Source organism: Heptranchias perlo, chromosome 26, assembly GCF_035084215.1.
Source record: "Heptranchias perlo isolate sHepPer1 chromosome 26, sHepPer1.hap1, whole genome shotgun sequence".
NCBI lineage: Eukaryota > Metazoa > Chordata > Chondrichthyes > Hexanchiformes > Hexanchidae > Heptranchias > Heptranchias perlo.
The window spans coordinates 37,085,088-37,229,266 of record NC_090350.1 but is presented as its reverse complement, the minus strand read 5'-3'; the positions used below and the strand labels follow the sequence as shown (position 1 = coordinate 37,229,266).

Sequence of the window (144,179 nt, the reverse complement as noted above, 5' to 3'; positions counted from 1 at the left end):
AATAATTCTCTTTTAAAGTATTTTCTTCAGAGACACTATAATCTTTTTTCCAGGTAAACAATTATAGTGTGTAATTAATGATGACGGATTCATCCTCCCCTAGTTCCTATTAAACATATTCTCCAGGTGTTCAGCCTAACAAAACAATACAGATGCTGGGAGGTTTTTGGCTGTATTTACAAAATAACATTAGAACCTATCTGATTTTAGTGGATCTCCTGAATTGAATTTACACTGTTGCCTATGGAAGTATAGATGTATATTATGAATTCAGGGAAACTGGAATTAGGATTTCAACTTGGTTAATTAAATATTGGGTGCTATGACCAGCGGAATCTTGTATAGTATCTAGTAGCCAATAGAAATGGCCTCAAAGGTGCTGGAAAAGTTGCTGCTTGCTGTCTCAGCTGGCAAATGGTACATGGTGTAAGGGGTATTTTTTTAACCTTTGAAACTCAGTACTTTGCTCTTTCCATAGCATGAAGTGTGTGAAGGTATGGGGATCTACCATATGACTTGATCTTGTGGCTGTTCATAATATCATAGTATGTTACAGCACAGAAGGATACCATTCGGTCCGTCGTGCCTGTGCCGGCTCTTTGAAAGAGCTATCCAATTAGTCCCATTCCTCCATCTTTTCCCATAGCCCTGTAATTTTTTTCCCTTCAAGTATTTATCCAATTCCCTTTTGAAATGTATTATTGAAGCTGCTTCAGGCAGTGCATTCCAGATCATAACAATTCTCTGTTTAAAAATTGTTTCTTCATGTCGCCTCTGGTTCTTTTGCCAATCGCCTTAAATCTGTGTCCTCTGGTTACTGACCCTTCTGCCACTGGAAACAGTTTCTTCTTATTTACTCTATCAAAACCATTATGATTTTGAAAACCTCTATCAAATCTCCTCTTAACCTTCTCTACTCTAAGGAGAACAAATGTTTCCACTTGTGGGCGAGTCTAAAACTAGAGGATATTAATATAAGATAGTCACTAATAAATCCAATAGGGAATTCAGGAGAAACTTCTTTAACCAAAGAGTGGTAAGAATGTGGAACACGCTACCACAAGGAGTAGTTGAGGCAAATAGCATAGATGCATTTAAGAGGAAGCTAGATAAACACACAAAGGAGAAAGGAATAGAAGGGTATGCTGATAGTGGTAGATGAAGTAGGGAAGGAGGAGGCTGCGTGGAGCAGAAACGCTGGCATAGACCAATTGGGCCGAATGGCCTGTTTCTGTGCTGCAGATTCTATATAACCCCAGCTTCTCCAGTCTCTCCACATAACTGAAGTCCCTGATCCCTGGTTCCATTCTAGTAAATCTCTTCTGCACCCTCTCTAAGGCCTTGACATCCTTCCTAAAGTGTGGTGCCCAGAATTGAACGCAATATTCCAGCTGAGGCCTAACTAGTGTTTTATAAAGATTTAGCATAACTTCCTTGCTTTTGTACTCTTTGCCTCTATTAATAAAGCCCAGGATCCCATATGCTTTTTTCACAGCCTTCTCAACTTGTCCTGCTACCTTCAAAGATTTGTGTACATAAGCCCCCAGGTCTCTCTCTTCCTGTACCCCCTGAAGTTGTACCATTTATTTTAAATTGCCTCTCCTCATTCTTCCTACCAAAATGTATCACTTCACACTTCTCTGTGTTAAATTTCATCTGCCATGTGTCTGCCCATTTCACCAATCTGTCTATGTCCTCCTGAAGTCTGTTACTATCCTCCATGTTATTTACTACATTCCCGAGTTTCCTGTCATCTGCAGACTTTGAAATTATGCCCTGTATACCCAAGTCCAGGTCATTAATATATATGAAGAACAGTGGTCCTAATAATGACCTCTGAGGAACACCGCTGTACACTTTTCTCCAGTCTGAAAAACTTACCGTTCACCACTACTATCTGCTTTCTGCCCCTTAGCCAAATTTGTATCCACGCTGCCACTGTCCCTTTAGTCCCATGGACTTTAATTTTGCTTACAAGTCTATTATGTGTTATTTTATCAAGTGCCTTTTGAAAGTCCATACACACAACATCAACTGCATCAACCCTCTCCATTACTTCATCAAAGAACTCAATCAAGTTAGTCAAACGTGATTTTTCCTTTAACAAATCCGTGCTGACTTTCATTTATTAGCCCATACTTTTCCAAGTGCCAATTGATTTTGTCCTGGATTATTGTCTCTAAAAGTTTCCCCACCACTGACGTTGGGCTGACTGGCCTGTAATTGCCAGGTTTATCCCTCTCCCCTTTTTTGAACAGGGGTGTAACATTTGCAGTCCTCCAGTCCTCTGGCACCGACCCCATATCTAAGGAGAATAGAAAGTTCATGTCCATTTATTTAATTCCAGTCAGTTCACTTCTCCTTGGTCTTCCACAGATCTCCATTGCTATTTGATATCATGCAAACATGTGTTGTAGAAGCCTTCTGTAACACATATCTTAGTCTGCTTCTTAATTACCTTCATGCTCATTAACATTTAACTTGTGCGGTTAATCTCGTCCAACTGACAAATGTTTTGTTTTTCTTCCCAAGGGACATGTCAATTCATTTTTCCGCTGCATGTAATTCTTGCAATATGTTGCTGTTGTATATCTGCAATTTTGTGTGCAAAATATTACAATATAATATTTCCAATACTTTACATCTTCAGCTGATCAGCACTTTCTCCTATCAAAGATAATGAAAAATGCATCTGAATAAATTTGCCAGTGCAAGCATTTGTTTACAGTCACAAAATATAGATGCTTTCTTGATGGGCTGGGGAGCATATTTGAGAAGTAGTTGGACATGAATAGTGACTCCATGGATCTTCAGCTTTCCCTGATGCACAGCCAGGCAAACTGAGTTGTGCAACATTACAGTACTGGTGCAGAAGCACATTGGGGTGGGGGTGAGGGTGAGCTCCTTATTGTTGAGTGGGCAATGCACTGTGCTTAGTGTTGCCTTTTTCAACAGACCAGGAAGGTTCCAGGCTCGATCCACTGTCCATGCTGAGATAGCTGAAGTGAGGACAAAAATCAGCCAGAATTCATTCTTCTACTGTACAAATTGCTTACAATGCCCACTGTCTGGGACCACACATGAAGAGTGGCTACTTTGCTTATATAGTAAAACATTATTAAACTATACCCAAGGGTGAGTTGGCACATTCAGGAGAGAAGAGGGATAATGTGCATACAATGCAAGGGGATGGGGGGTGGGGAAGAGAGAAAGTATAACCTAAGTTACTACCTACTGTAGGGGTTCACTGTTAAATTTTGTTCTTGGGATGTTGGCAACATGGGCAAGGTCAAGTTTATTGGTTTTTCCTTGAACTAGTGCAGTTCTTGTAGCTATGATGGTGCCATGATCATGTTAGGTAGAGAATTCCAGGATTTTGACCCAATGATGATGAAAAAATGATCTGTACATATCCAAATCAGGAATGTGTTTGACTTTCAGGGGAAATGGGAAGTAATGGTCTTCCGATAACTGTGCTGCTCTTGCCCTTCTTTGTGGTAGAGGTCACGGTGCTGGGAGGTGCTGTTAAAGTAAGCTGGGTGAGTTGCTGCAGTACATCTCGTATATTGTACATAGTGCAGCCACAGTGGTGGAGGGAAGTATATTGAATTCAGACTGCTGTGTCCGGGATTGTGTTGAGCTTCAAAAATGTTGTGGCTGCGCCCATCCAGGCAAATGTTGAATATTCCACCACACTCCTGATTTGAACCTTGTAGATGGTGGAAAGGCATTGAGTCACGAGGTGAGCCAGCTGTTTCAGAAAACCCAGCCTCTGCCATATTCATAGCCACGGCATTGATATGGCTGGTCCAGTTAAGCTTCTTGTCAATAGTGACCCCTAAGGTCTTAATAGTGAGGGACTTGTTGATGGTAGCATGTTGAAGGTCAACAGGAGATAGTTGGCTTTCTCTTTTTGGAGATGGTCATTTTCTACCATTTATTTGGTACACATGTTACCTACCATTTATCAGCCTAAGCCTGGATGTCATCCAGATCCTGTTGTAGGCTGGCATGGTCTCCTTCTTTATCAGAGGAGTAAGAAATGGATCTGAACACTGGAATCACCACGTCTTTGATGAAGCAACTGAAGACAGGACACTGCCCTGATGAACTGGGTTGCAATGATTGGCCTCTGACAACCATGAACATCTTCCTATGTGTCTAATGAAGTCTGAAACCGAATGGTTCTAACAGAACCTGAACTGAGCATCGACAAACAGGTTATTGGTGAGTAGGTGTTGCTTGATGGCACTATTTATGACTTTTTATCACTTTATTGATGACTGGAAGGGGGCTGATAGGTTGGTAGTTGACAATCGTTAGATTTGTGCTGCTTCTTGAGGATAGGATATGGCTGGGCCATTTTCCACACTGTCAGGTAGATGCTGGTGTTATAGCTGCACTGGAATAGGTTGTGATGCACTCTTTCTACTTGAAGTGGCTTCTCGATAGAGCAATACATGGCCATTATTTTGTTTAACTCATGAGACAAATATGCAATAGAAATAAAAAGGGTAGGGGGTTTATTTTGCTCTTTTTATGAATAAAGGGTTAATTACCTAAATATTGTAGAAAACCCAAATCAAAATGGTGGGTGTGCACCATTTTGCTTCTGAAATTTCTATTCAATCTGGATCCATCAACATTAACAAAAGGAAAATGACCAGTAAGGATACGCAAGTGATAATTCTGCTGTCATGCTTTTGAACCACTAGGCACCTAGCTGGTATAAATAGTTGTTAATTTGTTCATCCAACTGTGGATTAAAGAAAACTTAGCTGAAATGGTCCAGTGAAGGTTTTCACGAACCCTGTGCTGCTGACTGGGGCATAGAATTTCAGAAGAGCTCTATTTGGTTAGAGAAAGCATTTTGTCAAATTTATCTTGTTAAAATGAATAGTCAGGTATTTCTAAAATACAACTAAATTTTCAGCAAGAATCCTGTACATACTATACATACCATTTTATATATATCCTATAGCCACAAGATGGCAGTACAATGAAAAAAAGCTACTGTGCTGTGTGAAAGTATTGCATATAGTGGAGGAAGAAAGTATTCTTTATTGTGAAGGTGTCTTTTTTTCTTGCCAGTTTTCACTGAGCTCTCCTCCATGTTGAATCTTTGGTATGTGGTTTCACAGGCACAGATATACCTGGTTAAGTGACTGTTGTTCATGTATGAGCCTTGATAGTGAATGTTGGTAGAGGGAAACGCCGTTGAACCTGATTGTATAAACAAACTTGCATTTCCAACAGGGGTTGCTGGATAGGATGAGGAGAACAGATTTGGGCCGATTGATTTATCTCCCTTCCACCCCCCCGACCCCCCAAACTCGGGACCACTGAGACCTATTAAAGAGCACCTATCACAAACCTGAAAATGTAAATTTTAACCAAACCAGAATTTGTTTAAAATCTGCAAATTATCACTGGAAGAATGAAGGGGAAGGTTAGAAGGAAGGATGCAGTCACTAGATTGACTCCAGGAATTGTAGCGGCCTCACCGAGGCAAAGAAGATAAGGGGTTTTCAAAATTATGACTCAGAAATTGGAGCCATCTACTTTAATCTAATTTTCCTGCTCTTCCTTTGTATCCTTTTTATATTCCTTTTCAAATAACTATTCAGTTCCTTTTAAATTACATTATAGTGTCTGCCTTAGTAGCCACTTATGGTGAAGTCATCCAAATTTGTACCTTAAATGCAAGAGGATTTTAATGTAAGGGTTCTGTTGTCAATAAATACATGTTAAATTTGGTGCATTAAATTTAATACAGAGTTACCTATTTTTATAGAGGGTTATCTATTTGTTTCTTCTCGTGGCATATATGAAACCATATCTGCTTTTGATTGTGCCTGTATAGAATTGAACTAAAGAGGCCATTAAATTTTATCTTAATTTCTAAAGTATATATTTTAACAAAAATACTTTCTGATCAGCCCTTCACATTTACAAGCTTAATTATTTGTATTAAATTTATGCTATGCCCAAAATGCTTAATGTAAACCAAACACACTTTACTGAAGCACGTTTGCATTAGCACTCTGATTTTGAAAAACAAATATATTTTAGTTTACAGAAATGCTTGCATATTTCTGTACTTTTTATTTTAAGCATTGGTAACTTTTTTTCTTTCAGTAACTCTTATCGTGAGTGCATTTTGCATCAGAGGTTTATTTGCAGTTTGGAAAAGAAAGCTATAAAGCATTAGCAAACCAAAGCCATAAATCCAAACTAGTAATTCAATTATTGTGATGTTTTAGAATTTTTTTTACCAAAAAATGCTTTGTGGATGTGACTTTAAAAAGAAACAAAATTGAGACTGTTTCTTTGGAGTCCCAAGAAATACTTTTTTTTTGGACCTCGAATTTCAATATTGAAAGCAATTTGTTGCTTTGTGAAAAATCTCACTTTAGGGCTAGCCAGTAATACTTTGGCTTTTCATTTATTTTCATAATACAGGTTGATTGTGTAGGCAGTGTATTTCTAGAGTTTTAAGTGGACTGAAACTCACAAAACTTAAGACTAAGTTAGAGCAGCAGTCAGATTAATTTGCAAACTGCACAGCAATGCAGGGTGCTCAGTGCAATATAATTACTATAATTTTATACTGGTTACTGACTTTATTTTCGGTTTTTAATGACTTTGTAAGGTAGCTCTGTGCTCCAGTCTACCATACCAGACAGTTTTCATCTTGAATGATGGAGTAGATCTTATAATTGTTGCATTAACATAAGTTGATTAAGTTCAATAAATATATGGACACATTGGTTAGCTAGCAGTATTTTGAGTCTTAAATTATGTTCTGCTTTAATGTCATATTTCCATTTAAATATAACATAACATATAGAATGCGTGTGTATATATTAAGAACATAAGAAATAGGAGCAGAAGTAGGCCATATGACCCCTTGAGCCGGCTCTGCCAGTCAGTAAGATCATGGCTGATCTTCTACCTCAACTCTACTTTCCTGCCCTATCCCCATATCCCTTGATTCCCTTAGTGTCCAAATATTCAACGATCTCAGTCTTGAATATACTCAACGACTAAGCAGCCACAGCCCTCTGGGGTAGAGAATTCCAAAGATTCACAACCCTCTGAATGAAGAAATTTTTCCTTATCTCGGTCCCAAATGGCCGACCCCTTATCTAGTTCTAGACTCTCCAGCCAGGGGAAACAGCCTCTCAGCATCTATCCTGTCAAGCCCTCTAAGAATTTCATATGTTTCAATGAGATCACCTCTCATTCTTCTAAACTCTGGAGAATATAGGCCCATTTTACTTAATCTCTCCTCATAGGACAACCCTCTCATCCCAGGAATCAAACTAGTGAACCTTTGTTGCACCCCCTCTAAGGCAAGTTTATCCTTCCTTAGGTAAGGAGACCAAAACTGTACGTAGTACTCCAGGTGTGGTCTCACCAAAACCCTGTACAATTGCAGCAAGACCTCTTTACTCTTATACTCCAACCCCCTTGCAATAAAGGCTAACATAGCATTTGCCTTCCTAATTGCCAGCTGTGCCTACATGCTAACTTTCTGTGATTCATATACCAGGACACCCAAATCCCTCTGACTACCAACATTTCTTACTTTCTCACCTTTTAAAACATATTCTGCTTTTCTATTCTTCTTACCAAAGTGAATAATTTCACATTTCCCCACATTATACTTCATCTACCAACTTCTCGCCCACTCACTTAACCTATCTATATCCTTTTGCAACCTCTGCGTCGTCCTCACAGCTTACTTTCCCACCTAGCTTTGTATCGTCAGCAAACTTGGATACATTACACTCGGTCCTCTCATCTAAGTCATTGATATAATACTGTAAACAGCTGAGGCCCAAGCAATGATCCTTGTGGCACCCCACTAGTTACAACCTGCCAACCTGAAAATGACCCATTTATTCCTACACTCTGTTTTCTGTCCGTTAATCAATCCTTAGTAGGCATATATGTATGTTTTTGTCTGTTCCTGATTAAGGAATGCCTATTGAGATGTCATAACATAAAATTTAATTCATACAAAGTACAAAATTCACAAACGTCAAGCAAGATTGGAGATTTTTTACAGCGAATGTGTGAAATAGACAGCCAGAGAAGGTAGGTGATTTAGCTCAGTTGGCACCTTTTTAAACATGAGCTGGATTGAGGGTTATAGAGATAGTAATACTGATTTTTTTTTCAACAGAGATAGAGGAAAAATATAGTGTCCTTAAAGCAGGGAATCAACAGGTGGTGTGGGAAGCCCATAATAGAATATTCACATATGGTTCTTTGGAAAGAGTGGGCTGATGGACTAAATGGTCGTTCCTCACTCTAGATTTTCTTGCATTCATAAAATGGGGTGTCAATCAAGCACCTACTTGTCTATATCTATTGAAGTGGTGAGTTTTTTGTTTGTTTAAAGCCGGTCTTTTTCCTTGAATTTGTTTCTTGCTTTCCTAGTGCAGCGAGTTGTATTTCTGAATCACCCATTATGTAAATACCTATGTTTAAATTGTGATATGTAAAGTCCTGTAATTATTTAATGTCTGAATACAGTTTGTAGTTTCAGCAGAACTTGGCAAGGAAAGTTAACTGCAACTTGGCATTTGAACCTGATATGTATGGTACTTTTAATTACAACTGCTGGCTTCTGGTGAAGAGTCCCAAACCAAGACGTTAACCTGTCTTTTCTCATTTTCAGATGCTTACGGATCTGTGTATGACCCCATTTGCTACTTTTATTCCAAATTCCCAGCATTTATATTTTTTCATTGTTAGCTGGAATCATTAATTTTTTAAAAAATGTAACTAATTAAGAAATACAATTTGTATACAGATTGATTAAGGCTTTGTAATTGGAGGCACAGTTTATGACTGCAGGCACTTGTTGCCATTTATCCTAGAGGTTTAGAATCATAGACATTTATGGCACAGAAGGAGGCCATTTGGCCCATTGTATCTGCCAGCTGGAAAAGGGCCATCAAGGCTAATCCCACTTTCCAGCTCTTGGTCCGTAGCCTTGTAGGTTACTTTTTAAATGCGATGAGGGTTTCTGCCTCTACCACTTTCAGGCAGTAAGTTCCAGACTCCCACCACCCTCTGGGTGAAAAAAATTCTCCTTAACTCCCCTCTAATCCTTCTAACAATTACTTTAAATCTAGTTATTGACCCCTCTGCTAAGGGAAATAGGTCCTTCCTATCCACTCTATCTAGGCCCCTCATAATTTTATACACCTCAATTAAATCCCCCCCCCCCAGCCTCCTCTGTTCCAAAGAAAACAACCCCAGCCTATCTGATCTTTCCTCATAGCTAAAATTCTCCCCGTACCCTCTCTAGTGCAATCACATCTTTCCTGTTATGTGGTGACCAGAACTGTACGCAGTACTCTAGCTATGGCCTAACTAGTGTTTTATACAGTTCTAGCATAACCTCCCTGCTCTTAAATTCTATGCCTCGGCTAATAAAGTAAAGTATCCCATGTGCCTTCTTAACCATCTTATCTACCTGTCCTGCTACCTTCAGGGATCTGTGGACATGCATGCCAAGGTCCCTCTGTTCTTCTACACTTCTCTGTATCCTCCCATTTATTGTGTATTCCCTTGCCTTGTTTGCCCTCCCCAAATGCATTACCTCACACTTCTCCGGATTGAATTCTGTTTGGCACTTTTCTGCCCACCTGACCAGCCCATTGATATCTTCTTGCAGTCTACAGCTTTCTTCCTCACTATCAACCATACGGCCATTTTTTGTATTATCTGCAAAGTTCATAATCATGCCCCCTACATTTAAGTCTAAATTATTGAAATATACCACAAAAAGCAAGGGTCCTAGTAATGAGCTCTGCGGAACCCCACTGGAAACAGCCTTTCAGTCACAAAAACACCCGCGACCGTTACTTTTTGCTTCCTGCCACTGAACCAAGTTTGGATCCAACTTGCCATGAGCTTTTACTTTTCTGACCAGTCTGCCATGTGAGATTTTGTCAATAGCCTTGCTAAAATTCATGTAGACTATATCAAATGCGCTACCCTCATCGACCCTCCTTGTTCCCTCATCGACCCTTCTTGTTACCTCCTCAAAAAATTCAAATCAAGTTAGTCAGACAAGACCTTCCCTTAACAAATCCACGCTGACTGTCCTTGATTAATCTGTGCCTTTCTAAATGACAATTAATATTGTCTCTCAGAATTTTTTCCAATAATTTGCCCACCACCAAGGTTAGGCTAACTGGCCTGTAATTACTCGGTCTATCCCTTTCTCCCTTTTTAAACAACGGTACGACGTTAGTGGTCCTCTGGCCTGTAGCCAGAGAGGATTGGAAAATGATGGTCAGAATCTCTGCTATTTCCTCCCTTGCTTCTCCTAACAGCCTGGGATATATTTCATCTGGGCCTGGCCATTTATCTACTTTCAAAGATGCTAAACCCCTTAATATTTCCTCTCTCACTGTTTATCCCATCCAATACTTCACACTTCTCCTCCTTAACTACATTGTCTGCATCGTCCCCCTTTTTTGTGAAGACAGACGCAAAGTATTCCTTGAGTACCATACCCACGTCTTCAGCCTCCACACACAGGTTACCTTTTTGGTCTCTAAAGCCCTGTTCTTTCTTTAGTTATCCTCTTGCTGTTTATGTATTTATATACGTCTTTGGGTTTTCCTTGATTTTACTTGCCAATATTTTTTCATGCCCTCTCTTTGCTTTGCTAATTTCCTTTTTAATTTCACCCTGCACTTTCTATACTCCTCTAGGCTTTCTGCAGTATTGTGTTCTCGGCCTTATCCTAACTTGTGGGCTATAGATTTGGGAGTCCCACTCTTTTTCTTTTTACTCAGTTTATTAGAATGATATTATTCCATACTAGCTGAATTGTGGAATCAATACTTTTTTGGGATTCCATGTTATTGATTTAAAAATTAGAATCAAATAAACTGGTTTTATGCATTGCAATTGGATGTCAGCTGAATGTTTGTTTCGAAGCTGTTTGAAACAGGTCAACACTAACGGGCAACTTCGGTCTTGATAAAGGATATCTGAACTTTGATGTGTAGTCACAGCATTTCACAATATTTGCGACTATGCATAAAACTAAATGACAAAAAACTTTGACCTGGCATCTGTTGCGACATCTACTGTTTTTAATGTTGATCTGATCCAATTGAGACCAGATGGGCATTCGTATCAGTTTATCACAAAGCCACACATATAATCAGACAGTTCGTGTATCCTTGTTTTTTGTCAGTTCCGAAGTACGCTACAAAATGTACTGGCTCTAAAAAGTTGCTATGCATTTACATTTTTTTATTTGTTCATGTGATGTGGGCATCCATGGCAAGGCCAGCATTTATTGCCTATCCCTAATTGCCCTTGAGAAGGTGGTGGTGAGCCACTGCCTTGAACCGCTGCAGTTCGTGTAGTGAAGGTTCTCCCACAGTGCTGTTAGGTAGAGAGTTCCAGGATTTTGATCCAGCGACGATGAAGGACCAGCAATATATTTCCAAGTCGGGATGGTGTGTGACTTGGAGGGGAATGTGCAGGTGGTGTTGCTCCCATGTGCCTGCTGCCCTTGTCCTTCTAGGTGGTAGAGGTCGAGGGTTTGGGAGGTGCTGTCAAAGAAGCCTTGGCGAGTTGCTGCAGTGCATCCTGTGGATGGTACACACTGCAGCCACGGATGCCGGTGGTGAAGGGAGTGAATGTTTAGGGTGGTGGATGTGGTGTCAATCAAGCGGGCTGCTTTGTCCTGGATGGTGTCGAGCTTCTTGAGTGTTGTTGGAGCTGCACTCATCCAGGCAAGTGGAGAGTATTCCATCATACTCCTGACTTGTGCCTTGTAGATGGTGGAAAGGCTTTGGGGAGTCAGGAGGTGAGTCACTTGCCTCAGAATTCCCAGCCTCTGACCTGCTCTTGTAGCCACAGTATTTATGTGGCTGGTCCAGTTAAGTTTCTGGTCAATGGTGACCCCCAGGATGTTGATGGTGGGGGAATTCGGCAATGGTAATGCCACTGAATGTCAAGGGGAGGTGGTTGGATTCTTTCTAGTTGGAAATGGTCATTGCCTGGCACTTGTCTGACGCGAATGTTACTTGCCACTTATCAGCCCAAGCCTGGATGTTGTCCAGGTCTTGCTGCATGCGGGCACGGACAGCTTCATTATCTGAGGGGTTGTGAATGGAACTGAACACTGTGCAATCATCAGTGAACATCCCCATTTCTGACCTTATGATGGAGGGAAGGTCATTGATGAAGCAGCTGAAGATGGTTGGGCCTAAGACATGGCCCTGAGGAACTCCTGCAGCAATATCCTGGGGCTGAGATGATTGGCCTCCAACAACCACTACTATCTTCCTTTGTGCGAGGTATGACTCCAGCCACAGGACATTGCATATGTGTGTATTTGTTAACCTGAAGTACTGAAACTGCAGATTTGCAATTGTGTTTAGTAACCAGAGCAATAGAGTCTGAATTGAAAGACATGCTGCAAATGTTAACTAAAATTGTTATGTTTTTGAAGTTTGTGTTCAGAAACTTGTATTTTGGCCATGTATAACTTAGTGCTGTATTTTTATTTAAATGACTTGGTGTAAACATTGTTGTGCAGTTGGTGTTTTGATTTTTGCCAGTGATCTCAACTAACTGGAGGACCAGGGAATATATTTTGTCTATTCAATCTATATTAATACTATGCATACTGGGTAGCAGCAGTTTTGTGCCTTCTGTTTGGTGCCCATTTGGAACAATTGGTAAAAATTTGAACAGAGGCACTCTAGTTGCTTTTATTGTGGTATTGTTTGGGGGGTTGCGTATAAATATATGTAAGCTCTGGAATTTCCTCCCTAAACCTCACTGCCTCTCTCTTCTCCTTTTAAGATGCTCCTTAAAACCTACCTCTTTGACCATGCTTTTGGTCACCTGTCCTAATATCTCCTTATGTGGCTCGGTGTCAATTTTGTTTGATAATGCTCCTGTGAAGCACCTTTGGACGTTTTACTACATTAAAAGCGCTATATAAATGCAAGTTGTTTGTGTATATGTGTGTGTGTGTGTGTGTGTGTGTGTGTGTGTGTATATATATATAATATTATATTTTAAATTTACATATTGATCCTCAAAAGGCATTAAGTTCCTGTTATGCCAGGAATATGATGGGTTTGTATGCCATATTGAAGCAGATTACACAAATAGTACCTCAACATTATTGTCTGAAATAGATGCCTTCATTTCTTTTTAAGATGAGAAATGCTTCTGACAATAGATATAATTGTGACTTGGATGTTGGGGTACTATTGATGTAATCTGCTTCAATATAGTATTCAAGCCCATTGTATTCCTGCCGTGAGATTAATGCCTTTCAGGGCCAAATGTAAATAACTTCCAATAAAGAAGTCCTGAATGGACTGATATATCAGACTTTCTTCATGTCATGCCTTTAGAATTCAATTATGTTTTGAAGATGATGCAAAATTTTGTGGGTGCACTGTAGAATTTGTCTGTTGTTTACAATTCTTGATGTGATCACATTGTTTTCAAGTCCTATATTCATTATCTTGTTGTTGTGTATGCAATTCTAGGTACGCAATAACAAGATTCCAATGTTGGTAGATTTATATTCAAATCTTGCAATGCAGTTAGAATGACCTGTTCACTTGAGACTTGCAATTGGTTGTGATAGGTCATGCAGTTGTGACCCACTGTATACTAGTGGTAGGTGGCAAGTGTGTACCTTTTCAGTTTATCTCTTGGGTGAATATCATTGGCAGTATTGTACAAAGCATAGGCCAGCTGCTTCCCACGGGTATCAGTAGCTGTACACTATGACATTCAGTCTTATTCTGCAGAGGCTACATTCCCGGAAATGCCCAACCTATGGTCCTGGATACCTAACACACAGCCCTAGACTCCAATCACTGGCCCAGTTGCAAACGTAAATGCTTAAGACCCTGTGCCTTCACCTCCAACAAGCTTCAGATGGATCAGCTCCCACTGCAGCAGCTGATTGAACAGCTGTTTTTCACTGCCTTGTAGCCCACCATCCATCTGTCTGGAATCCTGCTTGCTGCATGTTGAGCGTTTTATTGTTCGAGTACTGTCTATGGAATTGACAATGGAATTTACACAGGGGCTTGATTGATCCTTTGCTATTCCCCTCCCCCCACCCCCAACCAACCTTTCTGGGTGGCTATGGACAAGTAATCAAAGACAGCTAAAGAGTTATAGTTTAATGATCTACACAGGAACAGTATATTTCTTGTATCAGAAAAGTAGTGCTATTTAGGATGGGGTCACCTCTATGATTCAGTTAATTGAGAATTAAGATATAATAGTGCATAGACACCTTGCATAGGTAATAAGCAGATAATGGGTCGGCATTGCAGGGGTGTAACTGATGTACAACATTTATTTTCTAGCTACACCCCTGTTGCTTTCCCACAGGGATGGATAGTTGCAGAATGAGACAGTTTATGGTGATCTCACGAACCACCTACTGACCAGTTACCGAAGGGAGCCAGATGCTTGTTTGCTTTCCTGGCTGTGAAGTAGCGAGAAGGAACAAAATATTTTGGTTTTGTGTGAGTCAAGCTTTTGTTTTAGACTTTCATACTGTGAAGCAACCGGCATAGAAATAGAGAAAAAAAATCTGGCACCATCCCTGGCTGAGAGGGTGGGTGAATAATGTTCTCAACCCTGCACAGCCCCACCAATTGGCTCCGGAAATGGTGCAATCTCCAGTTTACCTCTCAGGGGGGAAAAACCCTAGTGTATGCTAGTAAACTGATGAGAGTCTGCACCTGTCTGTGTTTCCTTCTTCTTTGTTCTGCTCAGTTTCCCTCCACAATGGCACAGTAAAAATGCATTATAAGCTTATCCAGGCTGGTGTGGGGGTGGTGGTTGTTGTAGGAATTTTAGGGGCATGGGCTTCACGTTAGACCACAGCTGAGACAGAGATAAATAGAGGCAAATAAGGATAAGCAAAAGAACATGAAGGCTGGCTCAGTTGAATATTGAACATTTTTTAAAATCTGGGTATTATTTCAGAGAAAAATCAATTTTAAAAACCAATGATCCTGACTCTTCACTGTAAAATGATTAGTTTGCAAGTTGAAAGTATTTATCTTTAATTGAAAAAAAAAATCAGACTATTTCTTTATATAGGTAGAAATTGTCCATTATTTGCATTCATATACAATGTAAGCCCTTTATAACAGACAAGTTTGTACATTGGTAATTTGCGAGTTATAAGCAGCTATCTGATATATTGCCAGTAGGATGGTGGGTCAAACAGTGGAAGAAAAGGGCAAATTAAAGTTTGCTTTACCTCACGGTTGGCAGGGCGCGTGCTAAATCTAACCTCAGTTGTTGCAATAACCAGCTGGTGCTACATTCAACACACACTCTGCCCAATGGCACAGGAGCTCATTTAAACAAACAAATGCTGCATCAGGAGTTCTGTAATGTTTTAAAGGTAAAACAAATCTTGGCTGCATCGGGAGCCAGTTTTGTACATTTAAAACTAGTTCAAAATATGTTTAAAATTATAGATGTAATATTGGAGCAATAGGTACTGGTTTTATTTTTGAGGACTCATCTGATGTAGTGGACAATCACATCTAATCACGTGCTATGCATGTAGAACTTTGACCTAACTTGCAATTCCATAGAAACTACTTGAAAGGACAATCTGCACACTGAATATTACAGTACTGGCATAATTTCTTGCTTGGAGCTTCCACCGGTTAAAACTTCTAAAGCAAACAATTTAGTAGCAGTTTTCCCCTATCCAAGTAATGTGATTGCAAACAAGTTTTGTGTTTTTTGGTTTTTTAAAATTTAAGTCCAAAAACTCATCTATTTAATACATGCTCACTCTAGAGATTTGGACTCATCAGCAAATCAGAGTGACATTACTTCAGCTTAGTGTAGCTATGAAATCTTCATGGTGCTTTTGCTGACTTCAGTCATTACAGCAGTGAAATTTGTGCGCATGTAGCAGAGTCATATTGATGTGTTCTTGTTTCTGTTCTTGCCAATGGGTTGGGAATTACACGAAACTGTGGTATGGTAAAATTACAATGAGTTGGCTTATTTTTAATTATCTTATCACAGTTAGTTTATTGGTTAGTTTTAAAAAAAAGTAAGTCTGGATTACAGGAGGCTTATACATATTCACAACTCATGACAACCTAGGGTTTCTTGGTTGTAGCGGACTGTATGTTGCGTTATTTAAAAAAAGGGGCAGAATTTTTGAATGATGACTGCCTATAACTCAGGAGAAACATCTTCCGCGCTGATGCATTTGGAAGTAATCCACAGCTTCCTGCACAGGCACACTGCTTTGCAGATTGTTCTTAAAGTCCGACCTAATAACCAAGTTCTTCAACGTGAGCATCATTTTCGTTGTAATGAAGTGCCCTCCATGTTAAGTACCTTATCCTTCATTTAACATAGGAGAAATGGTAAGCCAAGGTCCAGCAAAGTGAGCCTTGCATGAGGATGAAAGACACCTTCATACTTATGCAATTTAAAAACAGGCTATTTGAATCAGTGATCGTTATTTCATATATACACAAAGCTTTAACGTTGAATGTTTACAGTTGATTAAAGGCAATGCGTAACTGAACCATAGAGACTAGAAGATCATAGTGTCTTTGCTATATTAGTTGATATTAGCAAGGGTGGCAGATGGGGCACTAGAATTAGCCTCAACACCTAGGAAACAACTACTTGCATTTATATAGGGCCTTTAACGTAGTAAAACATTCCAAGGCATTTGTGGAAAGTAAGAAGAAAAATCGTTTAGAGTTCGTGCTTTCTGGTTGCTATTCAGTGACTCCTCCTAATGGAAAGTATGGATGTCGGTTAAGGACAGAATTAGGTTCGGCTTTGATATCCCCCAAGGTTTTATAGCCTGCCAATACTCACTCTTCAGGCTCACAAATAAAGAATAACCACTTGGGTACGATAAAGGATGCTGACTCCTACCATGTGAATAATTAGGGGTAATGCAGCTTTAAAAACTGTCTGCAGATTTTTTTTTAAGAATCTGCTTTCAGTAAAGTAACAGCTTGTTTCTTTCTTTTTCAATCAGAGCTATTGATGTGCCCCCAGGAACCATGTTGTGGATTTCCAGAAGTTTAACTTGCTCTTTGTTAACCTGTGTTGTGGGAGCTCTGAAAAGCCTGCACTTTATTTGTAAAGTTGGATATAAACCCACCTAATTAGCTTCAGAAAAAATGTTTTGGTTCCTCTGTCTTTTTCAAGTAGTGCTATAGAATTTGCATTTAATAGAGCTTTTGGATGCCATTCAGCATTTGATTAACCGTTGCTGTTTGCAGTGAGAATTGAAAGGAAATGAAGGCTAAAGGGAAGAATAGAATGAAACAAATTTCAGCAATGTAGCTAAATGTTACATTGGCAGACTTTCAAGCACGGAAGGGAAATACTTTTGAAGTCCAAACAAAAGTGTAAGTGCAGTTTAAACAACATTAGATGCTGTTTTTCCTCTTTGTCGAATGTGTAAGCTATTTATCTTTTGAAGCCTGCACTGACCATTCAGTCAAATATAATGGTTTTGGATAGAGTGCTTAAAAGTCAAACTTCCTAGACTCCCTCTACAGTTTAGAGGAAGCTAACTCAAAGGCTCAGTGTACTGGCTAGTGTAGAATTGAGCCATATAGATTAGGAGTATCCCAAGTTTGATCCCCTGTCTGTACTGAATTAACTGATCTCAGCCTGGGTGGTGGGGGTGGCCAGTAGATGACGGTTTAAGTTCAGATGCTGATATAGCAGGTAACTGTGCAGACAGGGGATCAAACTTGGGATACTCCTAATCTATATGGCTCAATTCTACACTAGCCAGTACGCTGAGCCTTTGAGTTAGCTTCCTCTAAACTGTAGAGGGAGTCTAGGAAGTTTGACTTTTAAGCACTCTATCCAAAGTCATTATATTTGACTGAATGGGCAGTGCAGGCTTCAAAAGATAAATAGCTTACACATTCGACAAAGAGGAAAAACAGCATCTAATGTTGTTTAAACTGCACTTACTTTTGCAGTCCAAACAAAAGTGTATTTCCCTTCCGTGCTTGAAAGTCTGTCAATGTAATATTTAGCTACATTGCTGAAATTTGTTTCATTCTATTCTTCCCTTTAGCCTTCATTTCCTTTCAATTCTCACTGCAAACAGCAAAGGTTAATCAAATACTGAATGGCATCCAAAAGCTCTATTAAATGCAAATTCTATAGCACTACTTGAAAAAGACAGAGGAACCAAAACATTTTTTCTGAAACTAATTAGATGGGTTTATATCCAACTTTACAAATAAAGTGCAGGCTTTTCAGAGCTCCCACAACACAGGTTAACAAAGAGCAAGTTAAACTTCTGGAAATCCACAACATGGTTCCTGGGGGCACATCAATAGCTCTGATTGATTGAAAAAGAAAGAAACAAGCTGTTACTTTACTGAAAGCAGATTCTTAAAAAAAAATAAGGATATGAGCACAGGGGAAAATAATATCTCAAGCAAGACCTCTCATCCATACCTCTCCAGGTGTTTCATTATCCTTTCTTTCAGGGAATAATGATGTATGACTCCTTGGCTTCCAGTTTCCTAGGCTAGCTCTATGCTCCTTTTTAAATACTGGTGATATATTAACTGCTTTCTAATCCCTGGGCACTACTCCCATTTGTAATGATTCCCTAAAAATAGTGACAAAGATGTGATCAGTTTTGATAGTGACTTCTTTAAGTATCCTTTGTATGCAAATTTGGCTAATTGCCGTGAGTTCTTTTGGCTTTCTCAGCCTATGTCACTGCCTGATCTGAAATTTCTATTTATTTTTGTACTTCCTCCACACCCCAGAAATTCAACTATCCCCAGACTCCTTCATGAACACAGAAAATAATTAATTTAGTATATTTGCTGTCCTGTGGTCACTTGATGTCATGTCACCTTTGGGATCTTTCAGTGGCTTCACCATTTCTTTATTTTAGCCTGTTTGCTGTGAATATATTTATATAAATGCTTCACACTTCTTTTACTATTTCCTGCTTGTTCTAATTTTCTAGGTTTTAAATCTCCTGACCATTTAAAAACATTTTTAAGTGCTCATCAAGGTGAAGCAATGGGACTTTCTAAATGGCGAGAAGCTAGGAACTGTGGAGGAGCAGAGAGATTATGGAGCCCAAGTACAGAAATCACAAAGCTATTGGCCGCTACAAAAAATAAGTTAAAAGGCTAATGGAATGTTGGCCTTTATCTCAAGAGGGTTGGAATACAAAGGGGTGGAAATTATATTTCAGCTGTACAGAGCTCTGGTGAGACCCCATCTGAATACTGCATTCAGTTTTGGGCACCGCATCTCCAGAAGGATATATTAGCCTTGGAGACGGTGCAGTGCAGATTCACCAGAATGATACCAGGCCTAAAAGGGTTAAATTATGAGGACAGGTTGCATAGTCGAGGCGTGTGTTCCCTTGTACATAGAAGATTAAGGGATGATCTGATTGAAGTGTTTAAGATGATTGAAGGGTAGAGAGAAACTATTTCCTCTGGTGGGAGAGTCCAGAACAAGGGGGCATAACCTTAAAATTAGAGCTGGGCCGTGCAGGGATGATGTCAGAAAGCACTTCTTCACACGAAGGATAGTGGAAATCTGGAACTCTTTTTTTTTTTCCCCCCACCCCCACCCCAAAGAAAAAGCTGTTGAGGTTGGGCCAATGGAAAATTTAAAAGCTGAGATTGATAGATTTTTGTTAGCCAAAAGTATTAAGGGTAACAAAACCAAGATGGGTAGATGGAGTTAAGATACAAATCAGCCATGATCTGATTGAATGGCAGAACAGGCTCGAGGGGCTGAATGGCCTACTCCTGTTCCTATGACTCATCCTATTTTAGATACCCAGTTTCAGCATTAAGCTAGGGTTGACAACTCTTGAAAGCACAACCTGCACGTTGGAGGGTTGATCACGTGATGTCTGATCATGTGACACTTACCCACATTTTGAAAATAATATTGTAAAGGTTGGGTCCCCTGTAGTGTCTTTGCTCATGGTTTTGTGTTAGCCGTTGTCGCGTGAGAAATTTTGAGAATTAGAAGGCTGTCCACGAGCAGCCGAAGTTAACTGGTGATTTATGAGTTTTGGACCATTTAGAGTTTCTCTTTGGGCAAGGAGGATGTTAGAGATAATGTCACTCCTTGGTTTTTAGTCAGAGAGAAGTTTTGATCATGTTTTAACTGTGGGTAGTGTTTCTTCCCACATCCAACTGAATTCCCTCCAACAAGAGTTGGCAACCCTATTTACAGGCAAACTAAGAAGAAACAAATAGTAGTGATGGAGCTAGATTTAGGAATTCAAGAAATCAGCAATAATCGCAAGCCTCAGAATCCATCAGCCTGGAAATAGGGCCTTTTGAATCGGCAAGCAAGTACTTTCTGACCTGTGCATGGAATTGAAGGAGGATGTGGTGTTCCCTGCTTCCATGAATTTATACACTGCCACTGTTTATGAAAATAGGCACTTTCTATGTTATCTGTGCTTCTGAGATTGCAGCCAGAGCGAGCCAACAGGTAACAGTCAATGCTTTCTAATACCAAAGGCCGCAATGGTGGTGCCAGATACCCACAGTGCCTCGCACCGCTGAAACTGCTCTGTTGTGTGAGTGAAGTGGCTGCGTGTGCACAAATGCACTCTGAGCTGGCCATGGGAGCAGCTGCACCGTCAGAAAAGGGCTAGGGAAGGAACAAATTGTGGCGGTCACCAGGTGAGCTTGAAATGTTTTCTCCCAGGTTGCTCAGAGCAGTGCCTGGAGATCAATCCTCAATTCCAGGAGACTCACGGACAATTTGGAAGGCTGGTTAACTCTTCATCAAGTACTCTCAAGTCAAGTTTAGGTAATACATAACTACTTGTGGAGGAAAGCTCCCTTTGCTCTGTCCCAACCTTAGGAGAGCACGCATTACTGCACCAGTGTGACACTTGTTCCATTTCTCATATCAACCAATCTTTGGCCTCTGAGTGAGATTGCCAGTTAGTGCTAAATTATGGACAGTTTTGTGCTGTAGGTCCAAGCCACTTATGAACCGTGTTGGACTACCCAAACTTACTTTGCATAGGGCCTTTACAGGCTGTAGACATTAGACTTTCATTCCATCAGCTGGGCTGAGTGAAATGTGAAAAATTAGTGTGTAATGCACTGCACCATCTAGTTACCCCCTCACCAGTTTCTCAACCTCCTTTGCCTTGTCTTTATAATCGTCTTGGTCACCACGCTACTTGTACCTTTTGGATGAGAAGTTAAATCGAGGTCCCGTCTGCCCCCTAAGGTGGACGTAAAAGATCCCATGGCCCTATTTTGAATAATGGCAGGGGAGTTCTCCCTGGTGCCCTTGCCAATATTTGTCCCTCAATCAACGCCACTTTTTAAAAAGAACAGATGATCTGGTCATTATCACATTGCAGTTTGTGGGAGCTTGCTGTGTGCAAATTGGCTGCCACGTTTCCTACATTGCAACAGTGACTATACTTTAAAAGTACTTCATTGGCTGTAAAGTGCTTGGGGACGTCCTGAGATCGTGAAAGGCGCTATATAAATGCAAGTCCTTTCTTTCCTCCCTCCCTTTCTTTTCTTTCATACTTTAGGAATAATTTCTTTGTTGCCCTTATTTCCTGCATTACTTCAATTTGTTGCCTACATATTGGCCTTTTCCTTGGTATTCCTTTCCTAGTGATCTATATCTGTTCTGTACTCTGCGAATATTATTTCTAAACCTGATCCATTTTCTTGCACACTTTTCCCCTCTGACACTGCTGTCTAGTCCAGTTTCCTGAGCTCACCTGTCATCCCCTCACAATCTGCCTTTCTAAAGTTAAATATTCCTATTGTATTCATTCTCTTTTCTATCATAAGCCTGGCCTTAAACTCCACTGTATTTTGGTCACTGTTGCCAATGTGTTCTTTGACTCTGACCTGCTCCAACATTTCCTGCTTTTAACATGATTTCCGGTCTAGTAGGGCCCCTGGTCGTGTGGGTTTCTTGACCAATTGTTCCATGTAATGATCCAATAATGTGCGAGGATTATGTCTTCACTCTTAATTGCGTCCTCTATAGATTTCCCAATCTATCCCATGTAAATTGAAATCAACCATAACAACTCCATCTGTTCCTGTACACTCTTCCCTTATTTAACTACAAAGTTTTTGGTCAAGTCCAAAAGATGTGTACACAGCCAGCGGGGTGGTCCGCACCCCTGGTGACTACCTGCCGCCTTCTGCCACGTTCCTGGTCCACGGGAGCCTTCTCTGCTATGCCATATTTTCCAAGCTTCCCTCCCCTTCTGCTATTCTACTGTAACCACTTATATATCCACTGGACACATCTTTTGTTTCTCTAATTTCTCTCATTATTACCTCCTTTTGCCTTGCACCATCATTGCTTCTGTCATTTAATCATCATCTGCTCTCCACCCAATCACAGACCTTTCCTTTTTTCTTTTCCTGCCCTCTTTTCCCTGTCTCTGTACCTGCTTATAAGCTGTTCATCTGGAACATCTTCCAGTTCTGACAAAAGATCATTGACCTGAAATGTTAAATCTATGATTCTTTCCCCACAGATGCTGCCTGACCTGCTGAATGTTTCTAGCATTTTTTTGTTTTTATTCCACGATACCATAGTCACAGGTTTTGGGCCCTTGCTGCTGCTAACTCTGAAAAGACTATGGCACGTAAAGCTTTACGTGCCACAGGAAACCAGCTTCAGTTGTCAGTGTGCTTACTGAATCACATGCACATGTAACTCCACAATCCTGAGCTCATTCTTCTTTCACAAATGTCTTCAGTATTTTAGCAAATCAGTTAGCCATTAATATAAAGAAAGAAGGAACTTAGCTTTTTATAGCACCTTTCATGACCTCGGGATGTCCCAAGGCACTTTGCAGCCAATGAAATATTTTGCAGTGTAGTCACTGTTGTAATTTAGGGAACTGCAGCAGCCAATTTAGGTGCAGCAAGGTCCCATGAACAGCAGTGAAATAATGACCATTAATCTGCTTTAGTGATGTTGGTTGAGGGATAAATATTGGCCCAGACACTGGGAGAACTTCCCTGCTCCGCTTCGTATAGTGCCATGGGATCTTTTACGTCCATCTGAGAGGGCAGACGGGGCCTTGGTTTAACGTCTCGTATGAAATATGGCACCTCCGACAGTGCAGCACCCCCTCGGTACTGCACTGAAGTACTACACCTAGATTATGTGTTCAAGTCTCTGGAGTGGGACTTGAATGTACAACCTTCTGATTCAGAGGTGAGAATGCTACCAACTGAGCCAAGGCTGACACTTGAGGAACATGGTCACTCATGCTCTATATTTGCGCCCGTCCATTTTATAAAATGTTCTATACTGGAAACAATGGGTTATCCTCTCCAGGACTAATTATAAAGAAATATTGTATTAGCACAGTAGCATATTTCTATCAATAGTTGGTGGTGGGATATTCATTTTAAGTTTTTGAAATGAAAATTTGCACTTTGTTTTTCTTGTAGAAATTGATTTTTTTTAAAGAAGGCATATTGGAAGATCAAATACATGTTTTGTTTTTGGGGAGAGTAAACTAATTCTTCAGCCTGTTGTTTGAACTGTTCTTGTGATTGGATAACCAAGGAAGGAAATTAAGCATTCACTGGAGTATTGCTTGTCCACAGCAGAGACCTGTGCTTAGCCCCTCTTCTTCCAAGTGGATTCTGTTGGATTCTGTGGAAGAGGGCAAATGAGGGGGTAGAAAGAAACTACCGTAGCATTTGAGTTATAAAGTTTATGTCTGACTGTAATGTGTGTATTAGGCAGTTGAATAACTGGTGGTGATTCTGGTTCAGGGGTAAAGTATTGAGCAGTTTAGATTCTTGTGGATCAACATGAACCTCATTTAATTTGACTGCTGTGTAAATCAAATATATTGTACAAATAATTTAGGCCTTTATATAGACAACAATGATTAATGTCCTCAGTCTTGAAAATTAAATGTTTATGTTGGCACAGCTATAATAGTATGGAGTTGTTTTTAGGTTTATTAATAAACTGTCATCTTATTTTTCCTGTTGGTAATGATCAATAGCTGTTCTAAACTATTTTTAACAATCAAATTTTTCACCATTAGCCTAATTCATGAACAGCACATTTTATTTGCAATGCAGAACAAACTATTTAGATTACATCTTGTAAAACCACCCTGCTCTGGGAACCCCCTGAGAAACTGAATATTTGAATACTTACACTTATAGTTTCACTTGAATGCAAGGTTCAAATGTTTAGCGCCAAAATTTTAACTTGAAGTTTTTAGAAACTATTAATTCCAATGTGACAGAATTTAAACTTCAAAGCCAGTGCAAGTAAAAAACAAAATCATTAAACAATAGCATAGCTGAAAAATAATTAATAGTAGAATTATGACAGCAGTGGCATCTTTCATCCTTACAGGAATGTCGGTTTCATATGTTTGAACCCTACCAGCTGGATTTTTAAACGTCAATAGCCTGTATATAATGGGACTAATATTGTAGAAATCTTAGCAAAATTAGGTTAATGTACAAAATGTAAGATTGTTTTTCTCTGCCTCGTTTGTCTTTCTAACTTTCTTCCCTCCTCTCCTGAAGACACTGTCTCATACAAGAGTACTGCTTCAAGTGTGTAGGTAGCCTCTGGTAGCTCGTGCAACCCTTTATAGTGACTGTTAGTAAACTATTTGACTGTGAGGGGCATCACAGCTGAACCAGAACCTATTCTCACTTGACATGTACACATGTTCTTTCCTGGATTGTAATTGGGACTGGCCGCTCTGGCTAATTTTTTTTCCATCCCTGCCCCTGGACTCAAGGGTGCTAAGAACAATTGTCGCATCCTTATGGCTAGCCTGTCTGAGATCAGCTGACTGCACAAACCAGGGAGCAACAGAAGATTTAAACAGTGGTGTTACTGCAGTATCAAATATATAATAATCAAAATGTGATGACACTTTCTCCAGACTTTATAATAATTCTGTTATTGTGAATAGAATCTTCGCATCAGTTGTAAAGAATTGGGGATTCATTTTATCACCATCTTTGTACTGCTCTGATCCTCATTGCTATGGTAACTGCTTGGTCTTCTAAAAGCAGATGCTATGTTTGCTTTTTTCTCTCCGGCCCTTGCTGCAGTACAACACAGCTGTTCAATTTTTGCTTTATTGTCCTGCTGTCTCCTGCCCCTCCCTGCCCACCCCCCTCATCTGTAGGTTTTACTGGTCAACACCATAATACTCAAACTAATATTTTAAAAAAACAATTGGTTTATTTGGCTGAGAACCACTGCAAAGCCCTGGATATACTTGTATTTTAATCAGTCACAAATTTTCATTGTTCTGCATGGCACTGATGTAAAACCAAGGTTGCACACAATATCCAATTCCAACATCTCGTACAGACATATTCTAATGTCAATAATGAAATAACCTCATCTATACAAGTCCTTTGCAATTATATTGAGGGGTTCTGCTCCACTATGTACAAGATTGAGGTGCACTGCCTTGTTTATTGCTGCCTATGTATATTTGATTTTAAAATGTGTGTTTGTGGAGAGTGGTTGAAGATATTGATGTGATTACCCCTCTAGTTGATGTAGCTTACTGACACTCATTGGCCAACCTCAAGCATGAAGAATCGGCATTTTTGTGAGGTACCAGAGGCTTGCAGTTGGTCATATCGTATTCCAGCGGTTGTTGTCTTCAGGACAGGAGGGGTAAGGGAAGGAAATAGGAGAAAAATATTAGAGGAAAAATAGTAAACAGTATTGCAGTAACCATCAAATGTCTTTAATAAAAAAATGTTGAATTTATTAATGTAAGACAGTAGGATGTTATAAAGACCGAACAAAAGATGTAATCGAAACATTAAGATAAATGTTTTTGAGACAATCCTGGTTAGCATAGTGGAACCCGAGCAGTGACACCTGGTGTGGGAGGTGCTGGAATATTTTTGTGCTACGTTTCGGAGCTGTTGACATGCTCTCATCCAAGCTGCTCAGGGTTGTGCTGTTTGCTGTTGCTTTGGCATGCTCCACTGTGTTCTGTCTTTTACTCAGTGATTGGATACAAGGTGAGCTAGGTTAATGTGATTGGTGCGTTTGAGTCGCTAGCTCCTTGTTTTACATACCCTGACCCACCCACAACAGAAACTGATACTTGCCATGAGTTTGGAGCTTACGTATAATATGCACATTGTATGAGTGAAACGTGATTTTTAGGATCCTTGGATGCTTTTCTTCTTATTTTGAAATAGTTGCTTTCTGCAAATCAAGGTGAGCTGCTCTGAGTTTTGCTTTGCATTTGGAGTATTTTTTTCCTATTAATTCTGGTACTTTGTTGTGATGTTTTTTAAACAGACGCCATTTTGCATTGAGGTATTAATTGTGTAGCATTAGCCTTCAATGAAGCATCCTTTGAACAGGTTCTCCTGAGTATAAACCATTTACTAGATAGAATATTTTTTGTTTGGAACAAATGTTATTTGTGTGTTGGAGTGTTTTCTGTTACAGAAATATTCCTATCTTAATCCTTCCATGTTCTGGTGATTTACCTTTATTGCTGTAAACTTCTGCCTGGTTTCTGTAAATTCAGTATTTAAACATTCATGCTCATAAAACTTGTCATTGTTAAATGCAGTAAGCCACCTTACTGTAGTTCTTGCTGTTCCAGTGCTTCTGTTATCTTTTAGTCGGGCTGTGGAGCAGCTTGTTTGTTTTTAACAATTGCTGTATCCTTGCACAAAGAATGAACTTTAGCCGTTGATACTGGGCAGGGCAAGAAACTCTTCCTATTTATGTGAACTTTAAAAAAAAATTCTTTGTCTATTGTTTGGGAACGTGACGTTTCAGGACTAGTTGTAGATAGGCTGGTCGGTGTGATCAGCACGGGGGTCTCCTTTGTCTCGTTTCCTTTTGTGTTTGCAGGCTCTTGCTGCCTGGAGAGGGAAAGGGGGGTGGGGTGGCGTGGCTTAATTCTTAGGTGTTTTGTTGCCTTTGAACTGCCGATTTAACTACATCTTTCTCGTGGGATTTGTACTATTTTGGATTCCTGATGTCAGACTTCTGTACTTGGAGGGTCTGTAGGTGGTGTACTGTTATAATTTAAAGCTCATGATGTAAATTGTCTTAACATTGATTTCAAAGAGCAGTTGCATTGCGGTGATGCCCACCAATAGTTGGAAGTACACATTCCATTTTAATTTTTAGTTTCATGAACATTACTGTATCTAAGAACTGCATGAGGTATTGAATCAATTTCACAGCCATATTATGAAGTTTTTTGACTTTTGGGATTTCCATTGATTGCAACATACACATTGTGCTCCCCACTGCACCATAACCTTTTTCTTAAGCCATCTCCAATATTTTAATGTGTGCTTGTTTTACTGTTTAAAATACTCCCAATTGCTGCTTAAAAATCTCTAATATATTTTAGCATATGGCAACTTTACATATTATCAGCCTGTAATGCACTATATTTTAATGTGTTTGTTGTATAGTGAGCAAAGTATATGCCCCATGGGCAATGTGTGGAAACATAGGAGGCACTCAAGATTTGGTTTTCCTCTCCCTACACCATTTGAACTCCAGTGTTTAATGTAATGTTGTCACTGAGCTTATTTAAGGAGAAGTCACACTTAAGCCAGCATGTTTCAATATTGTGCTGTTACACTTCTTGTGTAATTCTCTTAATTCATCACCACCTTAAATTGCTCTCACTATAAATGCCAATACAGTAGTCAGTCGATAATTGGGACAATCAGTACGTCACCCTAGTGTACACAGCTCAAAGTAGAAAAATTCCTTACTTTTTACTAAAATCCTAGTGGCAGTACTGATTAACATATTCAGTTTACAGAGCAATAAAGATACAAAAAGAACTGATATGTAATGGAGTTGATATACTATGGTTGTCTGTGTGTTTAAAGCAGAATCATTGTTATACTAACTATTCACAATATGACATAGATTGTCCCAATTAACTACTTGTACAGAAAACGCTTGTTACAATGTTGTCAAAAACACTTGATTTGAAAATGTATATGCAGCCATATTAGGTCCATTTTTCTACTAGTGTGCAAGTCTGTGGTAATTTTTGTATTGGTACTGTAGTATAATACGGGCAAAGCTTTTAACTTTGAAATACAATTTTGAAACTAACAGATGTAAGTCAAAGTTCTGAATGCAAATGCCGTTCCATTTTTTAAAACACAATAAGATTGTTATACTTGTAGAAACATAAGTTAATCAGTCAATACAGATCTCTAAAGACAGCTTGTGCTTGGCCAATCTTATAGAATTCTTTTGAAGAATTAACAGGGAAAGAAAGCAGTGGATATGTTTTATATGGATTTTCAGAAAGCATTTGATAAAGTATCATACAAAACATGACAAAGATAATGGCACATTGGATTAGGGGCAATGTGGGCAAATTATTAGAGAGATAATTGGAGATTAAAATGTAAAAGGAAGTTTCTTGGACTGGAAAGATGTGGTGAGTGGTGTTCCGCAAGTGTCTGTATTGAGGCTGCTCTTATGTACTATATAGGAAAATGATCTGGACAGGAATTAAGGGGAAAATATCACATTTGCTGATGACACCAAATTGGGGTATGGCAATTGTGATGAAGATTGTGAAAGACTGGAGGAGGACATAGATAGGCTAGCAGGATGGTCAGATAGGTGGCAGAAGGAGTTCAATGTGTGAAAAATGTGAAGTACTAGAGAAAGGAAATAAATGGAGTAGAGGAGCAGATTGTTTTGCAGAAACACAGATAATTAAAGGTGCCAGCATAAGTAGATAATGCAGTTCTAAAAAAAATAGAATCCTTTGTTTTGTGTCTTGTGGCATAACGTACAAAAGCAAGGAGGTAATTTATCCAAGACCTTAGCCTGCAGTTGGAGTATTGTTTACAGTTTTGGGCACCCCATTATGGGAAAGGTATAAAAGCAATGGAAAAGACACGCTGTAGATTCACAAAGATGTTATCAAAGATAAGAGGTTGCAGTTGTGGAGAGAAGTTGAGCTTTTTTTCATAAGAGCTGAGGGGTAACATGATGGAGGTCTTCATGATTATAAAGGGTTATGATGAAGTAAGTATTGAAAGATTATTTCCCCTGTTTGTTGAGATGGCATTGAGGACACAAATTTAAGATAATCACAAAGATTTAAACCAGGGGAAGAAATCTTTAGACAGGCTATTTAGAATGTGGAATTCTCTGTTGTTGAATCAGGATTTTTTTTTCTTTTACAAGTAATTTAATTCCCTTTTAAAAGAGATATTAAAAGGTGTAAGAAGCAAGCAAGAGAGTGGAATTAAACTACGTGGCTCATCGAGAAAAACACTGCAGACTTGATGGACCAAATGGACTGTTTCTATTGTGTAATGTTCAGTGATTCTGTGTTACAATATATTTACCGTACTAGATTGTTACATATATTTAACTTGGTTTAATTTTCCATGTGTCTATTCAGAAGAACATCGAAAGTGATACAGCTAAACTAAGATCATCAGTACACTGTGACATAATTTCCTGAATGACAGAAAATCAACTTCTGGTCTGAGGAGATATCTTGTACACAAAATAAATTAACTTGTGGGACTTTTCTTTTTACTTAGACTCTTGAAGTTTTACTCAATTGCAAAATTATATGTATAACTGCAATCAAAATTATTTCCACGGTTTGGTTATTAAAATCTGCGGTGTAATTCTAACCATGCATAGTGATTTGTTTACAAATGCTACTGAGGCATTGCAAAGTAGAAATGCCTTTGAATCGGGTTTCTTGTATATATAAAATTTTCCAGTAAATTTCACTTTTTTTAAAATGGAGAGGTCTAGTGCCTTTCAGTATCTCGTAAGACTTCAGATGGGAATTAGGTGCTCAGTTACTGTAGTAGTAATAATGATAAATTAACTCACAAAAGGCTGTTTTTCTAAGTTAAATAGTTTGGCCACTCCCCCCCCCCCCCCCCCCCCCGCCTTCTGTTACCATTCACTGGCTGAGTGTGTAGACAAACTTTTACCAGGCCTCTGGTAATGCCAGTATTTATACTTGCTGTTTAGATGAGTGCAAGACTACCCTGGAGTGATTTTCCACTTGAAATTCTCTCCCTCTATCACCACCCAAGCTCCTAGCCTTTGGCATTTGTGTTCCCCTGATATCCTGGCAAGATTAGCAACAGGATTTATATGAGCAACAGACTTGTATGAATGTCAGTGCAGTATAGTACACAAATTTGGCCAACAAAGGTTGTTTTTTAAAAGAATTAACTAATTTTGTGATGGATTGAATATGAAGAAGTTGCACTTTAAAGTCAGTTTATTCAGTATATTTAAACCTCAAAGTACTAGTATAAAATCTCATTGACTGGCTCTGAATTTTGTATGGATATGAGAAGAGTATGGTGCAGTGTGAACAGCTGCCTCTTATGCTACAGGAAATGTTTTGATTTCTGTGTCTACAGGTAACAAAGGATGCCACTGTGGTGACTTGATATTGCAGTCGTGTCCATTCCTCTGCATGCATTTCTTGAAAGGTGACAGTGACAGTGATTAATGGTTATAAACATTCCAAAGCAGGGCTAGCAACAGTGAACTACAGGTTGCTAGTTTGCAAGTGACCCTTAAGTACCCTTTGCTAGACAGGGAATTAGTTTTACAGAGGTATTAGTAAATTGTCCAAATACCTATGCACTGATGGAGTCTAACTGCATCTCCTGTCAGTTTATGGTTGTAAGTACACTTGGCATAAGGTAAACTATAAATTTAGTCATTCAGCAATCTGCTGAGATTCTCTGTCCTGACATGTGAATGGTATTTTATCCTGCCACTAGTGAATTAGTATGTGCTGTGGGTCTACAACCTTCTGGTAGAATTTAGTTAACAACTGAAGGTTTGGACTGTACTTCTGTTTGTGTAGGGCAATTAGCGAGTGTTCCTGCTTCCTGTTTTGCAGTTTAGTAAGAAAGAAAGGATCTCAAAACTACACCATCAGAACAAAATTGTACTAAGGGTGCATTTACATTACAACTGTAAAGTCTGCACAATGCAATTTCTCGTCACACTAGTGCTGCATTTATAGTTTAACTGCAGCCTGAGTCTGGATTTGAGGCCTGATCTGATACTCAAATGAAGTAGTCCACTTCACTTCACCTTGGAGTCAGTTTGGGCCTTCACACGCAATTTACATTCCAGGCTTAGTGCCAGTGGTTTTGACTTTGCACCAGTGCTACACCTGTGGATTGTGAATGCACTGTAATACATTTAGGTGATATGAAATTAGTCGTGACTATAAGAAGAAAACTAAAATTTGGCTGCCATTAGCTGGCGGTAATTTTGAAAACTTCTTATTGCTCATCCAAATACTATTGGATGCAGTTACTGTGTGTAAATGTTTGTTTGTGTGTATACGCATGCTCTCCAACATGAGGGATAGTAATACTGTACTACAAAATAAAACACCATCCCATTTTGAGAAGAATCCCCAAATACACAAATGTGACATTTCCACTTCCAATGTGAGTCATCCTTGTGGTCTTTCTGAGTAAGATTTGCAATTGGTAAAGAATTAGGACATTTTTGTGCTTTGGGTCCATCCAGTAGGAACTGGGTTGAGAAGGGCCGTTTTTCCCCATCAACCTGGGATGGATTCAACCCCAGATCCGAAAGTTGTTTCCATACCTCAGCATTCCCTCCACTGGTCCCAAACCCTACCAACATCCTTCTATTGCTTCCATGACCTAAGACACCACTTCTAGTGCTCTAAGCGCTGATACCTCTTCCAATGCTTGCCAGTCACCAGGACACCTCCACCAAACCCTGGGCTGCCCCCTCCATTCTCCCCAGAATTTCTACACCACAACATCTCCAATCCAGCCAGACTGTTGCCCCATGCTATAACATCCTGGGGGTCACCATTGATCAGAAACTTAACTGGACCAGCCATATAAATACGGTGGTTACGAGAGCAGGTCAGAGGCTGGGTATTCTGCGGCGAGAACCTCACCTCCTGACTCCCCAAAGCCTTTCCACCATCTACAAGGCACAAGTCAGGAGTGTGATGGAATACTCTCCACTTGCTTGGATGAGTGCAGCTCCAACAACACTCAAGAAGCTCGACACCATCCAAGATAAAGCAGCCCGCTTGATTGGCACCCCATCCACCACCCTAAACATTCACTCCCTTCACCACCGGCGCACTGTGGCTGCAGTGTGTACCATCCACAGGATGCACTGCAGCAACTCGCCAAGGCTTCTTCGACAGCACCTCCCAAACCCGCGACCTCTACCACCTAGAAGGACAAGAGCAGCAGGCACATGGGAACAACACCACCTGCACGTTCCCCTCCAAGTCACACACCATCCCGACTTGGAAATATATTGCCGTTCCTTCATCGTCGCTGGGTCAAAATCCTGGAACTCCCCTCCTAACAGCACTGTGGGAGAACCGTCACCATACGGATTGCAGCGGTTCAAGAAGGCGGCTCACCACCACCTTCTCAAGGGCAATTAGGGATGAGCAATAAATGCCGGCCTCGCCAGCGGTGCCCACATCCCATGAACGAATAAATAAAAAAATAACAGCCCAGGACCCCCTTGGGACACTAGCACATCTACAGTTCTGACCTATCCAAGGATCCTCCTCAGTGCTCTGGACCTCAGTACCCTTCCCAATACTGCCATCTCTTGGGACCCTCTGCCCCAGTGTTGAGTTGTCCCAGTACCTCCCTATATTTCTCTGGAACCAACCCTTGCACTGCTGCCAAACCCTGGAGGTCCCACACTACCAGGAATTGCTCAGCAAACTAAACCTCACATTCCAATCTTGAGCCCCTATTTCCCCCCCCCCCCCCAATGCTATCAAATCCCTGCTCACCCTGCTGCTTTCAGACCCTGACACATTCCCCAGTATTTATACTGTATAATGCATCCCCACCCCCAGGTAATATCTCGCTGGTAGTCCCCCCCGCTGCTAAAGGATTTTGCTGTTACTCCCCAGCCCCCCACCTCCCACCAACACCACCACCACCACGGCTAGACCCCAATAACCCCCCCCCAAGTAAACCAAATCTTACATTTCAAACCCCAGTGCTATTAAATAGCATCTTCTTGCTCCACAGTACTACTATATGTTAGAATCACCCACCCCCCCCCACAAATGTTATTAGCAACCCCCATCACTGCTAATAAACTCACAACCTGTCCCTCACCACCACACTTAAATCCCACATACCTACCTCCAGTCTACATGTTGCCTACCATGTTTGTACTAGTCCTGGATTTTTTTTAAAAGGCAAGAGATAAAAATTAAATATATAAGTAAACAAATATATAATGATCATCAAGACTAAACAGCTTTCCTGTTTTAAACAAATCTGACAGCATGATGGAATACTGATTTAAAAATCCCAGAATACCATGTAATAAAAAAAAATGCCTTCTTAAATCACCATAAATCAAGATCATGATAATCCATTGTGCATTACATGGCATAGCATCTATATGGTTATATAACAGCTTATTCTTTGACTTCCTGTGAGAAACTTTATATGAAATTTATTCAAATTGAGATATGAAAACCAGGCTAACGTGGTATTGATGCCATATATAAGGCAATGCTTGTTGACAGTCATAACTACCATCCAATTAATCTCCAGTGTCATTAAGATCAAACAGATGTGCTGAAATCTACTTGATCTACCAGCAGCAGATTATTTCTGCAGCATTGTTTTGATTGATCCGCAACAGCTCAGTAAGACCTCTTTCTCCCTCCTCCCAAGTAGAAGATATTTATAGCCTTTGTTACTGTTTGAGCAGCTGTTATTGCGCTTGTGTAGGACAATAAATTTGCCAGCCCTTTGCTTTAGTCATTTTTCCAATAAACATGGGCTGGCCTTTCTAGAAACCCAATTTTGTGAGGTTAGCATGTTTTCCACCTAAAAACAAGCACAATAAATATCCTAAATAATTTCAAAACTGAGCACATTTTTGATGCACCAGGTTTTAACCTGCTATTGACGGTTCCGGGGTGTTACTAGTTAGTGGCCAAGCCATTTTCCCCGGGTTTCTGCAGCTCTTCCCCCGAAATTATGACGAATGATCAGGAATGCCCCCACGGAAATTCACCCCAAAGTATCTTGTATTGAATAGTAATATGCAATGCTTTACAATCATAAGAATGCAATATCCAAACCATAATTTGAATGTTGTTTAAGGCCTGTTGAAACGTATCCCTCAAAGTTTGGCATTTTTAAAAATTTGTTCATGGGATGTGGGCATCGCTGGCAAGGCCAGCATTTATTGCCCATCCCTAATTGCCCTCGAGAAGGTGGTGGTGAGCCGCTTTCTTGAACCACTGCAGTCCGTGTGGTGTTAGGTAGGGAGTTCTAGGATTTTGACCCTGCGATGATGAAGGAAAGGTGATATATTTCCAAGTTGGGATGGTGTGTAACTTGGAGGGGAACGTGCAGGCGGTGTTGTTCCCATGTTGTTTCCATTTGTAAGTAAAGCAAAAAGAATAAAGTGCTTGTTCGTACTTAAAACAGTTTCAGTTGCTGAACTGAACATTAATGGTTGTTTTAGTTTAAAAATGCCTGTAGTTCCTACGCAAGTTGTAGGATAATAGTTGTAGATCTTTTTGGATCACCTGGGTAGTATCACCATCACCTCTTATAGATCCTGCTAGGTGTCTCTAGAACTAGAGTTGTACAGCATTTATAACTATTTAAATCATTACAACACCGATAATATTATGACTTAAATTAAATTTATTTTAGTATAATTATAGTAGTGGTGTCTCCTCCAGTTTGAGGGGACAATTGCACAGTTGCCTTTCTGTTAGTGACTTTGGGACAACCCAGCTTCACTCCTATTGGTTTATTTCAAATAAGCAAAGGAAAAAAGTGACAGTCTCTAAAATGGAACCAATCCATACCATCAATATTTCAGGCCTAAGTATCCTGCTTGGCTGGCAAAATTCCCATAATCTCTGTTGATCTAAGTGAAAGTGTTGCAAATAAATTATAGTTGGTGGTCAGCCTTTTCTAATGTTTGTAGGTGTGCTGTGTTTTTATTTAAGAATAACCTGGAGTATACAAATGTCATTAAGGAGACATTCCCTCTTCTCCTGTGGGAAGTACCTTAAGAGTGAGGGCTGTTCATATCTTGAATGGGATGCTGTGTCTTCCATTTTATGATGTGGAGATGCCGGTGATGGACTGGGGTTGACAATTGTAAACAATTTTACAACACCAAGTTATAGTCCAGCAATTTTATTTTAAATTCACAAGCTTTCGGAGATTTTCTCCTTCCTCAGGCAAATGTTTCAAGATCTCCTTGAAGCCTACGCATTTATACATATTGAACAATAATACATGGTGTTTACAGACTGCCCCTGCAACTGCCCGTTGCCAAGGCAATCACCGTGTTCAGACAGAGAGGTGTTACCTGCAGAACCTCCGAATACACATTCAACAAAAAAACAAACAGGGAAAAAAAAACAGAGAAAAAAAAACACAGAGAGAGGCAGAAACATCCGGAAGGCAGAGAGAGCCAGCAAATGACCCATTATATTAAAAACAGATAACATTTGTTCGCTGGTGGGGTAACGTGTAGCGTGACATGAACCCAAGATCCCGGTTGAGGCCGTCCTCATTTTATAGCAGAGTAGTTGAAATGCCACATTGGTACGTATGTGTTTTATCTCCTTTTAGTTTTACTGGAGTGGGAGTTTTCAGACTTTTCTGTCAGGGACTCCCTGAAAATATGAGCACACACTCGGGACCTCTGTCCTAAATTCCAAAATTCAGTGTCAGCTGCTCCAAGGAAAACAGTACTGTCATTGCAGAATTTCAAAAAATTATTTTGTTATTACACAACAACAAACATTATGTGCTAATATGTCAGTAAGTACAAAAAGTACAGAAATCTGTTAAGCGATGAGCAGAAATCTGAATACCTCAGTCCAGTGGTCCAGTGCTCTGGTCAGACCATACTTTGAATACCGCATCCAGTTCTGGTTGCTGATGTAAAAGGGAGACATTCAGATGCTGAAGAGAGTGCAGAGAAGAGCTACAAAGCTGATGCCCATTTTGATGTCTGAGGTATGAGGAATGATTGGAAAAGCTTGAGCTCATCAGCTTGAAAAGGCGATGTCTGAGCAGTGATCTTAAGGAGACATGCATGAAAATTAAGGGCATGCAAAAGGTAAATCCAGAATATTCTTTAAACTAAATAACAAGAGTAGGATTGGAGGCACAGGTTTAAACCAGTAAGTGGCAAATTTAGGACTGCTATCAGGAATTCTTCACATGAAGCGTGATCAGCACATGGAATAGACTCCCAGATAGAGTAGTGGAGGTGAAAACTCTGGAATCACTTAGAAAACAATTGGATGCTACACTGGGGAGACTGTTGGGTCCTGGATTGATGCATTAAGACTGAATGAAAACTATCATCCTAAAATGAATAGCTTTAATTGGTGCACGTTATTTAAGACTTAATTTTGTATGGAAATATTCATACTTCTGTCATTTACTAGATGCAATAGAAATATCGTTCTAGGAATCTGATTGGTGTAGTGGGGTGAGACATTGTTTTTGTGGCCTCTGGAACCTGAACTTAGGTTCAATCCAGATTGGTGGCATGAATATCTCGTCTCTCTGGCACCTGTAAGCTGGGCCAGCTCAAGACATCTCTGAATCCTGTGGTTGCAGAGTCCCCTGACTTGAGGTCCTGCTGCGCAAATCTTAACGCAGGTCTGATTTTATCTTTTCAACCTTGTTAAGTTGTTAGCTGCACTTTGATCAATTGTTCAGGGCCTATGGATCTTTACACAGCATGCTGATCAACTGTTAAGAGCCCCAGGCTGCAGAGGAGCATGTATTTTACACAGTTTGGGAGTGTGGAGTTGGCAAAGATTGTTAGAGGAAAAGGCCGCAGTTGGAGATCGCTGAGGAAAGTGACACAATTGTAAAGTCTATAGATTACTGGAGTATCTAAGAAAACACTCGGAGCAGTTATAGAGTAACAGCGAAAAGGGGTAGTAACAGAGAGAGAGAGGTGCAGCAACGGAGAGTAACAGAAACAAAGGAGAGGTGCTGAAAGTTCCTCTTTGCTAGAGGAAACACAGCTTTATACTCTCTACTTTTCTGTTAAAATTTGCAAAAGCAGAACTTAGCCCCAGGGGAGAGTGACAGACAGAAAAACCTAGAGAATGGGAAATAGTAACGAGCACAATGAAAAAGTAGTTATTTCTATTGATCTCATCAAAAAAAAACAGAATTGAGGCAGTGTCCCAACCAGACCGTTGTCAGGTCAATGATTGAGTTAAGTTGTCCTTGTCTGAATATAATTATGATGTGGAGATGCCGGTGATGGACTGGGGTTGACAATTGTAAACAATTTTACAGCACCAAGTTATAGTCCAACAATTTTATTTGAAATTCACAAGCTTTCGGAGGCTTCCTCCTTCCTCAGCTGAAGCCAATTGAAGTATTTCTACTGTTTGGACCAGGTAACTCAGCAGAGACTGGGGATCAAACCTGGGATCTTCCTCATCTGTTTTGCTCAGCTGCTTACTGCCTTAACCAGCTGAGCCATCTGGAGAACTACCTACATTAGCCTCCCATGGAATAATGGCAATAAGATACAAGACAAAAAGAGCAAACTGAATATTTTCCCAGGAGTGTTTTGTTGCTGGAGAATGGGGAAGAGATCAGTTTCTGCAAAGAAGATAAAATACTTAAAAAGAGCTTCACTGAGGATCAAGAGGTTTCGTAAGAGACAATACATGTTTTACCCCTAGAATTTCTGGCTTATGAGATGTGCTCCTTTGCCAAGAATGTGAATGGATTTTCTGACACTTATTGCTATATCTACAAAATAATAGTTCTAATATAACCACATGGAGCGGGGGTGGGAGGGAGAACTGAGCCAGATGGCATTGAGACATCATATTCAAGAAGAATTGTTGATGCAGTTTAATTGCTGCTTATCAGCTGCTAACCCTATCCAAATGAGGAAGGGATGTTCAGTTACACTGCCTTTTTCAATCCCTTCCCCCATCCCCCACAACTGACACTAAAACCAAACTGTGACAGTTTGACATGTCAGTAATTTTCTGTCACATGAAGCAGTTGATTCAACTGGAAGATAACCTAATATATGCAATGCCTTAACATATGCAATATCAGATTCCAGTTACAAGCTAGAGATAGGCTCTTCAGAATTCTACCTACCTAACTGAGCTGGAGAGGAAGAATGTTGTTCATGACTTGAGTAAGGTAGGTATCTGTTTGTGTTCATAAAGTGGTGACTTCTACAGTTTGCCTTTTAACTAAGTGCAGATTTTATGGTGAGAAATTAGTGGTCATCATTTGAGATGTAGAACTGTATCTGAGTGTCACATTATTGATCTAATTGGTTCATTTGCATGATCTCAAGATTAACATGTATCTTGATGGCTGTTGTCATTAGTCCTGGAGTTGAAGTAGACTTTGTTTTTGTTGCCCCCACTGGATCTGAAATATTTCTCCATGCCAATAAAATTCCTCTGCCTGGGAGAGAAAGCAGATTTGATGTACTACCAAAACTTATAATCTATAAATTAATGTTCTGGGAGAATTTCAATTGGGATTTCTCCAGATTGGGTCTTGCTGAACAGTTCGAGGTGTTGTGTTGAACCTTTACCCTTCAACGTAATCATCTGGGTAAGATGAATGCATCGATGTTTGAGATGCAACAGAGTAGGTATTACATTTTTATTGTTAGAACAAAATGTTATTGCAGGATGTCATGTGTGGTCATATTTGGGATCTTAGACTTTCAATAGCTCTCCCTCAAGCTTATGTAAAAATAGGCATCTTTTAGGTATTATCCATCTCCTGAGTATACTGACAATTTTTTTTTAATATACATTCATGGGATGTGGGTGTTGCTGGCGAGGCCGGCATTTATTGCCCATCCCTAATTGCCCCTGAGAAGGTGGTGGTGAGCCGCCTTCTTGAACCACTGCAGTCCATGTGGTGAAGGTTCTCCCACAGTGCCGTTAGGTAGGGAGTTCCAGGATTTTGACCCAGCGATGATGAAGGAACGGCGATATATTTCCAAGTCGGGATGGTGTGTAACTTGGAGGGGCGCATGGAGGTGGTGGTGTTCCCATGTGCCTGCTGCCCTTGTCCTTGTAGGCGGTAGAGGTCGCAGATTTGGGAGGTGCTGTTGAAGAAGCCTTGGTGAGTTGTTGCAGTGCATCCTGTAGATGGTACACATTGCAGCCATGGTGCACCAGTGGTGAAGGGAGTGAATGTTTAGGGTGGTGGATGGGGTGCCAATCAAGCAATGCTACTATAATTGATGTTTTTCTTTTGAAGAGAGTTTCAAATTTTGAGATCTATACATTAATCTGAGGGCCAGTTTATTTGGGAATCACAAAATAGTGGAAATGAAATACACTGCTCTTCTGACTTCCTGAAACACACATCTGTAGTTTAGGAGTACAGTAACACATAGATTAAGCACAAGGGAGCAAATCACTTAATAGATTGAATGAAATCAGAGTTGAAGGAAAGAGTAAAATGTTTTGATTGTTATGCAAATAGCTGAAACATTAAATGTATTTGAAAATTGTAATTTTTTAGTTGCCCTGTAAATGTGTATTGGACATCTATTTTTGGATTATCTGCAACATAGGTGTTAACAGTGAAGAATAGAGCAGTTAGACTTTATGGTGCTGAAAAAATTTGTCCATTCTGTTACAAATCGGTGTTGACATCAATGAAGATAAACCATTGACACATTGACAAATCTACACCAACGTAAATGTAACCAACTTCCCTGCTGAAATGCATATTAAAAATACTTTTGCCTGAAGGATACAACATTTGTTGAATTAATTTTTGCTATAATTGTGATGAAGCATTCACCTAGTCCCAGAATTATTGCACATCAATGTTTCTTCATTATGCATTGCTCATGATGAGGGCCACTGATTTAGTGACCCAGTGAGCCCAATTCAATTTTTACTGCTGTTCTAAAGATTTTATGATTCCATCTAGTTATGCTGGGTCCATTGGATTATAGTGACTAAATAAGTTGAATTCCATTTTTATTATTTTGTAATTTGTTACTTGTCAATGGGATGTGGGTGACACTGGCAAGGCCCTGAGAAGATAGTGAGGTGCCTTCTCATTAAACTGATATTATCCTTGTGACAGAGCTCCCCTGTTGGTGTTGGGTAGAATATTCCAAGATTCAATGATGAAGGGATTTATGGGGTTTATGGGATTATTACCAGGGTTTTTGAAATTGTGATTCCACCTGTTATAGATGACAAATTGTAACTTTGGCAGCAGTGCTATAAAGTAAATGAGGTAGATGAACATTTCTGGAGTTGCCGAAAGCCATGGAGCCTGCGGACAATGGCAAATATAAACCTCAGTGCTGGTAGCTTGATCCACCCGTACAGGGAAGGAATGCAGTTTTAAAATTGCTAGCCTTTTCATATTTTCCTCAGCAATCGGCAAATATCTGGCAGTCAAACACAAAGTTATGATTCGTGACATCCAAACAACTATCCAAACAACAATGCACACACAATCTTGTGCATACAAAATTGTTGACTGTTGCTGCCACTCCTGTGGAGTCTACCCTGCAATGTAAGTGGGCAGATTCTGCACACCAGGAGCCCCAAACTAATACAGAACCATTTCTACCTCAAGCAACAGTCTCACCAAGAAATTTACAGATCTTAACTATTAGTGTGCCCCTTTTTATATTACAGAAACATTTCCTCAGATATAGTATCTCAGGCGTTGGTCGACAATTAGAATTACAGTAGCTGGTACATATTCTGTACTGGTAAGATCTGTCGGTCCTTTGTGTTTTTGAAAATAAAGTGCAGTTTTGATGAGATGGTTTTCGTGTAACGAGCGGGTTAATTTCTGTTTAAAGATGAGCAGTGTAACTTGCTCTTGAACATTAGGTCATAGGAAGTATGTTGTAAAAGGAGGTGTTATGATTTCCTAACTAATCAACTTGTGACTGTTGTGGTACAGTTGTCAGCTTAGGGAAGGATATCCTCCTCTTCGAAACATTAATATCATGATTTCTAATCTTTGCAGTTAAAGAGTAGGAAGGCCCAACGTAGAAAACCGACTATAGTATGTTGATGGTTCTTCGTAAAAGAAATCTTTGCAATGGGACTCTGCAACAAATTTTAAAAATGAACCGCTGTAAAGAGCAGGAAGGAGAATTATTCAGAACTTTATGGTCTTGAGTTGATTGGTATTTTCAGTGTTTCATTTGGAAGCTATATAAACTGACCTGACTGATCTGGGAAGATATCACTGAAGAATTTTATCATATTATCCTATATTTGGTGTTGGAAATCTTCAAAACTGTCATTTATTCAGAAAGGAGTAAAATTGTCCTCAAGATCACTGTTTATACTGAGCAAGAAAGGGTTTTTTAATGGTTGTACTGAGTATTTCATCACATTCCTTTTAAAAAAAAACGACATTTAACGGTTGTTTTTTTAAGGAAATCAAAAGCTCAATGTCCACATTGAAATGATCGCATGAAAATGTATCATCCTTGACAGGGGCCCTGTCAAATCAGTATGCTCTCCATCAGCACCCAGATGAGTAAATTTGTCTGCAGCTCTGAAAGGGTTAAAGCATTGCAATGACAGCACATACAGTTGACCCCACATGTACAAGATAATCCACTACAAAGACCGTCAACTATTTTGTAATAGTGCCCACGTACAGTGAAATCTTACTGACCCTGTTGTCACTGGTGAACTTTGAAACTTAGCTCCTGGGTTGCTGCATCCCTCACTCTGTGTTGCGATTTAAAATGCTTTTCAACTTTGCATCGCTAAATTTGCTTACAAGTCACTTTGCCTTTTTAAAAAAAATAACGGTTCTGATTTCCATTCTAAATATGAATTGCAAAAGTTTAATTCCCAGTCTCCCACTTCCTGATTGTGTTTGTGCAGCAACAGCAGCACATGGAATGGTCGGCATGTGTAAAAATCACATTTTCCGCTCTTTGTTGTTTTGGGGTGGGATGACAGGGAAGAGGAGTGAAAAAAGCCACTTGGCTTTAAACTTCCTATCTTCATTGAGGGAAGACAAATAGCATGTAGATTGCTACTATGATTACAAAGTTTAGTTATGGCAAATTTTTTTGAAAACAAAATAAAAAATGCACAGTGCACAACAGGTGGAACTGGTAAGGGACCCAACTTTCAAATGCCTAAAGACCTGCTGTGCATTTCCAACTTTGCATTTTTTTTCCTTTTAACCTACTTTTACAATTTTTTTATGTAAAGATATGGGGGAATCTGATTTGGCAATAGGATGCATATCCACTGTACCAGCACTGCTTTATTATCTGCATGCCCATTATCATGTAAACATCTGCTTTATCTTATGGTATTCTTGTGAACAAGCTCTCGATCTTCATCATTATAAGCAGAAAGAACTTGCCTTTCACATCATCAAGACATCCTAAAGCACTTAACTCAGTTTGTTCGGATTCACTGCAGCTGTAGTTGTATGAACTGCGGCTATGTATTGCGCTCTCAAAAGAGCAATTCAGCAGTTTTAATTTGTGAACTGTATATGACAGGTTTCTCACCATTTGTGTGACTTATAATGTTCTAGATCCTACGTTTTGAATTTTTACATTTTACATTTGCATGCACTTCCTGTCAACTTTTTCCATTATAAGTTCCAATATCCACATTTATAATGGAAATTGCCTATGTAAATTTGTCACACTGTAATTACACTCTCCTGCCAGTAGAAGTGGTGCAGCATCAGCCCTGATGAGAGCATGTAATGATGGCATGACAAGTTTACATTGGCAGTTTCCATTTGGACATAGTATAAAAATAAAGACAGAATGTATGACTTTAAAATTGGCACGAATTACTGCTGCTTGCCCTGATCCAATTATCCCCAACCTCTAATCCCATTTCACCTGATTGTAATCAAGTCTAGACTCCCCATGTGTGACACCATGGAGATTGACAAGTGTGTAATATAAAAATACTAAATTTATACCAGTGCAAAGCTTCCATTTATAAATGCGACTAATAGCTGTGTCATTCCTGTACTTTTTCGTTACTTTTAAAGTTATTTCAATAACCTTCACTGTCAGCAGCATTTTAAAATTTCAGTAAACAGCTAGAAAATGGTGATTGTCACAGTTAACAGCTCAAGCTCAGTCGTGGTGTTAGGCTGATTTTAGTGTAAGGATGCTGATTCACTACAGGAGGGCAAATGCACTTAGGTCCATATAATTTCAATATACTTGTGTGCTGCTGTTAATTCGTTGGCTGTAATTGCTGCCACCACTAGCATCACCCGTGACAGATGTGTTGTATAGCTCAAAACTGTTCTCCAGGTGCAATCAATGCTTGAAATGATGTGGAGATGCCGGTGATGGACTGGGGTTGACAATTGTAAACAATTTTACAACACCAAGTTATAGTCCAACGATTTTATTTGAAATCTACAAGCTTTCGGAGGCTTCCTCCTTCCTCAGGTAAATGTCAGGGTTCCTGACATTTACCTGAGGAAGGAGGAAGCCTCCGAAAGCTTGTAGATTTCAAATAAAATCGTTGGACTATAACTTGGTGTTGTAAAATTGTTTACAATGCTTGAAATGACAATCTACAGTTGTGCTGCTGGGTGTTTTTCAAAGTTCAAGTAAACATAGTTATGAAAGTTTCGCATGTTACCATTAAGCTTTACTGAAATTTTAATGACTGTGTAGAGGCTCTTATGGCTTGGTAGTGGTTTCATTGATTAGAGCATTTCTGCAAATTCTATATGTGCAATTTGGTTCTGGCTACTATTTAATTTCTATAATGTCAAATTTTAAATGTGTTGTCATTCTTTCCCTGTGGAATTGGTTGGTGCGCAATGTTAAGCAATTTTTTTAGTTCGTTCTGAATTTTAAATAGTCAATCTTGTTGAAGTGGCATTTAATCTCATGCTTCATAAGATGCAAATAGAGCATATTCAAATGAAATTATCAGTGCTGCAGCATGCAGCAATACAGCTCTGTTGTATTTATTGACAGTTTACTGTGAATCCACAATTGGTGCACAACGTACTAATTGAAAATGGAGATTGGTGATTGTGTTGTTTGCTTTTCAATCTGACCTTTTGAAATGTAAATTGAGGATTATAATGTATTAGTAAGTGTTGAGCTAAGTATCCATAAACTTTCTACATACTGTATGGTGTATGTACAAGCCCCATGATATACAAAACAATGGACACAAAGAAAAACAAAAACAAGAAACAAGCAATTGCATAAGAGTGGTTACGATGTCTAGGTCATGAGTTTTATAACTCATCATAGGACAGGACCCCCATTTGTACAGTCGTGCTGTTGTAGTTTGGGTGTTAGAGCCATTGCTGAATGTCTTGAGGTATATTTAATAGGGCTCTGTTTCCATAGATGTATGAATGTAGCTCTGCATAAAGATCTTGGAGCATGCGACTACATATGTATAAGCATTTTAATGAAGTTTTAGGTAGAAGTGATGCTGCAGTGTTAAATTGTTCTTTTTTAAAAAAAGCAGGTGGTCTTTTGTGTTTTCCTGGAGCTGTGTGCAAGCCATTGGGTGCCAACTGTCCATGAAAAGGCTGCATTCTTTTTTCTCCCTTTTGAGAAGAAGTATTTTGGTCTTAGTGTCGTGGTTTTGAAATTGTTCTTGAGGATTGTTTTCACCTTTGAATACTCCAGCAAAGGAGTGATGTGAAGTGTCTCAAGTGAATTGAGTGCTGGCAATGTTTTGATTTCCAGTTGGTTATAATCTCATGACCCAGAATTGTTCATTGATAACAGTTTCATATGGTGGTGCACATTGGAGGAATTGGTAAACTCTCTAAAATTTGAAAATATGCTGTAAGAATTGCATTGAGTTCCAAAGCGTGGATTGCATCAACACTACTACAAAGAACAGAGCTGCGTGCTTTATCTCAAGATCTGAATGTTTGAGATTGTCAGGATCTGGACCAGTATCCCTGCCATTAAATTAAAAAATATATCCAATTTCTGTTCAGGATTTGTATTAACATTGTGAAACTTTTAAGGCTACCTGTTCATTGTACTTACATTTATTTCTGTACTAGAAATTTCATGTCATCAATGGGTTGTACAGTTGTCTTGAGTTTTGATGCATGAATTCATGCTCATGGCTAGCAAGTACTGTACTGGTTACATAATGGTTTTTGGATTAAGTGGATTGGCCTCAAATGAGTAGACTGGACCGGATTGTAGTGCAATCTAGAGAGATTATGTCTGGTTTGTTTAATCCTCTGAGAACTGCAATAGTAATTTTTTTTGTTTCAAGTTTTCTTTCCTCTTCTGTCCTCAAGCCAAGAGCTTCTGCTAGGGCACAGTTTGATAGACTTTGACCAATCCTTGGTACCTTACCCATGTGGCCATTTTTCTTGTGTAAGCCCAGACAATGTGTGTTGGTAGGCTATTTGGTCATGAGGATCATCACAACTAAACCCAAATCTGTCTTCAACATTCACACGTGCACAGAGAAATCACCTAAATATTAATAAAGAGTAGGAAAATTGACTCCCTAGCCAGGGGTGCTGAGGCCAATTGTAGCATCCTTACCACTGTCCTGGCTAAGATCAACGAACACAACACGGACCAGGAATTGAATGGAGACTTTCTGATCTATATGGCCCAGTTGTGCACTATCTTTACTAATTAAGCCACCTGAGAGCATGCAGTGGTGTTTGTCAATATCCTAACTATCCTGTGCTATGTATTCTTTTTGGCTGGGGAAGGTTAGTTATTTTTCTCCTCAAGTTCATATACTTTTATTAGTCTATATTATGCAATAGTGACCTGCTCTTAGTTTGCTAACATTGTTAGAAATCTTGTAAGATAATTCAGGCTCTTGACATTTTCCTTCCTTCCTCCCTCCCACCAAAAGAAAAATTCCTCACTGGAAAATCACCTGGGAGTGGAATTTCCTGTGCGTTTGTACCCAGAGATATGTGATTAGGGCGTAAAGCAAATACTTGACATAAAAGATCTAGGAAACTCGAGTGCAAGTGTGTTCCAGACATAATTACACTACACCCAAATTTCCTCGCTCTTTTATGCTCGTTTATCGATCCCTGCTCCCGAATGCATCTAGGCTCATTATAATGTTTCGTCCCCCAGGCTAAAGAACCGTACATGTGAATTTCCTGCAATTATGCTGGTTCAAACGGGTGTAAAATTAAGCCCAGAATTTTAGGCGCGATCGGAAAGGTCATTTTCCTTGTGTTTCATTGATTGATTTATTTATTTATTGATCCTTATTGGAGATCTGCATTGAATTTCTGTTTCTTTGAATGTATTTTTATGGCATCAATAAGAGCTACATTAAAAATTGAAATGCTTTCATGATTCCATGTTCTTAAATATGCTGTGCCTAATGTGCATGAAAAGTAGTTAGATGGATTGAGACTTTAATTTTCATACTTTAAAGAAGGAACATATGGTGAGAGTTCAGCACTTTCCTCAGGCTCTGATTATTTATGCCCATGTTTACATTCTGTAAATCTCTTTACTAATGAGATTGACAGGAAATTTAGGTGTAAATAGACATCAGCAAGATGGGTACAGGAATGGGCATAATTTTGAATCTAACTTCCTGATTATGCCCCCACAGGAAATTCTACCACTTGGTTTCCATTCTCTCTCTGTGTCTCTGATAGTGTGCCTACAATTGAAAATCCTACAGTGTCAGGGATAATAGGCACAAGCCCTTATCATTCCACTGTATATTCGTCCTCCAACTTGCTGCTGCACCATGTTTCTAATTCCACTTTATAATCTTAAAAAATGTGCAAAATATATTACTGCATCAGACACAAATAACCAAATCCATTTTCAGGGGATTTTCGTGGTAGAATTGTAGAACCATGTAGAATATAATTGCAAAAGATAGAGCTATGATGCCTTTTTAAATTTGTAGTATTCAAGCAGTAGCATCTGTGAAGAACCTATGTACCAATGGTGGCTAATGTTATTGCTATACTGTTCTTCAGTTGTCTGTGGTAATCCCAACAAATGTAAAGTTAATTGTTATGGCCATGGGTGTGCATTCCATCCCAGCCATTGATTTTTTTTCAGACACACCACTGTAGAATGAAAATTTCTCATTTCTCACGGCAGATTCCAACAGCTTTAAGAAAAAGAAATAAATACTTTGTTACAGACCTATTAGCATTTCCAACTGATTATTCATAGGTTCAGCTGAAGGTCAGCAGCATAGTGATGCTTTAAATTGACTGCCCTCATGGCCAGTGACAGAAGTGAAAGGGAAACTATTATGATTGGATGCTCTTAATAACTGCCGTGTTTTTTTTAAGCCCCTAAGAGGACAGTGCAGTCAGTTGTACTGTTTCGCTAAGCCTCTGGCTGTACTTGGCTAGTTAAAGGAACATTTTCAATCTTTCAGTTTGTCTTGAAGTCAGAAAGACTTTCAAGAGGGGTTTTTAAAACTCTCCTGTGGACCACTTGGAGAAGTTTGTGCTACTGTGGATGCAATATCTGCTACAATGTAAATGTTTGCAATGTGTTTTTTTTATGGGGTGATGCCATTTATTAATGTATTTTTCCCAATCATCATTTGTAGGTTATGCTGTCACAATGCAAATGCCATTTGAGGAGTGTTCATAAATTGAAGCCCGCTTAGCAACATTAGAAACAAACTGGTTTTGTTGCTTCCCAGCCATAATACTATAAAAGCAATATACAGTAGTTAATTTGTCAGCTCTGCTTTTAAAGTTGACTGAGTAGCATGCATTTCTGGTGGGATTTTAATACTGGGCCAATTCTGAATTTTTGTTAATTTTCTAATGTTTGTCTGTTGCAATGTTTCAGGATAGAGAGCAGCTCACAGGTTTAGGATCGAGTGTAGCCCATTGGGACAAACCTCCCTAAATGTCAATACTACTCTGTACACCACTCTGAAGGCTCAGCCAGTTAAGACAGTGAAAAACTGAACCATTACAGCCAAGGCTGGTTGCAGTTTGATTCTTTATCTGTGCTGAGTTAGCTGCAGTAGTGGTGCCATAGTTAGTTTCTATGCTGCTGGTTGGGATGGAAAAATCGACCAGGGTTCCCACTCCTGATCACTGTCCAGCATTTCCTGGTGCAAGTGTGTGGATGCCAGGTAAGGACAGAATTGTCTTAAGCTGTGATGCTCTCCGCAGTCCAATAGTCCTCTGACACTTTTTAATTTCAAAATATACTTTATTTCATTGAACTGTGTGTATCTTTAAATTCTATGTAAATATCACAGTTCCAAACCAGCACAATTCAAACACATACATTACACGAAGCGATCACAATATTACAATTCAAGCACAGTATTTCTTACGACTCGCGGCACTTGTGTAAAACAGGAACAGGAGTAGGCCATTCAGCCCCTCCAGCCTGTTCCGCCATTCAGTTAGATAATAGCTGATCTGTATTTTAACTCCATTTACCCGCCTTGGTTCCATATCCCTTAATACCCATGCCTAACAAAAATCTATCAATCTCAGTTTTGAAATTTTCAATTGACCCTTTTTATTCTTATTTGTATTGGTTTGATACAACTATGTGGCTTGCTAGGCCATTTCAGAGGGCAGTTAAGAGTCAACCACATTGGTGTGGGATTGGAGTCATGTATAGGCCAGACCTGGTTTCCTTCCCTAAAGGACCTTACTGTGCGATAGTAAAACAAACCGGGTAGGTGGTTTGTGTCAATTAAAAGGCATTAGTGAGCCAGTAGGGTTTTTACGACAATCCAACAACTTCATGGTCACTTTTTATTGATACCAGCTCTTTGTTCCAGGATTTTTTTTTAAACTGAACTCAAATTCTCCGGTTCTCTGGATTATTAGTCCAGGCCTCTCGTTTACTAGCCCAGTAACATAAACACTATGTTACCATACCCTGGCCTCTCCTTGGCACTGCTGCACCACAGGATAGATGAGATCAGAAGTTCAGAGTAGGGATTTAAACTTCCATCACCTTGTGTGAATGTTGCCCATTTTTAAAACTTATATCCAGTTAAATTCTTGGGATGGATATTCTGTTTTGGATCCTATATTTGCTGACTGTGGCTCAATGTACAGGTATTGGTTGCTTTTGTTCTTGTTGATCTATCTACACTGAAAAATTGTAGAAATAATCATTAAATACTGAGAAATAGTATGACCAGGATTGAATTGTAGAGATCTACGTAGTCTTGGGTTGCTGTTGAGTTTAATATGTGCTGTTGGAGCAAAGCTATTCATACGTAGAATTTTCATACTCTGATTGATTAATTTGTTGTGTGCAATTTCAAAAAATAATTCTCCCATTCCTAAAATGATTAACAATATGTTGGTGTAATCTTGTAATATGTAAACTTAGAAGTTTGTAAATGTTGGATATCATTTTCATAAATACAGGAAAATTAGCTTTTGCTTATTGTAAATCATTTAACTGTTGTGCTTAGAATTTGAAACAGCAATTTGAATAGCCCATAGGTTATACTTGTGATCTCATTTAGTGGTGATTTTGTTTTGCGAGCTGAGCTTGATGTATTCAGTCATTGGTACTTGTGAAGAATTAACTAGTCCGTCTTGACATTTTATAAAGTTGAGCAATTTTCTGTACTGTTTTGATCAAAGTATTTGAATTCAATTCTGGAACATGTTTAAAACTATCTTGAGAACAAAATTACTTTGCAGATGCTATATTGTTGAAGAAAAATTCTGATTTTCCTGTCAGTTTCTTGAACAGTAGTGTTCTTGGAATTAACAAACTAGGCATCTGATACTAGTGGATGTTAAGTAAGTGAGGGAAGGGCTTTTTAAACTGCTAGCTGTCATCCTCAACAGAGATGGGTGGAGATTGTTGACAGCAGTGTGAATGTCACCGTTCTCTAGGATTTGGGGCTCCTCTTCCATTCTGCTTGTCAGTATAACAAAAGCCTGAGTCGTGACTCGCACACACCAGCTTTGTGAATTTACTTTGAACTCAAAGATCCCAAACATTTATATACTGTACGATAGTAAAACAAATCAGGTGGGTGGTTTGTATCAACTTGTTTGTGTGCGGAAAAGTGATGTGTGACGGCAGTGTTAAATTTATCTTAGATGTGAGTGGGTGAGGTCAATTAAAAACAATGTAGGAAGAGAAAAATCCAGGCTATCCAGCTTGAGTTTTTTTTATTTTTGCATTTTGGACTGTATTTGACTAAGCAGATTAGTGGCTGCAGTTCAGTCAGTTTCAAAGTAAACAATGGTAGCTACAGAGCTTGCAGAAAAGAGGATTTGGAATCTTTTCAGTTCATTGTCTGGGTGTGGATGCTGACAGTGTAAGCCTTTGCTGTGTGTTATCAGTGGGCCGCTACAATTTGTAAAGAATTTGGCATCATGCAGATGTTGATGCATGCAGTAATTTGTTTTAGCAGCTGAAAATAAGCCTGTTTTTTGCCAGATACAAGGGTTTTTGTCCTTTTAATGGAGTGACAGTACTGTAATAGGCTTTGTTGTGTACAGTGCTGATTACCAAATAGGTTACAGTGTGTTTAGCGCATGATATATCTTATATATAGTAAAATAGTTCTACAGTTAATTTTTTGGCAGTGTTGCTATTAGACTTGACATTCTGTGGCATTGTACTGAACATATGGGCACATGGTTTGGTCAGATATTTTGGTTTTGTGGTATGTAAAGTGTGAATATTTTTATAAACATTTAATGAGCATTTTTAAAAATATTGCATTAATATATTTAATGTTAGTAAATGTATTTACTAACTTTAACTTAGAACAATTCTGCAGGAAAGCACTTAGCTAATGTACATTTAAAAACTGGTTGCTTTATGCATTAACTTCCCATATGCTGCAAACCAGTTTGGAATAATATAAATTTGAATTCACCGGTGTCATTGGTAAGCATTGGACTCGATGCTCCATTTACTTTTTGCCACATAAGGTAATGCAGTACTGAATGTAACTTTCTCCAATAAAATACTAATTTTGTTAAAGTGCTAATTACTTTTGTTCTTATTACTGGCTCTTGGAACATGCAGAATCTGTAGTATTTTTGCTGTTAAACATTCTCCTGTTGTGCATTGTCAGAGGTTTGACCTGCAGTTTTCCTGAAGTCCCATCGGATCATTATATAAAGGAATAAAATAATGTTGTTGAAACAGCAAACTAGAAAATGTAAACAGGCAATAGATCACAGGAAATACGGGATGCTGTGCTATGGTATTGAAAGGAAACTTGTATTGTTGCATTACAATACTAAAATCCATGTCGAGACAGACCCCGTAATATAGTAGAGTCTGGTATATTTTCATTTGAGTGTATTGGAAAAGGCATATCAACCTGATAAGATAGATCTTAGATATTCTATGTATAATTTGTTTATAGTGCTATTTTTTTTAAATTTAGTTTGCTTCTGGTCACTGAGCTGTTTCTATTAGATAACTCTCAAAATTGGGATACTTTGAATAGGCACACTTGGGGTACAGCAACTTGCATTTAAATAGTACCTTTAACATAGAAAAACATCTCCAGATCCTTCACAGAGGCATGAGAAAAACAAATACTGAGATGAAGGAGAGATTAGGAGGAGTGACCCAAAGTTGTGGTCAAAGAGCTGGATTTAAAGGACGATCTTAAAGTTGGAGAGGCTAGGGAGCTTAGAGTGTGTGACCCAGGCAACTGAAGGCATGGTGGTGTGAAAGGAGGTAGGATGCACGAGAGTTTGGAGTCTCTTGATGGGTAAGTAGTAATGCAACATGTTGTATACATTTAAGAGTAAGCTAGATGAACACATGAGAGAGAAAGGAATAGAAGGATATGCTGATAAGGTTAGCTAAAGTAGGAATGGAGGAGGCTCGTGTGGAGCATAAACATCAGTATGGACTTGTTGGGCCGAATGGCCTGTTTCTGTACTGTACATTATATGTAACATTGTGTAATTCTTGCATAACACCATTATTTATGCATTTTAAAGAAGTTTGTTACCATATTGAGGAGAAAAAACTGCACCATTTTTAGTTGTATATAAACAACAGTGATTTGTTATGTAGATTATGTTGCCATGTATTTATCAAAGATTATGAAAAACTTGCCTATTTTTTGCAATCAGTTGTCCCTTCAACTTTAACCATTGACGATTCCACTAACAAACTGAGGCTAAACTTTGCATCTTCACAATAGATCTTTTTATATCAGCTGAGTTCCAATGACTTGGCGCATTCACAGGCTACAAATTTACCATTGTTACAAAGCAGTGAAACTGCAGTTGTGGTGTTAACCACACCTTTGCATAAAAGGTGCTTTTTCTTTAGACTTCTATAACACTTCAATGTATTATTTATTCCTAATGTCTTAATGTAACCCCAATGAACTGTCTGTTTATTAGAGGCTGCATTATGAATAAAAGTGCATCTGTTACAGAATCTTAAACTGCATTTTTTTATCTATTAAGAATTCAGAAATTATTCTTTTAAAATGTTGGTACTATACCTAGTTTACAGTATGTGATGGTCCTTAAGCTTTATACTGTAAATCATTCGATGGAGGCAGGATTGTTGTACTCTAACAAGGTTGGGCAGTTTTCAGAACATATGCCAATGAAAAAACAACCTATGCACTTTTCTGATCCTGCTTTGTAACTGCATTTACAAATTGAATTTAGGAAATGTGTAGAACCATGAAACCATTCCAAATTGCAGTACTCTGTGAAGATAAGGATTTTGTTCTGTTCAAACTATTTTTTTGTAGTAAAAATACAGCAGTTCTTCGTGATAAGGTCTGTCAATTAAGACAGAGTATTTTTTCAGCTGTGCGCAACAGTGTGATTATAAATCATCCTGTGGTATCCTCAATGATTCTTGAATCACAGCATCATGTTGCAGTAGGGTTAAAAAATGGAGTTAGTGTTGGGCATGTCTTCTGATTGAAGGTAAATATGGTGATTTACTATGCATTACATGTTAGCAATCCTTCACTTAGAGCAGTGTGACATTACTGTACAAGTGCATCCAATGGACCTAAACTGCTGTCCATTTTTCTTTGGTTGGCTGGTTATCTGATACATTGAAACCCTTTGCTATGTTTGAGTCTCCAAGCCAAGCTACTGGGAAATCCACACACGAATGCACATACTCTTCCGATATGGACATGCCCCATTTACTAGAGTCAAGAGAACTTGGGTGCAGGTTGGCAGATCCGAAGATTCAGAACACCCAAGTGTTCACAGGGGTATTGCTGAAGTTTAATCAACTAAAACCATGCACGTTACCAGTTCACAGCGATAAGCCTCCCAGTGCTTTTCTAGCCAGGATCAACCTACCCATTAGGATATTGGCTTGTAGAGTTATTTGGAACTAATGGGGAAGGATCACAGTCTCCAGCAACATTCTTACCATCGCCCCCGCACCCCCCCCTCCCCCCCCCCACACCCAGGTTCCATTAGTGAGTCAGATTGGCTGGTCAGTCATCAACAGTATCCTGTCAGGCTTTGGCTTTGGACAATTGAGTCTGCCAAAAACTTTTGTCACTAGGCATTTCATCCAGGAACCACTATAACTCTTATAGAGACCCCACTTATTTTCCTGAAGACAGCCATTAATTAGTCATTAGATAACTGATGACATGGGTTTAAACCCTCATTATTCAGACAACAGATATTAAGAGCGCCTCATGAACAGTGTCTGAACACATTGTTGCCATACTCTTACCACACCTACTAGCCCATTGAGCAGTTGGAGGTGCAAAACTTCCACAGCAGATGTCTGCCTCTCTGCAATCCAATCATGTTGGACACTGTGCCCTAGTTGAGCGCGTGTTCTCATACCCAGCATCCAGGTGAAGCCTTCCAGTAGCAGTTGTCTCAATTTTGAATTTCGTAATCAGTGACATGAAGGATGTCTGCCTTCACGTTAAAGGGACCTACACAAGGCAGCTTGCACCATGCCAGCTACTTTGATGTTCTGGATGTCAAATGTCCAATGCAGCATCACAGACTTGCTCATTTCCATTTGCATAATCCAGGTGCTCATAAGGCATTTGAGGCTGACTCTGCCTCCAGTGTGCTGAGTGACAGGTCAGTGTAGATCAGTGCCCTCCCACCCTTGTAACGGTTTATCCCTTTTTACCACAAATCCACCTCAAAGCCTTTTGCATGTTCTTCATTGGTCAGAACTCCTTATCATGCAATCGAGGAGAACTGTTAAGCCGCTGGCATATAAACGGTAACTTAATTCACATTGGGATTGTGCTGTGGTTGAAAGGAGAGGAGAAAGACCAAAGTACCCGTCAACGTGGTCCAAAAGGGCTGTGTCCAGATTGAAGTTGGCAACCACTAGGATTTCTAGGTTCCAATATGAAGCAACAATTGAGGCAGATGCTTTTTTTGTATTTTTCAATCAGATCCACTCTAGAGCTATGCAAAGCCATAATACTGCACTTGAGACACTCACTACCATATCCCACTGTTCAACCCAGTGTTTAAAATGGGGATTAAAGCAGACTAGACCCCCCGCCACCCCCACACACACAAGTTTGCCAAACCATATCATCTGCGAAGGTATGTCCATATGCATATCCCTCCCTTCTTAAGTACAATGTACAGTTTACTATAATATATTGTAGTGGAAGGTGATTACCACCTACCGCCCTCCCTCAGCTGATGATTCAGTCCTCCTCCATGTTGAACACCACTTGGAGGAAGCACTGAGGTTAGCAAGGGAATGTACTCTGGGTGGGGGACTTCAATGTCCATCACCAAGAGTGGCTCGGTAGCACCACTACTGACAGAGCTGGCCGAGTTCTGAAGGACATAGCTGCCAAGACTGGGCCTGCAGCAGGTGGTGAGCGAAGCAACACGAGGGAAAAACTTACTTGACCTTGTCCTCACCAATCTACCTGTCGCAAATGCATCTGTCCATGACAGTATTGGTAGGAGTGACCGCCGCACAGTCCTTGTGGAGACGAAGTCCCGTCTTCGCACTGAGGAACCATCCAACATGTTGTGTGGCACCACCACCATGCTAAATGGGATAGATTCAGAACAGATCTAGCAGCTCAAAACTGGGCATCCATGAGGCGCTGTGGGCCATCAGCAGCAGCAAAATTGTATTCCAGCACAATCTGTAACCTCAAGGCCCAGCATATTCCTCACTCTATCATTACCAACAAGCCAGGGCATCAACCCTGGCTCAATGAAGAGTGTAGAAGAGCATGCCAGGAGCAGCACCGGGCGTACCGAAAAATGAGGTGCCAACCTGGTGAAGCTACAACTCAGGACTACATGCATGCTAAACAGCAGAAGGAACATGCTATAGACAGAGCTAAGGGATTCCACAACCAACGGATCAGATCTGCCACATCCAGTTGTGAATGGTGGTGGACAATTAAACAACTAACGGGAGGAGAAGGCTTTGCAAACATCCCCATCCTCAATGATGGCGGAGTCCAACACGTGAGTGCAAAAGACAAGGCTGAAGTGTTTGCAACTATCTTTAGCCAGAAGTGCCGAGTGGACGATCCATCTCTGCCTCCTCCCGATATCCCCACCATCACAGAAGCCAGTCTTCAGCCAATTCGATTCACTCCACGTGATATCAAGAAACGGCTGAGTGCACTGGATACATCAAAGGCTATGGGCCCTGACAACATCCCGGCTGTAGTGCTGAAGACTTGTGCACCAGAACTAGCTGCGCCTCTAGCCAAACTGTTCCAGTACAGCTTCAACACTGGCATCTACCTAACAATGTGGAAAATTGCCCAGGTATGTCCTGTCCACAAAAAGCAGGACAAATCCAATCTGGCCAATTACCGCCCCATCAGTCTACTCTCAATCATCAGCAAAGTGATGGAAGGTGTCGTCGACAGTGCTATCAAGCGGCACTTACTCACCAATAACCTGCTCACTGATGCTCAGTTTGGGTTCCGCCAGGACCACTGGGCTCCAGATCTCATTACAGCCTTGGTCCAAACATGGAGAAAAGAGTTGAATTCCAGAGGTGAGGTGAGAGTGGCAGCCCTTGACATCAAGGCAGCATTTGACTGAGTGTGGCACCAAGGAGCCCTAGTAAAATTGATGTCAATGGGAATCAGGGGGAAAACTCTCCAGTGGGTGGAGTCATACCTAGCACAAAGGAAGATGGTAGTGGTTGTTGGAGGCCAATCATCTCGACCCCAGGATATTGCTGCAGGAGTTCCTCAGGGCAGTGTCCTAGGCCCAACCATCTTTAGCTGCTTCATCAATGACCTTCCCTCCATTGTAAGGTCAGAAATGGGGATGTTCACTGATGATTGCACAGTGTTCAGTTCCACTCGCAACCCTTCAAATAATGAAGCAGTGCGAGCCCACATGCAGCAAGACCTGGACAACATCCAGGCTTGGGCTGATAAGTGGCAAGTAACATTTGTGCCAGACAAGTGCCAGGCAATGACCATCTCCAACAAGAGAGTCTAACCACCTCCCCTTGACATTCAATGGCATTACCATCGCCGAATCCCCCACCATCAACATCCTGGGGGTCACCATTGACCAGAAACTTAACTGGACCAGCCATATAAATACGGTGGCTACAAGTGCAGGTCAGAGGCAGGATATTCTGTGACGAGTGACTCACCTCCTGACTCCCCAAAGCCTTTCCACCATCTTCAAGTCAGGAGTGTGATGGAATACTCTCCACTTGCCTGGATGAGTGCAGCTCCAACAACACTCAAGAAGCTCGACACCATCCAGGACAAAGCAGCCTGCTTGATTGGCACCCCATTCACCACCTTAAACATTCACTCCCTTCACCACCGGCGCACTGTGGCTGCAGTGTGTACCATCCACAGGATGCAGTGCAGCAACTCGCCAAGGCATCTTTGACATCACCTCCCAAACCCGCGACTTCTACCACCTAGAAGGACAAGAGCAGCAGGTATATCCGAACACCACCACCTGCACGTTCCCCTCCAAGTCACACACCATCCCGACTTGGAAATATATCGCCGTTCCTTTATCGTCCCTGGGTCAAAATCCTGGAACTCCCTTCCTAACCGCACTGTGGAAGAACCTTCACCACGCAGACTGCAGCGGTTCAAGAAGGCGGCTCACCACCACCTTCTCAAGGGCAATTAGGGATAGGCAATAAATGCCGGCCTCGCCAGCGACGCCCACATCCCATGAACGAGTTTTTTAAAAAAAATTGATTGCTATTTTCTGAAGTACTTAAAAAAAAAAAAGTCACTGTCTTTTAGTTGGGATCTGAAGATCAAGATTTGGCCAGCCAAATTTGGGAATTTATTTTTGAAATTTTATGTTGAAGTATTGTTTTTTAACAACATGTTAACACATCTGTGGCATTCGCAGAAGTAAATCTTCCAGTTGAAATATTTTTGAATGTATTATTAACTTAATCCGTATAGGCAGTTCGTATTGTTACATGGGGGATATCCTGCTTTGTCATGTCACTTGAATATGAGCTTGCAGCAGCATTAATAGAGATCCTAGATAACTCCCCTTCTATAAGGACTTAATTGGCTGCAAAGCGCTTTGGGACGTCCTGAGGTCATGAAAGGCGCTATATAAATGCAAGTCTTCTTTCTTTAATGCTGCGCTACTTCTTGGTCTGATAGGCTGTTATTGAAGTGAGATGGCAATGCTTGCTCCTTAGGGCATCTTGCTTTGTTTCATCATGTAGGCAAGATGTAGCGCTCAGAAATGTTTTACAGTGTTTTCAGCTTTCTTCAAGGTGAATTGGGAAATGAAGTTTATTGTTCTGCTTTTTTTTTTGTTGTTTTTGAACACAAAAATGATGTTGGTTAACACCTACATTACTCAGTGTTTCCCTTCTGGGCAGTTCCTAAGAAATCAAACTTGGCAATTTAAGTTTCTCAACATCTGTGCTTTTTTTTACTAACACTTTCTGTAAGTACACAAGATCATAGTAACATCAAAAATTGTATACCAGCTTGCAATGCCAAATTTAATCTGGCATTGTACTAAATTGATTGTACTAATGGGTATCAATCCTGTTCAACTTCTTCTGAATAAATGACTGCAGTATATTCCCCCACCCCGCCATTGACTGTGGAGTTCTGACTGTTGATGTCAGTTATATAACATAATTAAACATGATCACAGGTTTTGGTTACAGAGAGGTGGTGAGGTCATTGAATGAGATTTCATTTATCCATAAACCTGTGTTGTCTTTCAGTGCCACTGCCCAAAGACACAAAACACTTAGAACAGTGGTCTGCATCAGACCTCAGACCACTTACAGCCAGTATTGGTGGCTGATTAACGTTACTGATAGTGACAGGAATATCTTTGTTTTTTCCCTGAAGAATAGCACTCATTTGTCATTTTAAGTCCATGCACTAAAGCTGGTTACCATTTTGTCAAGAGGGCAGCCCTGTTAGCTGTCTCGTGTCTCAAACTACAGAAGAATGTTATTGATTCAGTAGCTCTTATCTGGCTCTTTGGGTTTACGTGGCGCACGTATTGCTTACTTTGGAGTAAGTATTTTTACGCCAAGAAGTGAGAGTTAAGCACAAGTTTTATTTAAAGAAGAGAGCTTTTCCAACTAATTGCTGTTTTTTTCCTAAGCATGTTGTTCATTTGTGAAAGTAAAGTTTGTAGCAAACAAGATAAAATTCCTGTTTCTTTTGCTCCATTCACTTTAAAGGATATTTATTGCATTCCTATGCAGATAGTATGAATTTTTTATAATTTACAAAAGTACATTGGCTCAGTGGTTAGCACTGACCTTTTTGAGTCAGAATGTCATGGGTTCAAACCCCACTCCAGAGAGCAAATAAGCTAGGCTGATACTTCAGTGCAGTACTGAGGAAATGCCGCACTGTCACAGGTGTTGTCTTTCAGATTAGATGTTAAATTGAAGCCCATCTGTCTTCTCGGGTGGACGTAAAAGATCCCATGGCATGATTCAAAGAAGAGCAGGGGAGTTTTCCCAGTATCCTGGCCAACATTTATCCCTCAACCTAATCGCTAAAACTGATTAGCTGGTTATCTCTCTCTGCTGTTTATGGGACCTTGCCGTATGCAAATTGGCTGCCACGTTTATATTGCGACAGTGACTATACGTCAAAAGTATTCTATTGGCTTTGGAATGTCCTAAGGTCGTGAAAGGCACTATATAAATGCAAGTTTGTTCTTTTTTTGGCGGCCTACATAGTAATTAGAAAGGAGCAGGCCAGATTTCACTCTTGTGAGGAATGTGACTGTGGAGTCTTGTAAGGCTCAGAGGAAATCCATTTTCATTACTTTCAGTGATTTTCATAAGGCTTTCAACTTAGTGCCTCATGCAGCCTGATGGAGAAGCTGGAAGCTGTGGGAGGACATTAAACCCACTTAACATTTTTTTTTCCATCAACTTTCACAAGGATTTCAACCTGATGACCCAAGCGGCCTGATGAAAGAAGCTATGGCAGGAAATGGCCAAATCCTGAATTTTATCCCAAACGTGTATTCCAGCACTTAAGATCCATGTAAGAGTACATGCGTGCTCCCCAGAACTGTTCCTTTTAAAAGAGGATTGAAGTAAGGTTGTCCTCCTTCAATGTTGTGTTGTGTGACACTGTTAAGGGTGGCCTTGGAGTCTCTTCTGGACAGTTCATGAAAGTATAGTGGCACACTTTTCTGTATATAATATTGTGGTGTTGGCAGATTCACGTGCGGGTTTAGTGTATGCTACTCAATAAGTTGAGCACTGGGCAAAATAGTGAGATGTGGTGCCCCAGAGTGAGGTATTGTGGCTTTTGCATGGCTCAAAATTATTGCTTTGGCGATGCATGGGGGAACTGTTCCAGTTGTTGATTCATATTGGTATTTGGGTAAGTACACTATAAAATAGTTTCTGTAGTTATTGGCATGCAATCTGCAAGTCAGTGCCACATGTGCAATTATTTTTTGACAGTTTGGGGAGTTCTTTCAAGGGAGTTCCCCATGTTGTATTGGGCAGATGATGACTGACCAGATGATGTGGTCCCCTTGGAGATGATGTGGACTTGTTTGGTGCTGGTTTCCATAGAGTTGGGGTGTAACTGCATTGTTCCAAAAGTGCGTATCTTAAAAATTATTTTCTGTTGATAATGTCACCCTCTTTGCTACTGCAAAAACAAAATTGAAGTGGAATTCTTGAATAGTTCCTCTAGGCGTAGCCTCACATTATATATAACAAACACAAATTGTGCTTGTTACTTCCCAATCAGTTTGTCAGACTTTGCCTTTTTATTAATCCTGTCAGGCAGTCACGTACTATTATTGTGGCTTTTGTGGTATGTGTAGTTCATTAGAAAAATGTACTTACAACTGTATGTTTTGTTTTTAGGAAGTCATGTTGCTTTGAATTGTATATGTTGCTTATGACATCATCAACTTTTGCTGAATACCATTCCTTTTTCAGTTCAGCAGTTCAGAACTGTATTTTAACTTAGTTCTATCAGGAACTGCAGAATTGAGTCTGAGAACTATAATATGCTGTACTTGAGGTCTAACCATCCAAAGCAAGGATTTGTATCTTATAGTATTTTTAACTTTTTTTTAATGTAGCTTCATCATGGCCACAGAAATTAGCTTGAGTGCTGCGATAGGAAACGCCGATCAGCAACAGACAACTTCTGAGCAACAAGAGCGTCCCAATTTGGACAAACCAGAAATCCAGCCAAAAGCGAATCAGCAGCCAACAGAAGTGGTTGATAAGCAAACTGGGCGAGACCAGAGCACACCAACAACACCAGTCAACGGTGGTCCAGCCCACAAAGAGGAGGCAGAGAAGGAGCAGTCTTCAGGCAGCAAAGGATTGTCACGCTTCTTGCCTGGCTGGTTCAAGAGACCCAAGTCTCAGATTTCAGAAGAAGAGGGTGGAAAGGAGATTGGGGTAGCTTCTGTGGAGGAAAACATAATACCGATACAACATCTGAATTCAGTAGAGCAAACAGAAGAAAGAGACCTGGTTGAACAAGGGGCGCCTATAGCTGATCAGGAGTTGGATGATAATATTGAAGAAGAAGCAACTTTAGATTTACATTCCCTGAGCAGTGCTGAAACTCAGGTAATGAATTTTTTTATTGTTGAATCTAGTGGGTAGGTAATGATCAGATGGTGGAAAATTGTATTGGATTGCTTTAAGTCAGCTGTCTTGTGCAATTGGCATCTTTTGTTGCCAAAAGCAGTTCTATGTCCCAAAAAGTTCTAACCACTCTGCAATAACAATATATATAGCTGGGAAAAAATGTGCATTAAGCTGAAGGTTGTTCCCAGGTCCAGGCAAATTCCTCTCTTTAGGTTTTATAAATTTTTAGCTCATGCACTGTGATGCTGAAAGATGCCAGAGTAGCTTTTATTGCGTAATACTTATCCAAACCACTAAGATAAGTACTTGAAATATAATTAAAAGAATTCTGTTGCGCTATTATCCCTTTTTGTCATTCTCTCTCTCTCTCTCTCTCTCTTTTTTTCTCTCTCCCCCTCTCTCTGCTGTGTTTGTTCATCAATTGTTTTACTTTTTCCCCCCTAATTAATCTATCTACTGCACATTAATCTAAAAACAAATCTCCCACCTGGCTTCTACCATCCATTTTGGAAGTGTGAGCAAATTTTTAAAAATTGGCTTCCAGGGTTAATTTTTACTCCCTAGTTAATCAGAAGCCTGGAATGTAACATAAACCCCCCCAGAAAATACTGGAAACTCAGCAGGTCAGGCAGCATCTGTGGAGAGAGGAAGGTAGGGTTAACATTTCAGATCTTGTGACCCTTCGTCAGAACCCTGGAATGTAAGGAGTAAACTATTTACATTATACATGTAGCCAAGTCAACCTTTGATACATTTTTTTAAAAAGCGTCAAACATTGCAAATGAGTACACTCATTGGTGGGCCTTGGATCTCAACAATGGTTGATAAGTAAATTCATCCATGCAGCTGGAAGGATTAATGCAAAGGTCACTGAGTACATTTCTGCCTTGATGAAGTGGTGTCTTGCTCCTTTTATTCTTGAAATGAAAAAATAATATTTTGAATGGAAAAATAATTTTTCCTCTGCCATTTCCCAGAATATGTTTTAAAGTTTGTTTTTGTGCACAGTATCTAAAATTTTATGCTGGGGATGAGAGTTTGAGTTTCACTGGTGAATATGGAAAGTTTCCTTATTATGTTTTGAAAACAGTCACCTTTAACACATGTCAAATGTTTGCCCAATGATGAATATTTGAAGCAAGGGTGTCCAAAATTCAGCCTGTGAACTACATGTAACCCTTGAGTCTTGGCAAATCAGCCCCGGAAAATCAGTTCTGTTTGTGCTTAATCTTTCTTGTTTGAATTTTGTCAGCAGAGGTTTGGAAACGACTGTTTTTAGCTTTGTTGCCTCATTGATGGATACATCTTAAATCAGAACACCATCTATTGGTGACTGCTGTTTGAGATGTATCAACATAAATGGAAACATTGATTTTAAACTTTATACATAGCCTGCGAGGCTTCATGGTGTGCGGTCTTCTGGAATGGAGAGTCCTGTCATTTACACTATAATTTTCAACAGTCTTTCAATAGTTCATTGTAATTTATTACACTGTGTTCAGTCCATTTGTTAAACAGAGATTAGTACCATAAAGTAGAATTAAATCATAATACTACTGACTTTTATGTTAAAAGTTAACAAAGACTAATTTGTGTACAGGTAGTCCCAAATCTCTCTCTCAGATGACTGCACATATTGCAATATTAAGGACCTTTCCATTAATTAGTTGGGAAATTGACAAGTGAATTAGCAGAAATATTCAATCTGAGCACGTTCAGACTCGTAACCTGTTGATGTTACACAAATGTTTGTGATTATTCAAATGAATACAATTCCCTTTTAATTTGCTATCAAAAAATGTTTTATTTGCCAGCTATTCACCAAAGCATTAGTGCAAGGTGTAGTATTAAGGGCTTCCTTAGTAAACTGGATGCAATTAAAGCTTATTATTCACAATTAGTGCAAATCTAAACTTGCTTCTGAGATGAGTGATTTCTATCAAATCTAGAATCACAGATTTGCTAACCGCCTCTAATAACACAAGGAGCAGGTGTTGGAGTTTTACAGTAAGTAAATAGCTGGTATATTGCCTAAATCCTGTTACTTCACAGTCTAAGATGACGTATGAGTGCTGCCAGACTGTTTAAATTGTTCTGGCTACATAAACAACTTTTGCAATCAGGTAGATGCTCCAACTCTCCTCGAAAAATAATGATGTGGAGATGCCGGTGATGGACTGGGGTTGACAATTGTAAAACAATTTTACAACACCAAGTTATAGGCCAACAAATTTATTTTAAATTCCACAAGCTTTCGGAGGCTTCCTCCTTCCTCAGTTTTTTCCACACCGTTCACCTGAGGAAGGAGGAAGCCTCCGAAAGCTTGTGGAATTTAAAATAAATTTGTTGGACTATAACTCGAAAAATAAGGCATTCTCTGAGGTTTGAAAATCTGCCCCAATGAAAGATTTACTACAATGTGTAATGCAGATTATACAAAATTAAGTCTTCTAAATGCCTTCTCACGCCCCCGCTAAATTTGTAGGTGGAAATGTCATCAACATCTCCTATTCAACTTTTGAGGTAGGTGGCTCTGTGGAGTGAGTCTCCCAACTGAGTCACCATCTTGTTTATAAAAAAACACTTGTATATTCATCGACTAACCATGAGCAATGCCACAGGCAATTTGTTCCAAAATTAGTTTGACTGCAAGGTTATTTATGGTGTGTTAAGCATGAATCATGAAAAGAGATCCCTGCTGATTGGGTATATACATTGGATTTTGGTGTTGCAGCCAGCACAAGAAGAAAAAGAAGATATTGTTCCAGAAAAGGATCCAGAGATTAAGGATGAAGTAAAGCTAGAAACCCCTGAGGAGAAAGAAGGTGAAAGTACAGAGCTAAAAACCAGTAAGGATTTGAAACCACCTCCTAAAATTGCCAAAAAACCCAAAACCATGCGCTGCAAGGTGACTCTGTTGGATGAAACTGAATTTCAGTGTGATGTTGAGGTAAGAATGATGCACTCTTTCTGGCCTTGAATGCTTGATGTGTAGCCTTCAACTGATGACTGAGATTTTAGTAGTCAACGTGGCAGAGGAGACTCATTACAAACTCTTAAAACCTTTAACCAAAAGACACCTGCCCAATATTTTGTAAGTCTATATGAAGATCAACTTCTAAGCAATAATACTTTACTTTTTTTATGTAAGTGTGAAACAAATGTTTTATTTGTGTTTTCCCGCCTCCCCTTGGGTCCTCATGCACCATTCCCCTACTGAGAGGATGGGAAGGGAACCTGCCTCCAGGTATTTGTCTATAGCTCCATTTAACCAGCCACTAGGTGTGCAAGAATGCTCTGGGGTGATCCCCTCTGATTTTTCCCTTCATCCCTGTACAAAAGCTTCTGGACTTTATTTGCCACTTGCCAGTGGTAGTCTTAACAGTTAGTAACTGACATGGGCGGGATTGCAGATGTGAGCCCCACCATGTGATGCAGTGCACTGGGACATCAACTTGCTGTGTCAGTAGCCTACCTAAATTCTTTTTATTGAGAAGCACTAGTGAAGTGCCAAGGCGCATACAGTAGAACACCACCAAGGTTGAAAAGAGCATGGGAGCAGACTAGCTAAATCCAGAAGTGACGAAATAATTTCAAACTTGGGTTTTAAAAGCCTGCAGATTGAAAGAGGAAGGGAAAACTAAGATTGGCAAGATTCTGTATAGCTTTGAGGTCCTGGGAAAGAATGAGTTAGGGTAGGATTAAGCAGTGAAGTAATTTGTTTCTAAAAATAATTTTGCAGTGTTATTACACACTTGCATGGTATTTTATGTCAAATGCAGGTAAGCACCATTAAAATAGCAAGAATTAATTTAAGGTATACTGGATAGGGTAGTGTGATTTATTAGAGCATGATAGTTTTTCCTGTATTATATGGTTTCATGACCATACCAGACTGCTGAAATTAAACTTTCTTTAGTTCCGAGTGGGTGCGAGACCCCAGAGCTGAACTGCCCACACAGTGCAAAATAAATGCTTGAAGTGATCCTGGCATGGCCTAACAGTGGGTCCTATCTAACTGTTGATAGTCAGGAGGTGCATTGATTCTGCCAGTTGATGGGAGCCAATGTTTAAATGCAATAGCTTAATGCCAATGCAAAAAATGTCCAGATCAACAAAATTTATTTTCCCAGTTAACGGAGGGAAGATGTCTACAATAGTAGTCTACTTTGTGAGAAAGTAACCTCAGTCAGTGTTGTCACTAGGTTTATTTGGTATATTGGTGCTAATACATTGTATAGAAAAAATTTACTTAAACTGATATTTTTGATTCATTACAATATCTCTAAATGCTTCGACCACCAGGACTTTTAACAACAGTAATACAATACTGGAGTAAACATTTGGTGGAACAAAATTTGTATTTGTAATGTCTGTTGTTATTCACAGTTCAAGTGGGCATAGAACAAAACATTCACTTAAACAAAATACAGTTATGCTTTACTGAATCCTAGTGACAACATTCATTATCACACTGTAGTAACGCATGTGACATACTTAGTGACATATTCTTCTGATTAGCTTGAATGTTCAGCATTAAAATTATTCAGTACGTCAAGACATTGCATACTACAAACTGACACTTTTAGAAATCATGTAGCATTTTTATGATATATCTGTAATGTTGTTGATTACAGAGACATTCCAAGGGACATGAGCTCTTTACTAAAGTGTGTCAACACCTTAATCTTCTGGAGAAGGACTATTTTGGTCTGGCCATTTGGGATTCAACAAACCAGAGGGTAAGCTATTTTATTTTGTTTGCAAATGTGAGGAAAGAGATCACACAGTTTACTTCTAGAATGGTACCAGGGATACGGGACTTCAGTTACGTGGAGAGACTAGAGAAGCTGAGGTTGCTCTCCTTAGAGCAGAGAAAGTTAAGGGGAGATTTAATAGAGGTGTTCAAAATCATGAAGGATTTTGATACAGTAGATAAGGAGAAACTGTTGCCAGTGGCAAAAGAACCAGAGGTGAGACGATAATTTTTTTTAACACAGCGAGCTGTTATGATCTGGAATGCACTGCTTGAAAGGTGGTGGAAGCAGATTCATTAATAACTTTCAAAAGGGAACTGGATAAATACTTGAAGGGGAAAAATTTGCAAGACTATGATGTAGTTCCACAACACTCTTATTTCCCACCAATCCACATTGTCTCATGGACCTGCTATATTACATGATATAGCAGTTGCATTCAAAATCTGATTTTCCTTTTTCACTACTTTCTCATTGAGAAATTCAGAATTTGATTAATGGTTCAGCTTAATTAACATATCAAGTTGTGAGTGGGCAGTATTCAGCTTTGAGTTGTAAAGATGTAGAGAGCACCATGAGACAATGTGGGGTGGGAAATAAGAGTGTTGTGGGACTACATCATAGCCTTGCAAGTTTTTCCCCTTCAAGTATTTATCCAGTTCCCTTTTGAAAGTTATTAATGAATCTGCTTCCACCACCCTTTCAAACAGTGCATTCCAGATCATAACAGCTCGCTGCGTTAAAAAAAATTCTCCTCATCTCACCTCTGGTTCTTTTGCCACTGGCAACAGTTTCTCCTTATCTACTGTATCAAAATCCTTCATGATTTTGAACACCTCTATTAAATCTCCCCTTAACTTTTTCTGCTCTAAGGAAAGCAACCCCAGCTTCTCTAGTCTCTCCACGTAACTAAGTCCCTTATCCCTGGTACCATTCTAGAAATTTTCTCTGCAGTCTCTCTAAGGTCTTGACATACTTCCTAAAGTGTGGTGCCCACAATTGGGCACAGTATTCCAGCTGGGGCCTAACCAGTGACTTATAAAAGTTTAGCATAACTTCCTTGCTTATTCTGTACAATTACCTTAAGCTCTGTTATAAGTTGTTTGAAATCGAAGGAAAGGAATTTCAGTGTGATTATTTACCGACAATGTCTAGTTAGTGTAAAACTATTACTGAAAAGTTAATGAAATATGATGTGCATCTCAAGAGGGCTTGACTATAAGGAAGGAAACAGATTTACAATTTCACAGAAAAATGAACAGCCACAATTTTTTTTTTATAATTTTGTTTTTTTTTCTCACCAATTTTCTTCTGTTCCCTTTTTGAAGGCAGTTGACTCTTATCAGAGGTATAGTTCCACACTCTCCAGATCCCCTCCTCCCCACTGGCCATTATTCATGGCTGATTCTTTACAGCGACTGTTGGCAGGCTATTTTATTGGGGGTGCATCACAGCTGAGCCAACATCCATACGCACACGTACTTTCAGCAGGGGTCACTGGATAGCAATTGTGTATTAATAGCAACGGCAGGTGGTACCTAGTTGTAAACCAGCCCTGAAAGAGTGTTGTATTTTTGCTTTAAACAGCAGTTATCACATTATCTTCGTGGAGAAGTTTTCAAATGTAAAGGTGAATCTTGCATTTGTTTCTCCTGAAACTTAATTGGTAACTACTAAATTTGAAATTTTAAAAAATGGCCCCTTTCCAGCTAGTCTTTCTCCATTACCACAAACCATATTTAGAAACTTGAATTTGGAGGCAAATATATTGTACACAGATGTTCTGACACCCTACCAGTATTTTCACTTTGCAGTTTTTAAAATTGTGATAGTGTTTCTAGGTAAGCACCTTGCATATGTTTGCAAAGCAATGGAAGCTGGAGACTATAGTGGACTGATTGCATAATTTTGCAACGAATGCTTTTGCATTATGCAGAAATCATGAGTACTGAGCACATTACACATACATCGGGCTCGATTTTAGGGTCGGGTTTGCAGCGGGGGGGGCCCCGAAAATCTCGATATGCGGTCACGTGACCGGATCGCGCCGCGATCCCGACCACTTCCGGGCTCCCCGATGACGTGCGGGGCTGCGTGCATGGCCCCCACTGGTGGGAATCCCGCAGGCAATTAAAGCCAGCGGGGTTCCACTTGAGAGTACTTACCTTGCTTGTTGAGGTCAGTTAATGAGTTGAATCAGCTGTCAAAAGAGGAAGTGTGGGATTTTACCTGCATCGCAGAGTGTTTCACACACTGGGGGAAACAGTCTCTCTCCAACCAGGCATGTTGCAGCCAGCAGCCTGTGGCAGGTGCCAAGGTGCACTCCACGGGGGAGAGCCCTCACCCACGCAGGAGGCCACCGCGTCACATAGGGCAACCCCTGCTCCCCACCACCCCCCACCAAGCCAGAGGACAGACCGACACGAAACCGCAGCCCCAGTCCGAGGAACCACCCACCTACCCTGCACAACCCCTCAGACCATCACCTGCCAGATGGGTGGTGCGTGGACACCCTCGGAGGACGAACAGCATGACCAGCCTCGCAGTCCACGCCGTCCGCCGCAGAGACGTGGAGCCCCCCAACACTGTGTTGTTGCACGCCCACCTGCACAGCAGGAGGGAGGGCTACCGCAGAGAGAGACGCATCGCAGAGGGCACTACCCTCGCCACAGGGTCCACAGACCGAGGCGCAGCTCCCCGGATCTCTCCGAGCAGCAGTGCACACGGAGGCGCAGATTCGCTCGACATGTAGTCGTGGAGATCTGCAGGCTCTTTCATGCCGAGCTGCTCGTGGCTGGCCCCAGCACCAACTGCTTACCTGTCGCTGTCAAAGTCACCACTGCCCTCCACAACTTCTCCTCCGCATCCTTCCAGGGTGCAGCCGGCTACACCGCCGATGTCTCTCAGTCGTCTGCGCGGAAGAGCCCTGCAAATACACCTGCACCTACTCTGCAGTAACACGATGGGTGGCATCAGTGGTGGGTCCTCATAGTGATACCCAGGAGCGGGCATTATTGGACACAACGGACAGGATTCGCGGAGACATGGCAGTGGTGGTGCCAATATAATGTGTGCTGTTTGTTGCTCTGAAATTCAATATAGGTAACACCCATGGCAAACCCTCCGACACCCTTGTGCACCCCCTTCATGCTCACGAAACATTTGCCTTACGCTGCCTACTGCACATATGTGATGCATGCCCTGTGGCTGCAGCACAGGTGGTGGCAGGTTGAGTGAGGCTGGCCGTGAGGGAGATGCACGAGAGGGTGAGTATGGGATAGAGCCATGAGATTGTATGAGGATTGGGTCGCGTGTTAGTGGCAGGATGAGTACTGGCGAGGTGAGTAGGTGGAGGTAAGATGAGGATGGGGTTTGAGTGGGTATGAGGGGTGATGTGACAGAGTAGTGTTGGCGGTGCCGAAGGAGATGTGGGGTTGGGGCAGTGTTGTGGCAGATGGAGTGTAGGGGAAAGACTTCGTGTTCTCACTGTGGCTGACCTACTGAGGTCATTGCAGCGCCTCCTGCACTGTATGCAGGTGGGCGATATGTTGGTTGCGCAGGTGACCCCCTCTGCCACCTCGAGCCAGGCCTTCTTGGTGGCAGAGGCTGGCCGCTTCCTCCCGCCCGCCGGGTGGAAGATCTCTGTCTTCGCCCTCCTCCTCACCCCATCTGATGATACCTGGGGTGAGGCATCATTAAACTGGGAGCAGCCTTCCCCCTGGGCTGCTCCATGCTGTAATTTGTTCCATTGGTTGCAGCATCTGTCAGTGGAGGACTGCCCCTTTAAATAGAGCGCCTCCAGCTGACAGATCGTACTGCGCATGCGCAGCCCGCCCGACGCGCAGACCAGCAGCGCGGACCCCGGAGGAGCAGGTAATTGATTCCTATTAGTGTGTTGCCTGCTACGATCGCGCGGGCAACCCACTAATTTCACCGAGCGTGTTGACCACGCTCCCGAAACCCAACCCGCCGGAAACCCGCAGGCCTGGTAACATCGAGCCCATCATGTTTGGGACTTTAAAAATTGCTTACGGCATCTTAAAACGCAAATCTCTGTGAGGAGAAATGTTCATTTAATGGACTGCATAGAATTTATACATCCAACGTGTCAGTCTGTGTAGCATACTGTGTAAATAGAAATCATTTGAAGTTTATGAACGAATTAAACTTTGCACAGATTTGATTTCCCATGATTGAGGTGGGACCATTGTATAGTTCAAAAGATTGTTACTGAACAGATCTCAAATCTGTTCATCCAGTCTAAGAAGCAGGGCCCTTTTTTTTCCTCACATAGATCCAAGGGTTTTCACTGAAAAGATTAAACTATTGTGTGCATTTTTCCCACAGTATTGAAACAGTGAGTAAAACATGAGTGAGCCCTTCAGAAGTGATTTAGTTTAGATTTCTGTTTATAACAGACTGCAAGGCTGAATTGTGTCTTTGGTTGATTAGGCGGGTAAGGATAAAAGAGCTATTAATTACTAAACACTTAACATTGTCTCTAGGATTGGACAGCAGAATGTGATCTGAATGACTGATAAATTTTATCAGTCTTTAGTCAAAGCTGAAACAGCACATTATTCGTCATTAATGGAATGTCACACCATCAGCGTGTCAAATGTTACCTGGTCTAACTTGTTCAATATTCATTAATTCCATCCATTGAACAAATTTAAGAAAAAAGCACTTTTCCATTTTTGGATATCAAAACTGGAGTTTTTGAGGCTTTGGTTAAATTGGCATTTTTATGGGTTGATTCCTGATCTGGCACTCTCAGCAGAAAGCAGCACTTATAGGGAGTTCTTGATGGAAAATTGCAAGCCTACAGCCCCTGATTTTTTATCCATTTAAATTGATGAAAAATCGGGGGGGCTGTGGGCCCACAATTTCCTCATCAGCAAGTGCTGCTTCTCACCAGAACTGCCTAAATGGGGAATTGGTCTAAAGGTTAATCCATACCGTAAAACATTCCTATGACTTCCTGACAGCAGGTATTCTATATTACAAACTGAAAGTAAACCAAAAATAAGCCAAGTACTGTAGAGTCAAATTCATGCATAGGCAATCCTGATTTATCGGCAAATTTCTGGTGACATCGTGAATCTTAAAATTTTGCAGTAGCATTTTGCATAGTCCTGTTATGAATGTACCTGGGTAAATAAAAATCATTTTTCTTTGTCCATACTAACATATTGCATGTGACAAGTAATTAAAGGAGTAAGTATTAACATATCCAAAGGGGGCAAACATTTGTGCGGAAGAAAATTGCTTTATATCTGGCTGAGAAAAATAAATGGGTGTAACTTTTTTAAAGTGTGTTTTCTTTTGTGAATTTCTCAATATTTTGGATTTTAACCTGCTTAACTAAAGAAAGAAAGGAAGAACTTGCATTTATATAGTGTTTTTCACATTCTCCGGACATCACAAAGCACTTCACAGCCAATGAATTACTTTTGAAGTGTAACCACTGTTGTAATGTAGGCAAACAATTTACGCACAGCAAAGTCCCACAAACAGCAATGAAATAAATAACCAGATAATCTGTTTTAGTGATGTTAGCTGCAGACACCAGGAGAAACCCTCTGCTCTTCTACAAATATTGCCATGGGATCTTTTATGTCCAGCTAAGAGGGCAGATGGGATTCTTAGTTTAAGACAATACCTCCAACACATAGCAATCCCTCAGTACTACTTTTAAAGGAGGAAAAATAGATTTTGTATATTTTGATGAGAATATGGAAGAGGTTTTCTTCATGATTATTGATGTGGATTATTCACTAACATGCATCCATTATGTTCGGAGGTTCATCCAGTATTATGTATGTTTATTTTTGTTTGACAAGCATTTAATGTAACTTTTATTTTATGATTTGCAGAGTTGGTTAGATCTCACCAAAGAGATTAAGAAGCAGGTACAAGGTAAGAATCTTTCAGTATGCAAAAAATCTAATTCATCCAAAATCATGGAGGTAGGTTACTCAACGGAAAACAAAACTCCTTGCAGGATTCCGAAACCATATAAAATGGACCTCTAATGTTGCGTTTTGATGTAGTTTGCCTACAGCTGCTTGTTTACATCCGTTTCAGAGAAATAAACTACCAAAATCCTACACTAGAAAGAATCTGACCATGCAAATAATGTAACATAGGCACATGAAGTAACTCCATTTTGTATACGTTTAGCGCACTGAGGGATTTTAATGATGACTTAGATTTCTATCTTGTTCTGTCTTCGGAAGAATTCTTTCAGGATGTTCTGTCTGCTTTTAGTATCTGACTTGTTAAAATGGAATGTTTCCTAACTGGGAACTTGTGTGATCTTTGATTCCAACCCTGTGTTGGCTGTTCGTATGTGGGGTTTTTCCTACTTTCATTCTATCAATCACCACGGGATTACATCAACAGTCATCCATAATCAGTCTGCTTTTAACTATAGGTTAAAATAAATACAATCCTATTAAAATAATGGTTGGTGGTTAAAGTTAGAAGAACCCTAAATAGTCTACAGAGAACAACAACAAACTTGCATTTATACAAAACTTTTAAAATAGATAAACAACCCCAAAGTGCTTCATAAAGGAATAAAAATGGGAATCAAGAGGTAACTAAAGCTCTGGTCAAATATGTAGGTTTTTAATATATTTAAACTTAATTTTAACCTGCTAAAAGGGGAATTCAAGTAATTAGCCATAGCTCCTTGCGATAAGCAAAAAGTTCACGTCATCTATTTAAGAAGTAAGCATTGGTTTGTGCTTGGAGTATTTTATTCATCATTTTGATTATTTTTGCCGCTGAATGCCAGTTAAATATAAAAAGAAACATTGTTACTCCATTTTACAGATTCAGTCTAACATTTTCAACCCATCGGTTAAATATTCTGACACACCAAGTAAATGCTTCTTTTGAAAAGACTTTTTTTTAAACTGTATCTATCTAGATTATGAATAAGCTTTTCATGTATTTGGGAGTTTCTTTTTCTAAAAAAAATAGGTTTGGCTGTCCAGTCTCCTCATCCTTTGACTTTATGGAGGGGGAAAGGAGAAGAGAGGTGAATAGTAATAAAGGGACATATAGATATTTATAGCCTTCTTATTATGAATATGATTCCATAGGAGTGGTTTGAACAGAAGCCAGAGTTACAGGAAAATGATTCCCTTATGCATTATTTTGGGCAGAAACAATGCTCATAAAAACAAATCTATCTTTCTGGTGAGAATCTGTACATTTCACTGTTTTATTTGGTTTATAATGGATTGAGTATTATTAACTGCTTAAAAAGAACTATAGTAAAAAAAAAACACTTGCATTTATATGCCGCCTTTTATGTCTAGAGTCGGCTTGAAATCACAACCTTCTGACTCAGAAATGAGAGTGCTACCAGGTGAACCAAGTTGACAGCACAGGCCCAAATTAAGGAAAGGAGTGATCAACACTTGGCTCCCAGAAAAGATAATAGAGGCAAAACACCTAGAACCACTTAAGTGGTTCGATTCTATGTTGGAGGGTCTTTCTGGCTGAATAATACAAAATGGACAGAATGATCTTTCTCATCCACATACATTTTGTTGTGTTGTAAAGTAGACAGATACCATTGTCAGCTTCTAATCTTGGAAAATGGTACACTGGATTTGATGTTACTGAAGGAAATGCTCATTCTGAAGCTAAGTTCTGTGAAATTGAAATGGGTTGTGCAGTTTCAATGGAGGCTTGTTCATTGGTTACTTTAAAGGAAGGCTGATTTCATCAAAGTTTATGGGTGCTCAACTGTTGTAGTTTTGTGAAGAGAATGTTTGGATGTAAATTTCTGTTTAGACATGACAAGTATTGGTTTGAATTGTCCGAGAATCTTTGGGATCTATTTCAACACTTGGTTAGTGCACATAGACATTTTCAGTCCATGTTTTTAACAATAAAGGAACTGTTGTGTGTCAGGATTTTTTTCCTGACATTTTTTAAATGAATCATGTAGCACTGCAATATTTGTTTCCTTAGGGAAGGCGATTCTAAATGTTCAAGTTCTGTGTGCAGTATGTTCTTGCTCATCTGTTTCATTGAGAGTATTTCCATAATTCAAGGTCAACTTAATTGTAGTTGCCTTTTTGCTGCGCCTGTGTCTTGTTAAGAAATTGCTGGTGGAATCCAATAGTGTTGGGTGCAATTGGAAGAAGTGAAGGTTGCACATGACAATTGTTTTTTTCCATGTGTTTTATCCTGGAATATTATCATGTCCAGTAAATGTTTAATGGCTTAAGACAGTGATATTGTGGGATAAGTTAAAATTGCAGCAATCTTCCTACTGAGGGCAGAGAAACAACGCTTTGATGTTTAATTTTCATGTTTTTTATGGTGTCGTGATACTTGTCAGTAGTTATCAAAGTTGCAGGCTCTTGTGTTGCCATTTCAATAACTTAATGCAGCATTTTATGAGACCTTCAATTGCCCATTCACATTGCAGATCATTTAAACCTGATGTTGGTCTATATTTTGAAGCAAATTTAGTAAAAGTAGCACCCTAATCAACTTATTTCAACATCAAAGTATTCTGTTCTTTTGAAAATAGACAATTACCTGTTTAAAATTCAAATTGATTCAGAGTTTATGTAATAAATTGAACATGGATGAAGTTACCAAAGAAGTATACTGAAAATCCAACTTCCTTTTTATTAAACAACTTGCATTTATATTGTGCCTTTAACATAGGAAAATGCCCCAAGGTGCTTCATAGAAGTGTAATCAGACAACATTTGACAGTCAAAGAAGGAAAAGAACCATAAAATTTTACTTTTTTAGTTGGTCTTGGGTTCAAGCCACTTGAACATCAAGTAATCTTGCTGACACTTCAGTGTTAAGTGAGTGCTGCATTTGTCAAAGATGGCATCTTTTGGATAAAACATTAAATCAACCGTCTGCCTGCTCAGGTAGATGGAAAAGATCCCATGGTACTATTCAAAGAGGAGTAGGAGCGTTGTCCCAGTGTCCTGGCCAATTTTTATCCAACATCACTAAAAAAAAAGAGTAACTGATCATTTACCTCATTGTTGTTTGTGGGCACCTTGCTGTGCACAATTTGGCTACAGCTTTTGCCAACATAACAGCAACTGCATTTCAGAAGTAATTAATTGGCTGTGAGCACTTTGGGACATCCTGAAGATGTGAAAGATGCTGTATAAATGCAAGTTTCTTTGTTCTTTTCTCCTCCTGAAGGTCTTAATTCCTTGTTGGCATGTAGTTCTATTCACACTCCTGTCCTCTGTACCTCATCCCAAGTGGCTATTGATGTGTGAACTCCAACAGTGTCAATTAGCTATTCACCTACAGTGGGCATTACAGCTAAACTTAATTCTGTTCTCGCTTACCAACCACACAAGCACTTCCCACAAAAATCACTGTATAACAATCATGACCAGGTATTCTGATTAATTTTCTCTCTCTCTCCTTCTCCTTATCCCCAACCCAGGAATTCTGAGAAAATTGCAGCATCCCTACTGCTGGCCTACCTGACGTTAGCTAATTCATTATAGGGCCTGAATTGGGATCTTCATGGTCTGTATGGCTCAGCTATTCATTCGACCAAATCACTGAGCTCCAAATTTTAACATTTAATTCAAAAAGCTTAAATTTGTCGTGCTTGACGAAATAACTTATTGCACAGATGTTTCCTCTATCAGCATAGGAATATGAAAACAGTTTGACCTGACCAGGGTGTGCTAGATGTTCTTAGTGGAAGCGAGAAAAGGCCCCTTGACCCATCTAGCATACCTTGGCTAGGATCTTCAAATAAAGGGTAGTTTTTAACTTCAAATGTTGCCATGTTAAAAATTAGGCCATGATTTAATTTCATCCTACAGCACTGAGAAAACCATTTGGTGGAAGGTGTATTAACAATTCTTTGTGTTCCAGGTGGACCATGGGATTTTACATTCAATGTGAAGTTTTATCCACCTGATCCTGCACAGCTGACCGAAGATATAACCAGGTAAAAGGCTGTTTCCCATTAAAACTCTAACAGGATTACATTTGGTGGGAAACAAACCTCCAGATTATGCAATTTTCTGCTGAGGTTGGAGATACTTTAGATGTTTTGAATGAGTACTAAATATAATTGACAAGATTTGCTAATAAACATGTATAGATATACCCTATGCCAAAGTTTTAGAAGTTTTTGAGATCTTGTGCAAAGACCTCAGTGTTATATGACAAATGGAAATCAGAATATTTGCTTAGATCGTTAAATACCACATGGTGGTGATACCACATGGTGGTGAAGTAACTGGTTTGGCTGCAGTTGCATTTTAACTTCTGTTTAAAATGTATCTGGAGACTGGGCGAAAGATTATTTTGAAGATTCCTGTTTGCAGTATTCAAAAGTTTACTGAATAGCTAATGCAAAATTATGGTTTTGCAGTCTAACAAAACATGCTTTTTTGGCAGATGTCTCTGCTCCTTGGGACAAAAGAAACTTGTAGTTTGTTCTTGGTAAGATTTGGAATTCTCAGAACTGCTTCATAAAATAAAATGAATCTCTAACCACATCCTATGTTGTGTAGAGTTCATTTTTAGGCACAGAATTCACGATGGTTTGAAAAATTACAGCTTCATTAAAGTTATTTTGTATTACTTTTTTTGGGGGTATGGAGGGGGAGCGTGACCACCATAGGTGTTCTTCCCTCTTTTTATGTTCTCTCTAGAGCCATTGGAGGTCAATTCAAGAGCAAAGACCTCAGAATGCATATTTATTTTAATATGCTACAAAGAGCCAAATTCAGAAATGTGGTGGATTGCTACTGTACAAGCACGTGGAGATGGCCCTGGGGCATTATCCTGGGGAATTTTTACTGAAATAGTTGATGCCCATATAACACTTATATGGATGATTGCCAGTAACGGTGCCATCCTACCATAGATGGGGCTTTAGCAAATCATTAGTGGGCCATCCAGTTCAAATGTGGGGGGTGAGCACCCTATTTGCAGGAACAGGTGGTCTTAGTCATAGATCCACATTTCAACTTCTGGTCATTTGTTAGAGTGCAGTTGATGGAGGGAGAACTACCTGTTTGCTGCTAGCTTCACTCTTACAATGCAAGTGCATAAAGACGTTTCAAACTGGCATTCCATCATATTTCAGTCCTTTTACATTTGTTTTTTTTTCTTTATTGACTTCTACTTACCACTAATTCCATAAGATTCTATCTTTTAGAAAAGCCTCTTGTGAGGTACCTTTCTGAAAGTCCAAGTAAACAATGTCTGAATGACACAACCTTCATTTCTGGAAACTGTGTCTTAGCAGCTTGCCCATTTCTTTAAGGGCACCCCAGGTGGATATCATCTGAGCCAGCAGCTCAATTTATATCAAGGTTCCTTATTCTGTCTAAGATGATATCCTCATCTATTTTAATATTAACGATTTTACTGTTAACCGCATCACTTAATGCTGGCCGTTGAGCATTGTTTTCAAGAGTAAAGACTGATGCAAAGTACTCATTTAATATCTCTGCCAAACACTGAGAGACCTTTCTGACCAGTCCTTGAGCATCTTTCAATGGCCCAATAGAATCTTTGATGGTCCTCTGACTCTTAAAGTAGCTGTAAAAACTTTTCCCATTCCTACTACAGTTGTCCAGTGTCATCATCTTTTCCATTAACCTTTTAGTTGATCTAACAGCAGCCTTAGTTTTCATGAACTGTCCACGGTACTTGTCTTTGTTTTTCTGGCTATTGTGTAATTTTAATTTATTAAAACCTTTTTGTGTACATTTTATTTGTCTTTGTACATGACCAGTCAGCCACCTTGGTTTTTTCTTACCACGCACCCTTCTTTTGACTTTGGGGAAGTGCATGGCTTTGATGTGTTTTAAATAGCTCTTAAAACATGCCACTGATATATAGCGTCAACTGCATCCCTGCCGGTAGGATTGACCTGTTCCAAATCCTCTGCCATTTTATCAAAGTTAGCCCTTTAGAAATCTAGAATTAATTGTAAATTTCCAATACCTATGGTTCTGCCATCCAATTTAAACCTTATAATAATATTATGGTCATTGTTTCCCAGGTGTTCTCCCACATGGAGGTCTGATACCAAGTTAGGATCGCTATTAAACACTAGATCTAGGCCTAGAAATTGAGCCATATGGTCCCCATTTATCAGGCATTACATGGCCTACCAAGTCCCCAAAATAGCGGGCAGGAAAGGAAGCACGCATACTTCCAGCTGGAAGCAGGCGTGAGGCCCTTTTGATGAGCAAATAAGGGGCCCAACACCTGCTTGAAGTCGCTGCACCAACATTGGTTTGCCCCAAGCCAGGCGGAACACCTGCAACAAAGACTGTAAGTAACTTAGCTGAATGTGGAACCGGGAGGAGCAGTAGTTCTCCTACCGACCCTACGTTAACTGAACCAATCGCCACTGCTCCCGGTCCTCCCCACACCTGAGATTACCGATCCCCAATCTCTCTTTCCCCCCCCCCCCCCCCCTGGAAATATCCGTACTTGCCCTGCGCCCCCCCCCCCCCCCCCCAATAAATGGGCACTCCTGAACTTCTAGTCCCTAGTATATGGTTACCTCTGGTTTTCTCTTTGACACGTTGTTAGGAAATGTTCTTGAATCTGCTTCTAGTTTTTAGTACATGCTTAAAAATACTTTGCTGCAGTTTTATTGTAATTTAACATTGCTTTGTGAAGGACTAGTTTCTACGTTTATTTATCCATGGATTTGAGCCACACGTTGTCATGGAGTGTGTTTTGCATTTAAATATGGTTTTGTTTCTGTTTTCTTGGAGAGAATTGCAACGGTTATGCTACCCACACTAGAGCAGCTGCTTTTCCCTGCTTCTCCTCTTACTGGTTGCCCTTCTGCGTCATACGCATACAGCTGTACTGGCAGCATGGCAATAAACCTCTGAGTTTACAATTTCAGTTGTTTTCTTTAAATACTCCATTACCATGCTTCTACACCTTAAACTATCCATTCCCAAATGATGATTACTTTCCTATTTTTCATTGGTATCTCATTGGCAATGATTTCTATAATACAGCAGTACCAAACCATTATCAGTTGTACTGGACACACTGTACCATAACTGAAAGGATCCTATTACTATCTCACACATTACGTGATTGATTAAATCTTTTGAAGTCAGAACAGTTAAGTATTGGTTATGAGGAATATGCTTGTTAGACTTTTTGTATTTAAAGTTACTGTTTCCAAGCACTTATTGATGTACAATTGATTACAAATTTGGATTCTTTCCAGGTACTACTTGTGTCTTCAGCTACGTCAGGACATAATTACTGGATGTCTGCCATGCTCATTTGTTACCCTTGCCCTATTGGGATCATACACTGTTCAGTCAGAGCTGGGTGAACATGATCCAGAGCTACATGGAACAGATTATCTTAATGAGTTCAAGTTGGCCCCAAATCAAACAAAAGAACTGGAAGAAAAAGTTATGGAGCTTCATAAATCACACAGGTATGCATTCTTAATAAAACCTGTTAACTTGGACATTATATAATTTGCATGTTGGAATACTCAACAGTTCGTTATTATGGAAAAGTATCCTTCTGTCCTATCTTGGAAACTAGTTAAATTGTTTTAAAATGTAGGATGACACCTATTTACCAGTGTAAATGTTCCATCTTAGCAATTAGTAGTCTCTCGAATATCAAATCTTGTAACATTGAAACAGTGTCAGTTTTGGTGTGCTAACTAGCCACCATTATTGAATACCATGTTTTTTGTATAAGAATAAAATGTAGTGTTGCATACTAATAAGAAAGGTGAAGGCAATCGCCTGAACTGGATTGAAAAATAACAACTGACAATGCACTTAACCCTTATCTTACATGGTGCATATAATATGTAAAAGAAAGAACTTGCATTTATATAGCGCCTGTCATGTCCTCAGGATGTCTCAAAGCGCTTTACAGCCAACAAAGTACTGTGAAGTGTAGTCACACTTGTAATGTAGGGAAATGCAGCCAATTTGCACACAGCAAGGTTGCACAAACAGCAATGGGATAATGACCAGATAATCTGGGTTTTTTTTAGTAATGTTGATTGAGGGATAAATATTGACCAGGAGACCAGTGACAACTCCCCTGCTCTTCTTGCTATAGTGCCATGGGATCTCGGTTTAATGTCTCATCCGAAAGACAGCACCTCTGACAGTGCAGCACTTCCTCAATACTGCACTGAAGTGTTGGCCTTCTGACTCAGAGGCGAGTGTGCTACCACTGAGCCAAGGCTGAAATGTGTACTGAACAAATACAAATCTGTTGCATACAGAAGCTGCAGTTGATATTGGTGCACATGAAAGTGCAGATGTAGTTTATTGCTATAAATAAAGGATCTCTAAGCAATGGAAATGAGTGGGTTATAAAACTTGAATGAACAGAGTAAACTTAGCAGTCTTGTGTTTCTCTCCGGTTCATACAAAAATCACACAATATTATAAATTTCATGAGTCTACGGTAGATACTCTCTACAGACCCAGCATATTGGTGATTCCCAGAAGTGGATCTTGCATCCCCTACAATGAGGAGTGCACTATTACTGCCCAATGTATATTGAACTGATAGCATGACCTGGTGATTGCAATGTAGATCATTTGTTTTGCGTACTGGATACTATGATCTAGTGAAACAAGTCACAATTATAAACCAACAAACGGATTTATTTACATGAAATATTGGAATGAACAGAATCCAGTGTTTTTACAGCGCGTTTCAATTAATTACCCACTGTTCCTCGTAGCATAAAAATAATAAACCATGCTTCCTTGTTGCCATTCGGAGCAGAAACTCACTTTGCAAGCTAGCTGGTACTGTCTTTAAGTTACAAGCAGTATAGGTTCACTCTGGCCTCCCGAAACCTCTGTGCGTTTCTGGCTGACTGTGATTGACTTTCTAGAGAGTGAGAGAAAAACAAAGATAATCCTCTAACCCCCCCCTTAACTCTGTGTGTCAAGGATTGGCCTTCTAAGCTGCCAATCAAAGTTTAATTGAACCCCCCCCCCCCACCTTTACAGGGGCTCATAGCACCTGTATGTGACTCGATTAATGAAAACCATTCTATTTTAATGACAGGAAATACCTAGGATAAATCTCATTGTCTCAAGTCAATGTAACATGCAAAAATATACAATTTTATGATGGCTGACCCAACTGGTGGTCTCACCCAGGATTCATCCTGATCAACATTTCTAAATGGTTTACATATTTCGGGGAATTTACCCTTTGTAAGCAGAATCTGACTTTGTCAGTAACATACATTAAAATAAAATCCCTTTCAGGCCAAATAGGTAAAGTCCCAAAATGCCAAGCACAAATTAAAGCTTACAAATTTTTGTTTAAAAATTGGAAAAATTTATATGATGAATGTTATTGAGCCGTAGCAATGTAGAGATCACACTTGCACGGAACGAGCAGTCTTGGACTAAATTGTACTGTGAAGTTGGAGCATATGTGTCGATCCAGAAATATTTGTAAAGATCAGAATTTTTTTTTTTGTTCCACAGTCAACTATTTCCTCTCACTTTTATGTAATATTTTGCTTATGATCCTCTTCACCACTTTAAACTACTTGTAATCTTTTTCATTCTTTGGTTTAGTTTTATTTGCTTTTCTTTTCAAGTGGTTTTGATTTGATTGCTTTGGTGGATGGCCTGTTTCGGCCCAATGTGCTAACTGAAAAACAGTCCAGATGGCATAAGTTCTGATCGCTGAAGATGCTTCATTGTTGTCGTCAGATATCAAGCAAAATTCACAATTTTGTCATCTTGAAATAAAACAAGATTTGTAGCTGAAATTTTGTAAATGATTTAAGGTTTTACCATGTGAATCGCGTTAACCTTGCTTTTCTTTTAAAGAAATGGCCATTCTTTTTGGAACATTAATTGATTTTCCCAGTTTCTAAAAAAAAATTATGGGGCAATCATAGCACGGTGCCGCTTTAAAGAAATCATCTTGAATTTTTGAAGACGCATGTCCTCTGCCCTGGTACTGCATGTACATCCGTCTTGGCCTGCAGCCTATTTTCTGTTTTTCTTTCCATTGTTGGCAGCATTGTTAACTGTTAGTAACTAGGTAAAAAAAAATTTTCATAGCTGTGGACCCAGTTCATAGCCAGTTTGACTTCAGCATGTTAAATGATCAGATTAAAAACTGCCTGTACTTTGAGAGAGCTTCTCCCTTCATATGCAGATTCTGTGTATATTGAATACATTTACATTATCAACAATTCTATAAGATTGTTTAACTTTGTAGTTCTTTACACATTTAGGCTATGCATATTTCTATAGAGATAGAGTTTTTTGTTGTTTTTAAACGGTGTAATGAATTTAATCCTTCATTTGCATTTAGAATTTTTCAGAATGCTTCCTCTCCCATCAGTAATGATGACAAGACTTGATACACATCCCTCTTCCATTAACTTCTTACTTCACAGCAGCCAGATGAAGTCTGCCACACATTATTAGTCTCATTTTGCTATAGCCTAACACTGTAATCGCAGGCACGTTTTTATCCTTTGTGGCCAATAGAAAAATTAAAGCACTAAAATGCCTTGAGATATCATGGAGCTATTTTTCCCCCCTCCTCTTTTTGGTAATTTTCTCCTTTATGCTCTTGAAGGTTCTCACTGTTTGCTGGGATACAGTCCATGGATGCTGGTCACCTTCTGGTACTTTGCCTGAGTGGCCATTCTTGATACGTGAGCCTAGACTGTCAGCATTGCTGTGCATGCAGGGTTGCCGCACATTGACCAGGAGCCTGGTCAATGTGTGGCAACCCACTCGAGGGCATTGAGATCAATTGTAGCACCCCTATCACCACTTCTGCTGAGATCAGCTAACTTATGACAGACCGTGGGTGGAATCAAATATCTTCCTGTTTTGTGGTTCAGTTATTCACTGCCTTAACCAAATCATCAGGATAACTGATCATACAATGATATCCTTATGATACCTACTGGATAGTAAATGGTGATGATTCTCATAGCTTTTCTGTCATAAAGCTGCTGTAGATAACTCTGTCAAACCCAATTGTTTGAATTTAGAAACTTCAAACACGTTGCTGTCTAATATCCTCAGAGTGCTTCCCTTCAAACACAAAAGAATGAGAGAACAATGTGTGTTAAATCAGAGTTTGATATTTTCAGAAGTTACTAGCAAATTGCAGTTTTTGTGGATAATGAAACATGTGATTATTAACATAATCTATATTTCTTCCTAGGGCTATGACTCCAGCACAAGCAGATCTGCAATTCTTGGAGAATGCCAAGAAACTTTCAATGTACGGTGTGGACTTTCATCCTGCAAAGGTACAAAGTCTATTCCTTTTTTTATCCTTCAGCCAAATGTTAAAGATTCACTCTCATGTTTTTGCAGGAAACACTTTACCAGTCGAAAAATTGGGAGAATATTTACTTTACTTTTTAATCTGTAGCAACTGATGCAGAATAGCTTGTTTCATAACATCTAGCTCTGACTTTTATCAAATGTTTTTTGCCTGCTGAATATAATAAACATTTGGAGCTAGCAGCATAAATTACATAAATCAATCTTTTTAAGGGTTAACGTTTTAATGTTTCAGCTCCCAACTTTATGCTTCTTCGGTCTTCAGATTTTAACTACAGTTATCAGAGAATAGAGCTGGCAGCAGGAAGTATACATAATCAAATGCTATTGGGTTTCACTAGTTTGTAAGCATATTGAGATCCAAAAAGCTCTAACAATGTTCAGTTGCAGATGGTTAATTCAACGACAGTGTGATGGGTAGTCCAGTAATTTGAAATGTATTTTTATGTGCAGCCCATAACATTTTCTAATGTAGAGAATGAATATTCAAGTAGGGTTTGTAAATGTCAGACTCTATTGAATCCTTTGAGGTCTGACAGTAGACCTATATCTGCCACTTGGATTTTTGTTTAGAACTGGTAGATGTATGCAATGAATAAAAAGATTTGCAATATTGAACTATTTTTAGAACCATAGAAGAATCATAGAAAATTTACGGCACAGAAGGAGGCCATTCGGCCCATCGTGTCCCCGCTGGCCGAAAATGAGCCACCCAGCCTAATTCCACTTTCCAGCACTTGGTCCTTAGCCTTGTAGGTCAGGGCACTTCAGGTGCACATCCAGGTACTTTTTAAATGAGTTGAGGGTTTCTGCTTCTACCACCCTTTCAGGCAGTGAGTTCCAGACCCCTACCACCCTCTGGGTGAAAAATTTTTTCCTCAGCTGCCCTCTAATCCTTCTATCAATTACTTTAAATCTATGCCCCCTGGTTATTGACCTCTCAGCTAAGGGAAATAGGTCCTTCCTATCCACTCTATCCAGGCCCCTCATAATTTTGTACACCTCAATTAAATCACCCCTCAGCCTCCTCTGTTCCAAAGAGAACAACCCTTGCCTGTCCAGTCTTTTCTCATAGCTAAAATTCTCCAGTCCTGGCAACATCCTCGTAAATCTCCTCTGTACCCTCTCTAGTGCAATTACATCCTTCCTGTAATGTGGTGACCAGAACTGTACACAGGACTCAAGCTGTGGCCTAACCAGTGTTTCATACAGTTCCAGCATAACCTCTCTGCTCCTATAGTCTATGCCTTGACAAATAAAGGAAAGTATTCCATATTCCTTCTTAACCACCTTATCTACCTGTCCTGCTACCTTCAGGGATCTGTGCACATGCACTCCAAGGTCCCTCACTTCCTCTACACCTTTCAGTATCCTCCCATTTATTGTGTACTCCCTTGCCTTATTTGCGCTCCCCAAAAGCATTACTTCACACTTATCCGGATTGAATTCCATTTGCCACATTTCTGCCCACCTGACCAGTCCATTGATATTTTGCTGCAGTCTATAGCTTTCCTCCTCACTACCAATCACACTGCCAATTTTTGTATCATCTGCAAACTTCTTAATCATACCCCCTACATTTTAGTCCAAATCGTTAACATATACTACGAAAAGCAAGGGACCTAGTACTGAGCCCTGCGGAACCCCACTGGAAACAGCCTTCCAGTCACAAAAACACCAGTCGACCATTACCCTTTGCTTCCTGCCATTGAGCCAGTTTTGGATCCAACTTGCCACTCTCCCTTGGATCCCATGAACTTGTACTTTTTTGACCTGTCTGCTATGTGGGATCTTGTCATTAGCCTTACTAAAATCCATGTAGACTACATCAAATGTACTACCCTTATCGACCCTCCTTGTGACCTCCTCAAAAAATTCAATCAAGTTAGTCAGACACAACCTTCCCTTAACAAATCCGTGCTGACTGTCCTTGATTACTCCGTGCCTTTCTAAGTGACGGTTTATCCTGTCTCTCAGAATTGATTCCAATAATTTGCCCACCACCGAGGTTAGACTGATTGGCCTGTAATTACTTGGTCTATCCCTCGCTCCCTTTTTTAAAGAATGGTACAACATTAGCAATCCTCCAATCCTCTGGCACTACGCCTGTATCCAGTGAGGATTGGAAAATGATGGTCAGAGCCTCCGTTATTTCCTCCTTCTTTTAATAGCCTGGGATACATTTCATCCGGCCCTGGTGATTTATCTACTTTCAAAGATGCTAATCCCCTTAATACTTCCCCTCTTACTATGTTTATCCCATCTAATAGTTCACACTCCTCCTCAACTACAATGTCTGTATCGTCCTTCTCTTTTGTGAAGACAGACGCAAAGTACTCATTAAGAACCATACCAACATCTTCCGCCTCCACACATTTTGTTGTGGCCAATGGTTGCTGGATTTTTCCAGTTATGTGTATTGCTGTCACATTACTTTGTACTGTTTTAATTACAGAATAGTAGTGATAAAAGGCAGTTTATGTAAAAGGAAATGACAACACAACTTGCACGGGCAAAATATCGTTACAAAAATTGAATATAAAAATTAAATCTGAAAATGAGATATCAAAAAAGCAATTTACATATTCTAGTCACTGATATTGGGCCATTGTTTGAGAGTTGTTCCTTTCTCATTTGATCAGCAGTATCAGAGTGTTTCGTACATTACATTTCAGGCAGGGAAAGATTGACACTCACCAACAACTCAGATGGTGGGTTCTGGATGTTGTGATTTCTGGCTACTTAATTTTGAATTGTTTTTTAAAGATCTCATCCACTCCTCTAGTGTTTTAAAAAAAATTGTATAACAAGATAAGATCAGTAAGAGACTTGCTCCTAAATGTGTTTGTTTTAGAGAAAATTGGATTTTGTTTAAGGAACTTACTTAGATTAGAGCCACATTTGCTCAAGGCTGAGGTACTATACAAGATTTACTTTTAATCCAGCTGATGATTTTGACTAATCTATATACGACTCCAGGCCACCTTTTTAAAAAAAAATCTTCTTCCACTTGTTTGGAGTTGCAGATGGGGAAGGAATGCTTGTATGTCTTTTATGGGAGTGAGCTATATATGTCCAACTGACTAGCCTCGTGTGCATCCGCCTCTCACTATTGGTTGCAGAGCATTCTGCCACGTTGACCCTGCTCTCTCAAACTCCCTCCCTAAATCCCTCTATCCCTCCATTTCTATATTCACCTTTAAAAATCTTATCAAAACCTAATTTTTCAACCAAGTTTTCAGTTACACTTCCTAATCTGTCCCTTCATGGCTCTACTTCTATTTCTGGAGCACCTTGGGATGTTTTTACATCAAAGGTGCTTTATAAATGCTCATTGGTGGTTTATTTTTCTTTAAATTCTGTCTATCCCATGTTTTTGTTGGAAATGAAAGATGTCTGTTTGTTTAAGGAAAATCGATTTATTTTATGTTAAATGTGCTGTAGCTGTTCTGGGGCAACAGAAGTTGTTAATGTAATATCAGTGACTGGATAATCAAACCTGCATCGTTGTTGGTGACATAGTTCTGAATAAAGTATTTGTTTTCCAGAAAATGATTGTACACTGCTGTAATCACCTGAAATTACAAAGAGAAATGGAGACTGCTGCATGAGTGAGAGAGGTAGTGGAAGTAGGATCATTATAGATAGTCAGAATTCAGTTTAAGATTTTTTTTTTAAAAATTACTGAATAGAAAACCATGCATTTTCTGTCTTTCACTGGTGTAGCACATTAAAATGCTCCAACACTGGAAATTCTTGCATAGACGGAAACTTTGTGTTCAGGCTTGGTCATGTGTACTTCTGCTATAGGATGTGGGCTAACCGGGAAGCTTCTTCCATTTGTGAAGAAAATCCTGGTGCTAACTTTACCCACATTATACATCTCTGGATTCATATCCAGGCCAGTTGTAAATGCTGGTTTCCAGGTTTTCCTGCGGGACTGCTCATTGGCAATTCGTTAACCCATGTCATCATCCTTGATGTAAAAAGATCCAAACTGGCAGATTTCTAGAAAGGGGTAAGGAATAAGAAACTGCTTTAAATGATCGTTTTCTATTTGGTCATTTTTCTTTTACATGGTTTAGATGAATGATTGATTACTTGATACTAAAGCTGCTTCCACCTCCATGTTATTATTTAATATGTTTTAATAGGACCTTTAGCAATTTAGCAGAATAACTTCACAGTTCTTCAATAAGAAGCAGATTTTCCGAATTCATTGCCACAGTTGTTACATTTGTTATTATGTTTATGTTTTTTTGTTTTTCTTAGTAGTGGTACACAACCTGCATTTTAACCCTGTTTTATTTAGAGAGAAATGAATTGTACGATCCAGGTAAATGCACCAGTGAACATTTTTGCACATATCCAGTCATGCATTTTCTGGTTAGGATCAAAGAATGCAGAAATGAAAAAGCACATTGTTTGCCTGTTTTCTTGCTGTTGTTGCAGTGTGGTTGCTTAGTGCTGTTTCAGGTGATTTACAGTCCCTGTTAACACACAGGAAGCTTTTATCCATTGAATCCCAAGTGACATTAATTTATAAATGCACTGTTTTTCCATACTGGAAATAAGTAATGTATGTTTTTTTTGTTGCATAGTATCAATATTAATAGGATGTGAAACCACTCAAATTAATCAGAACAAGATAAACATGGTGAAGGTCAGTTGGAGAACTGTTGATGTCTTCTGGGAAATGTGTGCAATGGATGCTTAATTGACTAAGTAGTGGTGAACAGAGTTGCATTTTACATCTGAAATTTGATCATTGTCCCTAGTTGTTTGGGGACCTGTTACTCTTCAAATTTGTAACTCCTTTTCTCTCTTCCTGCCATCCCCTATAAAATGCATTTTAAAGGCCCATTGAATAGTATACAACACAGTGGTCTATGTATTTGAAACTAATGTTCCATCTCATCTGAAACTCTGCAGCCAGAGATCACTGGCACAAAGTACACACTCACGTCGCCCCTGTCCTTGCCAAGCTGCACTGCTTTTCTTCCTTCATGTGCATCAACTTCAAATCTTCATTTTAAGTCCCTCTGCTGTTTCATGCTAACTCATAAGCGATCACCTCCAGACAATGTGGGTTCGCTGCTCATGTTCCACTCCACCGTTAAGAGATACGGCTCTCTGGAACTCATACCCTACAGTTCACCTTTCTGCCTCTTTCTTTTCTTTCAGAAGCCCCTTAAAGACCTGCCTCTTTAACTACAAATGTATCCCCCTCTTAATGCTTTCCATCTCCTTCTCAGCGTTATCCTCTTTCTCTTCCCCTGCCCCCACACCTGCCAGGGTAAAGTGCTGGAAGATGTTTGTCCAGTCACAAGATTTAAAAATAAACTGCAGTCAGCGAGGGTTCAAGCCGTATTTAAACAAACACATACTGTGATTTGTTCATTTATGTGTATGACTGGTAGTTATTCAAATCAACTAAGCACTGGTAACTTGAGGGACATTTAAATGGTTCAGTTGTTCAAATCATTGAGTTGGTTGGAATCTTCAGAGAAAGGTACATTAGACTGGCTAGCTCCTGCAGTTAGAAAACTCCACAAGAAGAAAGAAGACTTCTCTACAAAAGAGTAGCTTAGCATATTAGTTGCGGCCTTTATATGCATTATATTGCTGTTTATCTTTTATTCGGTAAATTCTCTTGGTGGTTCAAAATGAGATCTGATGATGTGATGCTCTACTGCTTTTAAAAGATTGTAGAAACTTTCTGTGGAGGCACATGATAGATCCAGTAGCTAAAGTAATTAACAAAAATATGGCAGTTTCATTGTTTCTTTGCTTTATTTCTTGATGTATTTTTGTCATGTCATCACATTGTTCCTTGTATCTGATCCGAGAATTCTTTTCAAATTTTTAACCAAAATTGTAAAAAATTTTTAAGAAGTGAAAGTAAAGACCTATTTTGTTTTGTATGGCATGATGCGATGATACTAGTCACTGGAAGTATCACTTTTAATATTTCCTAATTGAGAATGGCTCTAAGCTTAGTTGCTGTGATTTGTCTGTGAATGCAAGCAGTCACTTTGATCAATTAGTCCAGTTTTTCAAAGTTTAAATTTCCCTGATTTTTACTAAATGGTGTATAAACATCCTTTTCTGTTTCATAGAAATTTGCAAATAAATGTTTTTTAAAATCAAAGAGCCAGTACATAAACTTACTGACAGCAAACACACCATCTCAAGTCAAAAACCGTTGGCCTGTTACAATCTTGATTCATTTCTGGAGACCGACAAAAATGCCAACATGTTGCCACTAGGATTTCCACAAAGTACTGGTGGATGCGTAGAATCTTCATATTAAGTCCACATCCGCCGTTAAAAACACCCAGCAGTTATGGATTTTCTCCTCCCAACCTTGGGCTGTGCACGAAAAACACTTTTGAGGTATAAAACTCTAGGGTGAAGGACTGGTACACGTCTATTACTAGCTGTGGTGAGAGCAATTTGAGGTGTTGCATGAGGTATCTCACAAGAAGTGTATTGGGACAGCATTAAAGCACAGTTGAAGTGAGAGGTGTTTTTCCCCTAGTGTCTTGGTACCAATACACTAATATATCTAGTGACAACACTGGATAGTCTGCAGTCCTGAAATGGAAACTTAGTTGCATTTTACTTTTCAAAGATCTTGGCATTAAGCATCTTTACCATCCCTTACTGATGAAGTCAGAATATCTATTTTAAAACACAGTATTATTTCCATTATTAAATTCTCTGGACTTTTGAAAAATTTCAAAGTAACTCTTGTTGGTAATCCACTTAAGTGCTGAAGTATTACAGTACTTTTTTTGTTACATAACCAGTTTTTTAAATGGGCCTGTGCAATTAATTAGAAAAGGGATATTGTAGTTTTTAAAGGCAGTAAAAGTTTGAGTGAAAACACAGAAGAATATGTTATTCTTGCATCTATTGTACAGATATTACGCACAAAGGGGTGTCCAGTTTCTGAAATGTAAAACTGTGTTGGTTTTTCACCTTTTGAGTCTAGCATGGATACACAAATGTCGTGCTTTGGTGGTACTTAGTAGGGTAAACAAACTAGAGATTTCCTTCCGTTTATACATGTGTAGCTCTTGGTATTCGCTAATCTTTAATTGCCTTACCTTTTAGGATTTGGAAGGAGTGGACATCATGCTTGGGGTATCTTCGGGTGGCCTTCTTGTATACAAAGACAGACTCCGAATAAATCGCTTTGCCTGGCCCAAAGTTCTCAAGATCTCCTACAAACGCAGCAGCTTCTTCATTAAAATTCGCCCAGGAGAGGTATGTATTTCCTGCAGTTTAACAGAAGGAAGTTTAGGAAGTGAAGTTATTCATATCTGCTAAATTTAAATGTTTGTTTTTGTAAAAATGTTTACTTAACCCATTCACCCATATATTTACTGGAAGTTAAACAAGTGCTTCCTGGATGATGCGTCGAACTGGCATAACAATGTTTTCTTAATGGAAAATTGTTTTGCATTTTAGTGTACAAAAAAATCCACTCCATTTTTTTTTTATTATTGATTGTTGGAATGTGGACGTCGCTGGCAAGGCCAGCATTTATTGCCCATCCCTGGTTGCCCTGAGAAGATGGTCGTGAGCCTTCTTCATGAACTGCTGATAGCGGTTTGATACACCTGAGTGACTTGCTCGGCCACTTCAGAGGACAGTTAAGAGTCATGGTATCATAGCAGGTACAGCACAGGAGAAGGCCATTTGGCCCATCATGCCTGTGCCAGCTCTTTGAAAGAGCTATCCAATGAGTCCCATTCCCCTGCTCTTTTCCCATAGCCTTGCAATTTTTTCTCTCCAAGTATTTATCTACTACTTGATGTTCCCTATTGAAAGTTACTATTGAATCTGCTTCCACCACCCTTTCAGGCAGTGCATTCCAGGTCATTGCAACTTGCTGCGTTAAAAAAAAAAAAATTTCCTCATGTCGCCTCTGGCTCTTTTGCCGATCACCTTAATTCTGTGTCCTCTGGTTACCGACCCTTCTGCCACTGGAAACAGTTTCTCCTTATTTACTCTATCAAAACCGTTCATGATTTTGAACACCTATCAAATCTCCCCATAACCTTCTCTGTTCTAAGGAGAACAACCCCAGCTTCTTCAGTCTCTCCATATAACTGAAGTCCCTCATCCTTGGTACCATTCTAGTCAATCACACTTGTGTGAGACTGGAGTTTTATAGAGGCCAGACAGGGTAAGGAAGGCAGACTTCCTTCCCTTAAGGACATTAGTGAACCAGTTTGGTTTTTTTACAATAATCGAACAGCTTCTTGGTCACTTTTATTGATAGCTTTTTATTTCCTGTTTTTATAAACTGAATTCAAGCTCTCAAACTGCCATGGGTTTTGAATTCACATACTCTGGATTATTAGTTCAGGCCTCTAGATTACTAGTCCAGTAACATAATCATGACATTACTACATCCAAGTTAACAAAATGCATTATGTTTCTATAATGTTCGTCCATTCTTCCCTGTTAACTAATTGTCTGCACATTCATTCATTGATTCCCTTTGCAGGGAAAATACTACCCATTAGCTCGTTGTAAAATGGAAGAGGTATACGAGTCTCGTGACCACTTTCCTTTTATGGATTCTTGACTGCTTGTTTTGGCTCAAAGAGAAAGACTTATTCTGGTGGGATCTTGCCATTGCAACATAAATATGTGCCAGTGATAGTGGAGAATTTAAAAGTTGCACCAGCAGACAATAATATGCCTATGAAGATATTGGATGCAAATGTTATTGTCTATACACAGGTTCCAGCAACTTTTTGTTTTATTTAATGGGAAGAGAGGGAAAAGCAGAGGAGAGTGGGCAGGTCAGAAATGTCATTGTTACAGTAACTTTTTAATTATCCACTGCTAGATGAGGTTCTTAACAATTTTTTTCTAATCAAACTAATTGCATTTAGCACAAGCATTGAAACGATGTATATTTGAAAGAAAGAACTAAAGAAAGAACTTGCATATTTATAATGCTTTTCACAGCCTCAGGACATCCCAAAGTGCTTTACAGCCAATTAAGTTCTTATTTGAAGTGTAGTCACTGTTGTGATGTAAGGAATACCGACAAACAATCTGCACACAAGGTCCTATAAACATTTAATGAGATAAATGACCAGATAATCTGAGTGATGTTGATTGAGTTACATGCCCATTTGATGAGTTCATTTTTGGTAAATCACTGTTTTGTATCTCTCCAAATCCCCATTACACCATGTGGATGGTATTGTTTTTTTTGGAATTCATCTTATGTTGTGAAACTGAGTATGTGGCACCATCTACCTGCAGATGGTGGTAAAACATGGAAGCAGAATGTAAGTATTGGTGGCTTTAGAAAATAGATATGTGGCACCATCTACCTGTGGAAAGAGTAAATTACAGTGACCAGGATTTCATTTTTACAAAGATTGCACTTTATTTTTTCCTTTCTAATTTTCCCCATTACTCTCCCCTCATGAAGGCAATAATTCATTCTGGGGTTTGGTTCAACTGGCGCTGACCGCCTTTTAATCCTTCCTCGCTCAGGTGATCGTTGTTATGATGTGACTGAGAATTTTTGTGCGCTATTTACCCATGATGTGGGACATTGCGGCCAAACCCAGTGCTGTCTTCGGTTGATATCCATATTCGCGTTTCCAGCAGGCGTAGATGGGTAGCAAACAAGAGCGGTAATTGTGACCTTGAAATTTTTATTTTTGCGCTCTTTGCAATTTCTACTCCCATCGCTGCTGCGTAGAGATGTTGAAGCCAGTTGTTTTTGTCCAATAGCTGACTTGGCTGAGATCTGCCTGCTTATCGTAGATCATAGGTCAAATCTGGGACCATATGGCTCAGTACCACAATATGCAGTGTATCTGGAAGGTAAATTTTTTAATTTGCATTCTACTATTTGATATTACTTGAACCCTACAGTTTAAATTCCTACCATGTTATTCCCAATCCTACATTATTTTCTGTCTTTTGATATGAAAAGGCTATTGCATACTTTCATATGGACTTACTTCCAACAGGCCTAACACTAATGTATTTTTCACCTGCTCCTAATGGTTAAAAATCTTATGTGATCCATATGCAATTCATTAACTTAATCATCTAAACATTATATACAATTTCTGCAAAATACAGAAGATGGGCAATTTTCTTGATACTTTGACTTGGAACAACACTTTTAGAACATGCAATATTTTTGAGTATGTGTACTTCTTGTGACATTTTTGGAAGAGTATTCCTAACTCTCTGTACTAGCTGTTCACAGGATTGCTAATGTGTTCCGTGTTCATTTTTCAGGATCAGTGTGAAAGCACTATTGGGTTCAAGCTGCCCAATTATCGTGCTGCCAAAAAATTGTGGAAGGTGTGCGTGGAAAATCATACCTTTTTCAGGTACATATACAAGACATGATCCTAAGAAAGTCAGGAACCTTGTGAAGAAAGTAAATTTGCTAATGCATTAAGTTTAAAAGCATTTAAAATCTAAAATACTATAATCCTTTCCATTTGCCAATCTCCTTCACAAGTTCAGTCCTGAGTCAGCAATTTAACAGTATCACTAATAACATGCGTGGAGTACCTCAGTATAATTCTCGCAATATCATTCATCACCAAAAAAGTGTGATTGTATATATTTCACTGCCGTGTCAATTCGCTGTACCACCTGGAAAATTTAAAAATGAGTTTTAATTTTGTTATCTTTATACTAAAATTGAATTGTCTAAGTGCAGCACAAGGTACCCATAAAGAATTTTTTTGTCAAGGTGTTAGATTTTCTGCCCCAGAAATGGCCAATTTCAATACATACCAATTCTCAAGTTCTATTTTTCTCCGTGTAAGTCTCTGACGTAGGAGAACACTGCCATTATTACTATGCTTTTCAGCTTCAGACCAAGAAGAACCAACCACACCAACTCAGGGAGATGACTAATTTTGCAGTAGGTTTCTAGCACTGAGGCCTATGTATTGGATCTCTCTCTAGTTGCCAATTCATATCTGGACATCCAGAAAATGCAGGAGATAAGAGAATAACTTAAACCTAGAAATGAAGGCATATTTGGTCCAGGAATATCAATCAGTGGGAAGGGAGCAATGATTGCGTTGGTTATGTGAATAATCCCTCAGTTGGACCTCCTCCCTGCTCTTTCCTATGTTGTTGGTCCCGACGTGGACCACAACAACAGGTTCTTCATCCTCACTTTCCAGCCGCTTTGAGATATCCTTTACCCTGGCACCAGGTAGGCAACACACTCTTCGGGACTCTAGTTCATGACTGCAGAGGATGCTATCTATCCTCCCTGATTATCGAATGCCTTATAACTACAACCTCTCTATTCTGCTCCTCCCGCCGTCCCCCACCCCCACTCCCAGTCCCCTTGGACTGCCTTCTGCTCCACGATGCCTTGACCTGTGGCTGCCCTTCCTGCAGTCTTTCTCCTTATCCTCACAGATAGTAAGTGTGTCGACCTGTTGGACAGGACCAGATTCTGCGATCCCTCCTTCCCTGCCTCCACTAGATTCCCCTTACCCTGCTGACTGTTAGTCACACACTCCTCTTCCTGAACCTGTACCTTTCTATGTGGTGTGACTGAATTCTGGAGTAAACTATCCAGGTTTAGGTTATTATTGTTCCTGACTTCACAGGTTCAAGCATAGAGTACTTTTATCTAGAATGGACAGTTTTAAAGGTGCAGCAGACTCAATAATATAAAGTGGGCCACTATTGGTAGTTTTCAATAAACCAGAAGTGCTCTATTTTGGCTCACTGCAAACTTGTTTTAAAAAGAATGAACTTGCATTGATATAGCGCCTTTCATGACCTCAGGATGCCCCAAAGTGCTTTATAGCCAATGAAGTTTTGAATTCTAGTCACTGTTGTAATGTAGAAAATGCACCAACCAATTTGTCACAAACAGCAATATGATAATGACCAGATAATCTGTTTTAGTGATGTTGGTTGAGGGGTACATATTGGCCCAGGACACCGGGGAGAAAAGCCCTGCTCTTCTTCCAACAGTGCCATGGGATCTTTTACGTCCACCTGAAAGCAGATGCTTTAGCGCTTGTCCCCACTGAAGAGAAACTCTTATCAGGGTAGTGGTCACTTTATGCATTAGCTCCAAGATGGTTTATTTGACCTGTTTAACAGTTGCAGTTAGAAAAGTTAAGATATTTTGTCCAGTGCAAGAACGAAACGCTGAAGCACAACATTCCATCTCTGTTGTCAGGATTGCATAGAATGATCATAAAAATCATCCTACATTTTTTTTAAATTTGAATTTTTGCTTCCCCTAAGTAGTTTTCTTAAACATAATAATCTATAATGTATATTTTTTTAAAATACAAGCTAAAGTTAGGGATAATAATTCATAATTGTGTTGTTAAAAAGATTACAAAGTATGCTGGGTGGAGGGGAAATAACAATTTATTTTTTAATCAGTTTAATTTTCATCAGGGACAGGAAGTACTTCTTATGAAAATGATAATTATGAGCTGCCCAATAATCTTTAGTTAGAGTACTTTGGCATTATAGTAAATACTAATGTTACTAAAATTTTTGTAATTTTGGTAAGAGTCCAAACAAGTAGTATTTTGTATTTAGAATTTTTCCTGTAAGTGTTTAATGATGCTTACTAGACTCTCTGGATAGCCTAGTAAAGGCGCTGCCCAGTGTAGTACTATATCATACAGACCACAAGGTCTCAGCTTTGATTCCTGGTTTGTGCTGAGTTAGCAGACCTCAACTGGGCTCCAGCTGGAGAGCTTCATTTCACAACACCCTGGCTAAGGAAGGGAAAATTAGCCAGTATTCCCTCTCTTGATTGCTGGAAACCTTGCATGGGGTGGGGGTCAATTGAGAACAGGGTCAGACATGACCCCCCCACCACGGTCAAATAACCTGCTAACATTCACTGGCCTCACGAATGAAAAATTACTACTTGGTGAGGTCCCATCAGACTGCAGGAACCATATACCAGTAAGAGTCACCATCTTCAAGAGGATAGGCGAGAGATTGGGAGACAAATAAATGAATGATATTTGCACATCAGTTGGAAGAGTATTCTTGAAGGCTTTGCTTAGGATATTTAACTTGTTTTTTTTTTCCCCCCAATAGGCTAACAACACCAGAATCCACAGCAAAGAGCAAATTCCTGTCCCTAGGCTCCAAATTTCGTTACAGTGGTCGGACACAGGCTCAGACCAGGGAAGCAAGTGCCCTTATTGACAGACCAGCACCTCGTTTTGAGCGTACTGCAAGTAAACGGGCATCCAGAAGCCTTGATGGAGGTAAAATTGTCTGGGATTGCCAGTCCTGCATTATATCATTAAAACTACAGGATAATATTGAGCATTCACTTAAATGTCATTTAGGTATAAACGTAGGATCTCGATCAATAGTCTTTGCAGTGTTTGCGTATTGAACCTGCTGAGGACAGCTATAGCAAATAGATGCATATTTCTTAAACATTGCTTTAAAAAATGGTTGCATGTTCCATCCATTTCTGCTGTTTGACTTCAGGTTCACTAGAAGACATATATTAGATGAAGATGGCCAAATAACATTTTTGAATACATATACAATATCCATTTAAAGCACTTAATCTGGAATATTACATTTTTTTAAAAGCTCGGAGGAGAAAGGCAAGAACTTTGTAATGTCATATTCTGCAAAAAATATAATTTTCTTACCTTAATTTTGTTCCCTTGGTGGTTCTTGCTTCTGATTTGATGGCCTTAGCTTTCCCTCTTGCATGTTAAAAGTCAGATTTGATCTTCATTCCTCTCGGCACCAACATTTGCAGAAGTTTGCTTTTTCAAGTGCTGCGTATTTTTAAAACTGCAACGAGCTTTACATATAATCAAGTAATTGAAAGAAAGCGCATTAAAAAGTGGACCTAGAAAAGGAATTAGAGGATCGCCAAAAAAGCAGGATGTGACTAGAGATATCCCACAGGGATGTGTTTTAGGGCATCAACTATTCATTGTATTTATTAATGACTTAGATGATGGGATAGAGAGCCACATATCCAAGTTTGCCAATTACGCAAAGATAGGCAGCATTGTAAACAGTGTAGATGGAAGCATAAAAGAGAGATATTAATAGATTAAGTGAATGGCAAAACTGTGGCAAATGAATTTCATTGTAGGCAAGTGAGAGATCATCCACTTTGGACCTAAAAAGGATAGATCAGAGTACTTCCTAAATGGTGAAAAGCTCGAAACAGTGGAGGTCCAAAGAGACTTAGGGGTCCATGTACGTAAATCATTAAAATGTCATGGACAGGTACAGAAAATAATCAAAAAGGCTAATGGAATGCTGGCCTTTATATCTAGAGGACTAGAATACAAGGAGTAGAAGTTATGGTACAGCCATACAAAGCCCTGATTAGACCACACCTGAAGCACTCTGTTCAGTTCTGGGCACCACACCTGGAGCACTCTTCAGTTCTGGGCACCTTAGGAAGTATATATTGGCCTTGGAGGGAATGCAGCGTAGATTTACTAGAATGATACCTAGACTCCGAGGGTTAAATTACGAGGAGAGATTACACAAACTAGGGTTGTATTCCCTGGAATTCAGAAGATTAAGGGGTTATTTGATCGAAGTTTTCAAGATATTAAGGGAACTGATAGGCTAGATAGAGAGAAACTCTTGCTGCCGGTTGGGGAGTCTAGGACTGGGGGACATAGCTTAAAAATTAGAACCAGGACTTTTAGGAGTGAAGTTAGGAAACACTCGGAACTCTCTTCCACAAATGGCAGTTGATGCTAGTTCAAATGTTATCTATCAATCTGAGATTTAAATTTTTTTGTTAACCAAAGGTATTGAGGGATATGGGGCCACAGTAGGTATATGGAGTTAGGTCACAGATCAGCCATGATCTCATTGAATGGCGAAACAAGCTCGAGGGGCTAAATGGCCTACTCCTGCTCCTATGTTCCTAAGTTTACACTCCCTCTGATCCTGAGAATTCTGCAGAAAGTTCAAGTACTAACTTTGACCTCATGCTTAGATTACATTTCAGGTTGAAGTGACAATGGGTCACTGACAATTTACTTCCAGTATTTATTTTCATTGCACACAAAGTATTGTAGATTATACTAAAGATTAGCTGAACAGGATGATATGATTTGCTGTACTTCATGTGACATTAACTTTGAACAGGGTTTAAACTTTTAGAAACAAATTGCTATTCACTTAGAAATTTTAGATTCTCTATTCCATTTGTCTCTTGAAAGTTACTGACTTTTTGTTTTTGGTCTCTATTTTAAAATACTATGTCCGCTTTTCAGAAAGTACTTCGTTATAAATTTATACCCATAGTAATAGTAGTGTACAGCTAAATCAATACTTTGTGGTTTTCTAGGCAAATATTTAGTTTACCATTTAGTTTATTCTGCCATGCTTCAATCTATAAGCACTGATTCAATGCATAATACCAGTATAGAACTGTTTTATTGACCTGATTTGATCAAAACTATAGGTATTTAAGAAATAAAAGGTTGACTGAAAAGGGGAAAGTTGCATTTGATACAAAGTTAAGTCTAGGCTTGAAAAATTGAGTTGAATTGAAGAAAACATTTTAATATTTTTAGATGAGTTTGGATTTTAAAAATCACCTTTAGTTCTTTGTGCAATAAATAATTAATATTTCTCCAATATGTAGCAATTAGCAATGTAATGTTTTGGGGCCAAGTATACAGTTTTCTTCCATCAATGTTGCTGTCCCCATTCATCCTAATGGGACAGACTATAGCTGATTGATTTAATTTTTTTTTAACAACACTCCTTTTTCTAGCAAAACAAAATTTGATGTTCAGAATTCCAAAATTCACACCGCATACCTTTACCACTATGTTCATAGCTCCTGAGGGAATTTTGCAACTCTTCAGGTGTTCCAATTCAAGTTGTTTTTAAAATTATTTTCTGTATTTCCTCTCAATAAACATTTAATAAGCTGGAAACTTTCCTGAATTTCAAATGACTGAAACCGCAAATTTTGTAATTGTGCTAACCACAAGTACATGAAAAATGGTTAACATGTACACATTCTCTCCAGCTAAACGTAAGTTTCCAAAAACTTCCATTGAATTACCAGTGGACGAGGATCCTGAACCCAGACGCATTGAAGTACCCAGAGAGCAGCCAGGTACCAGTTTGTTGGCTTAAAGCTCTGCGGTGCTCCTGTTTCTTCACTCTTATCCTTTCTGCAAGCCCCCTTCGACTTGTTGCACTGACCACTTGAAATTCTTCTGTTCATCTTGTGTTTAATTTGCTGAGCTTGATGATTTAAGATTAAAAGCCACGCCTGGAGACAAATCAGACTTGTCTGCTCAACTAATCCAGATTCTTTTTACTCTTTACACCTAGCTGGTGTTAGGAAAGTTTTTTTGTAACCTGGTGTAATTAGCTCAATGTACCCTGACCAGCAAATCAACCAAGCAAATTAAAACCTGTGCTTTTTGAGACAGTTTATCAAAAGATACTGGCTTCTAGGACTGAAAATATGGAGCAGAACTTATGAGTACTTTCGTAATTATTTTGAATGATTCAACAAAGCCTTTGACAGCAAAAGAAGATGAAAAATTTGGATTCACTAGTAAAATTATGTACATGAGGGCACTTGGATTTAAATCACTAACACGTTGAATAACAAGCTGCCATGTGTTAGTGCATTCATTTAAAAATCCTGAAAGCTGCAGCACTTTGACCAATTTCATATTTATAAAGTGCAAGCCATATTCCTGCTTAGCTTAAAAGAATAGAAACCACCTGAATTTAAACAGACACTTTAATTTGTCATAGCTGTAGTACATTATGACAGCAGTAGTAATGTTGCATGAAGGCAATAAATTTTATTATTCTTTGTTAGACATGTCCTTGATTTCTAAAAAATTTTAAAAGGAAATTCTGATCAAGTTTGAGATTTGCACAGTAGAATCCACCTTCTCCCCCCCCACCCCCACCCCATGGTTTTAAATCCCCACAACCAAAAAGCCCAGAATTAATTTGCTGTCAGTTGAGTTGGTCAGAAGGCATCTTGTAAGTCAAGGAAGCAAGTCAAATAATATTGAAATGGTTTAAATTTGGTGTGCTTTTATAGGAAGTCTTGCAGGCAACTGTTTCTGAATGCAAAATCTTGACATTCCATGCAGTTTTATCAAAATTCATGGTTGTTTTTTTTGGAGAAAGCCTGATGAGGTGAAACTGACCATGTGGTAATCTGCTTACTGTGCTAAATTGTGATTAAAATGTGGAAATTGGTGGTTAAATCAACCTCCATGGAAAATAAAGCAGAACTTGTAGATTAATCTACAATCTTTATGGCTGATCTTAATTTGCTTTAAATAATTATTCCTTCATTTATTCAATGTGCTTTCACATCAGCATATCTCAAAGTGCTTCACACAATTAATTTTTTTTGAAGTTCGGTAACTGTTGATGTCGGCACCAGCAACGTCACGTAAACAGCCATTTTTGAACGAATGTTGTAGTCATCATTGGCTGAAGGTGGAATGTTGGTAAGGTCACAGGTAGAGTAACGCAAAGTTAAAAAGTAAAGCCTGAAATTCAGATTTAGTATTGAGTTGCCTCGGGGTAATTCAGCATTTTATGAAGCTTATAAAAACAGTAAACAGAAGTGCCAAAGGTGTATTGTTGTGATGTTCAAAACTAGAATTTGAAAGTGTTATGGGCTAGTTGTAATTTTGTCATTCTTTATTCTTTCCTCTCTCTTCCCACCACTCGCCAAGTTGAAGTTTCTTTTAACCAGGTTCAAATGTTCAGGTTCTCCGTGCGTATCAACTGGTGCACTATTCTCTGGACACGGTTCTAATCTGTTATCCTAGAACTCAAATTTCTTCAGTTTTGGTTCTCTATTACTGGATGATGTTGACTTGTCCTAGTATTGTCTAGTAGTAGATAGTCTTGAAGAATTTTTTTTTATCTCTGTGAACATAGGTCTTGATAGCTTAAATAGTTTATTTAAAACATTAATAAAGTGCAAACGATATCTTGTTCCTCGGAGTTTCAATCCCAGTGATCCAAAGACTCCTGTGATAGATACTACCCAAAGTTGGATTCATACAAAGATGAATGTAATAACTATTTTTAAAGATTTCACAGCTATTCAGCATCTGTTTACCTCATTACATTATACCGAAACATTGGTACACCACTTTTATTAAATATTGGCTGTCCCAGGATCTCAGACTAGCTTTTGAAGAATATTTTTTTCATAGATAGAAACCAGATTATACATTATCAAGGCAATCAAGCAAAAAGTATCTTTTGCACTGTATCCTCTTGCATCATTTTGAGATGCACAGTTGTGTTGCTTCACAAAACAGTATGCAGCTCTTTAAAAAGCACATGTTAAGTGCAATAGAAACATTGGCATCATGTAAAAATTGGGTCTCAGGTGTGTAACGTAAAACATTCTCAAAATATATTGCTCTTCTTGCTTAGGCAAGTCGAGGTGTTAATTACTAATCTGCAGCAGTAGAGGAGTCACTGTGTTACAGCTGAATAAACTAGCTGCTGTTTACATTTGTAGCCTGTTGCAGTCTCATTGTCTCTCTGGGTCAACTGAAGGTATAATCACATTTCTCTCTCCACCTTGCATAACTAACAACTTTACATTACACCAAACACTTTTTTTGCTTGAGAAGTGGACTTTTCAATAAGGTGGCAAATAAACATTGGATCATTTAATTATTCCCTCATCTCTTAAAATGCAGTCGATATTGAGAGGTATAGGATAGTTAATGTACCTGTAAAGATTAGAGTCCAGGCGGATTTCAGCCCCTCCAGTCTACTAGATAATTGAAAGTACCTTTTTTTTTGTGTTAACAAATTTCAATTGACCATTAATTTAATTTAAGCAGCATAAATAACTTAGGAAAGCGGGAATTTATGACTGCAAAAAAATTAAATTATATTTTGAATTGAGACTATCTATTGTTTACACTACTAAGCACCTCAGTCAAACTAAAGATTAATAGGGGTGCATTTCCACTACAGTGGTACAAAGATGGTTTCACTTTGCACCAGTATTATGGTTATAGTTCAAATGCAGCCTAAATTTGAAGTCTAGAATTGACCTGACAGAGTGGGATGTGACTTCCTGCAGGAGGGAACCTCACTCCTCTTCACTTAGGCGTGAAGTTGTGCCTTAATTATGGTTTGCACTACTCAAGCTTAATGGCAGTTTATACCTCTTATTTGGATCAGATTTCTATCTTCTGATATAATCCATAATTTTGGAAAATTAACTAATAACAAGATGAAAGCTTGTCAGCAGCTTTTAAGAACTGATTGTTTTGAAACCTGTGTGCTGAAAATCTGAGTCATGTTCTGATTAGCAACAGATTTTATGGATAAAATAATTTTTTGCTCTAAACTCACTTGTTTATGCTGGCCAGGCATTGTTATCGCATTCCTGAAGATAGTAATTGCTTATTCAGAATCTCTTACATTTTTATTGGTTATCTTTTGCATTTTTCTGCTTATTAGGCATAGAGATAAATACCAGATACATATTAAACTGTTGCCTGTACAATACTAGTGAATGATCTTGATGCATTTCATTACAGCTGCAGTAGTTGTGACTCCAGACAGAAGCCCAAGGGCAGTTACTACCTCTGCGCCAACCATATCTCAAAGTCATTCAGTGGAAGCCAGTAGCCCACCCACAGCCGAGACAACTGGAGTGACTGAATCAAAAGCAGTTAAAGAGGACGTGAAGGTGGAAATAAAACAAGAAGAGCGTCTAGTTGACAAAAGAAGATCAGAACCAGTCCAGGAAGTTAAGGTGCATTCTTTAAGCTGAACTTTTGCTTGTCTTAACATATTTTAAATGAATTTTCCAGAGTGTGGTGATCTTTGTCTTCAGCAAATAGATCTGTAGCTCAAAACTCTCGATGTTCAGTTTCAGTACAAATCAGTTACTGTCTAATTTTAAATGAACCTTTTCTGAGGTGGTGATCATATATATTAAAGTACAAGAAATTTATATCCCTCTTTGGGCGTGGCGAAGGAGATGGGCAGTGAACTTATTTGGGGGTCAGCTAATCCTCTCTGATATCCCTCCAAAGATGGTTGGCGCAGTGACGGTATTATTCCAGAGTATTTTTATTAGTGTTGGTATAAGCTGTTTCTCCATTCTATTGCTGCAGTACTGCGATATTTAAATGACAGCTTTCCCTCTTGGCTTCAATCCAGGCTTTCACTACCAATTTAAAATCAAATAGCTCGGTAACATAGATGCTGTGAGATGAAATTTAAAATAATCACCGGAGGCAGGACTGAAGACAAGAGTGTTGCCATTTCAATATCGTACTGGAAGAGGAACAGAGCAACAGCTAATGATGCATTGGAAGGATCTCCATGTTTTAAAAAAAAGTTCACACTACTTCTGTTAATTTTTTTTTGTCATCAGTAGTTAAAATATTTAAACTTGAGGCAGTACCAAATTCTTACTGCATTGAATCTGCAGATAGGAATACACAGGAAAAAGTGCTAGAAAGAAAACTTTTTTGTAGCTACAAATGGAGTATGGTTAAGTTTATTGATATTTGCTGCAGTTATGTACATCAAGATTTACAAAGTAAATCCACATTAAAGACTGACATTCAAATTAAATTTAACAAAACTGGAAATGGAACACACGAGTATTAACCCTTTAACTAGTGAATTCTGTTAAAGGTATATTGTTTGGAAATGTAAAATGGCATTTCACAGCCTGATTTTGAAAAATCTCTTACAAATTAATATGGGATTGCTATAAAATCGGATACTTGAGATTAATATTTATCCTGAATCTGTCCTAATTTATTTCTGACATCAACACAGGTCACCACACAGCAGACTGAAATCACACCAATTACTATCACAGCAAATGAAAAATCGCAGGTTTGTCTCCATGAGTTGGAATAAAAACATTTCAAATGTATGAGTTTTTAAAACTTTGAAAGTCACGAGTGTGGATCACTAAACTTCCATCTCTTTCCGCAACATTTAAACAGCAAAAGCCTGATGGAGAGGAAGAGGTTGTCCGAATGCGTAAGGTTAGCATTTTCCAGTATTTTTCTAGTTGGGTATTTGGGAATCCTTTGTCCTTGTGTACCCAAAATCATTTCCCTTGTTTAATCGCATTATATTCCTTCATCAATGGTGAATTGCCTCATTCTGCTTTTTCTTTTAGTGATCAAATCTGAGAGTGTTCTTGTGGTTCCATGATCATCCTATGTGGATTCTGCTGCGCTAATGGAACTTTTTTTTGAACACTTTTTATTTGCTACTTTGCAATGCCACAAGAACAACATTTTAATTTTTGTGCTTTTCTTTTTTCCCTTCTTTCATTTCGCAGAAGAGATCAAAGAAAATTGAGGGTGAAAACATTTATGTCAGGCATAGCAATTTAATGTTGGAGGTTTGTATGAACTGAAAGCTTGTTACTCATCAAATTGTCTTTAGTCCAGAGTTCTGCATTCATTCTTTGGCTGCATTCACGCAATGTTGCATGTGCTGCATGTGACCAAAATGCAAACATTACTGCGTTTTTGTTTTTAAAAGCGCTGTTTCTTTATAAGCAAGCATTGGCATGTTTTGTATTTATTTTTCCTTAAACTGCTTGAAAGTATGGTTGGGAAGGTGGTCCTATAAGATGATCCATTTTGAAAGTCCACAGTGAGGTCCATGAAGATATTACAACTCTAAATTACTTTTGCCTTTTTTGTGACACATATGAAGGTGTTTTACTGATGTTTGCACACAGAAGTATATTTCTGTGAATGTAAAAAACAAAATAGCACTCTTCACAATATGGTGATTCTTGAACCGCAGTGGCGCTTTATAGCTTAAAAAGACAGTGCACCCTTCAGTTAATTTGCTTAAACTACTGAAACACAATTTTACTTTTTTTTTTGCTGTAACATGCTTGTCCACTTTGGAAACTTTATTGGTTAAAATTTTTTTTGATAATCCTACATAAAATTCAATGGGTAAACAGAAGAATGATCACTTTGCGTTTGACATGTTCATTTATTGCATGCTTGTTGATATTGTTCTCTTCTCCTGTCCTGGAGAGTAGAGGCACTTTGAAGATTCAAAACAACTCCCAAGAAGTTGAAGACAGGTCTACAACAAGAACTTGCATTTATATAGCATCTTCAACAAAGTAAAAGGTCCCAAGGCACTTCACTGTAGTGATTATCAATCAAAATTTGACATCGATCCACATAAGGAGATATTAAGACAGGTGACCAAAAGCTTGGTCAAAGAGGTAAGTTTTAAGGAGGGTCTTAAAGGAGAAGAGATAGGTGGAGAGGTTTGGGGAGGGAATTCCAGAGTTTAGGGCCTAGTCAGCTAAAGGCATGGGTGCCAGTAGTGGGGCGAAGGGAGCCGGGGATGGGCAAGAGGCTACAAATTGCACTTAAGATCCAACAACTTCAAAAAGGCAGTTACCTGTTACATTCAGTCAATGACAGCAAGACATGGGGTTGTCTGAATGGCTGTGGTAGATGTGCAGTGGTGCTGATCTGGTTTGCACTTGTAAGTAGATTTAAAGAAATGGGACTTCAACTGAAGCAAGATCGAGGGACCAAGAGTTAAACAAAGAAAAGTGAAATGGTCTGAGGATGTTCTTCATATGAGATTCACAGTGAAGAACCAGGATGAAAAGACCCAAGAGAACTGAAAAAAAATACATAATTAACATGGGATGCAAACAAAGCATGAGCAAATAAGAAAGTGAATATGCACAAGAAAAGCCTCATTCAGACACCAAATTAGGCTCATCAGTTGTGTGTACCTTGAATTGGGATAACTTCCCATCACCACTATCACACAATTTTCTCCCCCTTTTACCTCTGCTGTCCTGAATGTGCTGATTCAAGCTCAGTTATATTTCCTTGCGCTCAGGAAATTGCCTGAGTGACCATTCTTTTTGTGTGTGAGGCTGGCTACTCAGCTGTGGAAGTCATCACAGCTGAGCCCAGTCCATTCCTCATCCAGTGTTCACGTGTTCTTTCCCGTAGCGGTCTTAGATGGTGATGACGCTGGTTGCAACCGCTACCTTCGCTGAGATTTGCTAATTCAGTACAAACTTGGAATTGAACCTGGGACCTTCTGTGTGGCTTAGTACCACATCATACAGTGCTTTTTCCCACTAAATCATCAGAGGTGCTACTTTTTAAACTTTTTTTTAAAAAAGTGCTTACGGATGTGTTGGTTTTTAATCTGACCTGAAGTGTATGTTCAGTTGAGAGAGACCAGCTTCTTTACTACAGTCTGGTCTGACGACAATCAGCTGATTCATTTTGGTTCATTGCTAAGTTTATTGCATTGAAAAGTTACATTCACTACATTTTCAATTCTCATCAGCTCTTCTGCACCACCATAGAATCTTAGTGCTTAGCATTGCTTCCCCCCCCCCCCCTTACTTAGATGTATTTTAAATGCTGACAAGTTGTGTTTAAGGATCTTTTACTGTCAGGTCAGTAGGCTTTATTTTAAAAACTTAGTTTCTTGTACCCCTAAATAGCTACAGAAATTAGAAATCTTACAAAAGGTACAGCAAAGTAGCACTTACAATTATACAAACATTGAAGAGGAAAGTTCAAAGGATCCTGCTGATAGTAAATATCTGGACATGTCAAACACAAACTTTATGCTTATTCTTCTTCACTGTCTCTTTCAGTTGCAATGTACTGCTTTACCAACTTCCTAGCCATAAGCTTATAAAGAGAATTGGAAGATTTTATGTCGCTTCTGGTCTTGTGTGTGTTCCATTTCATCTGTAACTGTGTTCAAACATCATGGTAAATTAACAGGGCAGCTCACTGGAAAGAAAAATAGGATTTATAGTGATGCTGCATAGCGACCAGGGCGCACAATGTGGAAGTTTTGTTTCTTTCTGGTTTCCGTATTGATTGATTTTCAGAGTGTTCACTACTGAACAGTTCACTTGAAGACTTTGATGTTTTTGCAGAGGTATACACTAAAATGGTCAGTCAAATCTATTTTTATTTGCTTATACGGCAGAGGGGGAAGAGTTGGAATTCCTTAAAAGTGGCTTTCTGATTAAAATGCTGCTGCAGTCAGGGTGCTACAATTGGCCTTGGTACTCCTGAGCAAGGGAAGAAATCAGCTTGTGACCCCTACTGGAAAGTGTGGGCATTGGCTGAAGATAGAATTAGGCTCAGCTGTGATACCCAGCATTACCAAATAGCCTGTCAACAGTGCAGGAAGAATGGCCACTTGGGCAAGGTGCTGGAGGGCTGCCAGTGCCCATGAGACTGTACCCCAGGAAGAGACCACGCTTTTAGAGGAGAAGGGAAGAAATAGTTAAAAATAAAATGCTTTTGGCTCTTTATTATAATTTAATTATATGACTGTAAATATCTAACTTATATAAGAGAACTATAAATGTAAGTATATTTTAGATAAAAAGAAAATAAATCTATTTTGGAAGTAAAAGAAATAAAATTCAATGTTTAAATGAAGGATAAGTAAGTGATGTATTTTGCTTGTTTTCTCTCAAAACAGTGGGTTACCTAATTAATTTGGTTATTAGTCTATTTTAAAGGCATATGGACCATTCCATTTAATTTTTTTAGAATTTGTGAAATTGAACATCTTTCTCCCCTTTGCTTAATTGTTTGTAATAGGATCTAGACAAAACCCAGGATGAGATAATGAAACATCATGCTAGTATAAGCGAACTGAAGCGCAGCTTTATGGAGTCTGTACCTGAACCACGGCCCAGTGAATGGGATAAACGGCTTTCGGCACACTCACCTTTTAGAACGTTGAATATCAACGGGCAAGTTCAATCTGGCACAGAAGGAGTAAGTTTTTTTTTTCTTCTGCTTAAAAAGTTATTGTTCCGATAGCACTGCATCACAGAACGACCTTTAAAGAGGTGTTTAAAATGATAAAAGGATTCAATAGAGTAGATACAGAGAAACTATTTCCTCTGGTGGGGAAATCCAGAACAAGGGGACGCAACCTTAAAATTACAGCTAGGCCATGCAAGGGTGAGATCAGGAAGCACTTTTTCACTCCAAAGGTAATGGAAATGTGGAATTCTCTTCCCCCAAAAGACTGTGGACTCTGGGGGTCAATTGAAATTTTCAAGGCTGAGATTGACAGATTTTTATTAGGTAAGGGTATCATCGGATATGGATCAAAGGCGGATAAGTGGAGTTGAGGTACCGATCAGTCATGATCTAATTAAATGACGGAACAGGCTCGAGAGGCTGAATGGCCTACTCCTGTTCATATTACGCTGCAGTACCTTTGGCAGAGGTTTGGAAGCAAGTGGCCTGCATTCTCCTCAGTTGTGGAACAAAGCATGGGAGGGAGTGAACTTAAGAGAATTCAAATGGGAAGGAAGATTGTAGGAGTCTAGAAATGGAGATCACCTTTTATTGTAATTTATAGCTGCTTGTAAAAGTTGTCTAAAGTGTCTGTCATCAGAACTATATTATGTTAAATCAGGCCACGGATAGTATCCAATTTCATTCTTAGAACAGTTTAATGTATTTATGATTAAAGCATACATTTTCACAGGTTTACTAATAGCCCTCATTTAATTTAGTTTAATTTTTATTGGTGGATGTATTTCCAAGTTACTGTAACAAGATTAAATCCCAAGAAATGAAGTTCAACTTTCATAAACTACTTACTAACTTGTAAGATTTATTCCTGCACATGAGCCATTGCACAGCTGGAATAAGAATGCTAATAGTATAAAACACTTGGGGAAAGTTTTATTATTTTCATCAGCTTTATCACTCGTTTCTTGGTTGCATAATTCAGATTTGAATTGTTGGCAGATAAATCTGTAAATTACGATTTTCTACTTTTTAATCACCATTCCAATCCACATACTGGAGAACCAAGGAGGAATCTCATCCTTTACTGACAAAGACGTCATTACGTCTTTGACCAGTAGGAAGAATAATTAAAAATTTGTTTTTATAATGCCGCTAAATACTATTGGTAGCCCTGCAAAGAAAATGAAATTCTGCCCTTCAGCAAGGGTGTTTTTTTTGTTTTTGTTTGATAAACTGGATAAATGAAGTGGAGATTTCTTTCAATAAACAATCAAAAGATTTATCGATCATCCACAGGCATCAAAATACTGTCTTAGAAAAATTGTCTGCAGTAGAGGAAAAAGGAATCCATTCCCCATTATTGCTCTTGATAACTAAAAAATATTCCATTTAGAGGCTAAAATCTCTTCATCCCAATGAAGAGAGAAGTAGGAGGTGTCTCACAGTAAAACAAATGTTGTGGGCATTGTGGGGGGTTTCATTTTTAAAATGTGCCTTTCTTGGTGAGAGATGTCATTACCACAAAATGAAAGATTTTTGCACTCCGTCTGCATCAAGAAGCCCCATTTGGGTGTTGTACAGATGCTTTCTTGGAAAAGGTTCCTTTTCGCTACCCAATAGTGTACCTCAAGTTCCAAATTTAGAAGAGTCTGATCGTCCTCCCATCTGTACCAGTATGACATTTACATATCTCATAATATTTCACATTTTTGGCCTCCCTTGAACGAGAGTCAGTGCAGTAGCAATTAGTGCTATTAAGTAGATTTGGATGCATGCAGATGTCACATAGGACTGCAACAGCTATCCAAGGTTGAATTTGAACCTAGCTATAGAAAGAACGGACAGTATTTTAAACTGTTGTTCCGCCTAGAGCCCTGACACAGTCTTGTTGAAAGTATTTACCATCTGCTCAATTGCCTCTTTGGATAACTTGTTTAGCATTCAAGTCTAATATTTTTTACATGTTTATGGTTGTGTTTTACAAGTTAAACAGAGGAATTTTTTATTAATATAAATCTTGCTTTATGGTGAACCATAAGTTCACCATGTAGTTATCAAATTCTTCTATTATAAATGTTAACCAACACAAAATATACATATTTGCCAAATTGGAAATCCATTTCACAATGTGAAGTATGCCTTGATCGTCAATCCTAACATTTGAAGTTTGAGGTAGGAACTTTGTGAAGTGTCAACAGCTCTTCCTTTGCCTTTTAAATTTGAATCCTTCATATCCATTTTGAATGATTCAGTTCTACAGTTTCCACATACAAAAGCTAATGATATAAAGGGGAAAAATTCTTTTGAAGGCATGTCTTTTAAGACTGCAACATCCCATTTAGTATTTTGTCTTCCCATACCTTATATGGTTCCTCAAGCTGTCCTTTATCCTTTGGCTTCAGTCCAATATATTCTGCTCCCTAGAGGGAAAGTTATCTGAATACAATACATCAAGTTTGGCCTATTAAAGTGAGTGCCAATAAGTGCAGACAAGTTTTTTCCCCTCCCCCCTGTTTTATGTCTCGAAAATTTCTCAAACTTATGCCAGATCCTCCCTTTACAATTTGCATGAGTTCAGTAATGTTGTTCTGTTGATCAACGTTGTTGGAGAGGAAAGGTAGGTTAAAGATTGGATGGCAGGGTTGAGTGTAAGATTTTTGAGGTGAGTGTGATGATCGTAGTTTTGAAGGGCAATGGAACAAAGTCTGTGAAAGCAAGCTGTTGATAATGCTATCAAGAATTGGGCCTAAAAGATAGTTGGGTTGGGAGTGGGTCGAAGGCACAGGAGTTGGTTGTTGGGATGAGATGAGGCTGGAGGTGCATAAGTGAGAAGCTACCTAGTGATGGAGGGCTGTGGAACAGGAGGAAACTGAGGCAGTTGAATGGATAGTCTGAATGGAGCAGAGGAAGGTGGTCAGGGAGGCAGCTTCTTGTCCAGGAGATTGGAATTGTCCTTGCCTTCCTGGATAATCCTGGAGTAGTTGGAACATTTGGCTGTAGAGAATGAGATGCGCTAATTCTTAAAGTTATCTACCAAGATCAGGTTTGTGGATGATCAGGTCAATTGTGCACCAGGTACACTCAAGTCTGAAGCCCTAAGGCTTGAAGAGGCAGAGGTGTACTGGGGGAGACTGAGCGGAACTTGGGGTAAGATTGTTGAAAAACAAAAGTGTTGAGCAAGTCAACAGCGGCAGCAATGTTGTGGTAGGACAAGTGCAGGAGATGGGGAAGTTGGGAGTATTCCACAGGGAATGAGTGAGGGGGGAAATTCCCTCCCCCACCAGGGGTAGAGGGTGAAGGCAGCAAGACTTGAAGGAGATGAAAGATGCTGAGGAAGTGACCAGAGAAGGTGGAAAGGTCTTATGATGGTAGGGCTGAGGAGGTGACTGTGGGTGGGGGGGTTGACATAGAGGGTAAAGTAAAGTAAGGACAGTAGGAGAAGGGGCAAAGGATATTTGGGTGAGTGTTGAAATGGCCAAGAATGAGTCGTTGCTCAGTGCAGAAGCAGAGTGAGGAGATTTTGGCAAGGAAATTGCCATGGGATTTAGGAGAGCAGTAGATACTTAAGACCCTGAAGGAGAAGTGCTAGAGGTGAGATGCTCAAAGAAGGATAATGTGCTTGGGGAATAAGGTTGAGCTGGGACCTGGAGACGAGAGCCACAATAGTATGGGCAAGAAATGTGTAGCCAAGAGGAACTGCCTCAGTGAGGGGGAAAGGGCCATGCCCCAGGAAGTTGAAGGAGTCAACCAGGCTGAGATTGTGGATGAGAGAATTATTTAGAAAGAAGTGGATATTTTGAAGGGCAATGCCGAGTGGATGGGTAGCAGGAAACCTATTGGTTGTGGAAAGAGTAATGGTAAGGAACTAAGAGAGGTTTCTCCCCAGTCGGGAGGTAGATAGAAGATGAAATAACGTGCATTACTGCTTTGTTAGGACCAACAGCAGGTGCCTAGACTGGAGCAATGTGAATCCATGGGGCTGTCCTGTGGGGACTCAATCCTGAGATTGCAGCAAGAAAAGAGACCAGCAGAAGGTGGGTTAGGGGACTAAGACAGTCAAGTGCATTGAGATGAAGAGATGGAAAGTGTGATGGCAGAAGCAGAATAGGAAAGTAGGCCATAGAAAGAGAGTTGGCCATTTGACAATTGACAGAAAGCGAAAGAAGCCCTGGTCCAGAGCAGCAGCCAAAACACACATGCAGGTGGACAAAGAATTGGCCTTGTGTTACAAATGCAAATATTAGATAGGAATGGAACCAATTGACCCATAAATAAGGCCACTGATGTGCAGTTTTCATGGAAAAATGGATGGAATGGCAGAATGTGATCCCTATTGCACTGGTAAAAACCCCAGATCGCATGTAATAAAACAGAATTTGACTTATTCAGTCACCAAAACTAGTGACCCTAATTATAAACGCGATTCCCCAAAACACCAGTAAAAATTCCAAAACTTAATTTAATAAAAATAGAATTTGACTTACTTGGTCATCGTTAACTAGTTGCACTCTCTATAACTTAATTTCATGGTCTGTTTAGAATTTATCGGGTACACTTAAGAAAAATGCTAAATACTTTAGAAGACAAGTCCCATTCTTGATCCAGATTGAGGTTTCTCATTGGCCAAGTAGACTAGTACTGAGACTAGAACCAGGACCAGCAGTTTTAGCATTAATCTCTAGTTACCTGCTCAAACAAGATATACCAAGTCAATTGTATTGCTTTGCAGCCGTTATCCATTTTAGATGCGGAAGACTGAGTTCAGCTGTATTCACTTTGTTTAGGTGATGCTGTCATTCTGCCACTAAAATTCTGTACATACCAACTTTCAAATCTTTCCTCTGGACTTTGATTTTGAGTGAGAAATACTTTGATTTGCAACACAGAATAAAAATAAGAAATAATAGGACATAATTTTCCTTAATTAGTAGAAGTTCTTGTCTAATTTTTTAAAAATGTTTTTAATTGTATCTATTTGAAAAGTAAAATAAAACCTCAAGAACAATTGATATGTTTCACTAGATGTAAGCTGTGAGGTAGAAGTCACATGGTAGTATGATTTTTTAAGACAAATTAAAAGGAAATAACCCTTTCCTCTGTGAGATTAAATGACTTCAGATTATTATCCACATGGTATGTGATAGAGATGTTTTAATGAATTAGGAGTCCTACATACTTGGTAAGTAATCCATCTCTATGTTGCCATTAAAACAAGAGTGCATATAATAAATGTGTCCTGTGTATTTGAAGTATCTAAAATTACTGACTTTATGTACGTACAGGCCATGGTGATTTCAGGCTTGCGCCCTGAAAAGAAGCTTGGTGGGCCAGAGGTAAAGTTGTTACAATTGTGCTGTGAATGCTAATATTTTATTTGCACAAGCAGATCTCATCAATGCTGAATTGTATTTTAGTTGCTAGACAACAGACATCAGTTTTTCTACTCTTACAGTTCCCAAAACTAACAATGAAGACTTCCACTGCTGCAGCTTTAAGAATGCCTACTAAACAGTGCATGGCTGGTTAAAGGTTGCATGAAGAAATGGCCATACATTTTCAAAAAAAAAAGCTACCAAAGTGCAAGTGAACCCTGTTCTGTTATAATATTTTTACATTTTATTCTTTCTTTTTTTCCTTTCCTCCTTGTTTCTGAAAATACATATCACTCTTGCTATCATTCCCTTTAAATTTTGAAGTTCAAAGTTAAAAATCCACATAGGAGAATCCCTCAAACCCAAATTTTCACTACATTTTTTTAATTTTTTCCTTCCTCTGCCACTTTGTTCCCTTTTTCTTTTTGCACACTTTTTTCAAATTTTGTTTTCCATCTTGCATTTGTTCATCTCTTTTTCTCTTGGTCTTCTGTCGTGAAAGCAGACAAAGAAAATGCCTCTGTTAGTACAGGAAGAAGATAAGATAAAAGGAAAGCAGGAAACAACAGGGACTGCACTTGCACAAGAAAGCAAAGAAGAAAACTCCCAAAGGGTTTCTATTCAGATTCCTGATGACAAACTTAAAACAAAACCTTGTCACCTCTATTCTGTCGCACTTCAGAGCCCTCGCGTTCCTTTCATAATGTCATTCCTTATAGTGTTTGTTCTGACAATTTGGTGGCTTATCTTGATATGAGCGCAAATGGGGTTTTCATTTGAAGCTGTAACCTAAATGTTTCAGGCCTCATTCTTGATCTGTATTTTTAAATCTACATTGTACTGATGAATTCCTCTTTTTTTTCTTAATGAAAACCCTGTCTAATTTATATTTCTTACTTGTTACTTACAAAACTATGTGCTGCCTGTGTTTTTTTATTTCTTTAATACATTGAGTACAATGAAATCCTCGGAATGATTTCCCTCTTCATTTGTAAAGACGTCTACCTGTAATTGTGTTATGGCTGGCTGTGCCATTTGTATTTAGATTCAATACAGTATTAATGAAAATTGTAACTTTTGCCAAAACTGCTTCATATTTCTCATATCTTAGACCTCCTGGTTTAAAAGGCATTAATCTAACTGCTGTCTCTAAAGTAAAAGGTTTCAAAAAACAGCAATTGCACTCTTTGAATTTCCGTCAAATTTAAGGTATTTAAGGAATACGAATGCCACAAGCCCCTTTCAGTATGTATATGGTGTATGTATTTCTTTATCCTGGTTTTTCAATGGATACTTTAATTTTATATACTGTATATATACATATATTTTAAAATGGTGCTATGCTGTAAGCAAACGATCATATTTTAAACATTACTAATAGCAGAGTCTAATATATATTTAGCATTTACAGCAAAAAGGCATTTCTTTCAGCTTTATTGATTGAGAAGGACTGGTGAACAACCAAATATTCTAACAACCCTATGTAGGTTTACCGTCTGCATTTATCTCATCTGCAGAATAGTTCCTTGGATATTGTTGCTTTGGAATGTTAGTAGTCCTGAAATTATTATTGATATATTACTGTATCAGTATTATAGCATACCAATATTTCAAGGTGATTCTACAGTTTCCATGTAGAAAAAATGAAGTGTCAAGACATGTGTGCAAGTGAAAAGGATATTTTTTTGCAGCAGGTTTGCATTTTAATTATGGGTAGTCATACATATGTGCACTAAGCTGAGACAATAATACTAGTTTTATTCTTTTAGATGTAGTAATTTTTTTTTACTTTTGAAGATAATGGAGTTCAAAATGCACAATTTCATTTTGTTTATGAATTGATAGTGCTTTTTATGGTCAAATACAAGAAAATGTAGCTTTACCTTGGTTCCTGCTTCAGGAGCTGGCTAAGAAAACACAGGACTGTATTATCATATTTCTCTCCATAGGTGCAAAACTATTATGCATGTACAAAGTAGAAGGCAAAGAGTAGGGTTACTTGGATGTTTTTTGGATTGACAGGATGCGGGTGGTGGTATGCCCCAGCAATGCATTGCTCTTTTCTTTTCCATTTATTTAAATGATTTGGACATGGGCACTAGAGGAATGATATCAAAGTTTGCTGATGATACCAAATTAGGGTGCATAACAAATTGTGAAGGAGATTGCAGGGAGACACAGACATGGTAGCAGAGTGGGCAGATAGGTGGCAGATACAATTCTATGTTGAGAAATGTGAAATATTTCATTTTGAAAAAAGAACAGTGAAAGGAAATATATCTTAAACAGTGAAACTGTTAAGAGTGGAGGAGTAGAGAGATCTAATGGTGTAGATAGATCTCTAAAAGCAGAAAGGGCCATAAAAGGGCAAATGGGATTTTGGGTTTTATACTTGGGATCATTGAATTGGCTATTAAAAGAAGAAAATCATGTTAAAGTTGTGCGAGACTTGGTTAGGCCACTGTTGTAGTATCACTTGCAGTTCTGGCAACCCCATGATGAGAAAAATATTACATCCATGGAAAGGGTTTTGTGTCGATTCATTAAAATGGTACCAGGAATGAGAGATTATAGTTTTTTTTTAAAAAAGGGTCTAAAAATTTGAGCTTTTTTCACCAGAACAAGTGAGGTTAAGAGGGGGATCCAAGAGATTTTCTAAATTATGATTTTGAGAGGATAAATAGTGAAAGATTGGTTTGCAATTTGTGGGCAAGGGGGCATAGAATCAGGATTAATGCTAAAAGATTATTAGAACATGGAATACTTTACCAGAAGTCTCTGTTTCAATATAGACTGTAACATTATTTGAATAAGTATTTGAGAAGAAAAACAAAATAATATTGTGCAAAAACTGGGAAACTAATTTAGAGTAGATAGTTGAAGAGGTAGTACCTGCACAGACCTGTTGGCCCAAATAGCCTCCTGTGTTGTAAATTCACTGATTCTATAAAAACTGGCATTTTCTTCCTTTGTGCAGTACAAAAATGGAAATTCCAGGAGAAGTGGTGAAAAGTGCAGTAGTTTTACTCCAGAAGTATTTTGTCATTTATATACACGAGTAGCAGCTCATGTTCAGATGAAGAAGTCCGTTTGGCCCATTTAATCTCACCCTTCTAGAATACCAACTCGACCATCTTCACATTACAGCATCTAGCTAGCATGACTCCAATGTCCTGGTCTCAACCATCCTTCTAGATGTTGTTCCATCTGTGTAAAGAAATATTTCCTGGCATCTGTCCTAAATTTGCCCTCTCAGCCCTGAACTTGTGCCCTCTTGTCCTGCTGCCCTGGACTTTTAAAGTATTGGTGGAAGTTGCCTAAAAAGTAAATGTTCATTACTCCTCGAAATGGAGCTCCTGCCCAGTTGAGCAAGAACTCCTTTATTTAAAAAAAAATTTGCTCCAATTTGGAAAGCATATGACACCGATTAGACTTATGCTGAATGACCTTCTTTGTGTTTATATATGTGACTGAGGGAAACTAGGCAACTAGAGTATCCACACCCAATATCAGCGTTACTGCTGCCTACATAGCCAAAGAGCTAGTTTCTTAGGACTGAGACGGGCTTGAGAAAGTTATGTAGTGTCATTCACATGTGCAGACCTCCTATCAGTGCCTGCAGTTTGAGAGTGATTTTTCTCAAATTCATAATGCTCCAAAGTGTTTGAGGAGATGGAATATTTGTATTGAATGAGAACAGTTTCAGTTATTAGCCATTTACGTAATGCAAAGATGGGCTTTTTTGCATTCGATCATAATTTTCCATTCAGCAATTAGTGATTGGTGCTTTTTATGTAATTATACAGATTCAAATCTGGATTCTTCCCTTGCTTCATCAGCCCATTGTCTTAATGAATACATCTGAAATAAAATAAACATTTTTTTTGTGGGGATGGATTTGGGTGGTGGTTACGTGAGGGGGTGGGTTGGGTGGTGGTTACATGAGGGAGTGGGTTGGATGGTAGTTATGCAACTTTAACTTTCCTTAGTATTTCTGCTTTGTTACATTAATGGGCTTTGAGAGACATTAAACTAAAATTTTGCATCTGATAACAGGATTTGCTTCATTCAGCTCTGCAGTATAATAAAATGCAAACAAATTGACATCCAAATATTTTTGGGACCCCAACAAGAATTGAAGTTTAATCTAAACCTAGTCTGCAAACCCAAATGAATACTAAGGTTTAAATATATAATTTAGTTGTGTCGCACTATAATGCTGTTGATTGAATATGACCACTAATGTATATTACTTCCCTCCTTCATTAAGTTGTATTGAATGTGCTTTTTACATGGTCCCCAAAGAAAATGTTATACAGTCTGACTTACTGTGTTAGTATACATACTGTTGACAGTTGTGGGTTTAAACAAGAAAGTTACCATGTCAGTTTTGGCTTAACCAAGTAAGCTTTGCCCCAAATTTGAGTGTGGATCTTAAAGAAAAGCAGGCTTGGCAGGATCCAGTTAGATTGTGTGTATGCTTTTTTTAGTTGAGATTTCTGTGGTTGTGCTTCATGATGTAGAAAGTTAGTCATTACAGAGGAATAGAGCAGATAGTGGGTGGAATGCTGGATTTAGACTAAATAGAGGCTGATTTATGTAAATGGAACAGTAGGTTAAAGAGGGATTTGAGAAAATGATTGAGGAAGTTTCTTTTTGTTCATAAAGGAAAAATGGCCATACGTTATTTTTGCTACAAGTTTTTAGGTTGTTCATTCTTCCCTAATACAGCACACTTGAAAATACACTCTGACTGCCCTATGAATCAAACTATGCTTCACAATGCCATGCAAACTGTGCTTTTGGTGAAATTATTAGATGTCTTGCTTTGTTTTGGCTCCAGTTATGGCCCAATTTATTGTGCTGTTGGGTTCGCCAACTTTTATTCTTGCGTTTTAAGTATAAATAAGCATTCTTTTGAGGAATGGCAGGTGACTGAAGTTGCAGAAGAATGTAGTAGTCCTTATTGCTAAGCATATATGTGAGTAGATCAGAAGAAAATGCATAATTTTATTCCATAGCTGCTGTAATTGCAAAAACTGTGGCAGTATGTAGGAGTTTTTTCGTATTGGAATTTGTTCAGCTAGAGTGGGTGTGCTTCAGATTACTTACCCAGCAAGTTACCGTATGGTTTGAAAAGTAAGTTGGAATTTAACTGTGGTAGCATGTTCCATATGCTTATCACTGGGTAAAGAAGTTTCTCCTGAATTCCTGTTGGATTTATTAGTGGCTATCTTCTATTGATGACCTCTAGTTTTGGACTGCCCCACAAGTGGAAATGTTTTCTCTCTGTCTACCCTATCAAACTCTTTCATTATCTTAAAGACCTCTATCAGCTGACCCTTCAGCCTTCTCTCTTGTAGAGAAAAGAGCCCCAGCCTGTTTAGTCTTTCCTGATAAGTATATCCTCTCAGTTCTGGTATCATCCTTGTGAATCTTTTTTGCACTTTCTCCAATATTCTTTTTATAATATGGATACCAGAACTGTGCACAGTGTGGTCTAACCAAGGTTCTATACAAGTTTAACATAACTTCCCTGCTTTTCAATTCTGTACCTCTAGAAATTAACCCCAGTGCTTGGTTTGGTTTTTTTGTGGCCTTATTAACCGGTGTCATTACTTTGTGATTTGTGTAAGCTGCATGTTCTTACTACTAAAGTAGATATCAGAAAGTGTGCTTGATGTTGGAAGTATTTTGTGCAAGACAGTAGATCAGAATTGGGCATTTGTTACTTGAGACAGTTGCTAGGCTGATGGTTGGCTTTGAAAGTTAATGTAGCACGGTCAATTAAATAATGTCTGTGAGAAAGGGACACGGAGTTGCCAAATGTGAGGTATATTTGATGAATTTATATCTTCAAGTAGTGAAATTCCTCATTGGCTTGCAGAAGATAAACCAGTATGTAGCATCTACAAGAATATTCAAGGAATTGTAAGACTGAGTAAGTTGTCATAAAAGTAACCTAGCCGGTGTGTCTGCATCAGTAGTCATTGGAATATTGTCAAATATCTGAATATTATTAGCCAACACACATTACTGCAGTAGTGAAGGAAGAGAAAATAGTTGTGACTGTCATTAAGTTCACATTCTAGAGAATACCAGTAAGATGCCACAAGAGTCTTCGTGTGAGGCTATGTTACTACATAAATATGTTCTATTCAATTGAGTCTACAAGTTTATCACTAGCTGCACAAGTTCATCTATGATACCAGTTTACATAAATGTTCTTTATAAAAGTTTTTTTTTCTACTGGTCTTCCACATTGGTGGACAGATGTTTCACTAATGTCACATGACTGTCACTGGATGTGGCATCTGGAATATAGATTGCAGTAAGGATATTTGAGAGAGGGGAAGAAGTGGAGAGCAGGAGGCAGATGCATATATAGTGACATTAGAAAGTGTATTAAGCAAGATAAAGTCCGGGCCTGGGGAAGTGGGAGAGAGAGATAAATTAGTTTGTGGGACGAAGTACATTTGCCGGCAATAAAAGTGAGCTAGACAGGCAAAAATGAATGTATTATGGAGTTTCTTTTTTTTGATATTTTGTAATAAGTTTAGTAACCTTGGTAGTTACAGTCCTACAGCAGTGTGATGAATGGCAACCTATGAATTTGTACTGTATTAGTAATTTAAAAGTAGGTTCTTGGAAAAAGCAATAACGCTAAAGTAGAGACTACAGTCATCGTGTAAGTAATAATTGAAATTGTAATTTATTTCTAGATTGAAGTTTAGTAATTTGGTTATGTTTTTATACATGTGTTTTGAACAAAACAAATCAAAACAAAATCAGTCTGATACTGATTAGTTAATAATGGATTGTTGAGTTCCTTGATGGAATCAAGATGCTTACTCACAAAAATGCAAAGTTTAAGAGAAAAAAGTCTGAGACTGGCTGGCAGAATCATGAAATAATCAGTGCCATTAGGACTTTAAAGACTCCCGTTTCCTCAGTTTATTTTTCTCTGCAAATAACTTTTATGGAGAATAATCAGATTATGACTTTAAATTGTAGTTTGCATCTTTTAGTATTATTTATGTAACCCTGTTGAATCCAGGTGATAAATACATAAATAATTTGCAAAGAAATTGTATCTTGGGTCATGGTTTATATACGAGTGAATGGGAATGGTACAACGGAATTCTATGCTCATATCAAGTATTTCAGATAAACAATTTTCCAGACGCTACCGCATTAACTTAGAGCAAGTTGTCAATATGTTTTATCCCTCAGAATAGCATATAACCCTTTCAGCGGATCTTTGTATATTCCTGGATTTCTTTTTTCTTGTACATATGTAAGAAAAATAAACACTACATCATGAAAATCTGATCAGCAGGCTTATTGTTTTCTTTTGAACTGTGCTGATAAATCAATGCATTGTTTAAGCTTTGTTAATTTACACAGTTACATGTTAACCAGGTCAGCATCCTGTAACCATACAGTGTCCCAGCAATTTATGAAAAATAAGTAAAACCAATATATTGACTGGGAATAAGTTATGCGGCTATAAGCCAATCAGATGTTTCAAATGACCTCCTAAACCTTCAGAGAAAACCTGTTTATAAAAATTAAACAAATAAGTTTCCCAGGATTAGATTTTATATACTACTGTATATTTTTTTTTAAAATTTAATTGAGAAGGAAGGGATGGTAAGATTGGAGTGGCCATATTTTATCTTGTTCAGTGGCATTTTAGTCCATATTTACTTTATGGTCCTTTAGTGTGGTTCAAATTTACAGTTGATCACTGAGAAATTGAGTATAAAGTATTGTGTTATATTAAGAGTGTCAAGGATATTGCTGCTGGATTTATAAAATATTCAACATGGGATCCAGCTCAGATGTAAAGCCATAAGTCGGCTGTGAAGTTTAGATATAAAAGTTAAATATTTTTGCATATTCTTTGTTGAATATTCCGGTTATCGTATGGAGCTTTCTGTCTTATTAATATTAATTATTTTGATTGTAATTTACTATTAATCTGGGCTTTGGACATCAGGGGGGCATCCTACACAGTTTGATGAGGTGATTGCAGTAGAATGGGGGTACCCGGCTTGCTCAAACTATGGAATCAACTTGTTGATTAGACTGAAGTGTACACTGTAGTGGATGTCTCAATGAGAAGGGACATTCTGTAGATATCTGTGTATTGTCATTTCTTTAAAATGGGAAGTTCTTCATGTACTAGTGACAAGAGTTTCTAAATGTCTAATCGGTATATTATATTGAATAAATTATAGTTGCATAGAAAACCTACTAAGTTCATTGACTTTAGATGTTAAAACATAGCATGCTGCCACCACTTGAAGAGTCTGTAAATGATCATCTTTCCTTGACTCATATACTTAACCAGATATTTTTTGCAGCTCCAACATGTAAATTTAATATCCTGATCTGCAAATACAGAAAAAGTTCCATTCTCTCATGCACTACCTGTGTTTGATAGAGAAGAACAGGCTGTTCTAGATTGGCACAGTGACACAAAACTGGTAATAGCTGCAGTACAGAGAACAGAGGGCGTGTAAGGATAACAGAGAGCACATTTTGAAAGTGGAAAATTTCTGTTTTCTTTGTGCATTAATTGCTCAACATGCTGAATTACTGTATTTGGCTATGTAGTTTTAATAGTTATATATGCTTATAAACATCAGTGCATTGGACTTTGGGGAATGAAAGCTAGGCTTTAACTAATTAGGGTTAGAATATTGAATAGCCTTGATTTCTATTAAATGAGACAGTCTCTTTTTTAAAACAAAGCACACTAAACAACTTTAAGCTTGCTTGTTCATTCCTGGTTACGGTTTAATTAAGATCAGCTGTAGCTTGCTCCTCTGGAATAAATGGAACCATTCTTTATGGCATGTACTACGTAAACTTTAATTGAATCTTCAAATTTTTATTTTATGGGTGACATGATTGCATTCTCAGTCAGTAATCCAGAGTCAGAAGGTTTTTTTTGTATATTCTCTTCAGTGTACTAATGATGCCAAGCCTAATTTCACAGCAGCCTGTATAATTGTGTAGAAAATGATCACTACAGACATGAGCATCAGCTGTGCAAAATTCTGATGTGTTACAAAAATTTAAGCTGAGATATCCTTGCTTGTACATACACATATAAAATCAAAACAATAACTTTCAATTCAGGTTCAGGTCTGCTATACACTCATTTTGTCCCTTTTCACTGTAGCTGATTGGTATATTTTAAATATCAAGTATATGTAATGTGCTGCTTGATAAGAAATCACCTTACACAATCCCGGTCTACATTTCATTGGGAGGCATTGAATGAGACGATTTTTCCAGTCAGCTGTAGAAGTGCTAAGTTGACTTGTATGACACTTCTTCCAACTGAAATAGCATGCTGATTTTTGCAGTTTGCACTCCTGCAATTTGTAGGATATGCTTAAAAAGCCCCCATGAGTCTTAAAATATTATTCTGTGGTCCTGAAACTAATGTAAAATTATGATCTGCTGTCCTTTATACAATCCTTGTAATTGAGATGGTGATCTAAACCATATATGTGATATTAATCTATGGCTGCCCTTTAATAAGTTATATTCTAAAAGTTGTGGTGAAGCAAGATTTATCCCCACTCATTACTAAAGACACTTTAAGATTTCTAAAATAGACAAAAATAAAGTTATTTTATAAACTTTACACAATTTACCTCCCTGTGCATTCTGAAATTGCCCTTGTCTGTATTTTCTCAAAGTATTTTGCAGTGAAACAGCATATGCAATTTCTTTTTTTTTTGTAACGGTAATTGGATTTGTTCCGCTGGGCACATGATTTTACACACAGTATGAAAACTGCTTGTGTGTTATACAAAATGATGGACACAAGATGAATAACAAGTATTTGTGTTTGGGCTTGTAGTGTGGTTTCTAACTGACCGTGGACCAGGTCTGTAATTCACCTCAACTATCCAGTATTCAATATATAATATATATTTATCACCATATGTCGCTATAAATTACATCATTGTACAGATGTAGAATCACATCAAAACAAGCCAGTTATTTTTATAGGATTTTGTAACACGGCTTCTGCTTGTGACGCTCACATTTTCTGCTACATACGGCAATTTGACCAATGAGCCACATTCCTCCTGGTGAGATTACAAATGAAAAACTGAAGTGAGAAAAGTATCTTGTATGTATTATCTTAAGTATGGAATGCCTGGGTTAAATTGCAATCGTGAATGGGGCTCCTGTCGATTATGGAGTTTTTGTGTACATGGGTAGTGGGTTTTCGACCCAGTTCATCCATACCAACAATAACAAACTGCTGCTGTATATATGCTTTCTAACTAAGCACTTTACTATAGCATTCCTACTGTGTCCCTTCACTATGTTGAATACCCAACAGTTGAAACTACAGTTGTTACTGGTGAGTGCTCCTAAGTGCTATGTGCAATGCAGTTTTATATTTCAGTTTTATGGCTTTGTAGCTGACACATTGGCTATACCAGATGTAAATAAGCAATGATTTGTTTTTGCTTGGAATGGAGGTGATCGACACAGTATCCTTATCTTGACCTACTTAGGCAGCTGTTCAAGATGTTCAAACAAAACTTGTATTTTGTACTTGAACACTTTACACAAACTTTGTGTAGAATTATCATGCAGAGAAGTTTTCTTTTGGCACTGTGGATTATGTACAAGTATATTATACTACAATTTTTAACAGTAATTTATATTGCGCTGTGCTACCATTTTTTAATGGTTTTGTTTAGGGTGGGCCTTGGCAATGTATCTTTAGTATAATTGAAGCAGCCATAACTTGAACTGTTACTACAGGGCATCAGGTTTTGGGTCAGATACCCTGAGCAGGTAGACATATGTTATAACTTTAATTTTCTTCTACCTTCAGAATTAAATGGGGCTAGGATTTGTAATTGTAGATTACTTTGAAAAACTGCAGTCTACGTAGGTCAAGGAAGAGCCTCTAATTTGCTTTAGTACAGTTTGTTTTCCTTTCCCACTGAACCTGAACTAATTGCAAAGTTTTGCCAAGTGATACCACGTTTAGCTTGCTTTCTGTTGGCCAAATAGCCATGCACTCGTTAATCTGTTTTTGAGGCCTTTACTTTGATTGATGCCTTTTAATTATTAAAAGTAACAAGATCGTCAAAGCATTAAAGTTGGCACTTTTTTTCCCCAAGAGGGGTTAAAATACTTGTGAAAATGCATGGTGTCCATCTGAATGACTAGTGTTTGAGATGTGGATGTAAGCAAATGTTACTATTCTGTCAGATTTTTTTTTACATAAAGCCATTTTTGCCCCATGTGCATGCTTTCTGTTGCACTGAATGTCAAAATTCTGACTGTGGCATGCACAACCTTAAACTGAGTTTCTTTTGTAGGCAGAAAACGTTATTGGTAACAGATGGTCATTTTTTGATGCTTTGAACATGAGATGTGGTGCAGTTGATCTAGTCAGTTACAATCCATTTTAATTATATCTCATCAGTAGCACTGTCAGAGGAGAAAGATTGGCCCAAGTAGATGTAAAATTGATTTAGACCAAACCATTAATTACTTTAAATCATCTCAAGCATTTTTTAACACTTATTTGTTCCCTATTTCAGTGTGGAGCTTTCCTAATTATACTTCATCCTCTATTAATGGCACAATGTTATAAAATATAAAACTTAAAAGATTTTGTCGTATTGAAAAGTTACCAACATAGTCAATTTAAAAGATACAGTATGGCAAAAAGATGCAAGCCATTTAACCCAAACACGTTAAAGGTTGTTGTTATGTATGATTTGACTAGATTCTACTCTGGAACAGCGAACTTCAAACAGATTTAAAACTTCATCTATCACATGGTGCTTTAATCAGCTGTTTCCTGTATTAGTGCAGAGTTTACTCACTGCTTGTAGAATCTGCTGTAACAATATCAGAGAGCCCTTTAAATGTTATGGCATTCTAAAGTAATGTTTTTGATAAGCTGCTAAGTTTTATGTTGCATTTCTATTATTTAGGTAGAGAATATTTCAATACTTTAATTCATCATGTCAGATCATTCTTGGATCATTAATTTTCTAAAATTCATTTGTGATCAATTTGGGGTCAAAATCATTGCACTTTCCTACTGAAAATTTTGTTGACAATATTAAGTAGAATCACTGTTTTAAAAAAAATCATCTCAGTTAAATGTCAGCTGGGCACTCAATGTAGGTTAAGATAATCTGTTTGATGTTCCTCCATTTTATTTTGTTTTTAGATGATATCTCACCTAAATATCACCTCTTGTGCAATCTACCTCAAAACATTTGTAATTGTAGTAAATCTGGTAGCTAGCTAGGTTGCTACTTGTTCCTTTGCAATTGTTTTTTTTAAACTTCAAAGGCTCATGGGTTTGCATGTATGTGTAATTTTGAAATAGAATCCAGTAAATATCAGTGTTTAATATTTTGTTGCTTACAGTGTGATCAATGGAGTCTTAAGATGTTTACCCTTCTGGGTCTCCCAAAATAAATTTGATGGGCACCCAAGTATTTTAAACCCTATTATTATGGCATATGTTTACCCAATATAACATCAGATACGTTTGCAGTTTATGTTGCTTTCTGCAGTGGGTCTGTAATTTGGTTTATATTTCACAGCATGCCTGCTTGTTATATGGATGCTCCTTTAAGCTGCAGTATCCCTTTGTCAGCAAGTGTTAGTTCTGTGCCACAAATGTTTAAGATCAACAAAATAATAATCACTTTAGACAAGCTGATTTAGAAATGGGACCTTCAGTAAATGGGTTAGTTCAGCAATTTAGATGAATGAAACTGTGACGCAGCCAAATAACTCTTCGAAGATTCAGAAAAGGGATACTGAAGCTTCAAAAATTCTGTCTGGTTCATCCATCTGTTTTAACCCTTAAAAGTTGTTGTGTTTTGGGGAAGGGTTAGATTAAAGGACCTTCTAGGTGGCATATACTTAAACGGCTATTAATTATTTTAAGATCAAACGTTACACATTTCAGTTTTATACTCAGCCTGTAGTGTTACTATATTTGGAAAGAGGGCTGTAGAGTCACATATGATGCATATTTAAGCTGCAAAATCTGCTCAGTTATGCTAATGAAATAACATCCAGATACCACTGCCTATTTTGTGACATTCTGTTATATCGAGTAAGTTGCATGAAACAACTGTCTTCCAAAAGAAGGAAAGCAAGTGAAAAGCACGTCATGTTTAAGTCTTGCTATCATTTTAGCCTTAAAATGAATCCCTCTTTTTTTCTGATGTCTATAACTGAGCTTATTACTTTCTCTTCTTTTTCCTTTCCCTTTTTTCCACTCTTTCCTACTGACTGCCTAGAAATTAATAGAAGGCCTATATGGACATTTGCGTACCAATGAAAAGCCAGCAATATTCCAGGCAACCTACTTCCCATGTACAACACCCGAGAAGACCATCCGTGAAGGACAGACACGGACTCCAAATAAATCTGCTTTGCTTTGCTCTATTTCACACCCTCAGGTGCTATATATGTTTTATTCTCACTTACTACTTTTTATTCTTCCAGTATTCAAGAACGTACTTTCTTGTCAAAGCCTCTTGCTTTCACACATTCATCAGTAGCTGGTAGTGTAGAAGTACTTGACCCAGCTTTCTTTATTTTCAACAGTGTGTGCACTCTTCTTCCCCCTCCCAAAAAAGTGAGAGGGTAACAAGGCTCTTCCTCACCCCCAAAGAAAGTGAAATAGTATGTAAGATTTCCTACCTAGAGACCTTAATTGAAAATTGGTGAAATTCATCAAATTCAAGTATCCATTAACCACGGGATGTTTAACTTGTAACCACTAGTTTGTAACATTGATGTGTATAACTTTTATTATGCTATCTTAAGTTTATAACTGGTAAAGTAGATGTGGGCAAGCTTATTTCCTGAGTCAAGTCTCCTTGTTGGCTACATGTCCTGTTATATATTGTCCTCAATATTGATCCTTGTATTACCCCTGAAATAACCCTCAAGTGTTCAGAAATGTAAGCTATTTTACAGTGTAGTTTTCAAAATGCACAACTGCTACCTCCTATAGGGAGCCTTAAAATAGAGAAGTTCTAATCTGTTATTTCCTTGTTAGATATTTCCAGAGAGGTCTTGTAACTAATGCTACTTTCAAATTGCCTCTCCTCCATAGTGGTTTGGTATAGATTGCATCCTCTTGCTTGAAGCTGATGGCTTCTGTTTATTTGGGAACAACTCAGGAAGAGCAAAGTGGGGCAGAGGAGGAGGACTACAAACTCCATAATGTGGATATGAATAAATTGTGGTGCTTGAGTTCAGTGCTGATAGATATTGAATTGGTTTTACAAGTTCTTTTCATTAGGAAGATGTGACGTTACTATTGCAGAAGGTACCCATTTCCATTAATAGTTTATCTGTAAAGTGTAACTGTGGTCTGATTTAATGTTGGTCCAAGCTACGTATAAAAGTGACCTGAGAATTGGAGCTTCCCGTTAGGTAGCACACCGAGTATAGCAAAATATGGTATAATAAAACAAGTCTTTATCAGGGGACATGGCGTTATCTGTAAAAATGCAGATAGAGCTGTATAGAACATTACTCAATTTCCTGTTGAATGTTCCAGATGAAGTTGTTGCATTTCACTTTACAAATGCAGTCATTTGCTGAAATTCTATGAGTTTCTCTTGCATTGCTTCAACGTAACTGAGGGTTGAGTCATTATTGTAGCTAGAGTCCAAATTGACATCAATGATTTATTCAGCACAATGAGTCTTCTCAATATAGCACAAAACACAAAAAAATGGGAAGTTTCTATATTTCTTGGCACCTTGATTCAACTACAGTTGTGTTTGACCTTATTTTTGTTTAGGCCTTATTTCTGCCCATTTTCTTGTAGAATGTGGATGACAGTCTGAAATCTGAACTGGAAGAGCAGTCAGAGTGTGTAAAAGTTGATCACAAGGCAGAAATAGAGGGACTGAAGCAGGAAAAGGGCTTCAACACAAGCCAAGTGGCCGACCCAACGGAGTCTCCACAGAGACGGGATTCTATCCCTTCCTCTGTGAGTAGCAGCGAGGAGGAGGAAGAATTGTACCTCCTTCAAAGCAAGGAGCTGAAGTGGCAAAACAGGTCAGATATAGGCCTGGATATGCAGGCTGAGGCTTCAGAGGAGATTATAGCAAAGGCCCTCTCGAGCTCTGCTGCTCCTCAACTAAACTACCAACTGAAGGAAGGGGAACAGAGAGAACAACCTTTAAAGATAAATGGCGATGTGTGTCATTACCATGAACCTCCTCAGCTAATCCGCTGCTTTCAGGTAACATTGAATCTAGGAGACCAGAAGGTCCTTTCAACTCCCATCATTTGATTTATTTTCCAACATAAAACCAAGACACTGCAGCATGTTGGTTTAACATTAACTCCCTATAAAATCTGACTATATGTTAAGATATGTTCAAAATACGATTTAGATATTGCATCTGTCTTATGGAAAGAAAATGGTTGTTTGGTGTTTGCTTGCTTCAGTGTCAATGGTTTCTAGACACTGGGAAATTTTGATGAAGTATTTTTCAAATGACTTACAATCAAATTTGGAAACCACAACAGATTTTGTCTTTGTCTAATCTATTTTGTACTTCAACTATGACCTGCTCCTCTTCTACTAATGTTGCCTTTTGCATGGTGATTAATTAACGATGAGTATATACGGTGGCGGTAGAAATGCTTAACACTTTATTTCGTCTATATATAAGAAAAATAGACATCAAATAATGATCCTTCTCGACTGTCAGTGGGTAGCATTTTCTGACACAACTTGTTTATTGGTCATGAATTTTAAACTTCCTTCTGTTAAACTATTTTATCATTGATGGCTTTGGGCTGTGTCCCCATAAAATTGGCACGTTGTACAATGTAGTGTTTTCTCTGCATTTACTGGTGATTCCCAACCGTAAATTGACGAAAAACAAATTGGGATTCACGTTTATATCCAGTTTCATTTCCTCACTGACTTTGCACATTTTTGTCAGCGTTATCAGCAACAATCTGCTACTAAATTTAATGGATTACTCATTTATCATTATCTAAATCTTTTACAATGTCTACAGTTCACCCCCTAGCATTATAGTTGAAGAATGATGTATCTTCAAACAAGACAGTTGGTAATCAAGGCCAATGAGTAGCTGCTTCCTACAACTGGGAATAACAAATGGTTCAAAAAAGTCCAACTTGGCAATTCTGTATTATATGGGCTGCATGATTCCATAGGGCAAAAAAGCAACCACTGATACAAATTGACTTCCAAATTTCTATTGATTTCCCCGCCCCTCCCCCCCCCCCCCCCCACAATTTTCACGTTTTTCACTTGCCATGATCACATTTGTTGAAAAATATTAAATGTAGGAAAAGTATTTTTGGAGCAGGGTGATTGGAGGTCACTGCCTTTTATCTTTACTAAATTGCTGAATTCCAGAGGAAGAAAAAGACTTGTGTCTCTTTAATAATTACTGCAGGGTCATATATTACAAGTGGAAAAATTGTCTCATTAGTACTGTGTTTTCACTAATTATATTGTTTCTAAGCTTCCTGACAAAGTTATTAAATTCCTAGAACCAGTATTAATATTGGCTAACCTGTTCCCTGCACATTTTGGAATCTTGTCAGATCTGGCTTGTTAACCTGTTTATTCATAAATGCGTGCTACTAGAATGGGGACCCATCAACATTTCTCCAGTATCTTTTTTTTAAAAAAACCTAAAAATCATGAAACAATAATGGAAAAATAAGCACAGGTAACCAGTGATATTCGTGACAAAATAAACGATCAGTGTCAGAAATGCTCCTTTCGCATAAATATTCCAGTTTTGTATTGGATAAGTGCCAGTATAGAACCTGAATTGACCTCAATGGCAAAATAAAAGGGTACAGGTCGCTACAACAGGGCAATTCTGATCCAGTTGCAGCACTGCTTTCCTGCTGCTTGACATTGCTACTATGCAATTCAATATTCCTAAAGGTAATTTGGGATAGGTAGTAAATGGGTACTGAAGAGATTTTGCTACTGTGCTGTTGTGGTCTGCAATACTGTATTGTAACCACACTATTTGTTTTGCCATTGGCAAATGTAGCTAACATTCACCTCGGTTGGCATGTATAAAAGCTTGTTTGAAAAACTTTCAGTAAATATGCTTACTGTTTTTCCCGTTTGAATAGCCACCACTTGTAAAGACTCAAACTGTGACCATCTCTGACATGCCCAACTCTGAAAATGAAATTACAACAAATGAAGTTCCTGTTGTTCACACTGAAACGAAGACCATCACCTATGAAGCAGCACAGGTTCGAAATTATTCTGAGGTGAACTTGCCTCGATTGTAGCTTGAAGATCTAATTAAGATTTGTGTTTCAGTTTAACATGTTTTTAGGGGATGCCTCATAGCTCATTGAGCTTATCTATTGAATGAGCTGAGCCATATAAATTTAGAAAGCTTCCAGGTTTGATCCCCAGTCTATGCTGCTAGCTGATGTCAGTGTTCCTGTTCTTGATTGCTATCTAGTAATGCCGATTGGAAAGTACACATCTGTGGACATCAGGTGAGGAGTATTTCAGGGTCAGCCATGATGCCCTCTACAGTCAAATAGCCTACTGACACTCAGGGCTCACAATGCCCATGCATTACTCTATGATCATGCTGTCATATAATCTGCTGCCAGGTATCTGCCAATAACCATGGCTAGCGGGTGTACAAGAGACACTCTGGTTAATATGCTTCTGAATTTCTATCCCTGTAGGGAAGTGACTAGGAGCTGGCTATGGGAAGAATTTCAAAACTGCATCCTGCCATTGCATGTTATGTGTATGCCAACCTTCAGTCCTACTGTCCAACAGTTTTATTTAGAAAACTGAAAATAGTTTTCCCACAAAACTAACATTAACGGATTTACTTTAGCACCTTATTAACTGGAGCTTTGTCGCTGGTTTAGTATTAGTTATGTTACCTGTTCATTATACTTTTTCTTAAGATGATTTTTGGAGCATTTTAGTCTATGTCTGTTAGCTCTGGAATAACATTATTCTACAGAATCAACTATTCTAATGCTCTGCTGGCCAGCCTCCCATCTTCCACAATCCATAAAGTTAAGCTCTTCCAAAACTCTGCTGCCTGTATCCTAACTAATACCAAGTCCCGCTCCCAGTCCACCAACGCCTCAGTTTTAAAATTCTCATTCTTGTTTTTCAAATCCCTCTGTGGCCTTGCCCCTCCATATCTCTACAACCTTCTCCTGCACTACAACCCTCCAAGAACTCGGCCTTCCTCCAACTCTGGCCGCTTTTGTGCATCCCCGCGCTCTCTTCGCCCCAACCATTGGCAGCCATGCCTTCAGCCATCTAGGCCCAAAGCTCTGGAATTCCCTCCCTAAACCCCTCCACCTCTTCAACTCTCTTTCTTATTTTAAGACATTCCTTTAAAACCTACCTCTTTCACAAAGCTCTTAGCCCCTGTCCTAATATCTCCTTCTTTGGCTAGGTGTCAGTTTTTGTTTGATTATGCTCCTGTGAAGTGCCTTGGGATGTTTTACTATGTTAACGGTGCAAGTTGTTGTTATTTAGGTTTCTTTTAAAACTATGCTCTTTCACGAGTATTATAGACCTGCCCTTTTTTTAATTCATTCTCAGGATGTGGGCTTCGCTAACTAGGCCACATTTATTGCTCATCCCTCGCTCTGAGGAGGTGATAGTGGGCCACCTTCTTGAACCACTGCAGTCCGTGTGGTGAAGTTGTTCCCACAATGCTGTTAGATAGCGAGTTCATGGCAGTATGATATAACTGAGTGGTTTGCTAGGCCAATTCAGAGGGCAGTTAAGAGTCGACCATGATGGTGTGGGACTGGAGTTTCATATGGGCCAGATTGGGTAAAGGCGGCAGGTTTCCTTTCTTAAAGGACATTCGTCAACCAGTTGGGTTTTTACGACAAATCCAGCTTCGTGACTACTTTTACTAATACCAGCTTTTTATTTCCAGATTTAAGAAAAAAACTGAATTCAAACTCTCATGGTAGATTAGTCCAGGCCTCTGGATTACTAGTTCACTAATATAACCACTACACTACTGTACCCTCTGTTTAATGAGCTTCTCAATAGTAGTATGTTGTAATTTGTTGCAGACGGATGATGGTAATGGTGATTGTGAGCCTGGGGTATTGATGAGTGCGCAGACTATCACATCTGAGACCGTCTCCACCACTACAACTACTCAGATCACAAAGGTAAGGAAAAATTATTAAAATATCTTAAGGGTTTCCGTTGAATGTTTAGGAACATAGGAACAGGAGTCGGTAATTCAGCCCCTTGAATCCGTTCCGCCATTCAGTTAGATCATAGCTGATCTGATCTGTTTGTTGGTAAAGTGTGACAAAAAATGGCCTATCTACAATTTCTAATGTATTGCATACATATGGTATACACATTTAGATTGGAAGGTTTTTTTAAATTTATTAAGGAGATAATGCAGTGCAGTTCACCAGTGCTGTTCTTCAACCAGTCATCAGGAGATATATGACAGTGAGGCAGAATGGCTCAACACCCCTCTATTTGTTCCCACTTTTTTTCCTCCAAAATTAATGCCTAAATACAGTAGAATTAAAGCTGCATTTTTACTTTTTTTTCCAAGACTGTTAAAGGGGGAATTTCAGAAACCAGAATTGAGAAACGAATTGTGATCACAGGAGATACTGATGTTGACCACGATCAGGTGAAAATTATTTTTTTTTAAACTGTGCAGTGAGTTTCTAGATTTCATTTATCAGGCTATGAAAATATTGTCTTAGGTCAGGATATTAATCTTCATACCAACAAAAAATCTACTAGTACCTCTCAGATGCACCCAATATTGTTTTCTTGTGTTGGTGAGTAACGTATGATTTTATAATTAAAAACATGTGCTTAGATTTCATTCTTAATTAGTTATGTCTAGAGAATTATCCCCCACATTAAAATAATTACTAGATTTCCCCACAGCATGAGCCATGGTCTGGCCAAGAGATGACCTACCCTCTGGCCTCCACCAATATCAACGCACATCCTGCTGCCAGAAGGTGCAAATATGACCACGGATGACTTCTTCCGCGACAAAAGCAAAATACTGTACAGCGGAAATCTGAAATAAAAACAGAAAATACTGGAAATACGCAGCAGGTCAAGCAGCATCTGTGGAGAGAGAAATGAGTTAACGTTTCAGGTCGATGACCTTTCGTCAGAACTGGAAGAAGTAAAGATTTAACAGTTTATAAGCACATACAGAGCCAATGACTTCTTCCACCTTAAGGAGATTGTTCAAGCATGCCCCATCCTTCCTTTGGCCTGAATCAGTCAAGGTCGGAAGATTTCTAATTATAGAATCGCAATCCTCCTACCCTGTGGTGCAGTATGCTGTAGCACAATGTGCTGCACCTGTACAGTGCAATCTTACTTTTATTTAAATCTGTTTCAGGCTGAAATTACCAGTTTGATGCAAGGTTACTTTTTAGTGTTATTTTCTCTTGTGTTGCTCAAATTAAGGCACAGCATTTTCGTAGGTGAACATTTTGAATTTTTTTTTAAAGTTACATTTTTACGCTCTGAAGAAATGGAAAACAAAAATCACACATATATAAATAATCAACACATTGCAGCAGCATACTTGAACAACTGCATGGTTAGGCAAATATATGAATATTTAGAAATATGTTTCATCTTTTCACATTCTTGTATTTTGGCAGGCTTTGGCACAAGCCATCAAAGAAGCCAAAGAGCAGCATCCAGATATGTCAGTGACCAAGGTAGTGGTGCATCAAGAGACAGAGATAGCTGGGGAGGAATAAGGCCAGGTAAAGCTTTTAATCAGAGACTGTATTTATTTTGCTATTAATATTCATACTAAAAGACAACAAAAAATTTAGCAAATAATTAAATTGATAGATTTGCTGACTATTACATATAGTGTTTATACGATGAATCAAATTTAGTATACGTCTAGTGAGTTAACTTCAGTTTTGAACTGCTAATACAATATTTTGCGCTGTAGCAGGGAATGTCTTCCTTGGGTACATCAAGTTGTAGACCCATCAGTACTATTGAACAGCAGACAGAAAATCGGTGCAGATCCAAAACTGCCTGATTACATAGTCCTGGTTTAGATATTTTTATCCGTAGCTGGTCTAAAACTTCAGTAGCGTGATGTGCATTTTCACTCAACGTTAAAAGATGATTTATGCTTTTAACAGTTGCATTTCCTATAGAACATCTGTAGATAGATAGCAAGATTGTGCAGTGCCTCGGTGTTCCAGAGTGGTAAAATGCTGCTTTGGATGCACAACTTCCCACACAGCAAGTTTTGCAGTTTCCTTTGTGCAGTTGGAGATGCTGAGCCGAGACCATGTTCCCCCCCCCAGGGAGTGAAAATCAACAGATCTTCCACACCACCCACGTCAGCTGAGCAACAGCATTGATGGTGCTTTGGAAGGACGTCAGCTGCTTGGCCCCTTATCATGCAGATTGCTGTGATTTAGATAAGAGAAATATGTATTTAAAAATCTGCTGATTAGTATACAAAACTGAATAAGTAGCTACAGAATTTTTGAGCGCTAAGTTACACAGGTTACAATTCAAAAATTTCTACATTTGGTGGTTTGTTAGGCCTACTGTGTGGTAATTGCTTCCTCATTGCTTGTTTTACAGAAATAAAGAAAATGCTGTGAGCAACTTCTTTCCAAGTCCCTACTGCTTGACCATTAAATGGAAGATTTTTATACCTTTTTAGGATCTGACCACTGCCATTTGCGCTAATTTAGCAACCCTTCAATAATCACCATGTCTTATAAATGGAACCAAGTACACAAAGGACATTTGACAAGACGAGAAGAAATCTAAGCCGATGTGTAATCTTTGACTCTGTTTTCTTTGTTTTTTTTTTAATTACTTGCAAACATTCTATTTGATACAGTTTTAGATCCATAGATTTTTACATATTTCAGTACCTATTTCAGTAAAAACGCAGGTTGAGAAAACTGCTTAGCTGTCGGGTTTTTTCCCCATTGGCTCTTTTAGTGCGCAAAACATCAGAATAAAGTTTCAGTATTTAGGTTGCGACATTGAGTAGTTTGTGAAGAGTGGAGAAATGAAATTCCAGCATTGTTTAATCATGAAACATTTTATACTGTGAATTAAAGGAGCTGTGAATAGTTGTGAACTTTTGACACTTCAGTTCCCCAAACATTTTAGCAAAAGGAATCTTCATTGTTACCTGTCAGGAGCCACCTCTTTTATTTTTCTTTTGAAAGCTGTAGTATCCTTTTTCAAACAGACTGTCAAATGTTTCTCAAGATTCAGCACCAGCTAGCTTGCAATTTTCATAGGTTGGCTGATTCTGATGGTTTTTTCATAAACAGCTATTGAAATACAAAAGCTTACAAAAAAAAACTCACGGTGTTTAAAGTAAGTGGGGGAAAAAGCTTTTAAATTTTTATTCTATTTTTAAAAATAAACCTAGTAAATTCAGAAAAAGGATATAACAGCTTTGATATTATCAGGAAGTTGTACAGAGCTTCAAAATACCCAGCCAAAAAAACACACGGGTTATGTAGGATTGGGATCATAAAGTGCTAAATTAAGTAATATGGAATAAATTATTTAGAATTGCTCTTTTATTTATGTTTCAGATTTTTTTTACAATGTCAGACAAATTCTTAACGTATAGTGCATAATCTTGACTGGATAATTTGACCTTTAATATATTCTAGCACTATTTGATTATCTGTGTTCTGATGTGTTATATTTCTGTATAAAGTTGTTGTTTTTCTGTCGGCAGAGATTGTCCAGGCTGTTGCTGGCAAGCATTATGTGCCTCACTAAAATAAATATCATGCTTACAGATCAGACATTCGAAAAATATTGAGGCTCTGAAGTAGCTTTTATGTAGTCTTCTAATCTGAAACTGAAGAAAATCGTAATTTCTCGTGCACATTGATATGTACTGTTCACAACCAACCTGTGACCCACACGTGTACAGTATTGCAAATTAATATACATCTAAGAAGCATATGATCCTAATCCTACTGTGAAAAGCAGCTCAGTACTTTGAATTCCATTCTTTTTAGATGTGAACCCTACTGATTTGAAGGATTTTTGTAAAGTTCTTTTCATTATATAATTGTATAGAATTAGCAATTGAAAACTTACTCCAATAGTTTTTAATATTAGGACACCTTTTGATGGAAAATCAAAAAAAAATGAAGTGGAGTCTTTGTAGATATTAATTAGTGGGAATTATCTCACTGCTGTGGGACTTCAATCACACCACGATCATGCTGATGATGTAATAGGAAAGTTCAGTAGTAGCATTTGGTAGCTGGAAGTGTTGACTGAGATCTTCCTTCTATGGCTTTTTGAATACAGTTTTAAAGAAATAAAACTTTTTGATCATAAACTGAGTTGCAAAACTTTTGAATCCATTGTGACCGTGTGGCCTTAATTGCCACCCTGTTCCTAGAACTTGTGTGGTGTTTAAAATCCAATCCATTGCAGTAGTATATTTCTGTACCAGGAGGTGACATTACAGACTGTGAACTGCCATCTTGATTGTAGAAATGCTGAGAATCCAACCTTGTAGAACGAACTTCAGAGCCTGAACTCCTGTACATAAAAAAAAAATTAAAAATAATATTTAGTTTTCAGTACATCAGCCTTAATGTACTTGTGAATGTGATTAATTATATACAAATCTTTTAACTACCTAGCTCTATCTAATGTCTGGCCTGTCAAGTTTTTAAGTAACAATAGACTGAAGAGAATATTGCAGATTGTAAACTTACACATATTGTAATTTAAAAGTGCAGCGTCAGAAATTGAGTCTTTCAACCTTGTCAAGATTTTTGCAAATTTGCAAAGTGTATTTTCTAGGATTTGATAAGTTTAAACAAATCACTGTTGGTGACTTATTCATGGAATGATTATTAAGGAAGCAACAGTCAGATTTCATGAGAATACAGCGATCTTTACAATAAATTTAGTTTGAAGTTTTTTCATACTGAGTTGAAAGTTAACATGAAAAGGCATTATAAGTTGTTGATGCTCCAGTTGTTCTATTCCACTTCATAATTACATTTGGTTCGCTAACCTTTGGTCACGATGTGATTTGGCTTTCGTCATGGAAATTGAAAATAGCCAATCATAAATATGCTGACTACACACAGATAAATGTGTATTAAATCTTTGTGCGCTCTCCCCCGGAGCATATGATGAGTTTCAGTTGAGAGCTCGAAGCCAGATGTTTACATTGATACATGTTTAATGCAAGGTACAGCCTATCTACAAAATGAAAACACTTGATGATGAAGTATTTATCCTGTCCTAGTACTTCTCAGCCAGGTATAACCATTTTTTGTATTTTGGCAGCTGAGCTGCAACCTGAACCGTGCCATTTAAAGCCATGGGATTGATTGGTGCAGTAGGTTAGCACGCTTGTCTTTCGTCTTGGGGACCTGAGTTACAGCCCACACCTCTCTGTCTACCGTAACAATTCTGGGTGCAGTGAGTTTGGACGAATCTCGGTCCAGATCACAGTGGATCATAGAAATTTACGGCACAGAAGGAGGCCATTCGACCCATCGTGTTCGCGCCAGCTGAGAAATGAGCCACCCAGCCTAATCCCACTTTTCCGCATTTGGTCCGTAGTCCTGCAGGTCACGGCTCTTCAGGTGCACGTCCAGGTGTTTTTTAAATGAGTTGAGGGTTTCTGCCTCTACCACCCTCTCAGGCAGTGAGTTCCAGATCCCCACCACCCTTTTGGGTGAAAACTTTTTTCCTCATTTCCGCTCTAGTCCTTCTACCAATCACTTTAAATCTATGCCCCCTGGTTATTGACCCCTCCGCTAAGGGGAATAGGTCCTTCCTATTCACTCTATCTCGGCCCCTCATAATTTTGTACACCTCAATCAAATCACCCCTCAGCTTCCTCTGTTCCAAGGAAAACAACCCCAGCCTATCCAATCTGTCATCATAGCTAAAATGCTCCAGTCATGGCAACATCCTCGTAAATCTCCTTTGCACCCTCTCTTAGTGCAACCTACAGTCTGCAGCTTTCTTCCTCACTGTCGACCACACGGCCTATCTTTGTGTCATCCGCAAATTTCTTAATCATGCCCCCTACATTTAAATCTAAATCATTGATATATACCACAAAAAGCAAGGGACTTAGTACTGAATCCTGCGGAACCCCATTGGAATCAGCCTTCTAGTCACAAAAACACCTGTTGACCTTTGCTTCCTTTCACTGAGCCATTTTTGGATCCAACTTGCCACTTTTCTTGGATCCCATGGGCTTTTACTTTTCTGACCAATCTGCCATGTGGGACCTTGTCAAAAGCCTTGCTAAAATCCATGTAGATTACATCAAATGCACTACCCTGGTCGACCCTCCTTTGTTACCTGCTCAAAAAATTCAATCAAGTTAAACACAACCTTCCCTTAACAAATCCATGCTGACTGTCCTTGATTAATCCGTGCCTTTCTAAATGACAATATTGTCCCTCAGAATTGATTCCAATAATTTGCCCACCATCGAGGTGAGGCTGACTGGCCTGTAATTACTCGATCTATCCCTTTCTCCCTTTTTAAGCAAAGGTACAACATTAGCAGTCCTCCAGCACCACGCCTGTAGCCAGAGAGGATTAGAAAATGATGGTCAGAGCCTCCGCTATTTCCTCCCTTGCTTCTCCTAACAGCATGGGATACATTTCATCCAGGCCTGGCAATTTATCTACTTTCAAAGATGCTAATCCCCCTAACATTTGCTCTCACCATGTTTATCCCATCCAATATTTCACACTCCTTTTTCTTAACTACAATGTCTGCATCGTCCCCCTCTTTTGTGAAGACAGATGCAAAGTATTCATTAAGACCCATACCCACGCCTTCCGCCTCCACACATAGGTTACCTTTTTGGTCTCTAATAGGCCCTACTCTTTCCTTAATTTGCTTCTTGCTCTTTATGTATTTATAAAGCATCTTTGGGTTTTTCTTGATTTTACTTGCAAATATTTTTTCATGCCCTCTCTTTGCTTTACTAATTTCCTTTATAATTTCACCCCTACACTTTCTATACTCCTCTAGGCTTTCTGCAGTTTTGAGCTCTCAGTATCAGACATAAGGGCCCCGATATTACCAGGGAGGTGGGTTGGCAGCGGGGGGTCGACTGGGCGCGTGGGTAACCCGCCCAGTAAAATCGGTGGGTTCCCCACACGATCGCGAACAATTTGGAGCCATTTACCTTGGCTTCGGGTTTCCCATTGGAAACCTGCTAGTGTGGACGGGCTGCGCACCTGCAGCACTGGCTCAGCTGGAGGAGCCCTATCTAAAGGGGCAGTCCTCCAATGCTGCTCCTGCAGCAAACAGCCATAATTACAGCATGGAGCAGCCTAGGGGAAAGGCTGCTCCCAGGATTTATGATGCCTCACTCCAGGTCTTAATGGATGGAGGAGGAGAGAGATCTTCTACCCGGCAGACGGGATGAAGTGGCCTGCCTCTGCCACCAAGAAGGCCTGGCTCGAGGTGGCAGAGGAGGTCAGCAGCACCAGCAACATGTCCCGCACCTGGATGCAGTGCAGGAAGCGTTTCAATGACCTAACTAGATCAGCCAAAGTGAGCACACTTACTCATTCCCCTACACTCCGTCTTCCACATCACTGCCCCCACCCCACAACTCCTTCTGCACTGCCAGCACTACTCTATCACATCACTCCTCACACCCACTCAAACCTCATCCTCAACTTACCTCCCCAGTACTCATCCCACCACTACCACTCAACCCAATCCTCATACAATCTCGTGGCTCTGTCGAATACTCACCCTCTGATGCATCTCTTTCACAGTCGCCCTCACCCAACCTGCCACTACCTCTGATGCATCACGTATGAGTAGTAGGAAGCGTTAGGCAAAGGTTTCGTGAGCACAACGAGGATGCGCAAGGGTGTTTGACGGATTGTCGTGTTTTTTATTTATATTTGATTTTGTTTCAACTCATTAAATATATTGTCACCACTATTGCCACGTCTTGGCCATTCTTGACTGGCTTGTGCAATAAGTCCCTTTCATGAGGTTCTCCATGAACACCCACACGATGCCACCCATTGGGTCACCGTACAGTGGGTGTATGTGTAGTTGCACGACTATCTTGTGTAGGTGCCTGTGGCGCAGCACTGTGTTGTGGAGCTCCACGTGGCGGAGGTGGACGGCGTGCCTGGCGAGGCTGGTGATGTTGCTTGTCCTCGGATGAAGTGATGAATACAGCCATGGCACCACCACCCCCCCCCCCCCCCACCTTGGATCCTGACGGTGTGAGATGGAGAGGGTCCGCAAAGTAGGTAGATGTGTTTGCACAGCAGAGTTTAGGGTATAAATTAATAATTTTGAGTGGAAAGACAAAGGTGTTGCAGCCAAAACTTTGTCTGAAGTGACAGAGTGCCCTGCTGCAATAAATGAGGTATTACCTCCCCCCCCCCCCCCCCCCCCTCAACTGTCAAAAAATTCTTTGCATCTCCCACTGGCTGCTGACTGAAACACGTCTGCTCCAACAGGGAGTGTTTCCCACAGCATGGAAAACACGCTGAGGATCCATGAAAATTGCACCCCTGCCAAAATCGCCCGTCAATGAGGTCTGTCAAGTAAATTGTCATCCCGCCGGCTTTAATTGCCAGTGGGAGTCCCGCATGCGGGAGCTGCGTGCGCACCCAAACCCGTCACTGGGGAACCTGGAAGTGGGCGGGTTGGAGCCGGGCTCTGGACCCGCTCCGGAATTCCTCGATTTTACGAGCCCCTACGCCCCCAACGCACCCACTCGGCCATCCTAAAATCGACCCCAAGATTTCCTTTTTTGCCTTGTCCACCCTGTATGCACCTTGACATCCAGGGGGCTCTAGATTTGGGAGTCCCACCCTTTCTCTTTGTGGGAACATATTTGCTCTGAATCATCACTATCTCCTTGAATACCTCCCATGGCTCTGACACTGATTTACCTTCAAGTAGCTGATTCCAGTCCACTTTTGCTAAATCACATCTCAGCTTAGTAAAAGTGGCCTTTCCCCAGTTGAGAACTTTTACTCCTGCTCTATCTTTGTCCTTTTCTATAACTATGCTAAATCTAACTGAATTATCTTCACTACCACTAAAATGCTCTCCCACTGATACCCGTTCTACCTACCCAGCTTCATTTCCTAAAATTAAGTCCAGAACTGCCCCCTCTCTTGTTGGACTTATTACGTATTGGCTAAAAAAGTTCTCTTGAATGCATTTTAAGAATTCTGCGCCCTCTATACCTTTTACACTGATTCTCATAGAGTCATAGAGTTATACAGCATGGATAGAGGCCCTTCGGCCCATCGTGTCCGCGCCGGCCATCAAGCCCTGTCTACTCTAATCCCATATTCCAGCATTTGGTCCGTAGCCTTGTATGCTATGGCATTTCAAGTGCTCATCCAAATGCTTCTTGAATGTTGTGAGGGTTCCTGCCTCCACAACCCTTTCAGGCAGTGAGTTCCAGACTCCAACCACCCTCTGGGTGAAAAAGTTCTTTCTCAAATCCCCTCTAAACCTCCCGCCTTTTACCTTGAATCTATGCCCCCTTGTTATAGAACCCTCAACGAAGGGAAAAAGCTCCTTAGTATCCATCCTTTCTGTGCCCCTCATAATTTTGTACACCTCAATCATGTCCCCCCTCAGCCTCCTCCGCTCCAAGGAAAACAAACCCAATCTTCCCAGTCTCTCTTCATAGCTCCAGCCCTGGTAACATCCTGGTGAATCTCCTCTGCACCCTCTCCAAAGCGATCACTTCCTTCCTGTAGTGTGGCGACCAGAACTGCACACAGTACTCCAGCTGTGGCCTAACCAGTGTTTTATACAGCTCCATCATAACCTCCTTGCTCTTATATTCTATGCCTCGGCTAATAAAGGCAAGTATCCCATATGCCTTCTTTACCACCTTATCTACCTGTTCCGCCGCCTTCAGGGATCTGTGAACTTGCACACCAAGATCCCTCTGACCCTCTGTCTTGCCTAGGGTCCTCCCATTCATTGTGTATTCCCTTGCCTTGTTAGTCCCTCCAAAGTGCATCACCTCGCACTTTTCCGGGTTAAATTCCATTTGCCACTGTTCCGCCCATCTGACCAACCCATCTATATCGTCCTGCAGACTGAGGCTATCCTCCTCGCTATTTACCACCCTACCAATTTTTGTATCATCAGCGAACTTACTGATCATACCTTTTACATTCATATCCAAGTCATTAATGTAGACCACAAACAGCAAGGGACCCAGCACCGATTCCTGTGGTACCCCACTGGCCACAGGCTTCCAGTCACAAAAACAACCTTCGACCATCACCCTTTGCCTTCTGCCACTAAGCCAGTTTTGTATCCAAAGTGCCAAGGCACCCTGGATTCCATGGGCTCGTACCTTCTTGACCAGTCTCCTGTGGGGGACTTTATCGAAGGCCTTGCTGAAATCCATGTATACCACATCCACTGCGTTACCCTCATCCACACGCCTAGTCACCCCCTCAAAAAATTCAATCAAATTAGTCAGACATGATCTTCCCTTGACAAAGCCATGTTGACTATCCCTGATTAATCCTTGCTTCTCCAAGTGGAGACTAATTTTGTCCTTCAGAATTTTTTCCAATAATTTTCCTACCACTGATGTTAGGCTCACTGGCCTGTAGTTCCCCGGTTTTTCCCTACTCCCCTTCTTGAATAATGGTACTACATTAGCGGTTCTCCAGTCCTCTGGCACATCCCCTGTGGCCAGAGAGGTTCTGAATATATGTGTTAGAGCCCCCGCAATCTCCTCCTTTGCCTCACACAGTAGCCTGGGATACATTTTGTCCGGGCCTGGGGATTTATCCATTTTTAGGCCTGCTAAAACCGCCAATACCTCCTCCCGCTCGATGTTAATATGTTCGAGTATATCACAGTCCCCCTGCCGTATTTCTATGTCTACATCGTCCTTCTCCATAGTGAAAACAGATGCAAAAAATTCATTTAGAACCCCTCCTACATCTGCCGGCTCCACACACAGATTGCCATTTTTGTCCCTAATGGGTCCTATTTTTTCCCTAGTCATCCTCTTACCCTTAATATACTTATAAAACATCTTAGGATTTTCCTTTATTTTGCTCGCCAGTGTTATTTCATGGCCCCTCCTTGATCTCCTAATTTCTTTTTTAAGTATCCCCCTGCACTTTTTGTACTCCTCTAGGGCTTCCTCCGTCTTTAGCATTTTGTATCTGCCAAAAGCCCTCCTTTTTTTCCTAATCCATTCTCGTATATCCCCTGACATCCAAGGTTCCCTGGAGTTCTTGGAACCACCCTTGACCTTTACGGGAACATGTTGCCATTGTATGGTCTCAATCTCCCTTCTGAAAGACTCCCATTGCTCCGATGCGGATTTTCCTACAAGCAGCTGATCCCAGTCCATTTTGGCCAGATCCTGCCTTATCCTATTAAAATCGGCCTTCCCCCAATTTCGAACCTTTATTTCCGGCCCCTCCCTGTCCTTTTCCATGACCACCTTATCCAGTTAATATTAAGGTAATTGAAATCCCTTACTATTACTGCACTATTGTTTTTGTACTTCTCAGAAATTTGCCTACATATTTGCTCTTCTTTCTCCCTCG

General features: G+C 39.1%; 1 protein-coding gene across 10 annotated transcripts; it reads left to right on the top strand.

Moving 5' to 3' along the window:
• The first annotated feature begins 26,205 nt into the window (after positions 1-26,205).
• Positions 26,206-134,342, top strand: LOC137342698 (protein 4.1-like). 10 transcript variants are annotated; one of them, XM_068006808.1, is made up of 23 exons: positions 26,207-26,310; positions 60,654-61,155; positions 63,911-64,126; positions 65,814-65,918; positions 71,810-71,852; positions 75,834-75,909; positions 79,183-79,401; positions 83,163-83,250; positions 90,407-90,559; positions 93,581-93,675; positions 96,398-96,570; positions 99,345-99,434; positions 102,880-103,097; positions 104,138-104,197; positions 104,311-104,352; positions 104,655-104,717; positions 107,956-108,135; positions 113,409-113,459; positions 128,374-128,793; positions 130,689-130,832; positions 132,642-132,743; positions 133,148-133,228; positions 134,235-134,342. In XM_068006808.1, the coding sequence occupies exons 2-23, from the start codon at positions 60,661-60,663 to the stop codon at positions 134,334-134,336; spliced, it is 3,216 nt and encodes a 1,071-aa protein (XP_067862909.1). In that variant the 5' UTR covers positions 26,207-26,310; positions 60,654-60,660; the 3' UTR covers positions 134,337-134,342. The 10 variants fall into 10 exon arrangements, with proteins under 10 accessions (XP_067862913.1, XP_067862909.1, XP_067862916.1 ...); XM_068006809.1 differs by having other exon boundaries at positions 26,208-26,310; positions 130,689-130,814; XM_068006812.1 differs by lacking the exon at positions 133,148-133,228 and having other exon boundaries at positions 26,206-26,310.
• Positions 134,343-144,179: the final 9,837 nt, after the last annotated feature.

Excerpts from the sequence above, each read along its gene's own strand:
- LOC137342698 (XM_068006808.1), top strand. The coding sequence starts at position 60,661 with ATGGCCACAGAAATTAGCTTGAGTGCTGCGATAGGAAACGCCGATCAG. Across the intron at positions 65,919-71,809 it reads GGGATTCAACAAACCAGAGG|AGTTGGTTAGATCTCACCAA; the intron begins GTAAGCTATTTT and ends TATGATTTGCAG. Across the intron at positions 75,910-79,182 it reads CTGACCGAAGATATAACCAG|GTACTACTTGTGTCTTCAGC; the intron begins GTAAAAGGCTGT and ends GATTCTTTCCAG.